The sequence below is a fragment of the Tyto alba genome, unplaced genomic scaffold, assembly GCF_018691265.1.
Source record: "Tyto alba isolate M040663 unplaced genomic scaffold, T.alba_DEE_v4.0 Super-Scaffold_42, whole genome shotgun sequence".
Lineage (NCBI taxonomy): Eukaryota > Metazoa > Chordata > Aves > Strigiformes > Tytonidae > Tyto > Tyto alba.
Window position 1 is genome coordinate 23,495,443 of NW_024881318.1, and position 121,533 is coordinate 23,616,975.

Genomic DNA, 121,533 nt, shown 5'->3' on the forward strand with positions numbered 1-121,533 from the left:
ATATTAAATCCCTCAGCCTTGCGTCAGGCCTGAGGTAGGTAAATGAATTTGTTACCCAGTTACAGTTGGGAAAAATTGAGGTATGAAATAATGGTGACTTATTCAAGGGCAGAAAAATCCTAAGAATATCCAAATTAAACATCAAAGTATCGCTATTTTAAAGACTACCTGAGGTCATAAATTTAACTGATTTTAGTAGTTAATCCAAGATGTACAAACTAGTGACAAGAAAAAAACAAATCAAGGCAGCAGACTGCAATCTAGCTTGCTGATTGCTATGTCCTTTGTTTGTCTTTCATACTTAATTTGAAAACTCCTTGGGAACAGATCACCTTTTTGCTTTGGATCATATGGTGGCTAGACCGAAAGGTTCCCCGTTCATGAGCAGATGCTATAGGAAGAAAACTGATAACTGTGATGAATGTGACTAGACAGTGCAGGGCTGTTAGAAGAAAGATCAGTATTGTTAGTTCTTACAAAAATAAATTAAAAAAAAAAAAAAGTAACAGAGAGCTGTTATTACGTGCTTTGGCAGAAAAAGGAGTTTTAAGAACAGCCCTGCTCTTATATAATGTGTCTGACACCTACGTCAAAATATAATCTTAAGTTTTGTGGATCCAAAATACATTTTTAACAAAAGTTTAGTTCTGTGTGAACTGAAATGTGAGGGAAGAAATCTTTAAAAACATTTTCCATGGAAATGAATGATGAAATGAATAGGTAAGCCACAAAGAAAAATACTTAAATAACAGTGAGACTAGACAATCCCAGTGTCTGAGCTAAACCCACAGAATTCCCTGTAAGAGATTATGGTTTTACCTGGCTTTTGCTCTCCTGAAAATGATATGACATCCTAATTTTCTGAGGTGGAATTTCTTGTAAGAGGCACACCTGTTATGCTATGAAGTAAGAACTGAACATCAGCAAGATGGCAAAGCATTTCTACAGTCAACAGAAACAGTAGCAGATTTTCAGCAGTACCTAGGAAACAAGAATTAAAAAGACTTCAGACTCTGTCCTCGTTTAGTTACTGGACTTCTCCATTACACAGAGGAGTAAACAGAAAAGGATTATGGCTAAGGAGCAGGTTTGTTTTCCCTTTCTCACAATGGAAAGAATGAAAGGAAGATCAAGGTGAGGATAAGTCTTTCTACATAGAACAGGACAGGGAGAATCTAGTTTGTATACACTATTAAAGCTCTTTTTGCATGTTTAGTCAAGACCAGAAGCTACGGACTGTGTTATCGCTCATATTTATTCTGTTCGCGGATGATGATGTCTAGGTTATGTACTCAGGGGCACGGCAGATTCCTATCTCTAACATGTTGAAAATTGTTGGTTATTCATGACACTGTCACAGGTTTTGTGCAACAAGGAAACTCCTTGGCTTGCAAAAACTTAGTGTGTTCCCAAACAGAAGTTTCTTTGTGTACAACAGTTGATGTTCCAAATGTTGCACGATGCTAATTTGAGGCCAAAGGCTTCTGTTTCATAACAAACCCTGGGTGCTGCTCCTTATGACTTAGGGGAAACAAGCCCACTGAAAACTGCTAAAAGTCTCATGTTTCCCTCCAGAGCTGTATTTTAGACAGACTGAGAAACAATTTGTGCAAGAGGTAACTGAGTGTCTTTCTGAGACCTTCAGTAAGTTTTATGCTTTTTACAATCAGGTCAACTTACCATGATTAAGTGCAAAAAGATTTTTAAGAGCAGATCACAAGAAAACACAGATGTCAGTCAGCATGTTGAATTCCTGATTTCAGAATTTAGCACTTCTAGGAGAGCCTCTATACTGTGCATAAGTCTGTGTTGCATATAGGCATTGAATTACCTAGCACTCTGGGGTGAGGAGTGGTGGGTGTTTTCTTGTTTGCCACTGTGCTGCCCTGGTCAAGGCAGAGTGGAGAAACGCCCGTTTGAAACAATAAGGTGAACATAATGATCATAGTTAAAATGTAATTTATTAGAGTTGGATTTCAGCCAATAATCAGGGGATAAACAGCCCTTATAAGGCATGCCGTGTATTCTTTAATGAGTAAATAGTGAGGTTTTCCCACTTTCCATCTTATCCAAAAGTAACTCAAAACCTTGATAGTGCTTGCCTTACTCAAAAGGCGAAGTTATATCTTTACAGTGATGGTGACAACACCTGTCCACACTTAATTATTTCTTACACTGGTGCCTCCCACTGTCCCTGGATTTTGCCCTGTTCTTAGCTGCTTTCCAGAAAGCATTTCACCTCAGTACACATACATATTCCTCATTACCACATTGCCACTTTGACATTTTGCCTTGAATTTCCCAAGTTTCCTTCTCCTTTAAGCCTTGTTGGAGCCTTGGCACTCTGGGAGAGGTGTCCCGCAGGACTCTGTCAGACTGAAAGGATGTGTATGCACTCTTATCTCCTAGATTTACTTTTATTAGAGATTTGTTTTTTCTTCCCTGTATTCTCTTCTAACCAATTGCTATTCAAAGCTGTATTCCCACTCCATGTGACAAGTATTTAGCAAATTCTTAAAGTTGTTTTCTTCTTCTGTTTAGAATATTTTAAAAGCATAGGGTTGGGTTGGAGTTTGTTTGTTTGTTTGTTTTGTTGATTTGTTTTTTGTTTGTTTTCTGTGAATGAGTTTTTATGTCAGAGAGGAATATATGAAAAGATACAAAAGTACACTGCTTGGATTATTTTTCTACTGAAGATTAGAGAATACTGTGTATGTGCAGGTTACACTGCCAACAACTGGTAATAATTTGAGTTCATTTCAACCATCTGCTTCAGAATTTGCATGAAACTAATCTCATGCTGCTTCTACACATACTTTGCTCTGTTCTTCCCTGCATTTAGTAACATCTCACTTTGACCATAATGTTTGGTTTAGGAATCTTTGAGAAAGCTGTCCCTAATTTATAGTAGAGGCTTTAAATAAGTGTCAAACACTATCTTTGTGAAATTCAGAATTAATTTCTCCTTAAATGTACAACTCCCTGAGTTGTATAAGAGAATATTTAGATGACACGCTTATCACAAAGGTACCCTACTTACCAGGCGACAATGAACGCAACTGACTTTCTCACAGCATCCTTCACAGAAAAAATTTCATAAGGGTAGTTACAGCATGGTATCCTGACAGAGCCCCTAAGCCATTCACTTAGAGTGAACCTGAAGCCATGTGCACACTGATACTATTCTGCAATTATATGGAGTACAGTCTCTTCAGGTTTTTGCTCTTGCAAGTTTAGAGGGAAAGACTTCTTCTAATCTGCTCGTCATATCCTTCTGCAAAGACTCTAAATTTAGGTCAGCATCTGATCATGTATGTAAGGCAAGAAAGAATCTGCCTCTGTTAGGAGAAACTTCTCACTCAACTAGTGCTTCAGATCAAAGCAGTGATCCCAGCAAAGTGACCATACTAACAATCCTTAACAAGATGATTAGTTAATGTTTCACTTGGGGGAATACACAGCAAATTCTGATGAATAAGCTCAAGACATTCAGCCAAATAAAAGTGCTTTGAATTGTGTGACTTCTAATGTATCCAAACTCACACCATCCTGACACCAACCTGGTATGCATAGCAACATTTAGTTTTCCTTTCCTTCTCTCAGACTGCCAGCATTCAAACAGGTGGGCTTGCTTAACGGCAGCAAAACAGCACCTTTCTGCACAGCAACGCACACCCCTCTGTTCTTGCAAAATTTCAAGTCCCTTCCCCTCAGCTCGGAGGTTGAAAGCAAAACCATCCAATTGTGGTCGAGTGGAAATCTAGGCGAGGAGTAAATTTTACTTGGACCTCCCCAAGGTTCGGGTCATGTGATGAGTCTCCTGCCTTTCTTCTCTCTCCCAGTCTCTTGGGAAACAGCCGCAGCGGTGGGTATTATGTGGCAGGCTATCGTCTGAGCTCGATGCGCGGAGGGAAACGGGGGTGCTGCGAGAAGGCGTTAGCGTTTCGAAATAGTTACAGAGATGGGAAAGTATCTGCGGCCGGGTGAAGCGGCGCCGGCCAAGTGAGGGCGGCCCGGAGAAGGACGCGTGAGGGCTGCAGGCGAGGATGCGCATCGAGTTTCGCGCTAACCCCAGAGAGGCATGAGCAGGTAAGCTCGGGCGCAGCCGCGCGTTCCCGGCGGCTCGCGGCAGCGCTACGAGGCACCGCAGGCGTTTTACTTCCCCCTCGCCGAGGCCGGCTCCCGGGGATGGGGGTGGGGGGGGGGACACGTCGCCTGAGGAAGTTTCGGGGGTGCTGGGGAAAAGGGGGGGGGCACACAGACTGGGATACCGCGAGCTGCGGCGGGGGGCGGCGCCAGCCCTTGTTTCGGGAAGGGCTTCCCCGTGCCTCAGCTCCGCGCAGGGCAACTCCCCACGCCCCGGGGGCCGCCGGAGACCCGCCGCCGCTTTCCCACAGGTGGGAAGGGACGCGCGGAGGCGGGGGCGTCGCTCCGGGCCCGGGCGCTGCCCCTGAGGAGCGGGCGCGTCGCGCGGCGGCGGGCGGGGCTCCCTCCCACTGCCGACACCTGCGCGGGGGCGGGCGGGGAGGGGCGGGGCGCCTCGCGGCCCCGCCCCGCCCCGCCGCACCTACAGGCGGCCGCCCCGCCCCGCGCCGCCCGCCGCCACCAATCCGCACCCGCGTCCCGCCCCCCCCCCCTCCGCCCCCCCCCCACCCTGCGCCGTTTGCGCAAGCAGCGCTGTTTCCGCAGCGGGCGGGAGTGCTGGCTCCCCCCCCCGGACCTCGGGAGCCCGATGTGACCCGCCAGAGAAAATGGCGGCGGCGGCGGGGAATCGCACCTCGTCGTCGGGATTATCCTCGGGCAGCGGCGGGGAGGCGGCCGCCGCCGCCGCCTGCGGGAGCTTGAAGGGCGGCGCGGCCGCGGGGAGTGCCGCCGGGAGCGGCGGGGGGCTGCCGAGGGAGGCGGGCGGCGGCTGCCGGGAGCAGCGCTCTGACTGGAGGCGGAAGCAGCTGCGCAAAGTGCGGAGCGTGGAGCTGGACCGGCTGCCCGAGGCGCCCCTCTTCCTCGCCGCCGCCCCGGCCGCCGCCTCCTCCTCCTCCTCCTCCTCCTCGCCGGAGCCCCCCGAGGCACTGCTGCTCCACTACCTGCCCGGGCCGCCGCGCTCCAGCCCCGCCAGCCCGGCTGCCTCCCCCAGCCGCTGCGCCGAGCTGCTGGAGCCGCTGCCGGCGGGGAGCCCGACGGGGACCGACCCCGCCGCGGGGCGGAGGATGGAGCCGTCTCCCCCTGCGAGGTGAGGGGACGGCCGGGAGGCGGGGGGGGGGGGAAGCGTGGGCGGGCGGGCAGGGCTCGACCCCGGGCGGCGGACGGGTGACAGCGGCGGGGCTGCTCCGGCGGGGAGGGCTCCGGGTGCGCCGCGGCGCCCCGTTTCTCCCCCGGCCCCCACCCCACCCCCCCCGCCGCGGGCGCCCGGACGCCGCCTGGCCGCGGGCCGGCAGCGGATGCGGGGGCGGCGGGAGCTGCCCGCGGAGCGCAGGGCTGGGGCGCGGCGAGCAGCCCTCGCCCGACCGCCCCGCCGCCTTCCCCTGCGGCGTGGGGGCACCTGGTGCGTGGGCTGGGGAAGGGCGGCCGCCGGGACGCGCTGCTCCCCCACCTCACCCCCCCCCCCCCCCCCCCGGCCGGCCGCAGCTGTCAGCGGCGCGGGAGCCGGAGGAGCGGGTCGGGCTGCGCGGGAGCGGAGCGGCGGCGGGGGCGGGGGGGTGTTGGCGTGCGGGTTTGCGGGGGTGCTTTTGTGTTTGACTGGGGCCGGAGTGCTGAAAGGCTTTGAAGTGTGAGCTGGGGGTGTCGGCGGGGTCCGGCCGGTGGGGCGAGCGGAGCCCCGGGCCCCCCCGCGGTGCCGGGCAGGACGCGGGCTGCGCCGCGGGCCGGGCGCTCGCCCAGCACCTGAGCGCTTCCTGCGCGGTCCTGGCACTTTGCTGCACAAAATCGAGTCTTTTTTTTTTTTTTTTTTTTTTTTTTTTCCAAAAAGGACTTCTCTAAAGTCTGATGCCGATTTGCAGCATGGTGATATTGCAGAAGTGATTTACTTAATTCTTCGTAAGGAGGGGAAGGAAGGCTTTCAAACGTAATGCCCTCTATTTTTCCAAGAGAAAGTAATTTTGTGGTGCTTTAGTCTAGGTGATACGTTTCAGTGCTTTCATTTAGAGCCCCGGTGTTTTTAGCTCCTACTTTTCCTCCATACCTATTATTTGCTAAGTCTGTTTTCTTGAAGTCTTCTAGAACTGTCTGCATTCTGCCGATTTTACATGTGTAGAAGTATTCAGGATGAAAGCAAACTCGTGCCTGTGGTGAAGCAGTTTAAGTACTTGAGAGCACATTTCGGCTCTACCATGCATTTGCTAGGTCTCACTGGTTTCTGCGTGGGAAGGCACTGCAGTAGTGACGGTGTAATTTTGATGAAGTTGGCAGGGTCATATGGATTTCTTGTAAGGTTCTACATGATGTGGAATGTGTAGTTTAAGGATTTATTAACATCCAAGGACCTACTTTAGTGCTGCCTTACAGTTTGTCTGTCTAATTAAACCTCATAAGAAATCTAGGTCCAGTTTGGGCACATGACTTGTATTATTTTCCATTGTGTCTTGTGTCAGTTAAACCTCAAGGATACTTTTTTACAGGTTGACTTACCTTGGGACTACTATAGCAGTAACTGTTTGTTAGACCATGTCCTGCTTATATGTATTATCAGCAATTCAGATAGGTTTTGGTCTATTTCTAGGGAAGTGTAAAAATTCTTAATACGGTGTGGCTGTAACAGTTAAGAAATGCCGCTGTACTTACAGAAGGATTAGTGGGAAATTTTAGGTGTTGGGGAGGGTGGAAATAATGTATGAATTTTAGCGAGTAACTTGTCTTTTTATGACTCTTAGTACCATCTTTGTCTCTATCAATGAAATTATAATGCACTATCTCATAATATGATTATAATCAGTTTTATGGCTTTCAAGGAAAATGGAGAATCGCTGTCAGAACACATTTAAAACAACTGAGAGTCTCATAGTGACAGCAAGCTGGAGTTAGACTTGATATTAGGGGTTCCGGAAGGTCCGTATATTGATGCTGAAACACTGAGTCCATCCTTGCTAGTTAGTCCCACAGCAGCAATGACAGAGCAGCTGTGGAATTTTTTCCTTTCACTTGGACAATTTTGCTTACTTTTAAGTACCTGCATTTGGACAGGTCAGTGTTTTGAGTGTGTGTACAAGTTAAAACCCTTCTCCTAAATGCCTTTTGGCATTTGACTGGAAACATTAGTAAATCATAGAGAATACTAAATGCCAAGTGCCTTTCTCTTTAGAATTTTACTGAAATAGTCTATTTTGAAATTATAAGTACAGTTGAAAATACATGGCAGCGTTAATGGTGATCGTTCTTCAGAAGTAGCGTATTAATGCTCATGTAGAGTATCTCAGTAATTCTCTATGTTGTGTTACTGGTAAACAGACAAAGTACTAATTTTTCAGACCATATCAAGAATTTAAAACATCTCTTTGCCCTTACTAATAATACTAACTTACTTGTTCTAGCCGAAGGAGGGAGGTTAATTTGTGTGGAGATAACAGCGTATTACACATTAAATTTGTGCATGCAGCTGTTGCCCAGACATTTATTAAGAGATGAACTGAAGGACATAATCTAAATAATGTATTATGTGGAGGTTTTCTGTTCTGTTTTTAAATACAGTATTTGTACTTTCCTGCAAAGATCTACTGTTAGTTAGAAGATACTTTTCTTGCTCCGAAGTGCCCCTATCAGTCTCTTTGGTATTACAGTTACTTTCTTTTTAAATTTTCTGTTTATGCTGGAAGACCTGCATGCATTTCAGAATGAAGCTGAGAAGGGCAGTTGACTCTGCTGTTAAGTCCTAAATGTAAATATTACCTTTTTTCTTTAATCTCTCATGCGTTCTGCTTCTCATGGTGGTAGAGCAAATATTTTCACTAAAAGCTGTGAACATCGTAAGCTATCTTTTTATATTGCTGTAAGAGGAGGAGGGAGTTGTTTTGCTAGGAAATGCAGCTTCAACATAAAGCAGTTCAGACCTCTTATCCCATATCTGTACTGACAGTATATTGATTTGTTTTATATAAAAAGATTCAAACAGTGAGTCCAGTGATAACTGTAATATGATTTATTATAACTTGAGGGAAATCCGTGAAGGCAAAATGTAACTCCTTCTCTGTGACCTTAACAATGTTCTTTTAAAACATTCAGACCCTTTAAGTGATGTTTATTTGTGTCTGAAGTTGGTGTAGGTAACTTATTATATCCTCAAGTACAGGATTAGTTATACTACCATAACTATGTTTTTGTAAAAATGAAAAACAGGAAATGCTGCAATTCATGTCCTCTGCATACAGTAATCACATACTGTGTGACTTATGTGAAAATTGTGTCCGAATTTGAAAATGTATGCTAGATATGGCAGACTTATCAGACAGTTCAGCTGTAAGGCAAACTTCGTATATACTTACTTGTACTGTATTTTCTGCAGTTGTTGTTTGATGCCTGCTAGAGACACCAAAGACACACTGTGAAACTGAAGCTTTGACCGTATGTGCAGACATACTAGTAAAAAGCTTGTCAGCTTTAGGTCTGCTTATCAATTTGTAGCACCTTTGGTGACTTTCAAAGGACAACATGAATGCTTTAACAGAGCCCTAGACTGGACAATGGGGTGGGAGCAGAGGGAGAGCCTGTACAGGGAAAGAGTGTGTGGCCGAGGTTTGATTTGTCCTTTTTTTTTTTTTTTTTTAACTCAAACTACAGTAACTTTCTCTGTTCGTGTTGTCAAAATACAGCTAAGGCAAAAAATACAGCTGATTATTGATCTTGGCTATTCTTAGCTAGGGCAAAATACAATTTTATGTGTTTTAACCAAGCCCATAATACTGGATATTTTTAACTGGCTGCTTAAATAAGCTACCAGTTTTTCTGCTTACAGTTAGAGCTGGATACTACTGTGAGAGAAAATTCACTTCCTACCTCTTCTGTGCTCTGTGGCTTGAGAGTATTTTTGGAAGAGGATCACCCTCTACTGTGTCAGATTTTTATCACTCTTAGTTATTGCAAGTGGTAGGGTTCTGCTTAAATGGTCTGATCTGGTATGGCAGTTTCTTTGTTCCTATGCAAAGTTAAATAGATTGTAACTAACTAATCTGGAGCTTTTTGTCTCATTGGATTTAGTGATAATAAAGGTTTGGTCTCCACTGTCACTCAGTGGAGTCTGAGTACTGCTCAGTGCAATACCTGTGTGCTGTTGTGCCTTACCCAAAGGTCAACCGTGGAGAGTACAAGATTTGAAGATAAGTATTTTCCTTCTGTAGGATGGATTTGAACTTCATGAGATTTTATAGTGTGCTAATGCATTTATTGTTGTTTGGAGTAAAGGTAGCGGTGCAGCTGTGCAAAAGCTTATCCTGGTGCAGGGGAGGATGAGGTGGGATTGGAAATGAGTTGCTGGGTGTGGGGTGACTGTGGGAATGCTTCTGTTGGCTTTTGCTGGCTTCCAGTATTGGTGAAACTTGGCTTAAGCTTGTTTAAAATAAAAATTATACGTTGCCATGTAGCTGTTCTTTAAACAAACTTGTAAAGCTAGTTTTCAGCAGCAGTGATGATAAGAGAAGGGATCTGGTTTGAGTTGTGAGTTTCTAATGTTAATCTTGGTGTTCTCTGAGGATTCTCTGCATAGACCCAAGGGTCGTCTTACTTTACTTTTTATCAGCTCTGCTCTTACTCAAAACTCTAGAATTACAGTTCATTCTTTTGCTTGAGGCAAAGTGGACAGAAAGCCTTTAAGAGGGCTTGTCTCTAGGTGACTTAGGAGAATGTAGTTAAGTGCAAAGTTGCTTTCTATTGCTTCCCTCCCTTTTTATCTTTACCTAGAGGCTGTGTTGCCTGCAAGAGGCTTCTGACTTCCTGTCTCACCACACTGCAGAACTGGAGAATCCTGCTTGGTGGTGAATAGTCTTGATTATTTTTTTTCCTATAAGATATGTTTGAGGCATGGTTTTTTTTGTTGTTGTTGTTTCTTGGTTTGGGGGGATTTTTGGTTTGTTTGGGTTCTGGTTTTTTGTTGTGTGGAGTTTAGTGTGTGTGAATTTTTTTTTTTTTTTTTTTTTTTTTTTTTTTTTGAAAATCAGTTTTGGATCTTGGCTGAAAAATGTCCTGAAAAAACAGCAGCTCTATTTAGTTGATACTTAAGAGTCATTTGAAATAGGTAATTGTTTACCTTCTGTCTGGAAGCTGATGAAACACTTTTCAGATTGTCTTAATAAAAGCTGATGGAGCCATCACTCCCTCTCCATTTTGCTCAGAAACGTCCAATTTTTTGATAGTGCTCAGCACCTGATGATTAAGGATTTGAAGGTGTTTGCAAAAAGTGGGTTTTTTTCCTTTTTGTTAAGCTTAGAATGTCATTGAGTATTCCTGTTTCTCTGCCATGAGATTAAACTGGCATTCCAGTCAGTCTACCTTTGTTTCACATTGTCTCCATGTATTTCTTTTGTGTCCCTGAGGTGTAAACCGTTCACATAATTCATGGAAATCTAACATAATACTGTTTGTTCTCATAACTCTTGTCCTAATATTCTCATTTGTAGTGGCATGGCTGCTAACATTCTGCCAGATGACTTTGATTCTTCCCTAGTATTTATCATCAATAGTTTTCATACTGCTGTTGATACTACAGCTCCTTGTAATTTACCCAGGGTCACTGTGGAAGGTGGGAGTAGACTGCTGGAAAGGTGAGTCGCATCTGCTAGAGCACACTGACATCTTGCCACACCTGACATCTTGTTTTCTGAGCTCTTTCTCATCCTCTTCTTGAGCATTGAGTCATCTTGCTTTTGAGCAAACTGAAATGAGTCTTTGCTCAGCTGTCAGCCATGATGATCAGGTCTTTTGTGAGCTGGTAATTAACTCTCAAAGGTACGCAAATAATGCTCCTTGTCTTTGCCCATGGATATGCATTTCATTTCACTAGCTATTTCTCTCAAATACCCTCTTACACCCTGAGGATTTTTGTATATGTCCTGTATTACTGTCATGCTTGTATCTTCAGGATTGTTCCTTTGGGTTACTGAAAGGGCTTGATGTAAATATTTTTAAGTGTTGAAGGAAAAAAAAAAAAAAAAAAAAAACCAAAACAAAAACAAATTTGTGGTAATACCAAATTGAGAAACAGTTTTGCTTGTTTAAACAAATTACCAGCGTTACCTCCCATTCTACTGCCAATAAATGCCTGCAGAATTATGTTTTAGTAATTATTCATATTCTTTACAAGGGAAGCCTCAAAGCTCAGTGGATAGTAGAGTCTTCCCATTCCCTTCAGTTAACATTTACCTGTTCTGGGTCTGGAGAGACATACAAAATGCAAGTATCTGAAATGTGTGGTGAAACATGCAGTGACCTCCAGTTTGCAGTTCATGTAGGGTTTGAGCTTGTCAGATTAATACACTCTAGAAGACAAGTGTTTGTTTATTGTCATGGTTAAAAAAAAAATATTCTAATTGCTGTAAATTATGACAGTACCTGAATTTCTTGCTGAATATGTGCTTTGAAAATTCATGTGTAGTCAATTTTTTAAGTTTATCAATATTTTACACTTTTTTACTTCCAAGTTTTTGGACTGCAGAGCTGCCAGGTATGATACTAATATTCCTTTAAAATTTCTTCTCTTGTTGCAAGTTTTAACTTTACCACCAGATATGTAATCAGTATCTTAAATATTCCCATAAAATACATAAAATTCCCATAAAGTGCATCTGAAATTTTTGTTATTTCACTAAAGTAAATGCATCTGCAGATGCTTAGCCTATGACTAAAGATTTGTTTGCCTAATGTGAGAAAATATCACAGTTGTGACTAGCACGGAAGCTCACTGAAACAATGCTAAGGTGTTCTTAAAAATTTGGAAAGGATCTCCCATATTAAAGATTCGTATTGCTTATTAATTTTGTTGGATTATTCATGCAAATAAAATGTAAGTGATGACTTCTATAGTAGTATTAACGCTCAGACTTGAAATGGAAATGGGTACAGCTGTTTTTTTACATGGGGGAAAGCTGGATGGAGTTTCTCTTAAAACTGTATTAATATACATAGGTTTATTTTTAAAAAGTTATTTCAGTATCATTCCAGAAAATGAGCTGTCCTGTAAATATAGAACAGACATGATTTTGCTGGGTTTTAAACTAAGTTCTGCATTCATTTGTAATGAACAGCTCAATACAACATGTTCCCTGATCTCTGTAGGCACATTGGATGCCCCAGCCTGTAGGAAGCACCAGGGCACTGGGCTTTCTGTTGGGTTTTCCATGATAATTGTGTTAACTAGTTATTCTGTGCTGCCAAGCACATGCAGTTAGGCTCTTCGCTGCCTACCCTGCAGTAGTGGCTTCTGGCAAGGTCACTTTAACCAACAGAACTAGCTTTCTCTTTGAACCTTCAAGGTTAGGTCCAGGATCTCCTGTGCTGGTATATTCTGCTCCACTCAGGCTTGTTGACACCTTCTTCAGACGTATTCCTAAAATGAATCGAGAGTTCCAGTTTCTTCCCCTGACAAGAATTTACAGTGGGTTGCAACTGCATGTTTCATATCCCGCCCAGAGGCTCTTGGGGAGAAGAGCAGGGGTGCATGGGGAAGAGGTTTTAAAGACATGCGGATTGTTCTCTGTATTTGTTTTAAGCCAGTATTACTGGAAAAGGGAGAAGGAGCTCCCTCCCCATCCTGGCCTTGTGTGCAAGAGAGCATGAAATGAAACTCCTTAAGCCATGCAGGTCTCTGGCAGAGAGCAATGCAGATAGTCTTGAGTGTTGTCATTTTAGACGTGTACTGTGCCAAACTGATACAGAAAAGATTAGATGACTGATCTGTTTGGTTTCTCTCACTGTCAAGATTGACATGCGGACTGACACTCAGACTGCCTTTTTTGTGGGAATAAGGCAGGTAATCCCCATCAGAGAATTGAGTAATAAAATCCTTCGGATTAAACTAAGATGTCTTCCATCTGTGAAAAGTTGTAAGGTGCTTTCATGTTGTAAGGATGTGTTCAGTATTGTAAACCAACATACACTGATATCTTCGGCAAGCTGAGTGAGGAGAATTGTTAACGATTGACAGAGTGTTTGGCTTAGGTGATACAGGGCAATTTAGAATTGCTCCAGTGGTTTATGGTGGTGTAATGCCTGATCATTGCTTTTGGCATCTGTTACAGAACAGCATGCTTCCCTTCAAAATGGTTACTGTTGTCACTCATTTCAGCTATATTGTTGGTAGTGAAGAATTCAATTCTTAAAAAGAAAGCTTTTTCCTTGTATAGGTACTCCAAAGCCAGATGGGCCCAAGTGATTCTTGAGAATGGAAAACAGGGGAGAAAGGGTTAGAAAGCAGCAGATCAGTAAAACAAACAAATGTAAAGTGTTTCCTTGTACCTGGGGTGCTCATAACTTCAGGCCAACCTTTTTTCTGTCCACAAAAAAAGTTGCAGACTGCACTCCTAAATTCTGCTACAAATTACGTTTCTTTTATACAGTGGAAGCTGGACTTCCCTTTCTGAAGGCAAATAAAAATAATCTTTCTAAGGCTTTGAGCTGAAAGTTGCCATATGAGATGTCCATGAGAAAGGTCTTGATGACATCTCATTCAAATGTTTACTGTCTGTACCAAATACATCAGTGTCAGTCACTTTCCTTGGCAGTTGCTCTTGGGATACTCTATATAAGTTTACTAATAACTTCACAAATGTTTGTAAAAACTCTGGCATTTCTCAGAAAGGTACTGTCTTTAACCAAATCTTTCCTCTATTTTCTCTAATTTATATTAAACTAATGAAGCTGTTTAATGTCCATATTTCTAAGCTCATTTGTAGTCTTGAAATTAGTTATTAACATGGAAAATTTTGAAGTATAGATCAGCTCTTTAGAAAGTTACGTGCACGTATGGTAAGAGGAACAGTGCTGCTGTATCTTCAGTTTTGTTTTTTACGCATGTAGTTAAGTTCCAGCATGTTCAGGTACAATGGTAAACCATCTTGTCCTGGTAAATATGCTGAAGTATATAATTCCCCTTAGTACCTCAGCAGAAAATTAGTATGCTCTGCCGTTTGCTTGTTCTGACCTGCTCTGAGCCACATGTTTGTGGCAGCATTTTACAGTTCTGCCACTAGTGAGGATGCTCAGGAAGGCCAAGTGGAGAAGGACAGTTGCTTCAACATTTTTAAATCAGCTATGTATTAATTACATTACTGTATTTTAAAATTGACTGCAAATGGGAATATAGGGTCTAGTGCCAGGGCAGGCCACTTGTACACCCTGGGAATCAAGACTGCAGGGGAGAGCACTGACAGAACTTTAAGGCTTTTGGCTTTCCTTCAGCCCACAGGGTGAACTGCCTAGGAGCTAGCAAGGGGCACTGGTAGGAAATCTACCAGCTTCTACCACGTAGACAGGTTCCTTAGGAGCTTCATCAAAATGGATCTCTGACTCTTTCTGAATTGACAAATTTAAAAGTATTTCTTTCCAGGCAGCAGCTTAGATGTATGCATAAGTATATCCAATGTCTTTAAAGTACTCGCATGTACAAAAGTAGTTGAGACCTAAATAACTGTAAATAGCTGGGACTTAAACAAAAATACAGGTTTTAATCTTGTGAGTGAGCCTCTAGTAAATCCCTTATGCAATGGTAGAGCTTTATAGGCTTTATTGGTATTCTTTGTGAACAAGTGTTCACTTCTTTTGTATCTGTCTCATTTGTGGTATTGGTGATTTAGGCTGAAATAAAGCAAGATTTATCACTGAGCAGGTGGAACTTCTCTAATCTGGGTTTTGTTCAAAACATGAATCCCAGTTCAGAGGAAAATCAGGACCTGAATTACCACTATGCCCACCTTGGAGTTACTTGTCTCATGCAGGGTTCTGAGTGAAGCTTCTCCGCTCATCAACTCTATCAAGCTGCTGGCAGCAGGGCAATGCTAGCATAAAACCTGTTGTACTCACAATGACTATGTAAGTGCTGTGTGTCTTGTTGCCCACAGCTACATAAAACTTGGTATGGGACTCATAAGGATAATGAGGTAGAGCATCTCTGCTTCAGGCACCAGGTCCTTATTGATCTTGGAAGAAGAAGGATGCAAGATCTGGTAGTGTAGTATGTGTTACAAAATGCAAGACCTGGTTCTAACAATCTCCACAGATAAATGTGTATTTCCATTTACTTATGTTTAGCACTCTTGGGTTGCTTCTTCGTAGGTCGTGCTGGTAGTGTTTTAGTACATGCTGATTTGTGAAATACATAAAAATGGTGAGTTCGTAATGATTAAAACTTCAATGGATATAACAGTGAAAGTTGACAAAAAGAATAATAGTATTTTTTTCTCCTTTTTTTTCTTTACTAGACTTAGGACCTTTTTAACTATGAATAGCTATACATAAGGAGCCATAAAATTTTGAAAAAATACTCCGTTTGCTTCTTCTGGGTTATTGGGAAATAATCCAACTCTGTTCCAATGAATGTAAGGGAAAGACCACTGAACAAACTTACCTTTTCCAGTTACCATTGGTACAAAATGTACATTAAGTTTCTCTGATCATAGAGCCAAAAGGGCTACATATCTCCCTGATTTACACAACTAGTAAGTAAGTAAACTGGATAGGAGCAAAGCCAAAAACAGATGGAAGACTGATTTATGCAGTTGCAGCATTTTCAGACCTGTGAAATGTCATCTGTGCAAAGGAGCTCTACCGGTTATACTAGTTGGGAGCAGCTGTGCTCTGTCTCCCCTCTGTGGGGAGAACACAGCTTGTGTTACAGGAACTGGTACCTTAAGGACAGGTTCCTTTTTCCATCAAGTATTTTCAGTTAATCTCTGGAGGAGACACCAGTACCTCTGTATTTCAAAATACTTTCTTGTGCAGCAAACATGATGACAAATAAATTTATGATTTTGTGGAGGCACAAAGCAGGCCTATGGATTTTGCCCTAAAGAAACTTTTAAAACTTTTTTTTGCTCGAAACCACAAATAATTAATGTGGAACCATAAACGCAAAGTTTTCATTATAGTTATAATTGGGCAAGGTTTTGGTGTTTGTCAGTAACAGTCTATCTAGTCTCTCCTCAGGTTTCTTTACTATCACTTTCAAAAAATAAAAAATACTATGCAGAACTTGCTTTTTCCGCCCCCCCTTCTAAGTTCACTTTAGAGAACCAACATCTCACTTTCTCCCCTGAAGGCCCGGTGTCAGATTCATTGCATTTCTGAGCCTGGTTGTGACAAGTCTGCATTTTGATACCTAAAAGGAAATGGGAAATGAGACAATGTGGGTCTAGCACTGTTACTCCCTTTCCATGTTCAAATAAATGGCATGTTTTTATAACTGGGAGGGGATAAAGCTGGCTCTCACAAGGGAAGTGGCTAGTGTAGCTAGTTCTTACCATGGTTACTTTTGATAAGGATTTGTTGGGTTACTGTATACTTATAGATTTTAGTGACTCCAAATAATTAAAGGATTTAAAATGTTTAACTCTTTCAGTTTAACTACACTAGGCCTGCAGAAGCTGCGAATGGGCAGTCAGGATATAATAATTGAGAGCTGTGCTATTCCATATTCATACAGGAGCTTGCTTCTAACTTTGTCTAGGTGTATGGCTGGCTGGCTAATGCTTAACCCAGATGTATTAAGCAAGTAGATGGGAAGGCTGTCTTCTGAAAGTGTTGACCTTCCCTATCTGCGTTGTTCAAAGAGATACAGTTTGGGTCCTGTATCTGAATGTTCACATAGTATTTGTTGTTAGAAATATGACTGAAGCTGACTATGCAAATGCTTTTACTTTTCCAGAATAGGGTTATGTGACTGTGCTCTTCACTGGTCTTGTGCTGGCTGGGCTGAAGTCAGCCTTGTTCCAAATCTGTTGCAAAGGTGCATCTTCCTTCTGACATCTACATGGTCTTGGGGTTCTGTGACCCTAGCTGCACATAGCCTGTCAGTTTAGTGTAGCAATTAATGGGTGACATCAGTCTTCAGCTTTTCAGCTATTTCACAGCCAGGTCACTTCCAGTACCTAGTATAAAATTAACTTTTTGAGAAAAGTATTTCCATAAAGTCCATTAGTAAGTCACAAGGGCATGACTTGTTTCACGCACAGACTTTCCCCCAGCTACAGTTCCACTGGCGTTTCCTGGAAACTATTTTTTTAATTTTGGTCTCATATGTGATGTAGTTTCATAGTGATTTGAAAAGCACTTACATGACTGTTTAAAAAAGTGAGACTGCTTTCTCAGTTATTGTCCCATTTTTGAGAGGCTGCTACTGTGATACAAGTCATCATGGTAAGAAGTAAAATGAATCTGACATCCTTAGTGATCACAAATGTTTGCTTAATCTTTGAATATTTTATTAAAATTTAATAAAGACCTTATCTGTGTGTTAAATACTTTTAAAGTCCCCTTTTCTTAGACATTTTTCTTATAAACATCTTTCAGAATAGCATACTTTCCACTGACCTTAAAATCATATTGCAAATGTGTTTCAGGGATATTAGTTAAACTTGTGAGACATCTATCTGGTCATGCATTGACTTGACACGATTCATATTGTAATCTCTTAATATATGGCAATGCCATTAAACTAGAGCACCTTCCAGAGTTGTAAGAGATGTGGATTTTTTTTCCCCACTTTTTTCATTCTTTCAGAGAAAAACTTAAATGTAGTAGCAAAGTAGAGAAAATGAAATCGTATTATGAATCAGATAGATTCTGGGATAGATTTCTTACTAGGTCATATTAACACAAGTTGTGTTTAACTAAGGTTGAAAGTCCGTTTAGAGGAGTCATAAATCGGCAGGCTGGTCAGGAAGGGAACTATAAACTAGTACAGCTGCCTTGCTGGTCAGACTGCTTGGCAATCACCTGTTTAATTTATTGCTGCTTAATCCTTTTATATGCTGAAGCACAGATGATGAATAAAAGCTTTCCTGATAGCACCTCAGAATTACTTCATATTCAGTTATTGTTACTGATTGTCTTTTGGTGAAGGATACTTCTCTGTAACGACGGGGATATTTTCCCCTTCAAGTTTGTTCACTGAAACCTTGGATTTATTTCCCACATTTTTATGACTGTTTCACTACTAGAGTAGGTATTACTGCTTCAAGTCACAGTCTTAGCCTGTGAAATTTTTGGAGGAAAGCTTTAAAAGGCAGATTTGGCAATTTGATCTTTCCAAATAGGAATGTTTTTGTGTAAAGAACATGTTGCATATTGTTGTTGCATAAAGAAACTCTAAGATGGTTTTGAACAGAAATACACGATTCAGTGAACGATGGTTTAACCTTCCCTTAGACCACTGAAATAAAATGAACTGGAAAAACTCCAAATACCAGTTTAAGAAACACTTGAAAGCACAGATTCACTTAGTGCCTTTGTTATTTTAGGGCATCATGGTGTTCAGAACTTCTGGACAATCTTCTTGAGAAACTGGTAACAAATTGAAGTAAAAACTTGCTGTGAGAATGTATGCATTAGTTTCAGAAACTGCTAAACTGCAGTGCAGAAAGAGTAGCTCAGTTGGTGAATTAGTGCTGTGAAGTGACTGAGGAACTCCCTTCTACTTTAGTCCCAAAGTGAAATGGCAGCACTTGCAAATGATCGGGCTTTTGGACCTTTTCTAAGAGATAAATGGTTTCTCAGCCAGCCTCAAAACTTGTAGTCTGTGTCGTTAGGGATTTGTATCTGACAGTGGGATGTGAAGAGGAAGAGAGTGAGGTCTTGGCTTTACTAAAACTCTGGAGTTGATTCAGTATTGTCATTTATGGACTATTCTACTGGGTTTGCCTTTGTTGTACACATATGCTTCAAGTATTTTCCATTCGTTGTTCTTCACTGCATTAAATGGTAGGGTGAAAGTTAAGGAAAAAATTTCTGTAATTAAGTTCTGTAGTAGGTTTTAGGAGGTGCATTTCTGATTTTGGCTTTTTTCCTGAAAGCACAGATACCCAATGAGTGCTAATTTAAATAAGGCTGTTCTTGTAGGTACAAAATGATGTTTGAAAGCCATCTTTAGAGGATTAAAAAAAATAAAGCACATATTCTTCCTTAATTACATCCGTGTCTAGGTCTAATACTATTGTGTAAAACCTCTTAAATTTTTGAAATATTTTTGAATATTTCTCAAAAATAGACCTCGTCTACTATCAAAGAAGTCCAGCAAAGTACTTATTATTTTCTGGGAGATTTTCTTAAGATTGTAAAATCAGAGAAACTGTAGAATTATGCAATTTGCTTTCATTTTAGATGCACACATCTTAACCTGCAGATTGGTATGAAATTTTCCATCAGATAACCACTTACCTTGCTTTTCATATGTGAGTTAGAAAGGTGACCTAGATACACTGGCATAAAAAACACCATGCAGGATTTGCTATTAAGTGATAAACCTGGAAGCCACTTTTAAAGAGTCATTGTTAAAAAAAGTGGGAAACAAATATGGAAGTTTATAATTTAAACTTGTTCCATAGATTCAATCTAGTATTTACTCCTTTTTTTTTAATCTTTGAAATGTCATATTCCAAATGAAAGGGGAAAAAATTGAAGCACATCTCTTGCTTCCAGATAGCAGCACATTCAATGTCAGCTGGGAAAATTCTGGACCCAGCAGAAGTAACGAGGTCTTTCAGGCCTGCTGTATAGTTTGGTTTCACAAGTGAAATACTGCTGAGTGGTGTGGTTCCAGGTCATGGCAATGAGGAATAGTGTAATAATTATGATAGTATGTCATAACTGCCCATATCAGGGGTTACTTCATAAAAATGCTTGAATAGTGTCAAAAAATCATTGTCATGTCTGTTTTTTAGCACTTCCTGGAAAAACAGTGCTTCAGTCTCCTGTCTCAATTATTTCATTGCCTATTAATAAGCAAGGAGTTTACCAGCAAACTTGGACACATACCTCTGTGGCACAAGTGACAGTTATGAGATACTTTGATGTGTGGAATAAAGTGCCAGGAGAGACTATATAGGTTGGGTTTGGGTTGTTTGGGGGTTTTTTGAGGTGGTGGTGGGGATATAGATGTTGGAAAGATTTAACTTTCTCTGATACTGTTTCAAGACTTTGTTTGTATTTACTTTTTCTTTCAGATTTAGTGGTAATTGTTTGCTTGCTTGCTTAGATAAATTGCCTGACTGATTTGTGGGATTGCCATTAATACCAGCATAGTTCTAATTTCATTTGATCTGGTGGCAAGGTAACAGTATGTTTTAATGTTTTACACTAGAAGTCTTGCTTTTAATGATCAAATCAATTTGTGACGCACTGAAGGGGTATACAGTGGAATATCATCTTATTTACTTACAATTGTTCTAACTGGTATATGACCCCAGAAGAAGATTCAAACAAGTTTTCAAACAATAGCTAATGTTTTCTTTAACGTGCCACTTGCAACTAGATGTGAATATACGTGAATGACACAAGATTTCTTTTGCTGTAAAGAGAATAGTTTTGTAAGAGAATAATTTACATTTTGTGAACTGTAAAACAGCTCTCCCTAAACCAAAACAATCCGAGTTTGTTGCTCTTGGATGAACTTTTAAAAATACTGCTTTAAAAGTCTTCAGAGATAAATTGCAGGTAACTAGTGCCTTGTACTTTTTTCTTAGCTTACCTCATGCAGCTGAAACTGTAGTGGATGGTGAGTTTACTGTGGACTTGGTGCAAAGTAACTGTATGTTTACTGCAAAGAACAGGGTCCCAGTGAGTGTATTCTCCAGTGCAAGGAAATGAAGTCCTGATCTCCAGCAAAATGCTTCCTGTTGTGTTCTTAATGGCTCTATCATAGTAAATTGTTTGTTACATAAACAAGTCGTCTAAGGAGAAGCTGAATTGCAACTGATCATATAGTGTAGTAAAATACAGTTCTGTGTTGATTATTAAGTTTGTTTAACTAAAATGTAATTTAAGTTAACTCTGTACTGTGCTATTCATAACAATTCAGTGAAAAAGTCACATAAGACTGTTTGTTACACACACATTTCCCTAACTGTTGAAACAAACAACTGTATTTCTACATTGTCCAGCCATTTTGGTTTTTTGAATGTAATGATACATAGAAATGGAATTACTTCATAAAACATGCTTGGATGTTAGAACAGCACTTGGAAAAAAACCTTCTGTTTTCCAGATTTCTGCCTTTCTTGAATGGAGTTTCACAGGGATTTTTGTGTGCTGCAGCAAGAGAGAGAGGGTTTTTTCTTAGCCACATAAGAGAAACTGAAAGCATGCAGCTGACTTCTGCAAAATATTTTTTTCATTCCCCGATTCTGCAAGGGAAGGAGTCCTTATGAAGCCACCTTTAACTTCCATTAGTAACTGTCTTTGTCTTCATGCCATCTGGGGTATGGCAAGTGTAACTTTAATATGTGCACTGAAATTTCTGTTCTTTTTGTATTTACTTCAGAGAGAGCATGAGAATGCATCTTTCTTGACCAACTGTCTAGGTCTTGAGAAGAGATTGCTTTTTTTGTTGTTGATGCCTTGAGGTTGTTTTTTGTTTCTGCTTATCTTTAATTCGGCTGTCAGCTTTTCTTCATAGGTGAAGTACCATTTTCACCATGCTAATGAAACACTGTCAACATACAGATACAGTAATCTGTTCCTATTTGCCTGTTAAATGTTGAAAAAAGTGACAGTCATTTTGATAGTTTTCCAAAGCAGGAAATTAGAGACGACTTATGCTTTGTCAGAAATTTCAATGCCTAGAGCAGGAAGAACTGCTGAGATCCCTAAGAACATGTTCCAAGATACAAACACACAGTTTCTGTTTTAGCTTCACTGTTTGTTAGGAAACAGATTTAACGGAACACTTTTCCTTTGGAGTTTTTTTGTTTGGTTGGTTGGTTTGGTTTTTTTTTTTTTTTGATAGTTTTTAGTAATTGATAATCATCTTCTGATTTGTTTACATAGGATTCACATGTAATTTTCTAACAAAACATGGTTCAATCAGACAGTCCTTCTAAGAATTCATTGCTAGTATAGTTACTCCAGAGAAAGCCTTCATGAAATGGAACTTACCTGTCTTCCTCTCCTTTTCTGGGCTGTATGTATCTCACAACACTGACAGATGCGTTGGTTGAATGTCTGCTTGCATGGACAGCTTCTTTTAAAGTTTTAACATAAACCATAGTTGTTCAGTTGCTCCTTCTTCCCTCCCCAAAAGGTCAAATAGGTTACTTGGGATTTTCTGTCTTGCCAGTTTGATTCGAGTGAAACTTACTCATTGAATACAGAAAGCATTTTATGTCAACATTGGATATTTCTTTGCTACCTCATCCATCTGTCTTCCTAAAGGTGAAAGAAGTTTTAAGGAGAGCTAAGGTAGTAGATTACATATATTGCTAGAAAATGCTATCTGTGTAACTCATGGTAATGTATGTTGGAGCCTGTTATTCTCTGCATTAGGAGAATTATTTGGGTTTTGTAGTTTAAATACAGTTATCAGTAATGATATTTTTGGTGTGAGATTTTTCTGAACATTGAAACACTGGGATTTCTTATCATTCCTGTGTATTAGTGCTCAGTGTGTTATATAATCAAGGACATACAATTTCTTCTACCTAGAGGAGTCAAAGACCTTAAGATAAACTTACTCAAAGCAACAATAAGGAAAGCAAGGACTACTTTGTGGAATATTCAGTTTTCTCAATACACTGAGAGTACCTGAATACCCTCCTCATTTTTAACTTACCTACAGGAACAAAATTGATGATTACGACTTTTTAAAACTTGCCTTGGAACTTTAAAAGAAGTGGGGGGGACCTCAAGGTGAGTGTGTGTGTTTGTCTTTATGGGAATTTTTTTTTAAGTTACTGTGTTCACATGTCTTTGATTTTTCTGTTTTCTAACAGTGAGTTTTGTTCCTTGACCTACATTTGTACACAAACGTGGCATATAAATTGTAATAAACAATGTGCAATTACCTCTAACATGTATCTAACAACTTTCTGTACTACAGTTAATTTCAGCTGTCATCTTGCCTTTTAATTTTTAGTATGTGGTGTGCTGAGTAAACATTTTTTTTTTCATGAGGTCGGCTCAACTTTTAAACATCTCAGGTCATTTCATGTGACATGCCTTTGGTTTCTAGAGTACAATCTACATATAAAACAGCAGATAAAAGCTTAGAGCAGATCAGAAACCCATTGGGCAAATTTGTGCAGAGCCAACCTCCTCTGATTCTTCCCTGAAGCCACACATTGCTGGTAAAAGTGGGGAAGAATCTAGGGGAAGGGGTTGCTCAGAGGTCGTTCCTGTAGTTTTGCCACAGCTTGCACAGGTAGTTTCTGTTTGACGTGGAATACTGTGCTAAGTAGACTTCTGCTTTGCTCTCGTAAAGATGCTCTTATGGGAGATCCTGTGGAGTGAGAGCCTGTACAGCTGGGAGCCTTGTGAATGCCTGTAAGCTTTATTCCTGTATTTTTCTTCTAGTCATACTTCCATGCTTCATTTCTATCCTGAAAACAGCTTTTTGTTCCTACCATAAGTAGGAAACAGAGGAAGTAGTTATTTTTGGGGAATAACTTCTTGAAGAGAAAAACAAAAAAAGTAGTATTAATTGCTTTCAGAGTGTTAAGCTTTCCAGTACATCTAATGTCATGGCTGCAGGTCATAACCCCAGCTATCTTGCTGAGTAAATTCAGGTTGAAGGAGAATAAGCTTCAGATTTTGAGGGCTCTGGTTCCTACTTCCGCAGCTTCATTTTAATAATCTTTCTTCATCCTATGGAATTGTAGTCTCTGGTGTGGTAAATTTAATTGCTGCATGTGGAGCATCTTCTCTAAAGGAGTAAATATGTATCACAGTGCATGTGTACTGTAAAAAAGACCTTACTGTTATGTCTTAAAAGACTAACTGAAGCTTGCTCATCAGAAATACCATCCTGTCTGTTTTCCTGGGAAATTGTGGCAGGATGATGTTATGAATTGGTTTGGAGGTCAAATCAAATTCAGCAGTTTTCCATTTTCTTCTCTCCACCTTCAAGTTTCAAAATGTGTGGTATTGTTTTCTGGATTTTGTTTGGGTGGGTGTTTTTTTTTGTTTTGTTTTGTTTTTTTAGTTTTTTTTTTTTTGTTTTTTTTTTTTTTTTAAATCTAATCCACATCAATAAGGAGGATTAGAAATGAATAATCAAGGTGGGGAGCAGGAACTCCTCAAGCTGACGTTGCTGCTGGGAAGATGGTATATGGAACTGTTTCAACAGGTTACCTTCCCAAGTTAGTAGTTTATGGCCTCTTCTTCCTCTATAGTGGTATATGTAGCTGTTTATTCAGAGCCGAGGTATTTAAATTACCTAATGTATTTCTAGGCTTGTTACCACTCTAGTTCTAATGTTAGTACTTGATCTAAGAGTATTTTAGCAGCAAATTCAATATTCTACTTGCATATAAATATTTTATGGACTCTTTGGTGTTTATTATTTTTTTTAAATACTGAGTGTATTTTTTCATGCTTAAAAGCATCTTGATCTATAAAACTTAAGTGTTTATGGCTGAGATTTAAATCCATAACAAACTGAAAAACTTTGTTCCCACAGCAGCAGTACCTTGGCTTTTATTTAATGGAAGTAGAATGACAGATGGGGGAGTAATAAGAAATGAAGTTTGCATGTCTTGCTTAAGTGGGTTTGCTTTCAGATGAATACTCTGGAAAATGGTTTCAACTTTTCTGCTTTTCATTACTCATAAATTTTTGAAAGCTGCTTAGTAAAGAAACAAAAAACTTGCAATTTTTACTTTTTCTATGTTTTCCCATGGAATAATTTTTCAGTAATCTCTCTGAACATCCAGTGTTACAGATGTTCTATGTGACCTTCAGTTTGATAGCATTACCTGGGATTCAGTTCAGCTTTTTTTAAAGACAGCATTATAATGCTAAAATAACTTAATATCTCTGTCATAGAGTGCTAGTAGATTGGAAGGTTTAGATCTTGGTTGCAGCCTGCTGTGAGCTGATTTATGTTGCAAAAATGCAGTACTTATGATTTTTTCCTGTTTTATGATCTAGTTCAACTCTGGCCTATAGAGTAGTCTTTACCTGTTGAATTTCCCTTTTGTTTTATGAATACATCCTTATTAAAATCCTAAATATTAAAAATAAAATTGTCAGCTTTAGTTGGGTTTTTGGGAGGGAGTGTGATTGAGTTAAAATAGAATATTTCTATTGATTTTGAGTTTTCTAATGAGCATCTTGTGTTTATGTATGACAGGTGTTAAAATATGAATTATGCAGGGGTTTCTCTTAATAGCTTAACATTACTATTTCTTAATAAATTAAACTTCAGGAAGTTGAATTTTAAAATTGCCATCAAGAAGTATAATTTTGGACTGAACTGCATAGAAAGCAAAGCTTTCAATTGAGATTGCAGTTTGAAATCTGCTGCTTTCATGTAGTAACCAGGTCTATGCTGACAATATACCATCTCTGTGCCTCTTTGAAAACAGGAGCACAGCAGTCTTCACGAGCCTGCATGCTCGTCACACACTGCTGTAATTGCATTTTCCAATTAATACTTGAACCAAAGTTAAGGATGGCATTTTACAGTAGCATGGTCTCCTAGTCTAACTGCATGTTTGCACATTCCACAGAATTCTGAGTTTTGTTACATCAGTTTCTCTGACAGTGTTAGGGGGTAAGTTGAAAAGTCTGCTCTAGGAGACAAGGGCTGCAATTTTGTTCTATCACTCTAGAGTAGCTAAGTGTGCCTGGAGGCAAGACTACATTTTCCTACCTTTTGTCAGTAGTGTTGATTGTGAATTAATTGTATTGAAAGTATCTGAAATCCAGTGTTTTTGGGGGGCAGCATTAAAACTTAATATGCGAGCAGATACAGGTATCGGCTAAAACACTTCTGAGCATCAAAGCAGTATTTGTGTTAAAGTTTCCTTGTAGCAAGGGATACACGCAGTATGCTTTCAGCATCATCAAAAGCAAGACAGAACTTTGGAAACTTGAGAGAGCTGTGGAAATACTGTCCTCTACATAGGGCTTTGTGTAGCAGGCTATCTGCTTAACATGTGGATTTTTAAAATGTTTAAAGTATTGGCGGCAACAAAATTTGAGATGAAGTACATTCATTTTATGATCCATCCATAAATGAGATGCTCATACAAAGGACTGACAGTTTACATGCTGCTCCCATATAGCTTTAGCTTGCCTTGCAAGTTCTTTAAAAGATTAAAAAAAAAAAAAAAAAGAAATTCCAAGGCCAGTGCTAATGCATGTGAAACTGAAAATCAAAACTCTGATAATTCTTCACTTTACAAAAGCAAAAGCATGCACGGATAATTTGAAGAAAATCTCTGCTACGCAGGACTGAAGTTTCTATTGAGCTGTTCTATTTAAAACACAAAAATGTTTTCAATTCCACTGTTACCCAAATGATACTCAGTAATTCCTAATAATGATTGTTCTTGTTAATCAGGTGATGGTGGCAGTGACAACTAGGAAGTAGAGAAATAAGTAAAATATTTGTGATTTGGCTTTCCCTTATTTGAAATGGCTTCACGATGGTAGCAATTGGGCATATTATTTTTTAGGGACACATGTTGAGAAATGTAGAAAAATAATAGTTGGGACAAGGAAGTGCTTTCAGTTGAGTATGTTATTGAAAGTGGACTTCAATGGACTAAAGATTTCAAGGGTCAAATACAAATGAATGAGATGCAGCCACATAAGTGGCACTGTTTGTCTCCAAATCTGCTTTGGTTCTTAACCAGACCTTTCTTGGTTGATGGTTCATGGCTTGGAGTCTTTATTGCAGTTTCACTTTGGCTATCATAACTGAAAAGCTTGAGTGGGCTCCAGGCTTATTCTGTCAGCTGCTAGAAAAAGACAGGCTCTGAGTAGTTGTAGGTTGTGATGGAACAAAAATTGGTATCGCTGGTCTTAAGTGGTAACTGATACATTAACTGGTCAGCAAAATACTGGAAATCAGAACCTATTAGTTTGAGTGATGGTCAGTTTCCTATGAAGTAAGAAGCTTAAATGGGCAGATAGTTTAAAAGAAGGATGTGACATCTTGCACTTCTAAAGTACCAAATACTCTGTTTATTCCATCTCTGATAATTGTCAATATTTAAAACAAGTCCCAAATAAAGCCAAGCTTGAATTTTAAGTGCATCATTGTAATTCCATTTAAGTTCCTTTTTTTTTAAGGGAATCTAATATGTGTGAGAGAGATCATTGTCATTGAAAACATGCCTCCTCTGCCTTGAAGTGTATCTCCATATTCCTGGTGCTCCAGATAATTATCTTAACAGATATGCTTAGCATGCATCCCACCAAAAATACCTTTGGTACTTACAACCAATGCTGTTGAATATAGTTCCCTCACTAAGCAAATAAGTGCTTTTCTTTGTAATCATGCCTATTTTGTAGCTTCAGCAGTGTAAGACTACTTCTTCTGGGACAACGGTAGTTTCTTTTTTTGTGCTCATAGGTTAGGATAAATGGAAAAAGCTTTCTTACAAGTCATTTTAATGTGATACCTATCCGTGGCAATAAAGAAAACTACTTCAGTGCTGTTGATATTTTTGAAATAAGTGGTTTTGAGATTTTTGGTACTTTCAATTTTTTTTTATAGTTTTTGAACTGCCTTATATCCACAAAACTTGTGTACCACGATTGCCTGTGCTTATTTCCATTTATAAATGTAATGGTTTTCTCAGCTTTTTTTCTTCCTTCCCTGATTTCTTGGATCAATAAAAAAATGACATTGGTGAATTTAGCAACTCTGATTTTGTTTAGCAATAGTATATGTAAGTTTGATTTACTGTTTTAACTCCTTTCCAGTCTGAAATGACTAAATTGAAACTTGAATGCAAAGCCTCTCTGATCAATTCTATTCACATTGAACACTGTGTCCTTCCTCAAATCACTGGTGACAAGCTGGAGCTCTTTTAAACTGATGCTTCTCTAGTGTTATACTTTCACACTGCTATGTGAATGTGTCTGCAATTTTTACGTAAATGTTTAAACAAATACTGAAGATAATCCTTTTCCTTTATACAGGCCCGTATCAAAGGGATGTGAGCTCACTGCATTTTTACTCTAACAGAGTGTAATTTGTAATTAGTGTCAGGAATTACATTTCTAAAGAATTAGGCGTTACTATAAAGAAATGAAAAACTTAAGCACATTGTTATAAGTGAGATAAGAATACAGCAAAGTTTTAAAATAAAAATCTCAGTGAGAAATACACTGAGGATGATAAGAAAAAATGGTATATTTTTGCTAAGGAGTAGTTCATATACTTGCTGCCCTGTAGTTAGCTTCCTTGCTTTATCACAAACCTATTTGGTTAGTATGGATTTTTTTAATTGCTTACTAACTACTTTAAGTTACCTCATTAAATACTCCCCTCCTCATCAGATAAGATTCCCACACTTATTTTCTCATACTATGGATTTTAAAGAAGCCGAAATAGGAGTTACTGAAACTATAACCACTTTTAGCCATATGCTTGCAGAAGTTTTGAATGCCTTTTCCTGTCCTGCTAGCTTGTTGTTATCTTACAAAAATAAACATTTGTAATAGTAGTTGCCATTGTTAAAGTGGGTGTAGTTACTGTCTACTTGGCCTGTGGCTAGATTAGTTGACAGATATCACCAAAAGGTCTCCTTGTTGCACAGGGAGCACAGCACAGAGCAATCTCTATACATGTGAGGGTGTTAAATGTGTGAGTTAGGGAACTGAAGAGCATGAGTCTGGTTTGGTGAGAGATAGTTCACCTGTGATTTGCTGCTGATAGCAAATACGCTGTCTGCTGTGGAACTACCGTAAGTGGGAGAAGGGGTCTAATATGTTGCTGTAGGGTTGTATTTCTTCACCTAGCAGTTACTCAAAACAGGCTTGCAAGGAATTTTTTGCTTTATTCACCCCAGGAAAGCTTTTTATGCCAGAGCCAGGAACATACGTGGAAATGTTTAGTCCTCTTTGACTTTTGGAGCAAAATTCAGCATATGCATGAATCTTTGCAGGACAAGATTTTGAATGGGTTTCTGAGTGTCAGTGAGCAAGATGGTATCTCTTTAGCAAGGCTTAATGCTTATTTAGTACAATTTATTATTCATATATCATAAGAAATCATATTAATTATATTAATTCCTCCTGTATCTTGGATTGATAAGTATATGGACAAGAAATATAAAAAGAGAAAAAAAAAACTAGGTAACCACAAGCTTAAAAAAACATTTAGTACCAAATAACAAAATCAGAGACAGACAAGATACTTAAAATACCAAATTGGGTTGATTAGTATGCTAGGGCCCTGCTTCATGACTCCTAAATGCTATTTCAGTACCACTAGTAGGTGACAAGAATAATTTGTGAGAAATAGTCATTTGTGACAGTAATAACTGGTGAAAATAATTCTTTTTATCAGAAGCGTGGTAGTCAAATCATTCTTCAGGAACAAAACAAAAGCAAACCTCTTAAACATCCGTCTGGGTTTCTGGTCTGCTGTAAGGCCAGAAATTGTTGGGTTTTATAGCTTTTTTAATTCAGCTTGAAATCATTTAAAGACTTACTTGTTTTGAAAGGGGTAAGTTTGGTTCTCCATTTGCCTTACATATAATTTACTGCCTAACCAATCAATAAGACTTAAAAATTTTAAAGTATGTTTCCTTGCTAGAAAGAACATGTTTATATGCCTTTAATTTTTTATTTGCTTTCTTACGTCATTTATTTTTATGATCAGCTTTTGTTGAGAGAACATCAGAATTATCTTTTGAACAGCAATCTTGGTACAATTGGTACCTGCTGGTAACTCTGCTATTTTGAACCATGCCAGAGTGGTCTAAATTCCTTTTCTCACTTATAACTCTTCCAGAAATTATTTAATAGGTTGTAGATTTTGAAATTCTGCGTAGCTTATCCTGTCCAAGTAACTTGTTTGTATGCTGTCTTATTTCCACCATTCTAATTGGAGGTGGAAAAAGTAGTAAGCACAGTTTTATTGGTTTATCTCTATTATCTTAAGCTGATGAAAAGTATAATTTTTTTGTATAAAATATGTGATGTTCTCTGTTGGAAAGTTAAATTGTCTAAAACTCTTTATCTGTGCATTATGTGTAGAGACATTTTACTCTGCTGACAGTCATCCAATATGAAATAATCAATTTAATCTTTAAAACTAGGACATACACTTAACTCAAAACAGTATGAATGTACTCATATACCAAATATATGGACATATGAAAATCTGCAATGAAAACTTCGTTTTAGGGCTTCTATTTTGTATTTTATAATACTTTTAGTTCCATCTTTATGTTAATGGCTTCATACTCTTACATCAGCAAGGACCATTTCTGTTCTGACGTGATGCTTTCTATGTCTTGGCCAATTGCATTTCACCTAATATTCCTGTTTTGGAGTATGACAGGCTTAAAGAATATGAATCCAAAGTTCAGTTTAGTTCTGAAGAGATTAAACTGCATACTAAATGTGAAGAATTTGATTCTGTTAAAAAGAGAGTTGACTTAAGTGATACATGACCAAGTAAAAACTTGGTCTTATAGCTCAGCAAGAGATAAAGGGCTCTGGTGGGCTAACCTGGGGGTGGGAGGGAGGGGGAGAAAAAAAACAAACAAACAAACAAAAAAAAAACAGCCAACCAAACAAAAAATCTTTCTAACACACATGCTTGGGATCCTGTAACCTGGTGTAGATGGACTAATCGCACAGCTGACGCTTAGTGAGCACTCATATTCCAGTCTTTTTAATAACATTACTGCTGGTTTTCGAGTAAGGCCCAGCAATATGTTGCACCAGCATGGGCACGGGACTTCTGTGTTCTCTTCAGCTGCCATAACATGAACTGGGCCCATTGGATTCTGTTCTCTATTGGGATAATGAAATCTGTCATACAGTAATCAATTTATGAATCTTTGTCTAAGCTGCATTATCACACTTAAGATACGTTAGTCCAAACATATAGAATTATGAAATAATTAAGCTGTACAATTATTAATAGCTTTGAGTCTCATGTATCAATGTTACATACTTCCTGTAATTACTAGAATTTCTGCTCAGTAATGGCATAAACTTACAGTTTTATAAAGATAAAACACTAGATTCCCTCTGCAAACCTTTTAGTATGAAAGTGAAGAGTCTGAGAGATTATGCAACATAACTGCTGTTTTTATATCTTGAAAATACCACTGTATGTGTATATCTTGATGCATCTGAGTTGGTACTGCTGGACTAAATAACAGCAGGAAGGATTAGAGAGCCTTAGGAGATTTTGTAATACTTGTTTCAGATGTCTGATAGCCTTCCTGGGAAACACAGGGAAGAGAAAACCCATTAGCTTTGTAGCAAGCATCTGTTGCAAACAGAGGCTGGTATTTCTTGGGTTGTTTTGTAGGAGAGCTCATTTTCAGTAGCTACTGAATAATGCCAAAATCTCAACTATGGCTATATGGCTCCAGAGCAAGCAATCCAACCAATCTTTTACATAATTCCAGTAGGTGGGTTTGACTTCATAGGAGCTAGAAGATACAGGCAGATAATTTACCTCTCTAACTTTAGACATCCATCTTTGGAAATTAGAGCCTTTGTGACTGAGGGAATGATCCTTCTTGACCAGGGCCTGTGAGGTTCCACTGAAAGTGATGGTTCAGTCTGTGTAATTAGAGCTTTCAGTAGTGGTGATTGTCCTGTTAAGAGTGAAATACCCTGTTTGACAAATGCACCTCTTGACATACCAGCCTTCAAGAGAGATGCTTGATAAAATGACTTTGCAGGGAGAGAAGACAAGGGCTATATCAAACTGGGACTGAGTAACGATTATTACCAGGGTAGGTGTAGCCTCAGTAGTTGTTGTTTTAGAACCAAATAACAGAATAGTTCTTCTTTCATGTTTTCATATTCTGTACAGGTTTGTTTCCTTTTTACAGAAAAATACTGGAAGAAATAGGATATGTTTTAGCTTCTAAAACTACTTTGATATACAGATACAGTGGCTGTCAGCTGATGGTATTTTCCAAAAGGGACTCTCTCAGTGCAGCCTGGAATCCCCAGGGCATCAGAGGTTCCACAGGAACCTGCTAGGTGTCATGTTCCTCTGTTTAATTACATCTGGGCACCATTTATGCTTTTTTCTGTATTTTTATAACGTTAATATATTTATCATTGAAAAATATGTTTCAAAATATACATAGAAGATACAGGTTTATCTGAGTAAATGGAAGGGTGTTTCTAATACAGAATGCTTGTTAGTTATTAATCTAAATGACATAAGGTGTCAGTTTTTTAATGTGAGTGAAAGGCAAACAGTGGATAAGAGTACCACTCAATATAATTCTCCTTGTGAGCTTCAGTGGATGGTGTGTTGGCCAAATGAAGACTGCCTACATTATTCTGAGGAAAGATGATATAGAGCTCTAGGAGAAGCTGAGGCAACGAAAATAAGAAATACTATTATTTTTTTCTCTTTTGTGTTTGTCAGGTACTCTAACAGAAGAATAGAACATAATTTCACACTTACATAACAATTGGCTGAAATTACTGGAACTATTTTATGAAGCCAGGTTCATTAGTCTCTATGAAGTAATGTGTTCAATGCTGTTTTTAAGTGGCAGTTGCTGGTGTTTAGTACCAGGTTGAAAAAGTTCTCTGTAAAGTTTTTCATTTTAATAGAATGTGCATACCTGATCTTTTGCTCTGGTAGGATGAACACAAATTCTTAGATGATAGATGCCAGCAGGAGTGGATCAGGAGGAGAAGGCATGGGAGATTGGCAGGAGGATGGAGCATGCCTTGCCCATATTGATCTAATTTTTTTTTAACTGACCTTGATATCATTAAAAATACTTAGCAGTAGAAGAGAAATTGTGGGCAGTGCTGGAACTGGCAAGAAGTTACCTAAAACACTGAGAGCTGAACTTGCTTCAGGCAAATGTTTAAAAAAAAATATTCAGCAGCTAGTAAGTTTTTTCTTCCCTAGATTGGGTATTTGTGGATATAGCAAACAGAGCTTCCCTTTTCTTGGTGAATTGACTCTTTCCTATTTCAGAACTTGACTTTTTCCTGTTTTTCTGCTGCTAATAAAATCTGGTCCAGCATGGCTATTGGAGAAAGCTGTTTGCCCAAGTAAAATAGCAGAGAAGCCAAGACACCTAACGGTTTCTTAACATTGAGAAGCACAGGAAAATTAATTGGAGCTACCATTCAGCTTTTTTATAGCATTATATGCCCTGTGTTAGAAATATACATGCAGATAATTAGTATTAAATTCACTGAGCTATTAAGAAGTAAATCTTTCTTGTATATTTCACAATAGTTTGCTAAATAACACCTGTATTGCATACCTTGTTTTAAAATATTGAATCATTGATCCATAGAGAACAAGTTGTTAATACAACTATTCAATTACTGTTTGCAAGTTGTCTAAGACACAGAAACAAAGGACAATGGTTTTCCTTCTCTATTGCACAAAATGTTGCAGTGGACTGTTTCCATGCAGTGCATTAATCTTACTGTATTTAATTTTGTAGTTCATGAAGCAAATGATCCAAAGTGAATAATGCAATTATTAATGTGCAGACCACTGATCTTACGCCTTAAAAAACAGTAGTCATCGCAGTGTTGAGTTCGCTCAGTACTGTAGAATTACAATTTAGATCATTTTCTTTACGATTTCTTAACTAATAATACAGGAGCTGGTGTGTGTTGGTTTAAAACTACTAATAAAAATAATTTTAAAAATCCTTAATGCTGCCTTTTTGGAGGGTCAAAGTTTAAAAGTTGATTTATCTGAAAAAAGACCTTGTATATTTTTTTCGTGAATCAGGCAAAGTTGAAACATTTAAGAGCAAAATCCTTGCTTTCTGATGAAGCAGAGGGATGGGCTGTTGGGAAATGTCAGACTCTCTGATCTAAGGTAGCATGTGCTCTGAGACTTTTTTGGCCTTCTCCTTAGACTTTGTCTCTGCTATTCAAATAAAACACTATCTGACAATCACTTAAACACGTTGTTACCTTGACTCATGAGTAGGTTTTGCTGTATGAAGATCAGAATGCTCTGTACCCTGCAGGATCAAGTCCTCAGTGGAACACATTCGGGATTTATTATTTTTTTGTGCTGAAGTACAGTGATATGGAGACTGGCAACCTAGCCGTTGTCAAGTAGGAAAACCTTGCTTGCTTTAGATTAAAAAAAAAAAAAAAAAAAAAAAAAAAAAGCGGCTGCAGGTTCAGGGCCATGAGATAAGAATGTCCTGCAGTATGCAGGAACTATGTGCAGTCATAGGGAAAATATTTTCTCCACAGACCCAACATTATAAGAATATTTAATAAATATTTTAGCCAAGATTGAGTTAAAACATAAAGTTTTCTTGAGCACTTCAGAAGCTGTGCTCTATAAAAATACACATAGTACTTAAAGTCTGCAAAAAGATAACAGTGGTTTACTAAGCAAAAGCTTTCAGACTCGGTTGGTCTTTCCCACCTGCGTGAGGAAAAGCACAAGAGTTCTTTGTGCAAGCAAGAGTAGATCGGTTTAGCTGTCACATGAGAGGAAGATAGCTGCTTCTGCTTTTTAGAGAACAAGCACAGATTGTGAAGCCTCCACTGTTGTATTACATTGTTCATGAATTCAAGTCCAAGGGCCTCTAAAAGACTTTTTTTATATCAGTTGGGAAGTTAATCATGGTTATATGAACAAATGAAATACTGTGTCATTCTTTCACTGCTGGGATAGTGTTTTCTGTCTTGTATACAAAACATTCATGCAACTGAGATGGTTCATGCCATGGAATAACTAATATAAAAAACAGAGTAATTCTATAATTTTAACTTGTACCTATATTATTTTGGAACTGTACTGTTCTTATGGAACAATTTTTGTCTTTGAACTGATCTTTTTGACTGAGGAAAAAGTCTGAAGTTGACCTTTTTTACTCAGTAGTTTTTCCCTTATTTTAAACTTGTAGGCATATTCTCCATTTTGGCTGTACTTGCTGCTATAATATCTTTGTTCATCATGAATTATCATTAGTTTTTTTGTCTCTAGAAAGCAATAGTGTGGAGTTCAGTGCTGGGACAAAAATAATTGTTACTTGTATTAGTTTTGAAGTTAAACATTACTGCTTAACCTTTAAAAAAAAAATTCACTTTTGCATGGATTGTGTTTCTATTTATAAACACTTTTAAGTCTTTAATTGCTAGACACAGTTCTGGGTGCCTAAAATGGGTTCTTAACAGTAGGTTTAGATGTTGCTTGAAAGAAAAAATGTATTTTGTTTACAATATACATCTGCTTATTACCTTTCATCACTGAACAGGAAGAGTTATTTCCTGCCTCAGAATGCTTTGTTTCCATTGTCTCTACAATGAGAGAAAAAAAAACAGGAGTACTCCTGACCAGCAAAAATTTCTATTTTTTCTAACTAGGAATTTGTAATAGTGAACCTTAGTAATACATTACTAATGAAGACGGGAATTTGTAATTTTAACATCATCTTATTGCAATAAATGTGTCAGGGAATATGTCGTAGGTCATCTTCCAGTACGTAAAAGTAGTTTTAACTGCATAGCTAAGTGGTTTAGAAGCTAAAGACTGCATACATGAAAGCATCAATTTTAACTAAATTATTACATAGCTTTATCTTCCACTTTAAGTTGTCATTTTATTTTTTAAATAAAATTTAATTCTGAGAGTTGGCTTAATCAAGCTTGCTTATTTTTAAAGACTGCTAACCTCAGGAAGATGGGTGGGGTCATGTGCTGCTGCTTGAGAATGTGGTTTTCTTGGTGATTTAGCAGATAGCTCAAGAGAATCAGGAAATCTTCCAGACTGTTCATTTTTGTTTTTCAGTGTCTGACAGGCTTTTATGCTTTTTTGATGTTGCCAGCAATCACTTTGCTGTAGGTTAAAAATGTACAAGCCCAGGTAGATTACACTTCATTTTACAGATACAAACTTGCTGTGAATTTTGCTATAATTATAACTGACTTTAAGAGATTTTGAGTCATCAGTCACTCAGAAAGCAACTCTTAAGGCCACTAGCCTTGCTTTCAGGACTTCTGTGTCTGGTTTAAACATATTTACTGTGTATTAGTTTACAACTCCTCTTTTTTTGAGGAAGAGTTCACATATAGGAAGAGGCATTACATACATTGTTTCATGCTTGAGCATCCTATGAAGATGAAAGATTTTTACCACTCATACTCATTTTGTAAATCATTTTAAAATAGAGATTGCAAGCTTTGAATTGCCAAGGAATGCAGGAACCATCACAACACTTGCAAAACCTTTGGTGAATGACATGAGATACAGGGTAATTTTTGTATTGGTTTAATAATTGCCAAGACTTTCCTTTTTACTGAGTGTCCAGTGTTACAAGTAGTACATATATTTTAAAGAAATAGCCCTCAAAACAGGTATGCTGCAAACGTCGGACTAGCAAATTAATCATAACTTAGAAGGCTTGCTGCAGTCAGTTGGAAGTGCTGTTTTAGCAGCTGCGTTGTAAGGAGAAGGGAGAGTAGGATGGCACAAAGTTAAAGAATGCTGTGTTATTATGTTTTAACTAAAATTAATTGTGTTTATGACTTTTTTTTTCTCTTTGCTATAGTCGTGACATGGAGAATAAAGAAACACTCAGGGGGTTGCAGAAGATGGATGACCGCCCAGAAGAGCGCATGATCAGGGAGAAACTCAAGGCAACGTGTATGCCAGCCTGGAAGCATGAATGGCTTGAAAGAAGAAGCAGGAGAGGCCCTGTGGTAAGTGGCACTGATGGACGGGCAGTATCTCTAACAGCTATTACAAATAAAGATCCCTTAATTTTTTTTCTATTAGAAACCTCTTTTTCTTAACAGTTTGCGTACTCTTAATTATGGTCCTCATGTTCTTTTTTTATGAGATGTTTAACAGGAAACTGTGGCTGACTTTCTGAAATGTATGCATTTATTAAGCTTTATTTTTAAGGAAAAGGCATATAGCTGTGCTGCTGCTTCGTGTAGTATAAAATAATAGTGTGACAATACTGCCCTCTAATGTCAACAAAAATAGCTCCTGTCGATTAAGTAAAAAGTTGTTTGAGCGCAGAACTGCACTATAGTGCTTTGTACTCTCTTGTTTCTTAGTGGTCTCGTGACTTCACTTTTCCTTAGTTTAAAAATATTAATGTTTTCTATGTGTTGTAAAGGAAGTGTATGGAATTTTTGCTAGATGAAAAAATAAATGATGATTTTACTAGAACCAGAAAAAAAATGAAGCTGAGTAACTCCTTCACAGAAGTCTCAGCTCTTCTAAACTTCGGATGCCAGAGTATTCTATTAGATTTTTGGGTAATACTTTTGTATAAATGGCTCAGAAGTGGTTTTAAGAAATTGCAGGCAGGTCAGGCCTGAAATTTACTATGCATAGTTACAAATCTATTCAACATAATGCTGGTTAATTAGTAGCCATTAGTTACCTGTAGGTGTTTGTTGCATTGGTCAGTGTGACTCCCATGTACCAATGTGACTCCTATGTAGCACTTCATGGGAGTGCTAATTTAAAACTAAGATTATCTCATGCAGTAAACAAGTGTTTGGGGACAGCTTTTCTACAACAGAAGAGGGTTCTGTTGATAACTTTCTGTCATGAGGAAGAACTCTGAAAATACCAAAAAAGCAATACCTCAAAGGGTCAGATAAAGTAACAACTGTTTTGTGTTAAAAATGTTTAAATGCATCTTCTGTACTGCATAGCTTGAAATTGTTACCGTGCTCAGCCCACTTCCCTTGAGGCTTCTGCTTTGGTTTTGTTTTTTTTTTTTTTAATACAACTTTTGATGGTTCAGATCAATTACTACTCAGTTACTACCATTTTACATTTTAAATGTTTTCACGCACTAGCAGCTGGTAACTGTAAGTTGTCCATAGGTACATGAATTTGCATTCTTACCTTCCAGGAAAGAAAAAGCATTAACAGTAATCAGTAGGAGTTAAAAAAAAAAAGGCTGCACTGTTTTTTATACTTCTCCTTTGTCCTGTTCACTTTCATAATTAGATAGTAATAAAGCAACAAAGGTTTCTGAAAAGTTCAGATTTGCAATACATTAAATATGGTGACTTCAAGTAAAACAAGCAGTGCTTGATCAGGGTTGTAAGTGCAGATTTTACTACTTTTAGACAGTGCCTAACTGCTAGACCACAACCTCCTTATTGTCCTCTTCTTCCTGTAGCCTGCTGAAACTGAAATGCATTTCTGGATAGTGGAATAGCTTCAGTCGGATGAGTTAAATGCCTGAGTTTAAAATAACATTTGATCTTGTGGATGCAGTCCAAATCACCAAGTAGGAGGACACTGAGTATGGATGTTTCTTCCTCCCCATAGCCTGAGCAGGGAAATCCCCTTCCATTTTTTGCCTAAGTTGGAGACCTCGGGAACTTTATAAGAGAGATGTGTTCTATTAATCTGAAGTGTTACTTGGAGCTTCCTTCCAGCTTTGAGTCAAGTCTCTAAGACATGGAGAAACAGGACTAAAACTGAATATGCCTATCATGACTGCTTTTAATTTGATTCCCAGGGGTCTTACTCTTCTCATGTATTATGTGGGACTGAGAGGCAGGCAACTGAAAGTTGTCTTGAAATATTCCATACGTCAATGTCAAAATTCAGTGTTCATACAACAAAGCATTGTATTAGAAACGTATGTTCTCACTCAGCTTGAGCACATGTGTGTATTCATGTAGTGCAGCACTGTGCACAGTGATTAGCTCAGATACCAGATGTGGTGTAGCTGTTTTACGTGTATGGCAAGCAGAAAACCCATGTGTGGTTCTTACAGGGCACAGCACATCTTAATTTTGCTGCATTGCCCCCAGGTTTAAAGTAATTTTTACTTTGCAAAAAATGGTGTACTGTAGAAACAGTAACCCTAGTATTTCTCAACTGATACTTACCGTATATAAGAGAGGGATCCAACGTTATAGCTCTTAATAAGTAGACAATGCCTGTAGAAAAAAAATTCTTTTGGCTCCTACTATGTAAATGCGGAGACTGCTGTCCTTTGAGATATCATGAATGACAATTAGAGAAGTACTTTGAGAATCAAGTCACTTGCTGACACAACTCATGTAAGTGACACAAATGGAGAGGGAAAAAAGGTTCTTGCTTTTGTGTTGCATGTAGATTAACAAGATAACCCCTATTAGATGTTAATATTAGAATCAAGGGAATATGCAGACTTCACGTATCTGGATAATGGCTTGATTATATAATGCTAGCAAAACAGGTTTTGATTAATTTATTTTGCTTTAGTGTAAAATGATCAATTCATAGTTCTAACACATGGTTTAATTCCTGTAAGGTGGTGAAACCTATCCCTGGAAAAGGAGATGGATTGGAAATGAACAAACTCTCTCTAGAACCTCAACCTGAAGGACAAAGCACTGCTTCTTCACCTACACAAAAAGGAAGACGTAGTCCTTCTCCTAGTAGCTCCTCTTCATCATCTTCAAGGACAGTTAAATCTGAATCACCAGGTGTTAGAAGAAAAAGGGTATCTCCAGTGCCTGTAAGTTGCAAGCTGTGATGTAATTTTAAATTTGGCTATATTCTGCAGTATTTTGCTTACAGTGACAATTAATCATCCCTGTGTAGGGCAAGATGCTGATGACAGGGTATCACTTGAGTGAGATATGCTCTGCATATCTCATTTTATGTTTCTTATGTGTGGAATTTTATTCTTTACTATTAGGTATTTGTTTTGGTTTTAATTCAGTCCTGCTTTCAATTTTTGTTTCTAGGAAATAAGTGAAGGAATATACTCAGTCATGAAGACATGTATGTTCTCTTAGGTTGATTTGCATGAAGAGGTGCTAGTAGTTTGGATTTTTTTTTTTCCCTGTAGTTTTGCATGTCAGTTCTCCAGGCCGGTATATTCTGTCTGGTATAAGATTGTTGACTGGATTAAGATTCCTGCAGAATAGTGTTACTGGTATGGTATTTGTGATCCTCTATTCCAGAACTGATCTTTATGCACAGATTTGGGAAGATTGAGGTATGTGCATTGTTGTAAGACTAAAATCTTTATCATTACATTTGAGAAGATCTGGAATAGAATGTTTTCAGCAATAATAACTGGCTTCATTAAACAAGTGTATAATGTTTTGATCAATAGTATCTAATGTGTTTCCTTGTTATAAAAATGCTCATCCATAGTTAAGCTTCAGTTGACTTGTCTATAAGGCCACAGTGCAATTAGAGTAACAATAAGATCTAATTGCTTTTGTTGTTCCATTGCTCTAAACAAGGTTTCTGAAAATCAATTAAAAAAGGTACTGCCATGCCCCTGAACGAGGGACAAATATCACAAATTACAGCACTGCAGCACAGCTCCTTTTCTCTTGTTAAGAGAAATTGAAAGGTTAAAAAAAAACAACCTCAAACCAAAACCACAACGACCCACCAAACTATCTAATTTAGCGTTTGATCCATTTTTACTTGATTGTTTTTCTTTTTTTTTTATATTAACCTTTCATATGAAAAACCTTAGAATTTCAGGGTATCTTTTATGTAACTGATGGACAATGAGTCAATAATAACCTGCATCATAACATAGAATTCAAAGTGAATATAAATCAAAGCAGAAGATTTTAAATTGGACAGAGCCATTAATGCATCTCAATGTTAGAAATGTGAAGAAATTAAATGAAGACAATTTTAATAAAAGGTTTGGGCCATTGAATTTTTGATCATGGGGAAGCAAAACAAAAAAAAAACATCCTGAGCTAAAAGTTACTTTAATTGTGCAAATGAGTGGAAGCTGTATCCTTTTTCCTTTTATTTGGAATTTCTTAAGCTTTTGGTCTTCATTGACCATATATTCCCTTCTGTAAGATTTCTACGTTTGTGAAAACATTAGCATTATAACCCTATACAGTACAATTTCCTGTACTGAGTTACAAGTCTGATTATCTTCTGATCGAACTATACTTGCTAATTCAGTAGTAATATGGTAAAACAACCAATGAAGACTTGAAAATAGAAGCAATTTAAAAAGACTACATTTCTGTCATAATGTCAGACAAAATTTCAGTTTTTCTTTTGTGCTTAAGTTCTGAGCATGGGAAAAAAGTAATCCTTTTTAAGTCATTTAGTCTAGGCAGAATGTAGTGGTTTTGGGGACCCTGTCATTTGGGGGAGAAAGAGGGAGGGGAGGAAAAAAAACAAAACAACAAAAAAAACAACACAAAAATCCACCAAAAAAAAAAAATCGCACAACAAAACAGCACTGAATTGAACTTACTGTTATCCTGGAAATGCTTATATTGCAACTGCTGATGTAGTTTCAGAGTGGACGAATAACACCACCTCGACGAGCCCCATCTCCAGATGGCTTCTCTCCATACAGCCCTGAGGAAACAAATCGTCGTGTCAACAAAGTTATGCGAGCCAGGCTCTACTTGCTGCAGCAGATAGGACCCAACTCTTTCTTAATTGGAGGAGACAGCCCTGATAATAAATATAGAGTGTTTATTGGGCCGCAGGTAGAGAATGTTTTTGTGTTGTCATTAGCTTTGATTAATTTATAGTTAATCTTGGAAAACTTTTCAGAACCAAGTTAGATCAAGTTGGTTGCCAACCCATGATAACGCTTCTGTGAAGTAATGTTTAAAAGTTGTAATCTGTGCTCATGTAATATAATAATCAGCTTGTTTTGTCAAATATGTACCAAGTATATTAGTTTGTCTAAAATTTTTCTTTTTTAAAAAAAAAAACTACTCCAGTTTGGAAGTAATTACTATTGTCCTGTTGGTTTCTCATTCCTAGAAGTGGCTCCAAATTAAATGTTAAGTATTTTTCGACAAAATTTGGTCACTTCATTTTGCTAGTTTCTCAATCTGAAAGACTTTATTTGCTTTATTCATAGGAGATTTTTTTATATATATATGTGTGTGTGTGTGTATATATATATATATATATATATATATATAAAAATGACAAGCACATGTCATAATTCCTTTAATGGTGTGATAATTTCGTTAACACCCATAGTGAGGTCCTTTTCATAGACTTTCATAGTACTAATGTGATGGTGCATTAGAGAGCATCTAGGTTTTGAGTAAACAGAAGCATCTCATTTGTGTTTGATTACTGTCATGTCATGGATATATGATGATTATACTCATAAATTCCTTCTACTATGAAGTGTAGCAATACCTTCATTTGATTTAAAAAAAAAAAATAAAAGTGGGAAACAAAGTTAATTAAAAACGGATGTAACCACAGAATGGTTTGGGCTGGAAGGGACCTTAAAGCCCATCTAGTTCCACCCCCCCTGCCACAAGCAGGGACACCTTCCACCAGCCCAGGTTGCTCCCAGCCCCGTCCAGCCTGGCCTTGAACCCTTCCAGGGAGGGGGCAGCCACAGCTGCTCTGGGCAACCTGTGCCAGGGCCTCACCACCCTCACAGGGAAGAATTTCTTCCTAATACCTAATAGAAATCTACCCTCTTTCAGTTTAAAACCATTACCCCTTGTCCTGTCACTACAATCTCTAACAGAGAGTCCCTCCCCACCTTTCCTGTCCCCCCCTTAAGCACTGTGAGGACGCTATAAGGTCTCCCCAGAGCCTTCTCTTCTCCAGGCTGAACAACCCCAACTCTCTCAGCCTGGCCTCACAGGGGAAATGCTCCAGCCCTGGTGATGTTCTTCGTGGCCTCCTCTGGGCCCACTCAAGCAGATCCATGTCTTTCTTGTGTTGGGGTCCCCAGAGCTGGACACAGCACTGCAGGGGGGTCTCATGAGAGTGGAGTAGAGGGGAAGAATCCCCTCCCTTGACCTGCTGGCTGCACTTCTCTTGATGCAGCCCAGGACAGAGTTGGCTTTCTGGGCTCTTAGCACACATTGCTGGCTCATAGTCAGTTTTCGATCCACTAATACCCCCAAGTCCCTCTCTGTGGGGCTGCTCTCAATCTACTCATCACCTACCCTGTCTTTGTGCTTGGGATTGCCTTGACCCATGTGCAGGTCCTTGCACTTGGCCTTGTTGGACTTCATGAGGTTTGCAAGGGCCCACCTCTCAGGCTTGTCAGGGTCCCTTTGGCTGGCATCCCTTCCCTCAAGCATGTCAACTGCACCACACAGCTTGGTGTCATTGGCAAACTAGCTGAGGGTGCATTCAATCCCACTGTCCACGTCACCAAAGATGTTCAACAGCACCAGTCCCAACACTGACCCCTGAGGAACGCCACTTGTCACTGGTCTCCACTTGGACATCGAGCCATTGACTGCAACTCTTTGAGTGCAGCCATCCAGTCAGTGCCTTATCCACTGTGTGGTTCATCCATCAAATCCATGTTGCTCCAATTTAGAGTCAAGGATGTTGTGTGGGACAGTGTCAGATGCTTTGTGCAAGTCCAGGCCTATGACATCAGTTGCTCTTCCCTTATCCACCAGTGCTGTAACCCCATTGTAGAAGGCCACTAAATTTGTCAAGCACCATTTGCCTTTAGTGAAGCCATGTTGGCTGTCACTCATCACCTTATTTTCCATGGACCCTAGTGTCATTTCCAGGAGGATCCACTCTGTGATCTTGCCGGGCACAGGGGTGAGATTGGCTGGCTTGTAGTCCCTGGGTCATCTTTATTTACTTTTTTAGAAATAGGGTTATGTTTCTCCTTTTCCAATCAGTGGGAACTTCACCAGGTTGCCACAACTTTTCCCTCAGGACCCATGGATGCATCTCATTGGTCCTGTGGACTTGTACAACTTCTGGTTCCTTACATGGTCTTGAACCTGATGTTCTCCTACAGTGGATGGTTCTTCATTCTCCTAGCCCCTGCCTTTACCTTCTGTTTCTTGGGTGGTGTAGCTGGAGCCCTTCCTGGTGAAGACTGAGGCAAAAAAGTTGAGTACCTCATCCTTCACTATAGCCTGGAGGACCAAGTCTCCCTTTTTTCCTTCTAGAGAGGGCCCACATTTTCCTTAGTCTTCCAAAGTCTGCTCTTCTGAAGTCCATGGTAGTGAGCTTGCTGCCTTAAGCGTCCTGAACTCTACCATTTCATGGTCACTGCAGCCCAGGCTGCCCTTGAGCTTCATGCTCCCCACCAGCCCCTCCTTGTTGGTGAAAACAAGGACCATCTCTTGTCGTTGGCTCCTCTGTCACTTGGAGAAGTTCCCATCAATACATTCCAGGAAACTCCTGGGTTGCTTATGCCCTATTGTGTTGTCCTTCCAACAGATACCGAGGTGGTTGAATTCCCCCACGAGGACCAGGGCTGGTGAATGTGAGACTGCTCCTCACTATCTGTCGAGGGCCTTACCTGCTTGGTCTTCCTGGTCAGGTGGCCTGTAGGAGAACCCTACTATGTCTTCTGGCCCTGCCCTCCCTTTAATCCTGATCTGGACCCATCTTGGCTGTCTTTTCATCCATCCCCAGGCAGAGTTCCCTGCAGTCCAGCTGGCCATTGCCGTAGAGGGTAACTCCTCATCTCCCCTCCCTGTCCTTCCTACAGAGCCTGTATCCTTCCATTCCAACACTCCAGTCATAGGAGCCGTCCCACCACATCTCTGTGATGCCAGTAAAATCGTAGCCCTGCAGGTGTGTGCACATCTCTAGCTCCTCTTGTTTATTCCTCATACTACATACATTTGCATAGAGGCATTTAAGTTGGGCCCCCGGTAATAATTGTCTGGTTTTCCATATAGAATCCTCAATAATATTTTGAGAAGTCATTTTTTCTGTAAGCCCATGTAAGAAGATATTTATGCCTTTATATGAAATATTTTGCATAAACTACTTTCTTTGGGGGAGTGAGGGGGTTATAGGATATTTTCTATGATGCACTTAAATGTGGAAAAATTTTCTATGTAATTATCAATTCAGTAGAGCTTTAGCATATACTTTTCTTTGCAGACTTGTAGCTGTGGCCGTGGGACGTTTTGTATTCATCTGCTGTTCGTTATGCTGCGAGTGTTCCAGCTTGAACCCTCAGACCCAATGCTCTGGAGAAAGACACTGAAGAACTTTGAGGTAATCAATTTCTAATAGATCTAATGGCAGATCTAAAACACACTCCAGAAAAAGTCTTTAGGACTTTATCTTAAAAATGCTGAAAACATTTGCTTTTCAAAACAGTGAGAAGATATGTTTTTAATTACATTTTTAATTCAGTCTCAAGAGCTCTGTAAGTAGAAAAAAAAACCCTGCAAATAAAAGACGTAACTAGAAGAATAGCAGAGAACTGTAGTTTAGTGAGTGATTCAAATCTTGGATTTTCTACTCAAATTTGTGTATGTCTCATGGATTAGCTGAAAGGTAAACAGAACAAGGGTCTTCAGAGGTAATTGTGTGTATAGTTAAAGCTGTTACCTATTTTTAATAAGCAAATAAGTTTTTATTGTAAAGTGTTGTGTTTCTTGTGATGTTTATTAGTAAGACTTCTAAAATTTCTCCTGCTACTACTAATGCATTATTGTGAAGGTGAATAACCTTTTTTTTAGCAGTAGGTAAGTTTCAGTAACATTGCTTTTAATTACAAGCTATTCATAGCATAAATACAACTGTTGCTGTCTTTTTCTGACGTTAGGTTGAGAGTTTGTTCCAGAAATATCACAGTAGGCGTAGCTCAAGGATCAAAGCTCCATCTCGTAACACCATCCAGAAGTTTGTCTCACGCATGTCAAATTCTCATACATTGTCATCATCTAGTACTTCTACATCTAGTTCAGAAAACAGGTTAGTATTTTTCTAAAGGAATTGAAAGCTTTATTCTGTAGTTTTCTTCTAATTTCAGAGGTTTAGAATCACCTACATTCTTTTTGTTCAAAGCTGCTTTCATTTCAAGCCACGTTAAGTCTCTGTATTTGTGAACAATCGAGTCAAGCATACATTAGTCACTGTGGTACCAAGTGGGCATATTTGCTTTATAACTTCTGTTTGAAAAATGTTAAGTAGAGTTGTGAAAGGAATTTTTTTGACCCTTTATGAGTTTGGGAAACAAAGTTTTGAAATGTAAGTCCAAGACTGAAGTATATAGTAAATTTGGAAACTTATTTCTGTGCATTTGTTCAAATACAACGCTTATGCAAATGTTGATGAACGAAGAAACATGATTTTTCTTTTTCTCATGTTCTACTTTGGAGAAATGTTTCTGTGTATGGCAATATACTAAAAAAGTTTGGGGTAAATGCACTTAATCTGTGTAAGCATATTTTAAAAAATATGTATATATAAAAACATAAGTAAGCATATATTTAGAAAAATACTTCATGTAAAATGGCTGATTAAATTATTTTAAGGGACCTACTAAACTATTACGATTTTATACGGTATTAAATGATGCCTTATTTGTCAAGTTTAAGTGATGCTTGCTTTTTCTTTTTTTTTTTTTTTCCTTCCCCGACTTCTACTACTTACGTGCTTTTGCATGGATTTTTCCTTGATTTTGAAAAGATACTGGTTAAATTTCTAAACAAGTGATTTGTGCATCCATGCATTAGTGGATGAACTAGACATCCTCTAGAGAGGTCAAACCACAGAAGGACAACCTAAACCAAGGGTTTCTTTTGTGTAAAGTGAAACCTAACTTGAGGATTACCTTGATATACTACTTTGTCATAATAAACATATAGTTAGATGAATATATTCAGACAGGTTTATAATTATGACGTGCAGATTGTGACCTTAGTCTCATATTATCTTTTACTTACTTCCAAAATTGCCAAGTCGTTTCACTGTAAAGAAATTGCATAAACAAAACAGTTAAGTACTTAATCTACTCTGGAACTACATATCTGGCAAGCCAGCTCCTTTAATGTAAATACCTTGTGTAGGAATTTTTTTTTTTTCATAGAATTGACTTCACTGGGTTGTGAACTTCACTGCATTAGTTCCAGGTTTTTTACAGGATGATTTTTCAATTGTCTGGTAGTATGCCTGATGATTAGTTCCTAGCATTATTGGTTCAATGAGATAAGTTACTATTTTATGCAAGCCTAATCTTGCATGGTATAAGTGTTGGAGCACACTAGCATCAGATTAATTTGAGATAAAAGTTTACTCACTTCTGATAATACTGTGACTTGCAATTATTTTTGGTTTGCTACTAATTCTTCAAAAGTAAGGTTAAAATTAATACTTGGGTTTGTAATTGTGCTGTTGATTTTTCAAGAAAAAAATAGTGTCAACCATTTGAAAGGAAATAAAAGTGAATATATATGTATAGAAGTAATGTATATACAAATTAATTTTATTTCAGAAATACATTGTTGGTGAACAAATACAGGGTTCCTACAAACTTTTAGACACAGCAACTGTAACATAAATTTTTGCTATGAATAGTAGGAGTTTTGTTCATTTAAATAATATTACAGAAGATTAAAATCTGTGGTTTTCACTACATGTTGTTTAAGTTCAGAATAGGTTTTCTGTCAAAATCTCTGGCTGTATCCGTTTTAAAATTAAGGTGGGGGTAAATAAAATGGAAGCAACATGTAGAACAGGTAAAATGACTTTAAAAATCTACATGTGACATACAGATACGTTAGTGTTCATGTTAATCTGTTGCATCTGTTTCTGTTAGTGGCAGAAAATTCTTGAGTGGCTGTTATCTTCTGTTAATTTTTTGAGTTCAATGTATGTTCATCAAATAGTATCTACAATTTCCTATAATGGACTAAAGACTACCCTGTGACTCAATACTCTGAGAGGAGTGTGATGAAAAAAAAAAAAATATGGGTAGCTTTCAAAATATAAAAATGTCTTAGTTTTTCAAAACCAAATTACAAGTACAAAAGCAAAGGTTGGTTTGTTTAAAGAAGCCTTAGGGGATAACAATGTAAGTGCCCAAAGCTGGGCCTTTCAATCTCTAATTGGTATCTGACCTAGTTTGAAAATATGTCATGTGTTTTATGATTTTCCCTTTCATTTCAACAAAGTGTTTTCTGTATTCAGTGCTTCTAAAAATTTCGTTGCTTACTTATTCAGACCAAGGTTTAGGAGAATGATTCATGAATAGCCTATAGTTATTCAGAAGTGCCCAGTCCAAACTGGAAGTTAATCTTTTTTCACTGTTAAAGCCTGTTCTGAGTTCTGATATGGCACTTTTACAATCACAAATATCTTTTTTTATAGTATGAAGGATGAAGAAGAACAGATGTGCCCCATTTGTTTGTTAGGCATGCTGGATGAAGAGAGCCTAACTGTGTGTGAAGATGGTTGCAGGAACAAATTACACCACCACTGCATGTCAATATGTATGTTGTCATCTTTGTCAAGTTCTGGTGACTCTAAATATGCAAAAGTATTATAACTTCTACATTTAAGTGGTGTTCTTGTTTGATTTTTTTTGTTTGTTTGTTTGTTTGTTTGGGGGTTTTTTTTGTAAGTAAAAAACCAGAAACCTGCTCTTAAGTGATGTCTGGTAACTCCTCATGAGAATTTGGTATTACTTGGGTACTATTGATATGCCTTATTTTATCAGTTATTCACATATCAAGTTTGTAACTTGATGCTTTGAGAAAGAAGTTATCCACAGAGCTAGAGTTTTGAGCCTCTTTTACCTGACTAAAAAGATTATGTCCAATTTGAGCAAGGTTAGGAACAGACTTTTAGCCCCTTGTGGCTTGTCATTAGAATGCCTGAAAGTCATCTACTGTCAACTAGGTTTGTTGTGAATTATGGAGTATGCTTACATGCTACATTAAAATATATAAACAGTTACAGCTTGCTTTAACAAATAAAATTGCATCACCAATGTTTTTAATACTTTTTCAAAAGTATTGCCTATGTTTGAAGTACAAATGAACTGCATTTCAGTTCATAACTTTTAATATGAATTGTAGTGCTAAACTGAAGCATTTCTGCACGCAAAAAATGTGCAGAAATTTATCCCATATTTATAAATATTTAGCCCGTATTTATCAGGCTCCTGATAAATGGCTCAGTTCAGAAGCGTTTAGCCTGAAACTAACATTTTTCAGTGAGACTTAGAAATAGTAATGCCATCTGCTGGTTTTATACACTAAAACTGAAGTACATGTAATCCTGTTGCTGTGTTCCAGGGGCAGAAGAATGCAGAAGAAACAGAGAGCCACTTATCTGTCCTCTTTGTAGGTCTAAATGGAGATCTCATGATTTCTATAGGTAAGAATTCAGTCTGTGTATAACAAACTACCTGTTTCTGTATCCTAGGCTGATGTTCCTAAATATGCTGAAATATTGACGTCAATAAATGTTCCATTTTTTAATCCACGTCATTTGTTGTTGAACTGTAGTCATGAATTGCCAAGCCCTGTGGATTCTTCTGTTCTCCGTGTGGTTCAGCAGCAAACTCAGCAACAATCTACAGCTGGATCACAGAGAAGAACCCAGGATAGCAATTTTAACCTTACTCATTATGGAGTCCAGCAGATCCCTTCTGCCTATAAAGATTTAGCTGAGCCATGGATTCAGGTAATTTTACTTCGTAAAAGAAGCTTCAAATGTAACAACCAATTTTGAACTGGTTTGCTAGATTTTTCAGATCTACAATTCAAAAATTTATTCTGAATCCCATCAGCTTTATGGTTATTACTGGAAAAAAAAATCTTTAACTTGCATCAGAAGAGAATATTTTTCAGTCTTATTTTAACTGGGGTTTCAGTTGTGGCTTTCATCTCACACCTCATTTTAAAGGTCTGTGTAACAAAATGTAGTATTCTTAACTCTGGTTTTGGTTGTGCAAGTGTCACATGAATACAAAGTTGCCACTTACTGTTACCCAAGTTGTGTTTCAGGAGCCAAATGACCTAAACCTCTAGAGTCTAGAGGTGGGTTTGACTGAGCAGGGGTCACACACTTAGAAGTCGGAGAGCTTGTATTACATTTCTGCTGTAATTTTTGTCTAATACAGCTGGACCTTGGTTTCAGGGCTGTTTATATATCAATGTCTAGAAACAAAGCCCATACTGAATAATTCAAAGTGACTGAAACCATCCGTACAGGCACCCTCCGGCTTCTCTTGACAGAATATTTGGAGAACCAGTGATGTATCATTTATGACGTTTCATTTCTATCACAGAATCTTTTTTTATACACTGTACCTTCTGATACATTTTTGCTGTCAGACTTCTTAAGGCAATTTTTCACCAGAAACATTTCTTTGCTCTTTTTGATTGCTATTCTTAGGTACTTAAGTTGCAGTATTATTCTGTTTGACTCCTGTGACATTCATTTTCCTTGGCAGGTGTTTGGAATGGAGTTAGTTGGCTGCTTGTTTTCTCGAAACTGGAATATACGAGAGATGGCACTTAGGCGTCTTTCCCATGATGTTAGTGGTGCTCTATTACTGGCTAATGGTGAAAGCACTGGAAATTCTGGAAGCAGCAGTGGAAACAACACAAGTGCTGGAGCTCTGGGAGCAGCTAGTGGGTCATCTCAGACCAGTATCTCAGGAGATGTGGTGGTGGAATCCTGCTGCAGTGTGCTGTCCATGGTCTGTGCTGACCCTGTCTACAAAGTGTATGTTGCTGCTTTAGTAAGTAGTTGTTTACTCATTGTATTCTAGTAATTTTGAAATTACTTCATTTTTGAAGGGGAGGAGAAGGGAGGAGATACATGAACACAGGAATCCTAGTAATTGTTGTTGAGCCCCACTGATGACTTAACTTCTAACCATCATCTGAAAGCGGGATGAACAAAATCCTCAGCAAGAGTGAAATGGCATGAATCCACTGGCCAAATATAAAGAAATGTTTGCTACAATGCTACGTATCAACAGTACTTGTATGACTAGGTTCTTTCCAATCTCAAAGAATACACGACAAATTCTAAGAGTGAATATATAGTAAGCTGTTTATCCTTTGAACGTTTCATTGGTATTTTGAACCCAATTTATATAAAAATATTTGCAACTTAAAAAAAAAATTAAATTGAGTAACTAATTTGATTTCATATGTATTGTTTTTTTCCTTTCTTTTAGAAAACTTTAAGAGCCATGCTGGTATATACTCCCTGTCATACTTTAGCAGAGAGGACTAAACTACAGCGACTTCTCAAGCCAGTTGTAGAGACAATATTAGTTAAATGTGCAGATGCCAACAGGTATGGTTTCTCATGAACTTCAAATTCATTTTGGATTATTACTGAAATGTCTTGAAGCTTCATTTGTTGCTATTTATGTGGAATTAGGAGACCATTCGTAGTTGGTAGTGAAATAAAATGTGTGGATCCTAAGTATAAATGTATCATGTTTTTGTTAAAGTCTAGTTGCTACTGACAGACTTCTGGCTTGAAAGATTTAGGTTTTGAAGGCACCTGATTGTGCCTTAGAGATCTTCAACGATACTTGGCTTCCATAAGTCCTTTTTTCCCCCTTAACATAAAGGAAGATGTTAGGTGCAATCATCAACCATCCCCTCCATCTCAGTTGATATTGCTTTGGTTTAATCCTCATGACTCACCTTTAAGAAGTCAGCAAGTACCAGTCATGTATGTTTCATACTTCATCAAAAGCTGTTGTACATCTGTGCCATGAAGTCTTAGCATAGCACTTCCACTTTTTATTTCACAGTGTAATGTTAGGAGATGACTATTCTGAGTGAATGCCCTTAGCATTTCTGGCTTGTCTAGGCCTTGTCTTCCAGTCCCAAGCTATTCTATTTATTGTGCCAGACCAACCATTTCTTCACCTGTACTGTGAACTACTGTAAACGGAATTTGGTCTCTTTAGTTTTAGTTCATAAGCAGTATTTCTTCTGAAACTGCAGCTAGAGATGCCCTGGCAATAGTCTAGCAATAAAATATCTAAAGTTAAAGGAATAAGTGAAATAGAACTGTTCCTTGTGTTGCTGGATTCCTGGATTTGGGCTGTTTTTGCAAGAGGATGAGGTCCTATTTGGGTTTTTGTTTATTTATTAGTGATAGACATTACATTTCTGGAGGTATTGTAAAAAATATTACAACTATTGGTAGCTTACAGATAGAGGATTGTAGAAATGTATTGGAATAAAGTGATGTGAAGTAATTTTCCATGCACAATTCCAAGCTAATGATTATTGAAATATAATGATCAGAATGTTTTTCCTTGAAATCATCTGCCGAAAGAGTTATTTTTTGGTTTTAATTTCTTATAGTCGAACAAGTCAACTTTCAGTCTCAACGCTACTGGAGATGTGTAAAGGCCAAGCGGGCGAGCTGGCAATTGGGAGAGAAATACTTAAATCTGGTAATAATAGCTCTTCATGTATAATGGAATTATAATTACAAGCAAATATACTGAAGTGGTTTAAATTCAATAGAGGGTTTATCCAGTATCAGCATGTCAAAGAGAACAGTATTTCTCTCAGCAGTTTGGGAGGAGGGTAATTTGGACACACAATGTGTATTTCTGCATGATACAGTACTGATCCTCATTTAGATCAGAATTTAGATTGTGAACATATCTAATCCTTACTTTATCAACTTTTTTTACAGGGTCCATTGGTATTGGTGGTGTTGATTATGTCTTAAATTGTATTCTTGGAACACAAACTGAATCTAGCAACTGGCAAGCGCTACTGGGGCGACTTTGTCTAATAGACAGACTTCTGTTGGAATTTCCTGGTGAATTTTATCCTCACATTGTCTGTGGAGATGTTTTACAGGCTGATACTGTAGTGGACAGGTACTTGCTTACTCTGTGTGACACTTATTGTTGGTAGTTGAATGTGTTGTTGGTGATTTCTTCAAAAAAATACTTGTTCAGATTCCTGTAAAGAAATAGTGTATATTTATATGCAAAAGTGTGCTTACTTTACAGATTAAATTGTTGCCTATTTTTAAAACTTCTGACCTGTGAATGAATTTTGAAGCACCGGTGAGGCAATAAGTCTCCTTTCTACTGCAGAACTGACAGCTAAATACATTATCTTGAAGTGGCTTTCTTGTCACTAGTTAACTAGAGCATATCAGTGTATAAAACACCTCTTTTCTTTTTTTAGGTATAAGAAACTTCTCTCCCTCTTAACTTTCGCCTTGCAGTCCATTGACAATTCCCACTCAATGGTTGGTAAACTATCACGGAGAGTATTTTTGAGTGCAGCAAGAATGGTGGCAAGAGTGCCCCATGTTTTTGTAAAGCTCTTAGAAATGTTGAGTGTGACGAGTTCAACTCATTATGCAAGGATGCGTCGACGTCTGATGGCAATAGCAGATGAAATGGAAATTGCAGAAGCTATCCAGCTAGGCATGGAAGAAATGCACTCGGGGGAATGTCAGCATGAAGACTTTCTGCAGCTACCTGTACCGGATAACTCTCCAGAAGCTACAGAAAATAATACTCCTAACAATACTGTCCAGTTGTCAGGGAAAAGTGGGAAAGGCTTAAGTGATAAAAAACTGAGTGCCAGTCCAGAAGACATATCTGAGACTCTAGATGGCCTTGTTGTGGGACTTCCTGTTTCATTAGTAACCACTGAGCAACCAAAGCCAGCCATTCAAACAAAAGGAAAACCCCACAGTCAGTGTTTGAACTCTTCTCCCTCATCCAGTCATTCCCAGTCACTATTCCCGACGCTTCTGTCTCCTTCAAACCCATCTGTACCAGCTGGCACTGTAACAGATGTCTCTAAACTCAGACCTCAGGGATTCATTCCCTGCAAAATCCCCTCACCCTCTCCTCAAACACAGCGGAAACTTTCTCTCCAGTTTCAGAGAAACTGTTCTGAAAATAAAGAACCAGAGAAACTTTCTCCACTTTTTACCCAAGCCAGGCCATTGCCATCCAGTCACATACACAGGCCAAAGCCATCACGACCCACCCCAAGTGATGTGAACAAGCAGGGAGAAACCTTAAAAAACAGTATGACGCTTGACCTGAATGATATCTCACAGTGTGATGGCAATAGTAGTAGTAGTAGCAGTGCAGTTATACCAAGTGAAGAGACAGTGTTCACACCAGTAGATGAAAAATGTCGATTGGATGTTAATGCAGAGCTCAATTCCAGTATTGAGGACCTACTCGAGGCCTCCATGCCAACGAGTGATGGCACAGTTACATTCAAGTCTGAGGTTGCAGTGCTTTCTCCTGAGCGGGCAGAAAATGATGATACTTACAAAGATGATGTAAATCATAATCAAAAATGCAAGGAAAAGATGGAAGCTGAAGAGGAGGAAGCTTTAGCTATTGCTATGGCAATGTCAGCATCTCAAGATGCCCTGCCAATAATTCCTCAACTACAGGTTGAAAATGGTGAAGATATCATAATCATTCAGCAGGACGTAAGTATACATAGGGGAATTTAGCATAAGTCTCAGTTGAGCTTCACTGAACTTACAAAGTAGTCCCATTATGTTTCCAAAGTTACATAAAACACAAAGGTACTCAGTACCCTCTCCTAGGAGTTGGAGTATAAACAGTCAGCCAGTTGAGGTGCTAACAGAATCCTTCCATGGTTATTAACAAGTTTAGAGAAGGTATTTGGAACAGAAACGTCATGTCGTATACCAACCTCTAAAATGGTAAAGAAGGAAGTGTAAAAGTGGGGAAACTGGCAAATGAGAACAGAGTTTTTAAGCAGGAGTAGAACTGTACTGGGTCTTCATGCTGATTTACTTTGAAGGCAATTGTACGAAACCAAAGTAGCTTCTGAAAGGAAAGTCAGAGTTGGAAGAGATCTTGTTGTCACATCTTGAGAGATAAGATGCAAGATACTTTAGAAGTCAGAAAAAAGATATTTGTTTGCAAATAGACAAAAGTACAAGAAATAGAGAAAGTATTTTATTTGTGATCCTTTGCATGAGGTAACAACATGTGAAGCACAAAATGGGAGAAAATTAATTAAGTAAAGAACACATGATTTTGGTTGTGCTTACTGTAGGTGCTAACTAGAACCTTACCTAGATGTGAGATCAGGAACAGGAAAAAAGTCTTGCTCCTATTTGTGTCCTTAAATCTTGCCTTTCACCTTCAGGTAGGAACAGAGAGGAGATTCTCTGTTCTTACATACAATAGGAGTATGTGAATTACAGAATACACTGGTGTTCTGGTCTCAGCTGAAACATGTATAACATGCAGTACAAGTAACTGTAAGGGAGAGGAGAGTCATAGAAGCTTGGATATTTTGTAACCGTCCAGAATGCCTACAGTTTAGGTGCATGCTGGTAATTGTGGAATTTATTTGGAATTTAATTTGCAGACACCAGAAACCCTGCCTGGACATACCAAAGCAAAACACCATTACAGAGAAGATGCGGAATGGCTTAAAGGTCAGCAAATTGGTCTTGGAGCTTTCTCTTCCTGTTACCAAGCTCAAGATGTAGGAACAGGGACTTTAATGGCTGTAAAACAGGTAAATACTTCAAATACTTCACTTTGTTGAATATATTGTGCTGCTTGTTTAGTATTTCTTTGGAGTATTAAATGTAAAAGCTCTCTTATCTCACTGATGTCTTGCCTTGCTTCTTCTGCTCCATGTCATATGTTCTCACACAATACATAATAAAAAGTCTTTATGTGCATGGTATCAACATAGTATTTTGAGGTTTTTTCACTTCTCTTTAAAAAAAACAACAAAAAAAATCTTTACTTTTTTATTTGCCCATTTTCTGTCATAGTTCTTCAAACGCATTTCTGCTTTTATTAAGTTCTTAAATCAGTGACAGAGTTAGGAATGGAGCCCAGATCTCTTGATTCGAAATTAATGCCTTATTTGCAAGGTAGCTATTAAAAGTAGTTCCCTGTCTTGTGAAGACTTTTTCCTTCCTAAGTGGAAGAAATGTAGTTTGATGTTTGTTTCCTCAGATCCAACACACAACTTTGAGGGGAGTATTTTTAATATTTAAATTAATAGATACAGAAATGTGACTAAGAAGAGAGGCTCAAATGCACATGCTTCACTCAAGATTTTTGAAGGTTCTAGATGTGAGTAAATCTTTCACACTTAAGGTGCCCTAGGTCTAAATCAGTGATACCAATATAGAAGGAATCTTAGTCCTAACATTTTCTTATTAATTCTAGAATGAACTTATACCTATGGAATTGAGCAATTTCAAAACATTTAATCAGGGAAAGAATATCTGTCATCAGCTATTTCTCCTTTGAAACTCTCTTGCTTGTTAAAGACTAGGACTGTCTATGTAGCCCTTGAGGCTCCTTCTGGAGAGATGATGATGATGCCATGAAGAAATTCTCTGCACTATACCATTATTTCAGATTTAGTATGAATCAGAGCTGGGGTTGGCTCCAGTTCCATTACAAAACTTCTAATCTGCTTCCCCCACCCCCAGTCGAATTTCTGTGATAAGAGGCTTAGTTATGAAGCGGGTAGTATGGTTAAATGGTAAAAATCTTACAAATAACAATGTCAGAAACACATTTCAGGCTTATCTTTCTTCCTTTTCTTCAACATCTAAAAAAAAAAAAAAAAAATCATAGTTTAAGCATATGAGAGTGAAGAGGGAAGTTTCCTCCCCATACCTGGAGATATTTTTGTTGGTATTTCCCCAGAAGATCACTCTTAGTTTTCTATGACTGCCTCACCTGGAGATACTTTCTCAGCTGAAGGGACTTGAGATAAAAGAATACTTGCTATTTCCTGATGGTGAAAAGGGATGGAAAACCATCCATTCTTGTTACTGTACCGAATACCATATTTCAAAACAGGTGACATATGTCAGGAACACATCATCGGAGCAAGAAGAGGTAGTTGAAGCACTGAGAGAAGAAATAAGGATGATGAGTCATCTGAATCATCCTAACATTATTCGAATGCTGGGTGCTACATGTGAGAAGAGCAACTATAACCTCTTTATTGAATGGATGGCAGGTAAACAACTACTGTGCCAAAGAAAATTCAAATATGGGTTGAGTCTTGAATTATATAGTTTCAACACTGCATTTTGCATCACTTCAGTTTGCAAATTTGTATTTGCTGTTGGTAACCAGTATAAAGGTCTACTTGAAAAAGTTTGTTTGTAGCAATATTCTTACTGCCGCATCATTTTTTTGACTTAGAATTTTCCATAACTGTTATACAGTTAAAGCAGTTGGAAGCCCTGAACAAAAATTCTACTACTTTTCCTTCAATTTCTGAATTTAAACAAGGAGTTAGAAACTTTGAGAGACAGACACATCAGTTGGAAATACATCAAACTTGCATTTTCAGTGTACCTGTGTAACTTTTTAAGATACTATTGAAATTAACTTTGCTAGAAAGTTTGGAATACCTGTCACTTGGTTTTGTCCCAAGCATTTTCATAAAAAATGTGTAAGATGACATGCAAAGGCATTTAAGAACTTCAAGTAAATTTCTAATAATAGGTAGTAAGCAGGATGCTTCAGGAAAAATATATTAAAATCTCAAATATATTAAGTGGTAAGTTCATCACAAATAGTGAAATCCTTTCATTATTGTATAGAGGAAGGACAAGAAAGTATATCCTTTTTAATTTGGTGATATGTTTTTTTGCCTTCCAGTTACCAAGACTAGATTTGGTGTTTTATACATCCTTATGTCTTATAAAAGAAAGCAGCATTGCACCTTAACTTACATTACTTGGCAGAAACCACTTAGCAATACCAGAGAGCTAACAAGCAAAGCCCAAATATGTGTTATTACAAGCAGTAGTGCAGAAAATATTTTTTCAAAACTAAGGTTATTTAACTTTTTTTAAGTACAATTTTCCTGAAATAGTATTATTTAGATAATGAAATGTCAGGAATTGTCTTTACCTCATTCAAGCCCAAGTTATATTAGAATACTTTAAGAGACAGCATGGAAATCCAAATCTTGAGGATTTGTATACTAGTTTTGGAAAATAGAGGAAGATATTGTTTTTCCCTGCTTGTCTACGTCCTTCTGTATATTGGTAGTTAGATGGTAACAAAAGTAAATTAAGATCCTCAGAGAGAACACTTACTGGAGGCTGTGCATATCTACTGCTACAAAGAAAGCTAGTGTTCTGCTGCTTAAGTGTTAATGCAAAATGTGGGTAAATGTGTAGTTTTTTATCAGCAACAGTCCTTTGTACACTAAGGGATTTGTAAGTTCTTTTAAGGAAGTATAAAATTATTTGGAAGCATGAAGATTTATGTCTTTAATGTGTACGGTTCCAGGTAGAAAGTAATTAAGTAACCAAGTATATTATTTTTTGCCTATGAAACTTACAATGTTTTGGGGGGGGTTGTTGGGTTGTTTTGTTTTTTTTTTTGGGGGGGGGGGGGTTGGGGGGGCTGGCAGGGTAGTAAGAAATCTAGTTATAAATTGGGAATACCAAATTCCAATTTTAGGAGGCAGTGCTGCATTCTACTAATACAAAATATAAGTGTTGATAAAATGTGGGGTTTTATCTTCTAGGGGGTTCGGTTGCTCATTTATTAAGTAAATATGGAGCCTTCAAAGAATCGGTTATTGTTAATTACACAGAACAACTGTTACGTGGCCTTTCTTACCTCCATGAGAATCAGATAATCCATAGAGATGTTAAAGGTGAGAATTACTTATAATGTCTTTTTAAAAGATATAATCAGAAAACAGCATCTGTTTTGATTTGAGACCTATTGTTTCTCTCACATACCATCTCAGGAGTGGTGTTTCTAGTGTGTTTGTCTGACCACTCTTAAGAACCTTTAATTACTGAAATTAATCAAAACGTTCATAGCATGCTTGGAGATATTTGCTACCGGTGTCGATAGTTTAGAGAAATTGGTTTTCTCAATTTGTTCAAATAAAATATGATGTTGACATATAGCTTTAAAGATTGCTAGTTAAATTAACATAAATGTTCACACTGAAATGATAGCAACATCTGTGCCCAAGACAAGATAAACAGGTCAGGTTTCTAATGTATAGGAGTATTGTGATGAGTTTTCTTTTTCTTCATCTTAATTGAACATAAATACAGTTGTAAGGTGTTTGAGCAAAATGTGGACTTCATTGGGAAATAGCAGTCTTACTAAATGTTTTAACGTCACTATAGCTGTCCATGAACTGGAGAGATACCCAGATAAGTAGCAACATAGTGATGGCAAATACTTGTCTTTAATATTTCCTCTTAAAATAGGAAAACTCAGTTGCTCTGTAATTCTCTTTAGAACAACTCAAAGTTGCTAGGGATGAAGTAAGTTTAAATTTTACAGGGAGCTGCAGGCAGTGGAAACCTCCAGTGTTTTAAGTCACCATTTTCTTTCGTTATTCCATCTCCAGGCATTGTTCCAGAATCCTGCGTTTGCCCTACTTTGAAAGTTCGATTGCTTCTCTAAACCTCTCAGCCAGCCTCAAGCTGTGTGCAGTACCATTCAGGCATAACAGAAAAGTGGCATTATTAGACTTTGTCCTTGACTTTTAGATTTCCTTGATACTGGGGGTGGGGAACATCAACCTATTTATAGCTTTGAAATACAGGGAGTAAGAGTGTCTTCATCCTTTTGCCTTTAATAGAAAGCCAACTAGCAGTGTTTTTATTATGCTGTTGACAGGTGCCAATTTGCTAATTGACAGCACAGGTCATAGATTAAGAATTGCTGATTTTGGAGCTGCAGCCAGGTTGGCATCAAAAGGAACTGGTGCTGGAGAGTTTCAGGGACAGTTGTTGGGAACTATTGCATTTATGGCACCAGAGGTAAGAAAACAGTTTTGGAAGTCATTTCAAAATGTTTGAACTCTTTAAGCTAATTCATACAACCAAATTACCGAAAATTGTTGTAACTGCTTCAAATATGTTTTAAATATACGTATTCTGAAGAATAGGAATGATTCCAACATGGCAATCATGACATTTCTTTCTTGCTGCCTAAGTTGTCTTAAGTAGTTTGTGACAAGATATATCTATCAAAGGTATTGTTACTGAAGCCCAAATAACCATTTGGTCAAAAGCTTTGCACCTTGATCAGGCATTTCATTTACTAGCTCTCTACAGCTGTATAAATTTGATGGCATTTACATCACCAATCACTCAACCTGAAATGTTAATCAGAATGCACTTGCTGATGATATTTTTTTCAGCATCTAAATTACTTAGTTACGAGACTTTGAAGCAGATAATCTGAGCTCTGGTCTGTCTGTTCAGGTTCTGAGAGGTCAGCAATATGGTAGGAGCTGTGATGTGTGGAGCGTTGGCTGTGTTGTTATAGAAATGGCCTGTGCTAAACCTCCCTGGAATGCAGAGAAACACTCCAATCATCTTGCTCTGATATTCAAGGTGAGGTATTTTATTGCTACTAATATGCTACAAGACACTGACTAATTTCACATACAGCAATGTGAATTTTAGAGAAGTATACAGGTAGTAGGGGTTGTTGCAGTAGCTCTTCTTTATATTGGAGCTGTTAGTACAAAATCAGTACTGATACCAATATAATCATACTTGTTTGTTCAGAAAAAAAAAAAAGTCTGCTGCAATAATATGCAGAAGAAGCTCTGTTCTAAGATATAAATGCATAGTGTAACAGGCTGAAAAAAAAATTGGGGAACAGAGTTGAACTTGACTCTAGGCAGAAGATTGGGTTTTGAACTCTTTCTTACAATCCTGTAAAATACAGGAGCAAAAGAAGTTTTTCTAACATAAAACATTTATGTGTGTATTCGTATTTCATAGTGGGGAATGTTCTTTGGTAAAACCTGATGTTCCATGTTCAGATTTTGCTGAAAGGTATTTACCATTATGCCATGCTTCATATGAATATTGCCCCCACTTTTCTAGGTCATCCACTTTAGCATTCGTGTTTCTTACTAAAATCAATCAGGTATATTTAATATTAAAAGTCTAGCTGAACTTTAGGCATGAAAGAAGAAAATACTGCCACAAGTGAAGAGAGTGATTATTGGCATTTTCACTAGCAAGAGTGAAGAAAGTTTCCACAAAACAGAAGTAGCACAGCAGTATTAAAATATGTTCTAATTAAGTACAAATCATGTGTGATAAGAGATGTAATTGTCTTGGTTCTGTGTCTCTGTGAGCCTGGGGGTGTCACTCTAATTTTCTCAGTCATCTTGTCAAGACAAGATAAAAACTAATTCAGTTGGGAGTGATCTGTGTCTATCTGAAGAAGATTGCCCTTTGGGATGGTAGCAGAAATACAGTAAAGGCGGTGCAAGAGAGCATACCCAGCTTAACTTATCATAATGTAACATTGCTCAGCTTAATATATTTCCATGTTGGCTTATGCCAGTTAACAGTGATGGCAACTAGTAGACTAAAGGATACCTGTATGTATGACGTAAGAGCTTTTCTTATGGTCCACTCAGCAGATGGTCAGAGAAGAATCTTGCTGTAAGAAGAAAAGTTAGAGAAAAGTGCAAGGAGGGAAGCTGACTGAAAGGCAGAAGGGCAACGTAAGACCCATTTTATAAAATGGAAGCAATAATGTAATCTTCAAACTGCCGGAGGAAATATGTTAAGTGGAGAAAAGCCCATAAACACAAGTCTTCAGCTGAAAATGATCAGCTTGTGGAAGTTTTTTGGGGTAGGAGAGGGACCTTAAGAATCACTGACTTCTAAAAAGTTATTTTCCTTTTGTTCAGATTGCTAGTGCAACTACTGCTCCATCAATCCCTACACATCTGTCTCCTGGCTTGAAAGATGTGACTCTTCGGTGTTTAGAACTTCAACCTCAGGACAGACCCCCATCAAGGGAGCTGCTGAAACACCCGGTCTTCCGTACTACATGGTAGCTACTTATGAATAAGGCTGTTATACTGAAGAAGATGCTACTGAATATACAATATCTCTCTTGCAGTGCAGTTAAGCACAGCAAATTATATTATTCTGCTGGCCTTAACAATAGATACATCAAGAACTTAAGGCCAGTGGAGGACCCTACCCAAGTATGTGATTGACAAATCGAAATCTTTACCTAAGCTCAGTATGCAACATTTCACAACTTGTGCAGAGATTTGTAAACTGTGCCTTTTCAGACATTTGGCTCTATGTGAACACAAAAGCATTTTTCCTTAAATCTGCATGATTATTTAGCAGATAAGTGATTTTTATTTTATTTGGAGCACTTTTTCAGCAATATTAGCAGCTGAGGGGCTCAGGATCTATTTTAATACAGCAATCACTGTTCCATTTGACATCATGTAGATTTAAGCAGAGGGTTCTCCAATCAGTCAATTTTCAGCACTGTTCAGCACTGACAGTTCTGTATCTGTCCCTTTTAATTTCACAAAGGTCTCTGAGTAACAAATGAGTAAAAACACTGATGGATACTTAAAAAAAAAAAAAATAGAAAAAAGAAAAACAAAAAACAAACAAAAAAAAAAAACCAAACCAAAACAAAGCATTTAGCCTTCCTTAAAGTTAAGAGCAGGCAGTTGTGGTTCACCATACATTTACTGCTGGCCATGTAATTTCTTTTGAAATGGAAGTTTGTTTTCATTGTATTTTTAACTTTCAGGGAAAGGTGATCTTTTAAAAATAGTCTTTAGAAAAAGATGCAAGCTGTGTCATGAAACATCTTGCTGACACAAGAGTTTTAAAAACAGATTTGCTGGAAATCTGGAAAAAAAATTCCATCTGCAATAAGGCGATGTTGAAGGCTCTGATACTATAGGTTATTTTTTAAAAACGAAACAGAAGAAACAAAGTTGTTCTGCATAAAACAACTTAGCCTGAATCATGCTAAAAGTTGTTGAGCCTTCTTTTCATATAGCAGTTTCTTCTGGGAAGTTGTGTAGAGAAGTTTCTTGTCACAAGCCCCAAACCCAGCTCCCATTAAAGTTTATGGGAGACTTTGTTCTGTACGTCAGTGGGAGTGGGTGCTATCTACAAGCAAGTCTCATTCTTTGTGTAACAAGAACTGAGGTCACGTTCTCTACTGATAATGAGTTTTACCTGCTGTTTTCCTTCTGCCGTACATCATCTATTTACTGTAGCCATTAGTGATAATTTAATCTGAAAATGTTAAAAATATTACCATAAGAAAGGTATTTATTTTAACAAGAAACAAACTTGGACTTGAAAAGCAAGATAAAGTAAAATGTGAAGTAAAGCTTCACCTGTAGTGCAAGACTTGTGTTTTTTAGCAGGTGTGTTTTTTTAAAAAAGAGGTTTTTAAAGTTATTTTAAAGGCAGGTTTTTAGATTCTGATGCATGTAATTCTGAAGGAAAATGGCAGCTTTTCTTTTGCTTTTTTAAATATGGGGATCTTTTTAAATAAAATACTGATTGTGTTTAATCCATTTGGAAAAAAAATACTGTTTATGTTTTAACTCTTCAGAAGCCAGTTGGATTGTTGGACTGAAATAGAATTGGTTATTTTCAAAGACTCAGGACAAACTAAATAAGCTATAGTACATTAAAAATGTACGATAAAAATTGGAAGTAAAACATCTTAAAGATAAGTTTACAGGAATGATAGTGCTCATACTAATAAAAAACAGCAGTGTCATTAGTTGTGAATGTTTTTCTTTTGGAAATTTTACATTCCTTTGTTTTGAAGATTGGCAGACTTTGAAGAGTTAAAAAGATAATACTGAAATGTGAAGTTTGGTAGCTCTAACTGTTTTGTACTTGACTTTTTTTTTTTTTTTACCACTTTAGAATTTCTCATTCTAATAAGATTGTTTCCAAGTCTTTTTTATGTGCAAGCTTTAAAGGATGCACTCTTGCCAATTCATGTACTGGAAGATCAGTTGTCAGATTAATACTGTTTCTGGCAGAAATGTAAACTGTATAAACTGATGAACCTCAGCTAATCAGTATTACTTTGTAGATCACCATGCCTACCACATTTCAAACTTAAACTGCCTCTAGGTGTCCAAATGCATTTGTCTGAGTTTGTTTGCGTGTCCCTCAGCTTGCTGGTAATTGTGGTGTTTTTAAAATGCAGATGTGATGTAATATTCTTATTTTCTTTGGATCAAAGCTGGACTGAAAATTGTATTGTGTAATTATTTTTTTGTGTCCTTAATGTTATTTGGTACTTAAGTTGTAAATAACGTCTACTGCTGTTTATTCCAGTTTCTACTACCTCAGGTGTCCTATAGAGTTTCTTCTACCAAAGTTCACTTTCACAATGAAATTATATTTGCTATGTGACTGATTCCTAAGACTTCCAGGGCTTAAGGGCTAACTTCTATTAGCACCTTACTGTGCAAACAAATTTTACAGAAATCTCTGGGTTAAGAAATTTGGCTTCATTGTATCCTTTGTTATTTTAAATATATCAAGATATTTTAATTAAAAGTTTTTACCCCATTGAACCAATTTTATATAGTATAATTTGTACCTATTTTGGTGGGTTTTGTCTTTATAGTAAATAAAAGTTTTTGAACAAATTTTGTCCTTTGCTCATTACAATGTAAACACTTCCCGTTTACTGATGTGAATAAAATATTTCTGGTGCACTTCACTGCTTATACAGAATTTCATATGCCATATCTGATATATCAAGACTTAGATTCTAATATTAAATGACACTATGAATGGGTATAGGCTGATATATCTTAAGTGTATCAATAAAGAATGCTTAGATAAAGGGCAGCAACAAACGCTAAATTGGTTTTTTTAATCAATAATAAAGGTAGGAACTTCCCTTACAACAGTGTTGTATCTATGAACCTTACTTGCTTATGCCTTTCAATCAAACATTAAACGTTTAAATCTTGCATTACTGCAAAGGTAACTTAATTGCTCAGTCAGGTGACTTGATTTCATTAAATCAGTTCTGGAGCCATTGAGGTATGTCTTGGAAATTAATCTGCTATTTTATGTTTTTAGTGAAATGATTCTGTTGCTTGTGATTTAAGCAGCAAACATAATCCTTAACTTATTCAGGCAACCTGAATGTGTTTTGCAAAGCTAGGGCTTGTTTCAGTTGCTTGTCGTTCTCCTGATTTTTTGATATTTTTGAAATGAATCCATTTTTTTATAGTTGAAAAATAAGTTTGTGTTCTGTAGCCTTTTTTGTGACTACTAAATTCTACATTTTGGAGGATCACTCTTTTTATAGTCTCCATTACTTATGTAGCTTTCTGGAAATAGAGATGAATATAGCAATTCACCAGCAAAAATTGTCAGCAGAAATCTTCAGATAAACTCTAATGCCTGATTTTTTAAAATCAGAAAAATGTACTAACTGAAATATCAAGACGGAAAATATATGCCGAGGATTAAATAAAAGATAAATTGAGTGCAATGCATCTATCTTTATTTGATTCACCATACAACTCCTGAATCTGACACTACTGTGTGGTATTTGTAATGTTGCAGTCTCCTTTTTAGGAACCAGGGATGGCAGAGACCACCTGTCCCCAGCAGTTGGCAGTAGATGTCAAAGACACCCTGCTTACAGAACCAAATGTCTTCATTTCCAAAGGGCATGTTCAGTTCTTCTGCAGGCAAATCGTGAGCTAAGCCCATTTTGATTTCTCTGGTGGGAATGATGTTACATTCAGCGTGCTATGTGGTGGTCATAGGTTGAAGTCTGGCAGTGTTTCATCTTTTCAAGTTCTCACTGAAAGGTAACGATTGCTTCCAGAACATGTTGGAGTGTCACATGGATCACGTTCTTCCTCTTCATCATCTGAGTGGGCAATTTCTACGTGTGGCTGTTCCAACCTGACTGCCCACTCTGACACTGTATTTCCCTTACTCACTTTCTCTCATTGCTTAGTCTTCCTTGCCCAGCTGAGTCACGAATGTGAGAGTCTTGCTTTTAAGAGCCACAACGTGCATATACTGTGGCAAACGTGCATGTTGTTTTCTTGTTACGGCACGCAGCTTCTGAAATACAGAATTTAAGTTGCAAATGGAGATCTCTCTTCCCTGTCATTGCAAAGAAAGTCCAGAAGATGGCAGGAAAGCATTTTGAGGTGGTCGCTGTGTGAATTCCTTTTATTTCCCTCAATTATTTCAGATTGCAACGTATCATCACTCAGTTCCTGTTCTCAGAAGAGATGTGCAAGGCCAACAATAGAATTAAAGTGAATATGGAGTAAATCAAGGGGCATTTTATAAACATTTGCAGGACTCTGAGACAATAAGTTAATTCTGCTTGTTTTATTGCTTTGGTGGGCCTGACTCACAAAAGCCCAAACTCTTGGTAAGAGTTCACGTCCAGACATTGGAGTGTAAGCCTTGACAGTGGTCTGAGGTTTGATTTCTCTGTTCACTCCAAAACAAATTCTCAAACACTAGCTCCACATGATTGTTTTTAAAACTAGTTTCCTAAGTAGGAAGAATACATGCTGTCATGTTCTGTCTCTTTTTCCCAGTAACATATGACTTCACTGGCAGATTTTAACTAAAACTGTGGATAAGGAACAGCATTCAAAGCTGTAAGTTTTATGACAGTAGGTACCCAAGCAGAGAAGGGAGAACAGTGGCCAAGGAGATAAGAACATTACCCTTAGCTTGATATCTCTTAACTTAATGATTTGTAAAGAATTATTTGGGGACCTGCGTTAGTTTTTTGAGGATCCATTTGCTGAGCGATTGTTTTCTTCACTAGATTTTTTGTTTGTTTTACAGACAATTGATGGTAAATATGACACCGAAAGAGCTTATGCCCCCACTCCACATGCACTCGAGTCGTAAATGCTTATGATTTGTAATACATCCCTTCTGTCTTGCTTGTTAGGTTTGTAGTAAATGCTGCAGACTGCCTCACCCCAGTAAGTGGGCTGCACCTTTCATGCTGCAGTAGCTTATGGTGCTACAAAGCACAACTCATGTCTCCTTGTCACCAGGGCCAAATACTAGTCAAAAGTGGGGACAAATGTAACAGGTTTCAGCTCTGGGATATTGGTCCACTCCTGTTATGACGTGGATCACCTGAGGCACTAACAGTCTGCAGTGTCACTAGAGGTGGGAACGGGGTAATTTTGGAAATGCGATCTGATTGGGATTGTTCCAGGATACAGAATCGTCGAGGAGGTGGGATTCAACCACTGCTTCTAGATAATGTTTAAATCTCCTTTTGGTATCAGATCTTGCCTTTTTGGATGTATTTACGTACAGAAGTATGCACACACGGGATGTGAGTTTTCTTTTCCAGTGACTCCAGCCCTCCCTTTTCTGGTGCAAATATACCATGCTTCTATCCTATTTGTGGTCTTCGTATGCTGACAGCCACGGAGGAACAGGGAGCCTCAGCTCCTCTCGAGCCCAGTTTCATCGATGAACAACACTGCAGTTGCATTAAACAGTTTCTCATGTTGCTTGTGAGCTGCCTCCTCTCCTTCGCTGTGTGAAGGCTGCTCCCTGCCCAGCTGTGGGACGTGTGGGACAGGTCACTCCATCCATTTTTCCTGGGGATCCTTCCCCAAGGTGTGACACGGTGGTGCCCCAGAGGCCTGGCGAGCCTGAGGAAGCCCCCTCTCGTCAGTCAGTTCTGAGGGATGATTTGTACTTTGTTTTATTTAAATATATAGGGTTTTTTCATTACCTATGTCAATGGTAACTTTAGAAATTAACTTTTCAAAAAAAGCAGAAAAAAAGGTTTGAAAAGTTTGGATGGCAACTGTGCCTTTATGTGTGTTAAGCACACAGCCATGTGCCATTTAGCTGGCATCTGCTACTTAAAAATACACGCTAATTATTCTCCCCACTGACGCCCGCCCTCAGCTGTGGGGTGTGGCAGGCTACGGCTCCCCGCGGGCGCGTCCCGCTGGTGACTGACCCCAGCCTCAGCCAATGGCAGCTCCGTACGCCAACACGTCCGCGCATCCGGAGCGGTGATTGGTTGGGCCGGCTGCGTGGGCGCGGCTCGAGAGGGGGCGGTGCCGAGGGCGGCCGTGACGGGGAGCGGCGCCGCCATGCTGCAGTCGCTGCGGCAGCGCTGGGACGCCTACAAGTACCGCTTCGTGCCCTGGCTGGCCCTCAACCTCCGCCGCCAGCGCAGGTGAGGCGGAGGGGCAGGGCCTGGGCTCCCCCGCGCAGCGGCACCGCCGCCTGGGGGGAGGCCGGGCCCGCCGGCGGGCTGAGGGGGTGGCGGCCGGTGCCGCTTGGCGGGCTCCCCTCCGGGTTTTTCGTCCTCGGGTAGCAGCTGGAGCTGGGTGAGAGCCCCTCTCTGGGGGCGAGGAGCTGCCGTGACCGAGACCCCGCTCTTCGCCTTCTCGGGGGTGGCCGGGGGCGCCGCAGGAGCTGGCTCGGGTTTTTCTCTGGGAGGTGGCTGCTCTGCTGAAGTGGTTCAGCCTCGTGTGTACCTTTGCTTCCGTAAAACTCTAACTTTTGGATACTTTAAAATGGTATTTAACGTTAAAACTAGACAATTTTCTTCCTTTTTTTTTTTTTTTTTTTTTTTTTTTTTCCGCTAAGGTGCGTTTTGCCCTTTTTAAAGTTAAAAGTAGTGCCTGAATTTAACTGAGTACAACATTGTTATAAGTAGCATAAACGAAGGTCTTCCATGTCAGCATATTTGTCCTCACCTCGTGTAAAGTGTAACGAACTATACATACATCTGTTAATAAACTTTGATAACCACATGTATTTGATTTTTGGTATGTTTATCACCAAGACCTCAGTGGGGTTTAACCTACTTGCCTTGCTGTAAATACACAGGTGATGGTTTTATATTAAGGAGAGGTATGAAATAACAGTCTTTAGAGTTTCAGTTTGTTTGAAACAACAGTGCCTGTAAATTGCTGCTGTAAAATGACTATTCTGTATTTTATTAAGGAAAAATGTAATTTTGAAACTTTTTTTTTTATTTACAGGACCCTCCGATATGTTCCTGAAAGCTCCCAAGACAAAATTATCTCTGATGAAGATGTCTTTGAAACACTACTGAAAATATTTAAAGCTCTGTTCACAAATGACTTCAGCAGGCAAGCACATATTTTGGACTTACTTCCAGAAATCAAGTGTAAATATCTGGAATTACTGACTGTTGAGCAGAAGCAATCAGAATTAAATTTGTGTAACCATCACAGTCAACATGTGTTTAGTCCAGAGGAAGTTCTGTTTAATACACTAGGGTTCACTATTAGTCGCAGCCAAAGCTCCCTGTTGTCTGCTGGAACTGGAGTGTTTGTTACCAAAGGTTTTGTACCAAAAGGGACGGTTGTGTCTATGTATCCTGGTAATGGAATGTTCTTTTTTTCTGATTAAGTTAGATGTGATTTCTAACCATCTAACCATATATAGAATGCTGAAGTTCTACACTAACTTCTATTGTGGGTTCTATTTCTGTCATTCCTTAACAAAATCACAAGTTATGGTGAATGAGGATATTTCTGTATAAAGTTACTAGAGTTCTTTAGGAAATAAGCAAAGCAATATGAGGCGTGTGTGTGTGTGTGTAATTTTTTTTTGTGAAAAAAACCTTAAGTACTCAGATTATGTTTTTTCAGCTGCTAGAAAAGTTCCAAGTTCTGTAAACACAACTGCATGGGAGTGATTTCAAGTAGGTGAAGAATACAGTTTAATTCTTTGGGGTTTTGCATAAGGGTCTGAAAAATTAAGTTTTGAGATTTCACAGATCAGCAGACAAGACTATGGACTTTTTCAAAGCATGAAAATACAAATTGGAGAATGAAAATAAAACTTTTACTTAGCAGAACTCTCTTCCATAAAGCATGTTTGGAAAATTGACCCTTCTCTGTTACTCCTCCTCGTTTCTTGGAACTGTATTTGCTTACATTTCTTAAAAAGATTTGTAGTTCTGTCAGTATGGACAGGTTTGGATTTGTTTCCGTTTCATCTGTCAACAGAATTGTCCCCTGCATGCCGTTTCTAGCTTGTGCCAGCATTGCAGGATTGGGACCGGCCCAAGCATTGGGCAGCAGACCGTATTTTGCCATGCCAAAGCAGGAGTGTCTGGCCATTGCCATTGACCAGTAAACTGACTGATTGTCAAATGGCAATCACAGGGATTGAGTCTGCAACTCTGCAGCTTGCTTCAAATTTCAGGCACTCACTAAGTGTGAGTATAGGCCCATTGAGAGTCTCCTTTAGCAGCTCATCTAGCAAAACGAGGATGAGCTGTTGAAATGTCTTCCTTTTTCAGGGGTGTGGAGGAGGCTGCAGGGCTGCTGTCTGGGGAAGGGAGTGGTGGGAGCAGATCAGTGCTCTCCTGCCTGTGGTCTGGCAGTGAGTGCAGCCCTCTGGTGGGGCCTTCTCCTAGCTCCTTGTGAGACTGCAGTGAGCCCTTCTGCTGAGGGCTGCTGAAGATGGGATGGGTGTGAGGGATGCAGGACTGCAATGTCATAAAAAAATTGCAAGCTGGTCTGCTGTCACTTGTCTATGCTTGGAACCCAGGGCAGGTTAAATCCTGTCCACAGATAACGGAAGGTGTCTGCTGAAATGATCTGTGGTTTGGCATTTTCCCTCTCCTGTACCAAACAAAACATCTGATCGGGGTGGTGGAGGGGGGTGTTTCGGGTTTTTCACTGTCTGTGTGTGCTTTTCAAAGAGTCCTGGCACAGTAGGAACAAAACAATATCTTCAGCTGCCCTTTCCTGAACAAATGTTGCTTGTTTTCCTCTCTGAAGCTGGCCAGCTGGCTGTGAAGCTTCATCTACCTCTCACCTGGATATTGGACACAGGCCTTCTCTTTAATGATTTCCTTCAATGGCTGGAATATCTCAGCTTATCTAGATTATTTTTTACGTACCACAAGGATGTGTCTAAAAGCTTGTCCACTTACAAGTGTTGATGTTGTTAACTGAGAGGGGAGTTCTTTGCTACCCCTTCTGTTGTCTCCTTTGAGTTTCTGTGGCGGGGGCGGACTGGGTGATACCGTAAGTCCATTCTGACAGTTAATTCATTTTTTCCTGAAATAATCATATCTGTCTTGCAACAGGTACAGTATACAGAAAGCATGAGCCCATCTTTTTCCAGTCCCTTGGCAATCCCTTTATTTTTAGATGCATAGATGGCATCCTCCTTGATGGGAACGATAAAGGACTATCAAGATCAGTGTACAGGTAAGCAGTCAGAAGAAATGGGGAATTGTCACTCAACTGATTTAAAACAGTGGTACTAATAGTCCCAGTTTCCTGTTGGCTTACCTAAATGGAGTTATATTTAAGTATTATCCACCTGTGTGTATCTTGTAATCCAGGCAACACAAGGGTAAGAGATGCTGGATGTGATCTGTTACGTACTTGTGTCTTCATCTGTAATGCCAGTGAGGTGCGTTTGGATGTACAGAGACTTTCCTGTAAAGAAAATAGTTTTAATAGCAGAAGGATGTATCATAAAAATTTTTAAACAATTCTGAGCTGTTACTCAAATCTGCTTAATGGATTAAAAAAAAAAAAAAGCTTCTATATGGACTTGCTAACACCTGAAGAGTGAATCTGGTAACTCAGGCTCTGGTCTACAGATGAGCAGCACTTAGGAAAGGAGCAGTAAGCCTTATAATAGTAGCAGTATTACCATCATCTCGTGTTGGAAGGGACCCATAAAGATCATTGAGTTCAGCCCCCTGCTCCTCACAGGACTACCCAAAACTAAAACCATACAACCAAGAGCGTCATCCAGATGGTCTTTGAACTCTGCCACACTTGGTGCTGTGACCGCTTCCCTGGGGAGCCTGTCCCATTGATCAAGCACCTCTCAGTGAGGAGCCTTTTCCTGATGTCCAGCCTGAACTGCCCCGACGCAGCTGGCCTGTACTGTTTTAACTTACCCTAAAACATAATTTGCAGCAATTTGTGTTTAGCTATTACATGAAAATAAAATTCATAACAAGCAAAATGATGTAAAATAATACTGAATTTGAATACTAATACCTACTGATACCAGATTTTAATTCTGGAAATGAGGTGAACAACATGTGTTGACGCTTCTGTAATGGCAATGTTTGATGTTCATTTCGGGAATCGTACATGGTGGTTTTGTGTGGGTTCTTCTGCCAGAGTCTGAAAGACAGCACACCACTAGTGGGAGGTTTAAATGTACTTTTTAAAGTATCATCAAGGTGTTGGTCTGCACACACACACCCCTACCCCAGGCTTGCCCTTTCTCCCAGGTGGCTTGGAGACCTGTGACTTTATCCAGCGACTGCGGCCATTTCTACAGGAGGAATTATGAATAACCCTTTGAGTGAAGGAGCAGTGATTCACGTTAATGCTGTTGGTCATTTCAGGTCTTGCATCAGGAGAGACCAACTTGGCCCATTTCAAATGAGTGATGAGAGCTGGCTCACAGCTACCCTGCAGAACCCACTGGCCATGGGACAGTATGTCAACAACTGCTCACATGGTAAGTCTCCAGGTAAATTTTCCAGGATTGAGTTTGTCTTTATGGATATAAATTATTTTGGAGGTGACACGGTCTATCTTATGGGATAAAGAGTTTCTGAGGCCTTTTGTGACAGCTGGGTATTAGAATCCTTCAGCACAGCAGTGCTTCAGATATCCATGTGCTTTTTTCACTGACTGCCCCTGTCTCCCCCCTGGTATGTAGAAAGAAAGACGCACATGCCAAAACATCAGGTGGTAGGAAAGGAAATCTAGCAAAGGACTGCTGGGCTGAGGCAGTACACAGTTTCAGATCAAGCTCCCCAGTGTGGTTCCAGCAGGCTTCATGATAACCATATGCACGGTTACATGTACAGTAGAATTCTGTCACTGCTCAGTTTGAACTATAATTTTTTTTTTACTTCCTTAGGTCTATGTGTAAAATCTAGGGACCTGTTGATCTGATCTAGCTATTGGACATGAAGAAGGGAACTATTTATCTATTCTGTTTCACACAGTATGTGTTGGTCTTGAGGTTTGGGGAAATAATTAACTCATGGGAATGGTTGTAAGTTACAGAAAGTTGAATTGCTACCATACCTAGCTTCTAAGTGGCTTTCAGAGCCTGAATTACACTAAAGATATGCTGCCTCCAGGTGGCATCCAGGTTGCTGGAGTAGGGAACCAGGTATTGACTGGCGCAGAGACAAAGGACTGTCCCATGAAACTGTTTCCTCCAGGTCCAGTGTCCATGTAAAGAAAATTCCCATATTCCTGCTGGACAGACGGTGATTTTCTCCCTGGCTGTATTTATGATGTATTTTGTCACCAGGAAGATTTTTTTTTTTCAAGTTTTTTTTTTTTTTTTTTTAATTGTAGAAGCAAATGTTGCATATTAACAACATTTAGCAATGCTGTAAGCTACCCCTGGTGCTATGCAAGTTGTGCCCCTCATATAAATGTTGATAACCATGTCATCCTGTTTAATGCTGTGAGGATGAGTTAAAGCTCTTCTAATTGGTTGTGTATATCTTGTGCAAATTCAAATTAGGATTTCAGAGGAGTGTAGTAGCTCCCTACAGAGACTTTCAGGCTTGATAAAGCATCTGGTACTTTTGCAGCAGTACATATGATATGTCTACATATCTCTAAACCCTACCTAAGATTTTCTTGGTATCATAGAGACTTTTTTTTTTCCTTATTTCTAGAAAAAGCAGCCAACGTGTGTTATCAGGAGTTTGATGTGCCGGGATCTTTTCCAGTAGAACTGAAACAGTATCTTCCAAACATCGTCTACAGCCATGACATAGAGAGGTTAGCAGCGAATCAAAGAGCTCATAGATTTGTATGATACAAAGCACTGTATGTGTAAAAAAGACAAGTGTGGTTGAAGAACAGTATTATTCCATATGAAGATGGGTTATACAAAAGTATGCACCTGTGTGGAAGAGTTAGCTTTTTGTTCCTTTTTCCACAACTTCACAAATGAGATCAGCGTATCTCTGAAGACATGTTTTTACAAGCAGTGGTTAGGCTGTAGTGTGATTCTTCAGAATCCGTAAAGCACTAGTTATATTTTGCTTGTATTACAGTACCGAGGCTTTTCGGTATGTATTTCAAATGTAGTTTGCAACCCTTAACCAATCAAAGCCCTTCTAAGATAGTTGAGATTTAGGCTTCTTACTTGCCTGTTCTCCATGTCTTCTGCTTATGTTAGAAATAAGCAGATCAATTTGCAAGAAGAAACCTAAAATTGATTTTATTGAGACAAGTGAAATAGTAGGCAGTGTAAAGGCATGTGACTTTTAGTTACGCTACACAATTACAACATCCTCATTATGACCTGAAAATCCACCTCTTTTAGAAATTAAAACAATTGGAAACCTTTCTCAGATTTTTATTTGGAAATGTGGGAAAAGTGACAATTAGTTGAATATGTACAGGGAGCAATATGGACAACAAGGATGGACAATATCTCTGAAGTGAGTGTCCTGTACCAAGAATAACTCTGAGGCTGGGAGAAAGTAAGTTGTAAGGTTGGTCCTGAATTTAACACACCAAAGAAATCGTGCTTCTGGTGCAGTTGCTACCTTCAGGAACCAAATAATCCTTCTGCATTCTCTAGATGAAAAGGATTTTGGAGCAAATCATCTAGACTTTTAATGTAGTTCTGGAGCTATTTTAAAAATCTGAAATTTGGTTGGAGAAAGTAGGGGTGCATATTGAAAAAATGGCTTTTCTGATTAAGCTTAGACTTTGTTGAAGCAAGATTAAAGATACACTTGTAATCTGCAGATAAATTAATAAATGCTAATAAGTGTTAAGACTGAACTTTCAGGAAGCCTGGATGCTGTGCTTGAAGTGTGAAAATGCAGTGAGCAGAGCTAAGCTATGAGACCATTTCAGGGAGAGGGAATTGTGCTCTCTTCATTTGGAATCTGTCCAAGAAAATACGGTCTTTCCATCATCAGTTCTTCCAGTGTACTGCCACTAGACTCAAGGTCCCATCTGTTTATAGCTGCTTGTTTTGATGCTGATATTTACAGTGCTGCCAACATAGGTAATCTGTTTTCTGAATCTTTTTTCTGTCTTGTGAAAGAGTTCTTAGTACTTGCTTTCCTTTTTGTTGTTGTTGGATTTGTTTCCAAATGGCCTCACGCTAAATTTCTCAGTCATGGGGACTGTTTGGGTTGATGCTGTTCTTCACTTTTATGTTCATCAGCATCAGAAGAACGGGCTCTCCTTCCTAGAATAGATACTTCAGCTTTAGGGTGTGGTCATTTACTTAAAAGAAGTTTATGGGGAGTGGGTTCCTAAATCTCTCTGTAAGAAAGCTGTTTGCCAGCCACCCATTTCATCTTGGGGTTTACGGAAAGTTCCCGCGGCGGCGGGTCTCTGGTGCAGTTCAGAGCTGTCTTTCTGGATGTTGTGTGGCCGAGAGTGGGCTTAGCCAACCTGGTGCCTGTGGAATGATTTCTGTTCCATGAACTTTGCTGTAGCTTCTCCTCCTGTCTGTGTGTGTGTCTCTTTCTGTGTCTTGACTAATTCTTTTCATTTCTGAATAATGCTGTGAGTGGAAACATCATTTGCATACCCACATAGGCTGTGCTTTTTTTTTGTTGGCTTTACTTAAATTTGCTATCTGTATTTCAGTGTTGTTTTTCCAGGCTCCCTGACCTGCATTATGCATATTACTCCCCAAACTAATCTAGACTGTAAAAATTCAAAGGGAAATGTAATTGTTCACGTCCACATGTTTTGCTTTTTGTTTTTTTTACAGCCACCTGAGGTGTGTAGTGCTTGTCGCTCTCAGAGACATCAAGCAAGGAGAAGAACTTTTTTCTAATTACTACACTGTTGTCAGCTGAATTCACAGATTGAAGACTGAAGAAATCTATCATTAAAATACTTACTTTGTGTGTACTTCAAGCTTTGTGAGGATTTTTGCATAACGGAGGGCTGTAGCTTTACCATTTAGAAAGCAAGCTGCAGGCTTGTATTTCCCTGAAAATACTCCACCTCTGATGCAGAGGTGAAGATTTAGCCATTTACGTCATCAGGTTCTTGGCTGTCTATTGTTGCTGATATTATTGCTTATTGATGTTCAGCTGCCCATACAATAGCTCATAAAATAAAAACCTAAGTTCTGGATGTGTCATTTAATCTTCTACTTTGCACAGTTGTCTATAGCTGTGGCTCGGTTTTAGTACTTTGCCATTCCGCTTCTTGTGCTTACAATGGACACCGTTTCCAAAAATGACTCCCTCTTGTGAACCATTCCTCGGATAATCCTCGTAGTTCATGGTAATTACTAGTTCTTGTACTGGTTTTCTTGGAGTTGGTCTTCCTTTTGGAAAGCATCTCAGTGTAGCCAGTTGTCCAAATCTTTTACGAAGCCAGCTTTGGAGCAGTGCTAGCACGTGTTTCAGAGGTGCCTGCATGGTGTGCTGGCATCAGGCGGCCGACTTGAGCTGCTGGGTTAGCTCTGCCTGACGTGGGGCAGGAGGAAAGACAGTATGTATCTTGAAGCCCTGTCCAACCCTAGCTTCAGTGGTTCGGTGAAAGTTTCCTGGGAACTTCCATAGCTTTTCTTCTCAGAGAGAACTTCATGTTGTAGTGTAGCTGGAGGAAATAATGCCATCCCAGTGTGTGGTGTATATTTTTTTTTTTTAATGAGTAACTGGCATAAACAGAGCCAGCCATTCCCACATTAATTCTTGCTGTCTGCAAACTGGCTTCAGAAAATAAACAAGCAACAGCTTGTCAGTCTTTCGGTCTGGCTAAACAGCTTGGGAAAGAGAAATCATCCAAGTATTTACTGCAGAAGTCCAAGCAAGCTTCCCAATGAATCTGTGGTTGGCGTAAGCTTGTGAGAAAGGAGGAGCTGGGGAAGTGTATGGTCTAATGAATCTGGTAGCGGTTGGGGCAGCCCGGGTGCCCTGCTTACCTGCGGGAGCATTTAGTCTCCTTTGTGGCATGCAAAGCTTTTTGGTGTCAGTGTTACTTGATCTTCTTCCAAGCCTGAGCCTTGTCTGTCATATTCATCTGGAAGTCTTCCTCAGCCAGAGGCGGCTGTTTTTTTCAGGAAGATTCATATAGCAGAGCTACGAGAGTGACATGTGGCTCGGCATGGGTTGTACAAGTTTTATGAAGATGCTGGGGATAACCTCTAGTGGCAGTCCTTGCGTCTGCACTGTGTGGTCGGAGCAGGCAGTGATCTCCAGCCTGCTGAAGAGGACGCTCACCCTCCGTCACTGGCTCGTTCGGGTCAGCTGCCCCGGCCGTGCTCCCTCCCAGCTCCCTGTGCACCTCCTCGCTGGCACAGCAGGGAAGCTGAAACGTCCCTAACTTAGGGTAGGAGCTACTTAACAACTTAAAACATCAGTGTGTTACCAACATGAGTCTCACAAAATCCAGACCACAGCACTGTACCAGCTACTAGAAAGAAAATTAACCCTATCCCAGCCACAACCAGGAGGCTGTCGCGCGGCAGGGGAGGATTGCAGTGCTGACGTGCGGGCTGCCTGTCACGAACGGTCCGAGGGGCAGGCTTCTCCTTGCTGGAATACTGAAACTGGACAGCCTGCTTCGGGGGCTGCTCGTACATGAGGGAAAGCAAGACCTGGCCTGCAGCTGGCAGCGGAAATTGATTTCTGTCTGCTGGTGGCTACAGAAAGCCAGGAAGTGGCAGGAGGAGGAGGAGGTACTGTCAGGTGGCACTTCTGAGCAAGAAACAGCACAGCGTGGGGCCCAGGAAGGAGAAGGGAAAATGGAAGAGTAGAAATAATGGTTCAGCAAAGTGCTACAGACTATGAAAGGGCTTCAGGTATATCAGACTTTTCCTTGTCATCTTTACATTCTCATCTCTTCATTAAGGGTGAAAGTCATTCTAATTCCCTGGGTGCCTGCCCCTTCATTGCCACCAAACTGACACCACCAGTGCCGGAGAGGAGGATGCATTCTCACATCATTTCAGATGTAACGTCCAACCTGGAGTGCAGTAGATGTGCAACTGAATTCTCTGTGCAATCTATGCTTTGCTAATAAATTGTTATTACACTAAGTACAATCTCTCTCTTGAAAGATTATTTGCCTGGGTGAACTCTGCCTCTATATGCCTGTACACTTAGTGGCAGAAGAAGGAACGGAAAATCAAACTAAAATTTAAGGTAGTTTCAGTTACTGACAGGCCGGATGCACAAAGTCCTTCTGCCAGATGCAGACCCACAGTCGGTATGTGTTGAAACACTGCCCTAACTCGGGAGAGAATCTGTATGTTTAAATCTGTTGCCAGCTGTGATGTGCTGGCTGGGACCCCCAGTGAGGACCACCAACTGCCTTGGTCCTCCTGGCCGGGAGGGAGCCAGCTCCCCCCGCGGGGCTGTGCTCTGTACTGGTAGCTAGAAGGGTGCTGGTAACACCCCAGCATTTCGGCTGCTGCTGAGCAGTGCTCGCACAGCACCAGGGCTGCCTGCAGCCCCCTGAGAGCAGGAAGGAGGTTGGAAGGGGCACAGGCAGGACGGCTGGCCCAAGGTGACCAGAGAGACACTCTGTATGATGTCATGCTCAGCAAGAGAGGCTAACAGGAAAGAGGTGGGAGGGGCTATTCATTATCAAGGTGTTTGTCTTCTGGACGAGCTGCTGTGCATACCGAGGCCCTGCCTCCCAGGCAGTGTCTGGACATCACCTGCTGATGGGAAATGGAGAATAATTTTGTTTTCCTTTGCTTCTGCATGAAGCCTTTGTTTTTGATTTATTAAACTGCCTTTATTTTGGCCCTGGAGTTCTTTTTCATCTTATTTTCTGCCCCCCCATCCAGCAGCTTGGTGTGCACCAGGTGTCCAGCCAGGGACAACCCACCACACCGACATAGGCGCAAAACCAGAACAGTGTGAGGAAAAATGGAAGGGAGTTTTAGGCTTATTTTTCCTGGATTTGTCTTAACTCCTTACCATGTGGTACATGTCCTGGCACAGCTAGTGGGGGTGCCCCCTGATTGCAGGCACAAAGTGCAGCTTGACAATTTACGGAGCGTTGGAAAGCTGGTAAGATTAGCAGGTTGGGCTGAATCCATGTGTCTCCTCAGCAGGAGCAGGAAGATGGAGCCCTTGACACGACGATGGATTTGGAAACGCTGAGGGCCAGCTGCTGCTGTTCTGATGGTGAAATCAGATTTTGGAATAAAGGAGATGGTTGCATCGTCACCCAGCTGGTCTCACCAGGCTCTTCTGAAGACAATCAGCCTGCAAGGCTCTGACTTTTGACTTCCTAACTCAGAAGGTGAACCTGCTGGTGACAGTAGACTGTAATTCCCCAGGAGACTAAGTTGTTAACTGGAATCCCTGTTGATTCGGCATGGCAGGAGAACATAGGTGCTTGAAAGATCAAGAGATGAGCTAACAAATTTTGCAGGGGTGCTGCAGACTCCCAGAAGAATAGAGAGCGAGCCCACAGCAGGAGAGGGACATGTCTGCTGGGGGAAGGAGCAGCAAGGGGTCAGCACAAGAATCAGAAGCTCACTTTAAAAAAGCAATTCTTAAGCTACGCTGTACTCAAGATTCTGAAGTATCACCAGGATGATTTAGAGCCGGTAGACATAAAATAGCTGGTGTCAGCCTTCCTGGTTAGCGCACTTGTGTTTGGAACTCCTGCCCGCACTGGGAGCCCGCCCTGAAGGGCAGCTCAGAGGCCACCTGTCCCACCCAGCTCCCTTCTCATCACCACCGTGTGGCCACGGAGAGCGTGACCAAGGCAAACCTCACCTCCCTGCTGTGGTGCTCCGGTTTGGAAGGACTGAGTTTGTCAGGCACTGAAAAAAACCACAATCTGTTAAACTACTGAAGGATATGTATTTGTGTATATATATTCATATGTGTGTGTGTATAGATCTTCGTACACATACACAGGTGTGTTTCCATACAAGTATGCATATATCTAAGTGGGACGGGTGTTGGGACTGCAGTTCCCCAGACAACTGCCACGGCACTCTGGTAGGAGGAGAGGGGGAAAGGTCTGTGCATAAATGCTACTGCTCATCCACTCCTCCTCCCTTGCTCTCAAAGCCACCATTCCTTCTTGGCCACTGCTCATCAGACCCTGCTAGGAGCTGATCTGACTTGCTAAACATGGTAACACCAGCCTAAACCCCAGGCTTTCTCGTTTGTTTTGTTTTCTGCTAGTGCAGTGAGCTGAAACAGCTGATAGAGGGTCCAGAGCAAGCAATCCAGCAAGAAGACCGTAGGTGGTGGCTGCAAGTTGCTAATTTGACCCGCTGGATCTTATGAAGCCGTGCTTTTAAGATGCTTTTATTTTGCATATAAAGGCGATGCTGTACTTACCTCACAGGTGTCCGTTGCCTGCTGGGCTGTTCTCCTCCCTAGCTGCGTGCTCCTTCCTCATGCTAAGCTCTGGAGCTCACCCGGTGACACAGAAAACCCAGTCAGTAACTGCAGCAGAAGGAAGGGACGTTCTTCTGCCAAGTTAATGATCCACATCAAATCTGCCTGCTGAGCGGGCGGACCAGTGCCAGCGCAAGGGCTGAGGGGCAGGTGGGGACAAGCGGCCCCACAGCAGGGCAGGAGGAGGCCCACAGCTTCAGCACAGTGTGAAGGCAGCGGGACAGCATGTTTCCGCTGGGGCACCCCAGCCTTCTCCCGAATCACAGGGCCAAGATTTGCTGGGAGCTCTAAATCACTTTTCCCTACAGAGCGTGAAGAGAAATCCAAGAACTAGCAAAAACTGCTTTAGCAAACTGATCTCTGGGATTTATTCTTCTAGCCTTTGCTGCCTTGCATTTTGTAGACAAAACAAGGACTTAGGCATGGAATAACCAAGCACCGTAGGGACTTCAGGGGCCACTTACCTTTTTAGTGGCAGAGGCAGATGTGTCCCGACACTACTTTAATGGAAATATAAGTAGTTAAAGTAACTACTGAGTTGGGGGGAGAGGTTTGCATTATATATATACATATACTAATTAAAACCATTTTTAAGATTCTAGCATCACAAGATCAACAATTACTTGCATCAGAATAGGAAGGGACTAAATTGGGTTAGTCATTATGATTTGTTCTAACAATGTTGATCCTTATGCTACAGAACAAGAAAAAGGGAGTGCAGCTTCTCACCAAAGAGTTTTGGATAGGTATCTTGTTTTCTGTCTTTTATCAACCATCACTGCAAAGACACTTGCATCTCTTCATCAGGGGAAGCAGAGCTCATTACATTACTTGGCAAATTTTAACTTTTGCTGTTCAGAATTGTATCAGCTTGCATTCCTATCTAATTAAAAAAAATAAATACTCATTTCTTTACCCTAAGGCTTTATTGTGCCAGCCATTGCAAAAACAAGCACACTGGGCCTAGGAAAGCACAGCACTAATTCTGGCCTTTGACAGAATTGGTATGTAAGGTCTTAGAAGTAATATGGTGCTTTTAATGGTCCAAGATTAGTGTTCATTTTCTTAAAGGAAAGGAAAATAAAAACAAAAAGCCTTTCAAATACTTTAACTTCAGCATTAGGGCCTGGGCTGGGTGCACGTGGTGGTTTTTGGCAGCAGGGGAGGGGTCTACAGTGGTGACCCTGTGAGAAGCTTCTCGAAGAGCAAATTTTTGTATTTACACCTGTAATCTATTTTGACATGGATTTAGGGATTTGGTCAAATTTTCTTACACTAGAAAACAGGAATGTGTTCCCCACAGCCAACTCTGCAGTTTGAATAGTAGGTTATACTGCTGCAATCTGTTACCCTGAAGCTGTGTTTAAGTCCCATCTAAGTTTTTGCTATACTTAAGCTATGTTTTAATGTTTGAGGAAAATCATTCCTTCCTATTACACCTGCATCTCTGCATGCTACATTTCTCACAATTCTCTAATTAACACTGAGTGGTAGCGTGCACTTTAGCAGTACTGGAGTTCTTAAAATGTGTTCAGAAGGACTGCAAAGTATTTCTGAAAATGAAGTAGCAGACATTGCGCAGATGCATGAAAAGCTTTACAAGTAAAGAAAGGTTTCCAGACATTTATTTCTGGAACTGTACACCAGGTATTAAAGTACAACAAATACAAAATAATGCTCAAAAAAATCAGTGTTTATGTACAAATATTAACACCAATGCAACAATAGCGACTTCCTCTTGAACATCTGATACTAAAACATGTTCCGATTGTCACTAGATTTCTTGTTATGCACAGGGTTCTTACCTTGAACTGAGAATAACTGGAATCTCTGTTTTATTAGGAAGACTATAATTATTCCTACTATATTTTACAATTGATAGTATCTTCCTCCTCCTTTCAATGAAAAATAGGAATAAAAAAAATAGTAACCTTGTCATTATTTTTATAAATTACTGTATTTAGTTTCCCTGTCTGTAGACAATGTGCTTGTAATGCTGGGCAAATAGTGTCCCTGTTGGTCAGTTTATCCATTAGTTTACATTCAAAGTTGAAATATTCACTAGAGACTTTGGTTAAATTAAGTATTATGACTATGTTCTACTTGATCTGAAGTTTTCCTATATTTTTGACCCTCAGTTTTAAAAATTAAAACCAGGAAACAAATGCACAATTTGTTGACCTAATTTTAGACAATTTAGTATTCTTCAAGCAGTACTGTACATCCTTCAAGTAAATTCAGCAGTTTGACCATGACAAGAGGAAAACTAATCGTTTTAAAACCTAGCATGAGAAGATGACGGATGACTAACCAAAGTAAAAGTATTGCTATAATCACAGCACCAGTTACACTTCTAAATGAATCAGTTACCCTCTTCTGATTCCCTGTACATAAAAGGATACATTTACCAACACTGCAATTGCCCATTATGGATTTTTTTGGTTTGTTTGTATGAAGAAAAAGTGTGGCAATGGACAAAGAATTCATCACAGTTTGTTACAAGAATTGTGCTTCACCATCTAAGAAACAAGGCAATATGATTTCTTCATATGGTTGCAATTCAGTTATCTTCATGCTGACTTTCAAAACGCAATTCTTTTAATAAACAGTAACAAGTTCTCCATTTAAATGTTTAAACTGAGAGAAAAATAAGTAAGTCCAGCTTTTAAAAGAAAAGTTCAATAAATAGCTATTTTACATGGGTAAAGTCATAGTGGTACAAATTTATGAATGTCACATCAAGCATGCACAAAAATGTTACTATACACAGAAGTAGTCAGAAAATATTGAAATAGATATCTAAAAAGATATGAAGAATTTACATATTTACAAAATCTTGCAAATTATTGCCTCATTTTAACAAGGAATTCAAAGTAAACAATACCAGCTAGCTAGCCAACAGGCTAAATAAGATCAGCATTTAAAATCTATTAGACTAGCCGGAATTAATTTTTCTCTCATATCATTTTCTGAATTTTGGTCAAAAGTCTTTATTAAATAACTAAAGTGTCCATTCAACTTGCTGACAACCCAAACTTTAGACAAGTTTCTGTCTACATTAAGAGCCCAGCAATGCATAGATAAACTGAATATATTACTGCATCAGCTAATGAGAATGGGCATGTTCATTTAAGTGCAACTGGTATAAGCATTCAGTCATCTTTGTATAAAGATTTTTATACAGACCAGCCACTCACTGTAAACCCATAGATAAACTTGAATGTGTAACAATGGAAGATTATGGCCAGTATTTTACAAAATTACATAAAATGTGTTGATTCATAAGCAAAAGAAACAAGGTACAAAGTTCAGCACAAAACACAGCAACAAGAAGCTGACAACTTGGCTAAAAAAAAAAAAACAGGGCCAAGGCTACCTGTTACTTACCTGTTACTTACTGTGTACTTACTAAAGTTACATGTTTCAGATGTATAAGTTAAGAACTGATAACAAAGTTATCTCTACTTTTGTCCACTGTGCTAAACTAATTTGTTTTTAATATGGTAAATGTCCTATTGCGTAAACACTTCAATGCAATCTTTATTACAATGCTGTAAAGAAAACTCCGTATGGTGCATCCGAAACTCAAGGATGTCAATGCAGTTCACAGTATGCATAATAAATACCCTCTTCCCTTTCAAATATTAAAGTCACTACCTTCTAATTACTCAGCATAACCTTGAAGCAACTATGACAAATATCAACAACGCAAACTTAAGCACTTGAATAATGAAAACAAATTAGTGGCAATTGAATGTGTCATACAAACAGTGCAAAGAAAAAGTACGCTGGGAAAGGGGTAATCCTACTGAAATAAGGTTCAGATTCTCATTAAGAAGCCCCGAAAGTTGTATGCTACAACAGGTTACAAGCCAGTATTATGTTTGGTTTGACTCTCCCACAAGAATTAGAACAAAGGTTTGCAAAGCAAACTTCCTGGATGGCTAAATTGCACTCAATGTTCAAAATAAAAAATTTACTGAAGTTAAATAGCTGCTTTTATGGGAAATGTTTTCACTCATCCTTTCCTACTTGACCAAGGTAGTGAAATGCTATTTTTGAGTCAATGACATGCCAAAACAAATAAATGCAACCCAAGCTAAAGAAAAACTTTCAAATACATACTTCAAGGTTCTACTATTCCTATATAAACTAGATAGTCCCTCAAAACTGTAACACTTTGAACTGCAGTGCTCCAAACAATGTCTTCCAAATGTAGACTGACCGTTTAGTGGTAAATCCTAAGATGTGCAGACTCTAGCTTTATACATCAGCTGCCTTAGGGAAGTTAAGGTACATGATTACATTACTCTTCAAAGTTGTGGACAAAACCCATCCAAGTACAATATAGCCTAAAACGCACCTGTTTAAGCCAGTAAGTTAGTTTAAAGTACACAGACACCTACGGCAGCATAACTACTTCTGTGTAAGGTAGCCATGGCCTGTCATTTCGCAACAGCATCGAACTGCAGGTCTTCACACTTTATTCATGTTAAGTCCCTTGTGCTAGCTTCCACCAAGATGAGCTTGCTGTTTTTGTAAACGGAAGTGCTCTAGTTTAGTATCACATGAGAGAAGGTTCCATTTAAAAAAACATCCTTGTATGTTTGTGCAGTTTAAAATAAAGAAACCCATCCCTGCCTTTATAAGGGAAAAAAAAAAAAAAATGCTACATTGCGCAGGGATCAGGATCGGTACCTGTAAACATTGTTATTCCACTGCATCCGTTACGGCAAAAGTAACTTAGACTAAAAAGCCACTCCAATCCGTTCAGAACTTCTGTGCTGGTTTTGAAATGGTGGCCTCCGTCTACAGGCTTTAAAAAAAAACTGAAGCAGAGCTTAAAGCTGCACCACAGAGTTCTCTTAGTCCCAACTCTGCTGAACTTCCTATGACATTTCCACATTTATGGACTGAAAGAAGAAATTACTCTTGATAAATCAAGATATAGTTCTATACATACAAAGACATCACTGATGTCATAAAGTTCAAACTTCCAGTGAAAGACTAAGCAAACCTGATAGCTCCCATCAAGTTTACTACTACTGCATAAAGTACCCACTGTTTGTTTAGTTTTCCAGAGTCATTCTGAGTGAAGGGCAGCGTGTTGGTGAAGAGTGTGGGTACTGATAAAACCATTTGTCTCATTTGCAGATAGACTGCTGAAGTCAGCCACTGAAACAGCCATTTTGGCACTGGTAATATGGTGTGTGTGGTTCTCGAAGTCCACACCAAGGTTATTTACAGAGACATCATTCATGAAAGATTCTGGGACAGCAATTCCCATTTTCAATCTCTTTGCAGGTCTTTCTGTATCCTCACTGCACATGTTCATGGGGTTTAGCTCTGAATGATAAAAGCCAGTCTCAAATAAGTTAAAACAATCACTTTCACCATTGCTAGGCAAGTTAAGCAATTCTTCTGTTCCAACAGGCACATGGTTAACGGGTGCTCGGGGTAAGCTGTCCATAGGAGGAAAGGTATCATCCAGGCAGTTCACGTCCGAAGTGTGGCAGACTGTAGCTACACTGTTTGTCAAGGCTGGAAAAAAGATGAACACAAATGCAAATGAAATACAGCTGTTTATATAGTTACAACAAAGAGATAATGTTTTTTCTTGATTTACCTGTCAACTCATTGGCAGTGATAGAGTTCAGAATGCTTAGCTGTTGATCAGGTATGGTTTCTGTTCGACTATTAGATGTTAAGGCTGAAGAGTGCACTGCTCCACCAAGGGCTTCTGCTTCATCTACCAAACGATCCATATAGTCCCTAAAAGAATATTGCATCCATAATGTATTATCTAACTGGAAAATGGAAAACAAGGCCTAAAAATTATGATGGATTTAATTTCAGTTGCCATAGCCACTGCAGCATTACACTGCAACGACAGAAGGAAAAGAAGAAAAATCTTCTACATTTACAATTTGCAACAGAAAACATATTCCAAGAACGTTTTACTTACGTAACTCCTGGGTGATGGTTATATCTCTTCTTTCCAAACCTTGTTTGCTGAGCAAAGTAATCATAACGTTCTGACTTCTTCCACATGTAATAGAAAGCCACACACTCAGCAACTGTTCTGGTTCTTACCTAAAAGAAGGCAAGAAGAATTGACAAGACTAATTGAAAGATTTATGTTTTGTCATCTCCCCAATTCCCACTCCTGCAATATTGTTAGTTTTATTGTTCCAGTATCTGGAATAAACCAATTAAATTAAAAGAATTCAAAGAGATCTGCATTTTCAAGTAAGTATTAAATTTGTTCTATTGTATGCATTATTGGCTTTTTAAAAAGTAGATTGAAACTGTATCTACATCTGAAGTATTTATGCATATGTAAATATATATAACAATTTTTTATACTGTAAGATAGCTCTTTCTTAAGATGGAAAAAGCTGAGCAAATCAATGACCTAAGAGAAGTGAAGCAAGGCTTTGGGTACTTACTCCTTCTGGGAAAGTCCAGAACTGTGGAGCCTTTGCCAACAGACAGTTACAACAGTAAATGCTTAGACAACAAAATAAATTTGTAGTCTTCTTGACAACAAGCTATAAAGGTCTCAAAAGGCTCATTTTGATCTGTGTTAACCGTTCATCTCTTTCCCCAGAAATGGAGGTTGCTATGTGAAGTCAGATTCTTGGAGCAAGTCATTACTTCTACTTGTATTCTTATAAACTATCTCCATTTTTAGATGCAGAAACATGTCACATCATCATCCTGCAGTTCTAGTTTAAGTTTTACAGCTAGAATATACAGCTCTATCCAGATACAGTCTGGCAGTAAACTATACTTGAGCTTAATCAAACTTACAGAAACATCAGAGGCAAATCCAAAACGCCTGGGTGTAGTAGTAAAACTTGGTATTTTAGACACAAACATACCAGGCAGTGGAGGAAATGAACAGATGTGCATATACTAGTATATAAAGTCCCCAGTTAACAATGCTTTGCAGTACAGTGGTGAGAAAACATCTCTTGTTAAACTTCTCCACACACTAAATCTTGTCTAGCTGATATTTCCCCTATACAAGTGACATCAGCTTATGCTGGGTCCCAGAACTTTCCCTAAACTTTCTTGCATTTTACCTACTTGGAAAAAAACCCCAGTGGATTTCTTAGACAAATTCTAGTCCACAGTGACAGATACATCAACCCATGTAGTCTGTTCAATGTTGGAAAAAATATTTTTAAATTATTTCCATGCATCTCTGATGAATTACTGTTTATTGGTAAGGTCCATTTAAAATGTGAACCACCCAAATATTATTTAGGACAGGTTAATCCACATATCGAGCAGGACTAGCTGTTGTTGAACAGCAACCGCAACCCTGTAAAGTTCACCTGAAATAAAATAAAAACACCAGACTCCTAAAGAAAAAAAAAACCTTCAAGGTGGTATCAAAGGAGATATACAGAAAATCTGGAAACATCCATGTTGTCAGCTATTGCTTTTTGATCAAAAAAAAAAAAAAAATCCCTATTCTTCAGGCACAGACAAGTCAATCGGTATCAATCCAGATCAAGATTAGAACCTCTTCGCTGGCCAGAAAACAAAGTACTGATAGGTGACTACACTTTCTGAAAATACAAAGAGCTAAGCCTGTTTCTGTAAACTTACACCTTCCTGGCCACAAAAATAAGTAAAGATGCTGACCTGCCCCCCTGCCTCCCCCCCACCCCACCACGGTATGGAAATACTGTACTTCTAGGACATGCACACATTTAAACTACATTATAATATAAATGCCAAAATTGAAGCAATGTTAACGTAAGTCAGTTTCAGCGATAACACACTGACTCATCTTGCAATACTTAGCTTTTCCAGTAACGTCTGTGGATAAACTAGCACAAAGATGACAAGTCGGTTTTAATATGTTGGTTCCTATTTCACTCTCTGCATGGCTTCTGACAAATGTACTGCTTTAACAGATTTTCAGCATTGTATTATCTTCCACTTAACTGTAAAATACTAACCTTGTTTTTCTGTATCAGATGAAAGTCTTTTCCATAAATCAGAAGTGCATGTTCAAAGCTTCTGCATTCTTCTTCTGTCCATGCTGTCATCTCTTCTAGACAATTATAAAAGTAGCATGATAAACTTGATTTTGCTCACTAACCTTTTACAAAGAATAAAGTATTTGTCGCTAAGGGATGAATAGCCAAATGCATTCTAAAAAACCCAATAGTTCAGATATTTAGATCCATGTTATTACCTCTACTGTACAGATATCCTACCTGAAATCTAACATTCTTTCTCTACAAAGAGTCATAGAAGAGTTTGATTTATGAAACCTTTTATCCTTGAGGGCAAAGGACATTTAAAAGATTTATCATTTCTTAATAGGTTTGTCATCAAAAATCCACAGTTTGGTAACATCACCCAGGTGTGAGTTAATTTTTCAGAATATTTCTTCTCACATTAGACCTAAAGAACAGTGGTTGTTGGAAAAAAGACTGAAGAAACTACCTGTTGTGATAGATGCCACCACTCTGAGTGAGCAAGCAGTACTTTGATTCAGGCATCAGCAACAGCAAGACCTGACTGAGATCAGCCCTGCTGTGCACACTGTGAGAACTGTGCTAGGCCATACCTTCTCAGGGAATAAGGAGACTAAGCCATGTCTTATCAGGAGCTAACAGTACTAGCCTGAGCTGGGACTGGACAGAACTAAAACTGCTACAGCTGCACAACTGCACACACACCAAAGGTGGGGTCGATTGGGAGTCAGTCACTTTGTGGTACAGGTACCCGGAGCCCCCTGAGCTCTCCTGTACAGCATTACCTCCCCATGAGCAGGGAAGGGGCACCCCTCAAGGTTACCTGCCAGTGTTAAGACACCCCTAACACAGCACCTGCTCGCTGCAACAAGGTAAGTGACATTTTACATTAAGCCTAAAAGTATACTGTGTGCTAGCAACATGTGTATGTATCAAGCTACAGTTTAATTATTAGTAGTGTAGTAACTAGTAGTGTGTTTGACCACCACATAATTATCAATTCATTACTGTTAAACCACTGTTTAATTACTATTCATTTATTGCTTAATTACAAATTAGCTCCCAATTTATTAACATTTAATCATATAATCGTAAGTAAAACCTTTCAGTTTTATCCCGTAATGATGACTTTTCTTAATAATTCACCTGCGCCAAAAATTGGCATAGTGGGCAGGATGGTGGATTCAATCACTGACTACTTATGGAGGCACAGAGTTAACCCTTCACTGAAATTTTCAAATGCTTGGGTGTGTAGAAATCAAGGTAAATAGAGTAAGACAAAAGAACAGATGAACCTTGTAAGAGGGAAGCTGAAAGATGGTAAAGAGAAGTTAATAATAATATACAGGATGTTGTAGAGTATTGGTATTTAGGAGCTATAAGGAATGTGGAGAACAAGAAATGGGAATGTTATGAGGTTGAACAAAGTAAGCAACAAGAAATGCGGTTACCTCTGAAAGTAGACCAATTGCTTAAACAACTGGAGGAGGAAAAATAAAAATGCAGGAAGGTAGAAGATAAACTAGAAATTATGATCATTCAGGCACCCAACTCACCTGAGATCCTGTAAAAATTCGTAAGCTCATCACTCCCTAGAAGATTGGTATTGAGATATTTGGGAGGACCTCAAGGAAGAACTTAGTGATGAGAGTGAATTAGATGAATCATAATTTAAGATAGCCCTTGTTATTAAAACTGAGGTATATGCCAGACCTCAAGGGGCAACCGGAGAAATATCATAAAGACCACTCTATGGGACTCCCTTCAACTGGTTAACCTGCACAAAAAATATGGGCAGAAGCCTGGCAAAAGCAAGATTGAGTATCTCTGGCACATCTCTTTAACTGGAAGAGATTGTATTATGTTATATCACGATGGCTTTTGGGGACCAGGAGTGCTCTTGAACAAGGGACCAACCCCTATTTCCTAGTTTCAGCTGGGATGGAGTTAATTTTCTTCACAGTAGCGGGTACAGTGCTGTGTTTCAGATTTAGCGTGAGAATAATGCTGGTAACATACTGATGTTTTAGTTGTTGCTATGTAGCACTTGCCCTCAGTTAAGGATTCTTGGGTTTTCTGAAAGCAAGCAGGTGCACAAGAAGCTGGGAGGGGGCACGGCCAGGGCAGCTGACCAAAACTAGTCCAAGGGATATTTATTCCATACCATAGAACATCATGCTCAGTATATGAACTGGGGGCAGCTGGCTGGGGAACAGATCTCTGCTCAGGCATCAGTCAGCAGGTGGCGAGCAACTGCATTGCATATCACTAGCCTTTTCATGGGTTTTATTTCTCTTTTTTATTATATTCCTTTTCATTACTGTTTTTAAATTATTAATGTATTTTATTTCAGTTACTACCCTTCTTATCTCAACCCACAAGTTTTACTTTTTTTTTTGATTCTCCTCCCCATCCCCCTGGGAGGAGGGCAGAGTGGGCAAGTTGTGGTGCTCAGTTGCTGGTTGGGGTTAAACCACGACACTCTCAACACCAAACCACGCTCTATTACTTGCTGAGTAGCATACTGGGCTACTCAGGAGGCACAGACCCTCGGGATAGAGGGGAGCCCACTGCTATACTAATCAGGTCATTAAGTGAACTTTATACTGCTGTTACAAAAGCAACCTGCTTTCAGGCTATGAACGACAAAGGTGCACGTGGTGATTATCCTATTTCTGCCCCTGTAAACCCCAAAGCCATGAAACCGCAAATAAGGGGAGCCCTAGCTGTTTAAAGATTGTACCTCATTGCAAAAAGGGATGAAATACAACAAAACATAGCACATAATGCTCACGAAGGTCAGAATGGCCAACCCAACCTCCAACCCATCCCAACCTGGGCAGACTTGACGCATGGCAATACAAATCATAGTTGAAAAATGGAGTGGGATGAACTGACAGCAGCAGGGTGATCCCGAGCTGAGGCAGACAGCAAACAGATCCAGCAAGTAAGACAGACTCCCCAGAACCCCTGACACTTTCCCCCCATCTCAAACCCCCTGGTGAGAGAGCGGATCCTGGAAAAGGCATAATGAACTGTGGAGGAAAGGCTTAGCCCTAGGCATACCTCGGGTAGCCATACAGGGCCAACCAACTGGGACTATACTTAGTTTGACCCCTTGTTTTTCAAAAACCTGGATATCAGGGAATCCTGAACAAACCAACCAACCATCTGCTCCCAAAGATCCCACAAATAAGCCTTTACAGACTTCTTATGGAGGAACTACAATTTATTTTTTAAGATAAAACCTGTAGTTTCTAAAACTGAATTTTAGTTTTACAAACAGCAACAAAAATCACTAAAGAGCAGCAAGACTTGTAAAACAAAGTAGCTCAAACTATTGGAATAGGTCGGTTTTGTCTCAAGTTATGTTGCCTTATCTTGATTATGGCTTTGTGTCTACATATAATTAAGAAAGAATATTTCTGCTATCTTACAGTCATAATGGTGATCCAAAAGGTTTCCATTCAGCTGACATTTAAAGACAATGCGGGGAAAACCCCCACATTTTAAAACATTTCCAGAGGCAGACACTGGAATCAAGACCTTTCTGCTCCCAGATGAAGGTGATAATCATTCCACTGCAAGGTCATTTTCTTTCTTTCTCACCCCATTAGTTTTGCACTCCTTACTACAGAGTTCTCAAGCTTCAAAGAGAAGAAAAGCTTCCCACATAAAGCTTGACTCTTAAGAAATTATCCAGGGAGTAGTGCGTCTTTCATTCTTATCTTGAGAGTAACAGTGAACTTCAGTGGGTAGAGCAGATCACAGCATAATGGTTACTCTAAAAGACAGGTACTCTCAGTATTATCATCCTTTACCATTTCTAATAAGGGTATAAGTCATCCCATCTGACTTAGAAGAGTGCGGGGAATGTGAGTACTAGTCCCTAGGACAGAATTTTGGGCTCTCAACCATAAATGGGATGAGGTATTTTTCAACTGCAAAATTTTTCAACTAGAGAGGCATGGGATTTAGGATACAACCCTGCAACTTTCTTACTGTTTAGGTCTACACAATCTCTTCTTGTACATGAGCTCTCTGAAGCACTGCTCTGAGAGCACTTATTGTCCCCTTCAGCTTCATCTTAGATACTTAGCCTTCACAGCATCTAACTTGTAAACGCTCAAGTTCCCTTTAGGTCCTGTATTGAGTAGGGAATATCTGCCAGAATATCAATTTATACCAGGGCTCAGACTCCATTTCTGCTTTATGCAACACTTATGTCAAAATACAGGACAAAGAACTGTCTTTGCTACATTATAAACTCTGATTTTCATCTAAGGGAGTAATAAAGTTAGGGAGAAACAAAATGGAAGCTCATTTTCCACTGTAAACTCAAGCAAAGCTCTCCATGCTCTACGAAAGATCTATGGAACTACACAGTATAACCAGTTTAGGGTTGGCATAGCACTATGTTAGCACAGTGAGGAAGAGAGTAGGACTTGTTTATATAGCCAGGTATGTTCTCCTGGTTTTGGTATGAATGTCAACAGATCATGATCTCAAAAAAATACTGTAATGTGGGTGACAACTGCCTTTATGGGAGCAAAATCACTGCTCCGCCCAGCCCTCTCTTCAATCTGTGCCATGCTTGCAGCTGGAGCTGGTGGCTGATGCATCTGACGCTGTCTGTATTCACAGCCTGTGGCAGTCGCTGGGCATCAGTTGCTGAAACTAGTCCTAACTTTATCCAAGTTCATGTTTGCCTTCATTAATATGATGCCATTAGCCTAATATGTATCAACCATAACAAAGACTTGATAGGGTTGTTTGGTGATTAATCTAATACAATTTATTGGCTGTTTTCGCCTAACATTAAGTCCCCCTGAGGCACACATCGGACATCCCCGTCCTTCTGCATTACCCAGCAAGTGCACCCAGGTCCTTGGGCAAAGGTAATTCCACGTATGGGCTTACCTTTACCTGAAGTAGGAATAACCCAGACGGTCTTCCCCAGCATGTTTTTAGGGTGCACTACCGGGACTTTGTCTCCATCTACAGTATGTGGAATGTTTGACTGTGCAGGGCCAGCCTGGTTGGCAGATCCTCTAGTATTGATTAACCAGGTGGCCTTTGCTAAATGTGTGTCCCAATGCTTAAAAGTCCCACCTCCCATTGCTCTCAGCATGGTCTTTAGTAGCCCATTATACAGCTCAGTTTTCCCGGAGGCCGGTGCATGATAGGGGATGTGATATATCCACTCAGTGCCATGTTCTTTGGCCCAGGTGTTTATGAGATTATTTCAAAAATGACTGCCATTATCTGATCCAATTCCTTCTGGGGTGCCATGCCGCCACAGGACTTTTTTTCAAAGCCCAGAATAATGTTCCAGGCAGTGGTGAGGGGCACAGCATATGTTTCCAGCCATCCAGTAGTTGCTTCCACCATTGTGAGCACGTAACGTTTGCCATGCCGAGTTTGTGGGAGCGTGATGTAATCAATCTGCCAGGCCTCCCCACATCTATACTTTAACCACCTCCCTCCATACCAAAGAGGTTTTAACCGCTTGGCCTGCCTGATTGCAGCACAGGTCTCACATTCATGGATAACCTGTGATATAACGTCCATGGTTAAGTCCACCCCTCAGTCACAAGCCCATCTATATGTTGCATCCCTTCCTTGATGGCCTGAGGAGTCATGGGCCCAGTGAGCCATAAATTTTTTGCCCTTATGCTGCCAGACCAGATCTACTTGAGCCACCTTAATTTTTGCAGCCTGGTCCACCTGGTGGTTGTTTTGATGTTCCTCCGTTGCTTGATTTTTGGGTCTGTGAGCATCTACGTAACGTACTTTCACAGCCAAGTTTTCTACCCGAACAGCAATATCTTGCCACAAATCAGCAGCCCAGATGGGTTTGCCTCTACGCTGCCAGCCACTGTTTCCACTGCTGCAGCCACCCCCACAGGGCATTTGCCACCATCCATGAATCAGTGTAGAGGTAGAGCACTAGCCACTTTTCTCACTCGGTGGTATCTAAGGCCAGCTGGATGGCTTTCACCTCTGCAAATTGACTGGATTCACCCTCTCCTTCAGCAGCTTCTGTGACCCGACGTGTGGGGCTCCACACAGCAGCCTTCCACTTCTGATGTTTCCCACAATGCGACAGGACCCATCGGTAAATAAGGCATATCGCTTCTCATTATCTGGTAGTTCATTATATGGCAGTGCCTCTTCAGCTCGGGTCACCTCTTCCTCTGGTGACATTCCAAAGTCTTTGTTCTCTGGCCAATTTGTGATCACTTCCAGTATTCCTGGGTGGTTGGTGTTCCCTGTTCGAGCCCGCTGTGTGATGAGCGCGACCCACTTACTCCACGTAGCATCAGTTGCATGATGTGTTGAGGGGACCTTCCCTTTGAACATCCAGCCCAGTACTGGCAGTTGGGGTGCCAAGAGGAGCTGTGCTTCTGTACCAATCACTTCTGAAGCAGCTCGAACCCCTTCGTATGCTGCCAGTATCTCTTTTTCGGTTGGAGTATAACGGGCTTCAGATCCTCTATATCCTCGACTCCAGAATCCCAGGGGTCGACCCCGGGTCTCCCCTGGTCCCTCTGCCAAAGACTCCAGGTAGGGCCATTCTCCCCGGCTGCAGAGTAGAGCACATTTTTAACATCATGTCCTGCCCAAACTGGCCCAAGGGCTACAGCATGAACTATTTTCTGTTTAATTTGTTAAAAAGCTTGCTTTTGCTCAGGGCCCCGTAAAAAGTCATTTTTCTGCTGGGTCACTTGATAAAGAGGGCTTACGATCTGACTGTAATTTGGAATATGCATTCTCCAGAAGCCTATCACACCTAAGAAAGCTTGGGCTTCCTTTCTGCTGGTTGGTGGAGACATAGCCGTTATTTTATTAATCACATCCATTGGAATCTGACAACATCCATCTTGCCATTTGATTCCTAAAAATTGAATCTCCTGTGTGGGGCCCTTGACTTTACCCCATTTTATGGCGAAGCCAGCTCTCAAAAGAATTTAAACTATTCTTTCTCCCTTCTCAAACACTTCTTCTGCTGTATTCCCTCATGCAATGATGTCATCAATGTATTGTAAATGTTCTGGAGCTTCACCCTGTTCCAGTGCAGTGTGGATCAGTCCATGGCAAATAGTGGGGCTGTGTTTCCACCCCATGGGCAGTCTGTTCCAGGTGTATTGGACACCCCTCCAGGTGAAAGCAAACCGTGGCCTGCACTCTGCTGCCAAAGGGATGGAGAAGGTGGCATTGGCGATATCAATGGTGGGGTACCACTTGGCTGCCTTTGACTCCAGTTCATACTGAAGCTGTAGCCTGTCTGGCACAGCAGCACTTAACGGTGGTGTGACTTTGTTCAGGCCCCGATAGTCCCCTGTCAGTCTCCACTCTCCATCAGACTTCCGCACTGGCCATATGGGGCTGTTGAAGGGTGAGCGAGTCTTGTTGATCACTCCTTGGCTCTCTAGTCAATGAATCAGTTGGTGGATGGGAACTACAGAGTCTCAGTTGGTGCGATATTGCCGTCGGTGCACAGCTGTGGTAGCGATCGGCACCTGCTGTTCAACCCTCAGCAGTACCATGGCAGAAGGATCCTCTGAGAGCCTGGGCAGAGCAGACAGCTGTTTGGTTTCTTCCATCTCCAAGGCAGCTATACCAAAAGCCTGCCGGTACCCTTTTGGGTCCTTAAAATACCCTCTCCTGAGATAATCTATACCAAGAATACATGGAGCTTGTGGGCCAGTCACAATGGGGTGCTTTTACCACTCATTCCCAGTTACGTTCACCCCAACCTCCAACAGTCAGCTGTTGAGACCCCCTGGTGACTCCTGAAATACAAATAGGCTCTGTTCCTTTAAAATTTGATGGCATCAGGGTGCACTGGGCACCAGTGTCCACCAGAGCCTTATACTCCTGGGGGTCTGATGTACCAGGCCATCGAATCCACACAGTCCAGTAAACACAGTTGTCCCTCTCCTCCACCTGGCTGGAGGCAGGGCCCCTCTAATGCTGGTCATAGTATCTGTTATCAATGAAGGCGTTAGTGTGGTCTGTGTGGGTCTCAGTCTCATCCTGGTTACTCGCTTCTTATAAGTACGACTCAGAAGTTCTCCTCGTAGGATCAGGAGCAAAGACAACTCTTCTATGCGGTTTGGGTAACTCATTAGCGGAGACTGGAGTGGCACTTCTTGTGGAAGAACCGTGATTTGTAGCCGTTCTTCCTTCCAACTATTGAACCAGCTATCTTGGAAGGTAGGTGGGTTTCCCATCCCATTGTCTCATGTCTTCTCCATGGTTGTGCAGGTAATACCATAGGTTCCCCCGTGGTGTATACTGTCTCGCTGGAGTAGGGAACTGTTTGCTCCTGATAGCTGAGACCTTAGTCTGTGCAGGTGGAGAGTAGGACATGTCCTCTTTGAGTTGTTGGACTTGTGACAGCTTCTCCACAGCCGTGATGATGGAAGAAGAGAGACTTTCTTCGTAGTGCTGGAGTCGGCGAGCCAAGTCATCCATAGTTGGTCCCTCTTCGTCTCTCCAGTCCAATACTGCTAATGCGTTGGAATGTGATGATGGAGCACTCCGTACAAACTTCCACCACATGGGCCGGGTGCATTGAACTTCATCTGGATCTATGGGTAGGTGTGCATTGTCCAGATCATAATAAACCATCTCCCTAGTTCCCTCAGGTATTGGATGCCTCTCTCCATGGCAGTCCACTTACTTGGATGACATCTAACATCTTTCTTGAAGGGATATCTGTCCCTCACACCTGACAATAGTCATCTCCAAAGGCTGAGCATTTGTGTCTTTCTTCCAATAATCTTGTCAATGCCTGCGTCCCTGGACAAAGATCCCAGTTGCCTGGCTTCTCTACCTTCTAATTCCACACTGTTGGCCCCGCTATCCCAGCATCGGAGCAGCCAGGTAAGGAGGTGTTCCCCTGGATGGCGGCTGAAATCCTTTCGCATGTCTCGTAGCTTGCTCAGGGATAGGGATCGGGTGATTACCACTGGCTCTGCCTCCTCCTCCTCCTGTTCTTGTGATGGCCCTGGTTCACCATCATCTTTTACAATGTGAGGGGATTTTTTAGTGTATTTCTTCTTCTGTATGGGAGCAACTGACACCGTCGTGGATTGATGGTCCAGTTCACCCGCAGTACCTATCGTAGGGGTTGGATTGGCTGCAGTGCCTGTCGCCTGAGTTGGAGTGGCTGCAGTGTGTGGTGGGGGTGTCAGAGTGGTTGCAGTGCCGGTTGTTTTGCTCTCAGATGCAGAGACGTCTTCCTTTTGAGGATACTGCATTGTGGTGAGCAGGGCTCAGTAGGCATTGGCCAGGCCCCAGCACGTTGCAAGAATCTGTGTCTCTCTTGAGGTGCCAGGATGACAGCACACCTTTTCTAAATATTTTACTGGTTTCTCAGGATCCTGCACTTGTTCAGGGGTGAAGTTCCAAAACACTGGAGATCCCCACTGTCCTAGGTACTTGCCCATGCTACCACACACTCCCAGGCACTCATAACTCTGCAACCCTGGGGTAGACCTCTGGGTGGTATTCAGAAACAGTTGATTAACCCTAAACATAACCTGAACCACATTCAGGAACACAACAGCTCCCAGCAACAAGACAACAACATTAATACGAGCATTCCATGAATATTCAGAATTCTCAGCATTCTCAATCATACTTGCAAGTAGCCTGGAGAAGGGGAAGATGAAGAAGGCATCTCCCCCTTGGGTGGGTTCTCCAAGAAGAAAAGGTGGAGGGTGTAGTTACTAACCCATTCCAGTAGCTTCCCCCTGGTGTACACAATGACCACGCTGTGTACAAATGCCCCACTACTCTCAGGACTGACAAGTTTATCATGCCATAGATTAGTGTTACATAATACAGTAAGGCAAAAATCTTAATCCAATTCCCATGGGTAATAAGCAGCAGCATGGGGACGACATATGGTAAGTAATGTGATGTATATAACACAAGTGTAGCAACAAAAAACAGGGTTCTAGGAGCCAAGAGAATGACATTGTAACAGGATGGGCAGTTGGCATTGTAACAAATTTGATAACAACATAATTGATCTCTGTGTGCTATCTCAACCCTTCGTGCCCCACACTGGGCGCCAAAAAGGACTGTCATGGTTTGAGCCTGGTCAGCAGCTAAACGCCACGCAGCCGCTCACCCACCCTCCCCCACTTGGGAATGGGGAGGGAATCGGAGGGGCAAAGGGAGACTCGCGGGTTGAGATAAAAACAGTTTAATAACAGTGACAGAATAATACAGTGACAGTATAAACAGGTAATGTACAATGGAATTGCTTACCACCTGCCGACCGACACCCACCTGCTCCTGGCTGGCAATCCCGAAACACAAAGACGCCTCGGCAACGCTTCCGGAAGTGAGAGTGAGCGTCTTCCCGCCCACTCCTTTCTTTATATGGTAAGCATAATGTCACATGACATGGAATAGCGGCCAATCCGGGCCCAGCGCTCCAGCTACGCTCCCCCCCCAGGGCACACAGGCAGGGCACGCAGAGCTCAAGAGTCCCTGAAATCTCAGTGTGCATGCACTGTGTGACTCTGTGCGGGCACGCGAGGGGAGGGGGGAAGCATAGCTGGAGCGCTGGGCCCGGATTGGCCGCTATTCCATGTCATGTGACATTATGCTTACCATATAAAGAAAGGAGTGGGCGGGAAGACGCTCACTCTCACTTCCGGAAGCGTTGCCGAGGCGTCTTTGTGTTTCGGGATTGACAGCCAGGAGCAGGTGGGTGTCGGTCGGCAGGTGGTAAGCAATTCCATTGTACATTACCTGTTTATACTGTCACTGTATTATTCTGTCACTGTTATTAAACTGTTTTTATCTCAACCCGCGAGTCTCCCTTTGCCCCTCCGATTCCCTCCCCATTCCCAAGTGGGGGAGGGTGGGTGAGCGGCTGCGTGGCGTTTAGCTGCTGACCAGGCTCAAACCACGACAGTCCCAAACAGCAATGGAAGAAAGAAGGGAAGGTGAAAGGCTGATCCTCAACCTTTACATAAGCTGCAAACTTCTCTAGTAGAAATTTCCAAGTTGCAAACAGTCAGATCATACCTAATCTGTGCTAAAGACATCATGGAAATGGATGTGCTCATCAATATGATTCTTACTCAAGGTTTTTCTACACAACTCTTTTAAATTCTTTTTTTTTTTTTTTTTTTTTTTTTTCAAATCAGTATTTCTTAAAAAACAGGTACTCTCTCTTACCCTGAAATGACTTTCCATTTGAGCAGTATCTCTCAATTGCTTCTTTAACATTATGGCTACTTTTAAGAAGTTCATACAGTGCCTGTAAAATACAAGAAGCCTTTAGAAAGAGCCAAAGTATGCAAATATCTGATGTAGAACTCCAAACCTAGCCTTTCAGTGAGCCTATCTAATGTAAAAAAAAAGAGAGGATTTATCTTTATACATGATAAAAATTTTAAAATAACAAGCAAAAGCAAATCCATCCAAAAGTTGAGGCAAGGTTTAATTAAGAAAATGCAAAACATTATATGCAATAATTTAAAAAGCTGGATTTGTCAACAGCATGGCAATCAGAAACATCACAGATCACAACACTGCCAACATTCAAACACTTGTAATTTTAAGCCTGTGCTTAAACTTACAAATACGATCCTGACCTGAATAACATCTTATTTAAAAAAAAAATAAAGAAATTGAGTATTGCTGCCTTTATAATACAAGGCAGAAAAAGAGAACATGTGTTAATTACACAGCAATGTGTCACAAATGGAACAGGATATAAAACATACTTGTTCATTGTCCCGTGTATGTAGTCCTTCAGGAATTCTGCCAATCATTTTTTCATTTCCTGTTCTTAGGGAGGTTTCAAAAAGGTATTCTTTAACTTTATTTTCTGAGATCACATCAGGTTTCCAAAGTAAATGGTCTTCATTTTCATAGGCTGTTAAAACAGAAATCCATTAACACCAGGTGTGACATTTTTAAAGGCTGTAACATTAAGACCTATTTCACAAAGACAAAGAACAGGAACACAGAAGTAACCAAATAAAGCACCACCATGCCACATTTAAATTACAGCTCATTTTTTCCCCAAAAGCCTCAGTTAGGAGAAAGACTCTGCAGTGTGACATGGCAAAGAGATTCAGGTTCCATGAGGATGAGGTAAGGGACTGAACTCTTGAGATGAAGAGTCTTCACAGAGGAGCAGCTTGTTGACAGCTAAATGATTCAAGTAAAATTATGCATATGTATTCATCATCTTCATATAAACAAACTAGCAAAACCAGTTAAGTTTTATGCAACTGTTTTCCAAAAATAAACTATAGTTTAGAGTAAAAGTATATGATATTACTCTAATATTAAAAATATTACATGTCAAAAAACAAACAAACAAAACCAGCAGTGCCTAATTGGTCAATTTTTAACTAAGACTTACCAAAAATTACTTAACAGAATGGAAATGTAGGTCTCAATGTGGTAATTTGGTTTTCTATTCACTAATAACTGAATGCTCTTACGAACTTGTAGGTTACATACTTCACAAGCAATCAGGATGTACAGTCCTCCTCCATAATACACTGAAATCATGTGTGCACCTCCTAAGTAGCTTATTTGAAAGACAATGTATTGGAAATACACAAGAGTTAGCCTGAACCTTTGTCAGTCTGCGTACATGTTTCAATTCTAGATTAAACTATAAATCTTTTACTCTGATCAATAGATGTGATTAACATTGCACCTAACGCTTCACGTACTCTCTTGGCAATACAAAATTAAGTCAGTTATTCAATTCAAACACACAAGCATCATGGCTGTTACAGAAGAGATGAAGATTCTCAAATCTCAGTACTCTGAAAGTACTGTTACGGTTTAAGATCATAGAAAGCTTTCAAATAGACATGTTATAAGTGTAAGGTTTACAGAAGAGCAGAACTGCCTTCTAGCACAATTCTGGTAGCTGGGACTACACATCAGGAGTATAAGCCTGTTTGCCATCACAAGCTCCTCAGGGAATACTGTAAAGGCTTTCACAGAGTCCTCCAGCCCTGTAGCCAGGTCCAACATCTCCAAGCACTACTGACGCTCAGCTTCAACCTCCTTTATCAACCAAGACAACCCAACACTTCTTGATGGAGTCCATGACTGATAATCTCAAGAGGAGCTCTGGCTCTCTGATCTAGGAGCTACCTCTTTGCTCTTGGCCATGCCAGCAGACAAGACTGTCAGTGGCTCTCTCCAGCACCAACTCATTTCAGAGAAAGCTGTCAGATTAACTCCTTCCAGGTCATTCTCTGGTTATTGGCACTTCTCTAGCTCTTGGCTGAGAAGTCAAGATGTGTAAATAGCAAAAGGACTATCCAAATAAATCTGGTTCTTCCTCCTCCATTTCTTAAAACCCATAAGCATCATGCTTGAATCTTAGAAAATAGACTTCCCTAGACACAAGTGATGTTCACTTGCTAACACTTCCAGCTCCATCCATATCAAATGTTCCTCTTCCCTACTGAAAGGATCATTCTTCAAAAAAGCAGTTGGTAATGGTGAAAAGACTTGATATCCTTCACTATAATACTTCCCATGAGATGTTAGAGTTCAAAGACAAGTAATTTACAGAATATTGAAAATTTACAGGAAAAAAAAAAAAAGAATTCCCTTCATTTATTAACATATCCCCCAAACTGTTCCTTAACTTCACAGCTGTTCCACATGAGCAAATTTCTTTCACAGTTTGCTTTTTGAATTCTACAGCTATATGTTCTATACTTTTCTCACAGTGAAGGTTTGTAAAGATACAAAATAAAACTCTATTAAATATGTTCTTTTTTCTACTCTAGCACAATTGCAGTTTTTAACCTGAATCTACACTGGAATTACATCATACTTAAAACATAATATTTTTAAAAAGACAGTGTATCAGGACCTACGTCTTTTACTCATGCTATAGAAATTTAAAACAGTTTATTGCTTTCTTTTCCATAACCATTTTATAACCCACACTGTTGTGCTTGCCAAAAAACAAGCAAAGAAAAATACTGTTCTGAAGATCTTCAATGTAAACTAAGTTACATGCTAATAGCTCGGTTATGATACTCTGATGAAAATATTTCCTTTGTGAGACACGGTTTGTTGCGTCCTAATATTACTAGATACTTCATTGAAGGGTGGATTACAGTGTTAACTCTGTTTTGCTCAGAATGTCCTCTCAAAGTTGAAGAATCACATTTCTGACATATAATTATGTGGTTGTGCTACTTCAGTTTTCTAGTGCTTTTTTTTTTTAAGGTCTCTTAACTAAGCCATTGCATTTAGCTCATAAATCTAAATAACATTTTTTCTATCAACTGCTATGTATAAACATAAAACAAAATGTAAAATATTCAGAAGGAATTACCCTTGTCATCATTACTGTATCTGCCAAGGTAAGGTGGAATTTCAGCCTGGTACTGTGAACCAACCATTATTTCCTGAAGATGTAAGAAGAATGAAAAGAGAAAGGTATTAACTTAATATTATGATTAGGGAAGCTTTAAAAATGCCATTCAACTGGCATTTTGGCAGAGAATTCCAGAATTAAGGTACTGTTTTAGATACATACTATAAATCGTAACACAGTTTTCCTAACAGTAAATTTTTTTAATCTTTTATTTTAATATATAATTATTACCTTTCTCAAATCTTCAGACGAATTGCCATTGTCTGCCTCTACATCTTCACCATCTGATTCCTTATCTCCATCACACGTAGTGTTTGCTTCAGACACAAAGAAGTTTGGTTTTAGCTAGGAAGAATTTTCAGTTCAAACACAGAACTACAAGATATCTTATACTTTTCAAAGGACCACCTTCTTTTACTCTAGGAACCACTTATCATGAGATATCATCTACATTGCTACCAGAAGTCTGTTAGTCTACATTTCCATCAAACCAGCATGAGATCAGAAGGCACTGGTACTTGTATACCGCAGAACTGAAACATTTATCATCACTGCAACTGAGACAATCTTCTATATTTCTAACAGTCAAAAAGGAAATGAGATCATTTTTCTTCAACAATTTACTCAATAAGGGCTTATACCTTACAGAAAAGGTGTGAGAAAAACAGAAAACTTCCAGGGCTATGACTTAGTCTTAAGTTAATCACAAAGAAAGTAAAGTTGAAGGCATGTCTTTATTACCTACTAAAACCTTTAATCAGAAGTTTTAATGGGCATTCAAAACATGCCTTTACACAAGGCTGCCTCAGCATGGAGTGAAGATAGAGGAGAGATGTACAGAATGAAATAAGCAAAATACAGTGTAAGACTGCTTATTCCGTTCTAATTTTTTATTTTTTCCTTAGGAAGAAATAGAGCAGATTCGAGTGATTCAAATACAGTACTCCATAGGAGAACTCATATTTTAGAATCTGGAATGCTGTGGTACTGGGTTCTGAAGTAATTCCATTTTTATAGCTATATAATTCCCAGCAGAATGGAATCTACAGTTCTGATATGATTAATGCTATTTTGTATTCTCAAACTTCAGAAACAACATGCTCATAAATACAGTTGCAATTTTAGCTCCATCACAACTAAACAGAATTGTCAGCATCAGAGAAAATATCCAAGACTCTACAGACTGAGGCTTTGCTGTCGTCATTACCACAATCACCAGTCTTATCTCTTTTTGTTGTTAGAAGTAGCAAGAAAGAAGCCAACCTGAATGGATGAAATAACAATATACCTGGATAATCACAGGCAAGTACTTTTTCCAATTAATGCAAATTTAATAAAATAGTCTATAATATGTATTATACATGTTTACTTTAAAACTTAATGTTATCTTAGTATCTGAGAAATGGAGAGATCAGAAAGAAAGATTAAACGGCCAACAGCACAGAGAACTGACATCTCCTTCCCTGAAATGGTGGATATTTGATTTTAAAAAGTCCAGCCAAAAGCTGTAATAGAGAAAGTAACATTCTGATAGAAAACCATGATAGCTGAAAACAAGGATGACTGTTTCTTAATCCTCAGTAAGATAAGGCACTAATCATTTTTTCTACAAAGCTGCCACACTTTCAGTGCAATTTTCATTAACAGTTCACAAGCAACGTTTAAGTGCCAGCAAGTTTGGGGTTTACTTAACTGGAAAAAGAGCATTATAATTTTTCAGGTTTTTGTCTCTCTCTTTCAATACACGTCTTATATCTATTACACAATCAGCAGCATGGAACGGGCTACAGCTGCTGATGACTGAGGCAGCACATCCCCTTTATCATCTCCCTTCTGTAGATGAATGAAATCCCCCAGGAATAGCTGATGATACTTGCCAAATTATAACTGTGATAAAAATCCTCCACATTGCTCTAACTCTAGTACACCAGTGAACAAATGAGCTGCAACAGGCAATGAGGAATATCTCATCCAGGTTGGATAACTGAACCACTGCTTCTCAGATCTTTCCCATAACAGCTCCATAGGTAGTGAAATTTTGGTGGTCATGGGTTTATAGGCCCCATCCCACATAAAACCACTTTGGCTCGCGCCATGAAGTCCTATGGAAAAGTGCTGAATGTGTAAAGGGAAATAATGACAAAGAGACCGTGTCCCTGTTCATATCCACAGGCTGCACAGAGGAGTTACAGGCTTAAAAGCAGTAAAAATTTTAGTAGAGAAACACTAATTAAAAGGAATATGTTACATATTTATTTAATTCACTAGCATATTGAAATTTACGAAGGGTGTTCCTCAATACCACATTAACTATTAATTATGAATTTATTGTATCTGGAGATAAATTAATTTTACTTGTTCTTTGAGCACAGTACCAAATAGAAGTCTTTTAGGTAATCAGTAATACCAGCCAAAGATAACATTCACATACAACATCCTGCAAAATACTGTTTCTTAATTCCTGGTAGAGTCAGCACTACTCTGCAACTTGGTGTTTTAAACCAGGAAGCTATATATAATGGACTTTTTGAGTACTATTATAAAATTAGGTTTCCTACATCTTAACGGCCGAGGAAAGAAGTCAGTAGCCTCATGTGAAGTAACTGATGGTGTCAAGTCATCAGCAGAGGACTGCGTTTCTTCATCATCACCCGACAAGAGGTCTTTAGCTATTTCCTCCTGTATCATTAAAATAAAAAAAAAAAAAAAAAACTCAGACTGACTATTAAGTACAGACTGGTGAGCACTTAGATTCAGCAAACTGTAAGTCTCATTAATTAAAATTATTTTACCATAAGTAAATTTAGCAGAACATACTCCCTTAATTAAAAAGCTAGTTTGGTCCTCCTAAATCTAACAAATACAACCATTAATTTCAGAGGTGAAGAAAGGGGCTCACTTCCCCTTTGTCTTCTATTAAAGTAAATGCACAAGAAGTAACTTGTGCAAGCAACAATCTCAGATGTTTTTCCAACTGCTTCCAATGAAAAATGCCAGCAGAAACTGCCTCAAATCTTTAGAATTCTGTCATTCTTTGCATCACAAATATACCGAAGCTTTAAAAGGCTGTTACCCTCTAAACTCTGGATAATAAAGTAAAAGAGCCGGGCATTTTTGTAGACTTCTGCTGAATGTAGAGTTGCAGATAATAGACAACCTGTTATCTTCCCAAAACACACAAAAAAATTATGTCTCTATAGGTTAAACAAAAAGATATGAAGAAAGAAAAAGCACACTTCCTCCACTAGCAGATGCGTTTGAACCCCTCTGTATAGAGGTTAGGAAGGGAAAGAACTGTATTAGACAACAAGCCGACTACATTTTTGTAGCCTCAACACAATCGTGAATCCTAATGAGAATCAGATGTGCCGAGCCATCATTATACCCTACTTTCTGTGGAGTCTACCATTACATCATACTCACAGAAAGGAAAAAAAAAACAAAACAAAAAAAAAAAGAAGACACATACTTAATACCTACATACTTGATAATCCAAACTACTAGCTGTATACGCTTTATAGCTAAAAATCAGATTAAAATCTCAGAATTTAAAGTTAGCTTGAAAAATCACAAACATGGAAGTTTCAGGTTTTTACATCAGCAATGCAACACATATAGTCACTGCACATTAAACAATCTCTCTCTCAGTCCCCAAAATTGAGACCTTTACAAATTATATGCATTTGGAAGCAACATTACAAAGCATTCAAGGAGTACATTTTCAAGTCATCCACAAATGTTTTGATACTCGACGTGTGCTGGAAGCCAGAATTATTATTTCTGGACATTGCAGACATTACCAAAAAAATCCCACTTCTATTAAAAAAAAACCACATCCACTCATCTACTTAAAGTTCTTCAGCTGTGTTTTAGAAAAACTGTTAACTTACTCATTTCTCATTTGTAGTAATACAGTGCCACTAAAGTTGCCATGCTTTTTTAAGTGTGATAATTATAATTAGAATCAGATTCTCAATATCATTGAAAAACAATGAATTCAGAGTAATATTGTACACGGAAATTAACAAAGACAGATATTTTGTAACATCGAGAGATGAGTGAAATATAACACATGGTCACCTGGACTTCTGCTTTTAAACCATAATACAGGGGAAAACAGTTCTGACTTACTTTATCTAGAGTCATATCTGGAAGTTCATCTGCAAGTTCACTTGGAGAGCTATCCGCACTGGAACCCGCCATAACTGGAATTGTGGGTTCATAGCCATAGAATGCCAGTAAATCTTCCAATGGCATGTTTCCTTCCTATCACAAGAGGATTTACAAACATTTCAACATATTGCCAAATACTTGTAAACAGGTCAGGCCTAAAAGGATAAGACATATTTGGAAGAACAAAAGTACAAAACAAAGAAAAACTTAATTGAAAGCAGGAATCTTGATTAAAGATTTAAAGTATTTTCAGGCACAGGACTGAAATAATTCATAACCATGTCTCCTGGCATATAGTGAAGTCCCATCAAGCTACTGAAGAAAACAGTTTACTGGATGAAACTGAAGAGCAATTATTCAAGATTTGCTCCTCATCTGATTCATACTGTAAAGCATGATTTGCCTGTATTTCTTTAAGACAGAAGCTATCCTAGAAACACTAATAACCCCCCCACAAGAGAGAAATGCAGAAACACTTGAAGACTTTAGTCCTATGTAGTTAGAGCTGCAAGTGTGCAAAACCCCACAAAAGTAAACCTATATAGAAACTTTTAAGCTCTCCTTTCCATCTCCGATGCAATATATTTTATAATGACTGTTGAGAAGGCAGTAAGACAGCTTATGTTACAGGAGGCAAAAAAATCAACAGGAAGGCTTATTTATAACTTGTTTTTCTCAACAGCTTTTGATCAAGTGATTTTAGTAGGCATCATCAGACTTGAATCCTAATACAATTAATAAAACAATAACAGTGGAGATTTTTTTAGTTACCTGATTCAAGACATCAGAATATTAAAAATATTTCCATTATTTATACCTTTAAAAGTTATATTACCTTTAAAAATTTCTTGTTGAACTCATACACTGATTAAATAACTTGTTTTCTTTAGTCAGCTAAGGTCTTAGTCCTGCAAAGACTTTTCACAATGGGTAAACGTAAACTCATGTCCAAGTCTTTCCAGGATCGGGACCTAAAGCAATAAAGTGTTTAAGATGAGTGGTTCTCAATTCTTCTTACTTCTATTATAGAAGCAATAAGACAATTTTGTGGAGTAACAACTCCATTTTAACCACCAGACCTGGCAAGCTGCTTTGCTATTATAATTGCAAGTTCATACTCAGCAAAAATGTAATTGTGAAGATAACAGGACGAAAAGGAAAACCAAACCAAACCAAACCAAACCAAAAAAACAACCCAAAAAGATAAGGAGTATAAACACTGTCAACATTTAGAAAGTTTGTTTTTACACAGCCTACAAAAACACAGTCTCATATTTGATGCTAAAAATTACACTTTCCTGGAACTCTGTTGACCAAAATCTGCTGTTACACTGAGTGGTGTAAGTGGGTCACTGAACAGTAACGCAAGCAGCATCAATCTGTGGGTGTTCAGAATTCAGTAGGCGTTTAAAATGGGTGATGCACTGACACAGATGAACAAGAGGTGTAAATAGGAAAACCATGTAATTAAAGAGAGTGGAAAATAGAATAGGAAGAGCCAAGGCACATGCTGGCCGTTTTGTACACTCACCGAATGCCAAACTGATGAAGCTAAAACACAGAACTACGATTTACACAGAAAATGAATGTGAGGCATCACGCCTAAAACAGGTCTGTTTGTTTGCATATTGGAACAGCAAAACCAGACCAAGAGAATGAAATGCTGCTAGCCGTCACTAGCAAAATTTACAGTTTCAACTTATATCCAACTCATAAAACTTTTAAATGATAAGTGATGCTAGATAATAGGACTCTCAAACCTGCTTCAGTGATTTCTCTATCGAAGTGAAAGAACTACTAAATGAGAAATATGAACTCAATATAACACTAGTATCTTTGAGAAGCTAAGTTCAGCCTTTTTGTGGGGATGCACTGATACATCCTAACCAAATGTTCCTTTTTTCAAACAAGCTGCAAAGGCATGTTGCAGGAAACTGCATTATGAGATACAAACTCCAGAACAGGTTGCATGATTCTTTCACTAGGAAAATTACAACATGTATTGACAAATTATGAGAGAGTGAGTCACTCTTACCTTTTCTAAATCTTCAATTTCAGAGTTGAAATTTTTGCTTTCTTCCATCATTTCCTCTTCTTCGAGAGTTCGCTCATCATCATAATCATGTACCAGCATTTCAGCAGATGGGTCAAAGTCATGATCCTCAGACGATAAAGAGCCAACTATCAAAAAAAATGTCATTAGTCTTTTTTCTATATATGAACATATGAAATTGCATCACTGAAAAAAATACAGTTGCACAAATTCTTTTATACACAGAACTCTCGATGGAATAACTGGAACAAGTTCCTAACTATTTGACAAATTCAGCTGTTTAAGCTCGCCTTCCCTTTTCCTATTTGTAAGTCATAGGTATAGTTTTCTCTCTTGCAGTATAGGGTACTTGGGAGCAGTACATAAACTACTAAAATAAAGATTCAGAAAGTACAATTCCAAATTAATATTTTACTAAATAAAAGATTGTTCAAAACATCCTTGAAATCATCATTATGGTACAAAGCACGCAAATCACAAGATTTCAGAAACTGCAAGACTCTGATTTACAGACTCTATTTATGTAATTTATATGTTGACTAGCATAGTTTCTCACTGGTAAACAGCTAACTTAGCAGGAAGCTGATTCATAACCTAACAGCAAAATAAACACTGACACTCGCTTCAGATTAGTTTAGTCTCTCAGAGGTTTTACTACAACTAATTTAATTCTTAGCACTTTATCTAGAAAGGAAGAATAAACACAGCAAAGCTTCAAGAATTACAAAGGCAAATATACTAGAAATAACAAAAGGCTTCTAATGGATCACATTAATTAACAAGTCATCGTGACAGCTGTGGTCCAACAGATACTTTTTCATTACTCAAGAAGACTTGTAAATCATTAAAAAAGTACGGTTATTAAGTGTATTTTGTCGAGTGTTGAAAAGGTTATCATTAGATTCAACAAGTTTTAAAGATGCAAATATTCTGCACCACAGTCAGTGTTCTACAATGAAAATCACTGAGTTACAGGGTTGGTTTGTTCTTCAACATTTACTTTCTTATGGCTTTCAGGATAGAGAAAAGAAACAGATTGGGATATTTCTCTTTCACTTCTGGTTTCCCCTTTTAGTTCTTACATACTAGTGCTCTGTTGCAATCCTTGGCTTAAGAGTGGCAAACAAAAAGTTTATTAGGAATTATTTCCATGCAGATAACTTCAGAAGTTCTAAAGGAAATAGCTACAAATTTTCAACTGCCTTCAAAAAAACTAAAGCAGTATCCTTCTTTGCACTGTTTCCAGCCTTGAGACAGACAATTGTACATACTAACACTTCTGAGTCTTGAGGCATCTAACTAATTTTTCAGCAATTATGCTAAGAGTTCATTCCTTATATGCAGGTAATTAAAACAATCTTTGTCTGTTTAGCTTGCTTAAGACAATACTGTGAAAGTTCGTAATACTGTACTGTCGAGAAACATTCATGTCGAAAATACTTTTTATTCACATGCTATTCATATTACGGTCTCACAGAACTTTCAGTATAGCTCATGCTACTCCAGTTACCACAATGACATTATGTGTTGAACTTTCCTGCTGTTGGCCATCACGTCCTGATCCAGTTTTAAGGAAGTGTCAACTACCATATCCAATATAAATTTATGCATGTGCTCAAGATTATTGCTTCTTCTCATCGCTGCACCAACTCATTTTATGTTTTAAGTAACTCAAGTGGAAGTTCTATTCCACTCACAGACTTTGGATAAAAAGGTCCCACTTCTTTAATAGCTTTGAATGCTCAGTAGCCCATTTAAAATATTTAAAACGATATTCAAAAATACGAGCTCATTAAATATTGTAGGAGTAGTTAAAAAAGATTACAAACAGCTAATGCAGAAGGGAGTTACACAGAAGCAAATACGTTCCCCAAATACTTCTTCGCAGGTAGCCCTACCGATATTAACTATGCTTGCTTGTGTAAAGTATTCCAAAGAACCTTAACAGCACTTAAAGCATTCAAAATTACTTATCGTTATGATTTTAAACATTTTCTGTTATTACCGAGAAGTCAAAAATTACAAGCCTGTAGTTATCAGCAAGAAGAGCAGCAGTCTTTCTCCACGCTACATGGCCTTACTGAGCTGCTGACCTAAAAGTTCTACAAAACTCTGTTTTCATTTTGGGTTCCGAGCAGCTAATTCCTAATTGCAACCAGAGTTAAAGGGAAGACTCCACAGCCTGTATCTCCTCTTAAAAATCTGATCAGGGGTTAACTGCGTGCACATGAAGCATTAGGAAAGCTGCGAGGAGATAAATCTGGGAAAGAGCAAGGACAGGAAAGGCATGCAGGCGCCAAGCTGGCCGGGTACCGGAGCAGGAGGTGGGCGAGGACGAACCTGGGCTCGAACTCCCAAACGAAGCCTGCGGGGAGAAAACAGCGCGCCTTGAGCGCGGGCTCCGTCCAGCCCGGCGGCAGGCAGGGCTCCGCGCCGCGCTGCCCCCGCCGGCCCCGGCCCCTCCATCCCCTTCACCCTCTCCCGTTCCTCCCTCCGCCGCTCGCTCGCCTCCCCGCCTGCCGCCTTCCTTCCCTCCTCCGCCGCCGCCAGAACTCCCCCAGGAGCCGCGCCCGGCCCGGCCGCCGATCCTGCTCCCTCCAGCCCGGCCGGGCGGGACATGACAGGGGGCAGGCAGCGGCGGAGGCAGCCGGACCGGCCGCCGCCTCTCCCACACCGCCAGCCCGCGGCTCGCCGCTCCCCCTCCCTCCCTTCCTCCCGCCGCTCATTTCTCCACCGCCCGCGCTGCAGCGGCCGTACCGCCGCCGGCCCGGCCCGCGGCCCCCGGGGCCCGTCGCGGCGGCCGCGCCCCCGCCCCCGCGGCCTGTCGGCCGGCCGCGGGCCGCGAACCCGGCACCCGCGCTGCGCGGCGCCCACCGTGCGGCCTAGTCGCGCAGACTGCCGTTGCCCCGGCGGCTCCGCCGGCCGCCCCCCCCCCCGCCCCGGACTCCCCCCCCACACACCCCCCCTGCCCCGCCCGCCCCTCCGGCGCCACCGGGCCGCCCCGCAGGCGCCTCACGGGGCCACGGCGGCGGGCGCGGGGGGTCCCGCCGGCGGCCGGGCCCCGCGGGGAGCCGGCCGAGCCCCGGCGCCCCAGCCCCGCTTTCCCCGCTCACCTCCGCCATATTGGGACGATGGGGCCGAGGAGCAGCGCTGCGCCGAGTGCCCGGATGGGGCCGCTAAGCCAATGGCAGCCGCCGAGCCCCAGCCGGAGCCGGCCGGGGAGGGAGCGGAGGGGCCGGCGGGACCGGGCTGGGGCGGAGGAGGCGGCGCCGGGGCAAGGGCAGCGCCGGGACCCCACCTCCGGCGGCGCGGCAGCCTCCCGCCCCGGCCGGCGAGGGCGCTCCGCCGGCCCCGGCCCGGCGCCGCCCGGAGAGGGCGCTCGGCGCCCGCCGCCGGGCCCAGGCCGGAGGGGCGAGGCGCCGGCCGCGGCCCTTCACCCGCCGCGCCCGGGGAAAGCCGGCCCGGCCCGCGGCGAGACGAGCGGGGGACCGGCGGGGCCCCGGGGCCGGCCGCAGCCCGGGTGACTCGGGCTCCTGCCGCCCGGCTCAGCGTGCCGCAGGCCGCCGCGGCTTGCCGTCCCGCCCCGGGGCCGGGGCCGCCGTGCGGGGCCGGAACCCGGCCGCGTCCCCTGCGCCTCGCTGGGTGCCGAGCCCCTTCCCGGGCGCAGGTGCGGGGCGCCGGCCGTTCTGCTGACACCCAGCATCAAGGCTCTGGAGCAGGAAACGAAATGTCAAAGCCTTCGAGCCTTCCTCTTCCTGGTTGCCTGCTGTGACTTAAACAGAGAAAGTGGAATTTACTTCGTAGTGGGTTTCTCTATCTAAAAGTTGAGAGGTGTTTCACCTGCAAGTAATACCGATCCCCCACCCCCCACCCACCCCCCTTTTTTTTTTTTTAAGTGGTACTTCTTGTCCTGGCACACATGAAATAGGAACTGGGCCATTTTCAGTGTGATTTCTGCGTCGCAGGCTATGAAGACTCATGCTTTTAAATTCGGAGTCACGTGTTTCTGCTTCTGGCCAAAACTCTGCCTGCCATACTTGCTCTATTGAATACTGCTCCGCTGGATGGAGTGGTGTGCCTCATGGAGCAACAGCCGGGTGCAGTAGTGTCAGGCTGTGTCCCACCCAGGGAATTGGGGAGGCTCATGGCTGCATCACAAAGCGAATGGCTTCTCTGAATGTGTCCTGAGTTGGGTTTGCAGTGTAGAGATCCCAAGCCAGTTTAGGTACTCAAGCAGTGGAGTTCCTCAGTGTTTAATTTATTCTGCTGGGACCAGTTACTCAGAGAAACTGATTAAATTAACTTGTGACATGTGCTGTGCTGCCGAGTCTAGTCTAATTCCAGTATACAAACTATTTGTGTACCTTCGAACTATACAGCAGCCTAAGACATAGACATACCTGCTCTTGATGTACCTAGGGTAAGATGTCAACAACATAAAAACCCCAAGACTTTGCAGAAACACATCTTTTAGGGTAGTTGTCACAGGCAGCTGCAGCAGTAGCACATCCTCTGATCGCTGATCAGTCTTTGCCTTGTTCCAATGCTGTATACACGTGTTAGGGACTTGTCTGGTAAAAATGGTCTGTGACAGACAGATGGACTATGTCAGAGCACACTGCATGTACTTGAAAATTAAGAAGGAAAATGTAATCCTTTCTGCCTCTGACTGGTCTGGAATGCTATTAAAACCCACTAATTTTCCTTAGCCTTTTTCAGTTTCATTCCCTCTGGATAACAAATCCAGTTCCTATCCCTCTTCCCTTGAAGCCTTAGCTTAGATATGGCAAAATAGTTTCTCACGAACAAAGAATATGTAACACATACAGAGGCCTGTTCGTCTTATCAACAAAATAGTACAGAAAGTGCAGCAAGAAGAATCCCCAATTCAGGGAAGTACGTATTTGCTACTGTACACTTTTACTTAGAAGGCATTCTCCCCAATTTGGATGCAAGTAGCTATTTCCTAAATTCTGAAGTAGTTTACTTCAGTCTTTCAACCGTTTAACATGATTAAGTTTTTCAATTGTGTGCAATTTTATAGAAAAATCTTCTGTTTTATCAGAACTGATTTTTTTTTTTTTTTTGTTATAATTGATAAAATAGTATGAACTCATAGTTCTATCACAGCAGGTCATGAGGTGTGTTCCAGAGCTGTTGTATAAGTTTCAGTAAGAATACTGGAAAAACTACTGTTCAGAGTTGTGGACAGGGGGCTGCAAGATGGGAGGGGGGGAAAAGGTGCAACTTAACACATTCTAAAGTGTAACAGTGAAAACAAACAAACCAACCTAAACATGTTATTTTCCTGACTTTCCTTGAGATTCAGTTTTGCATTTGGAAATTACAGCTATACAGAAATGCTTACAAATATTTACAGATTCTAATACCTACAAAAAAAAATGGTGAAAGTCTGGATCCTGCAGATTCGAAAAGGGTTGCTATGATCCTGTATCTGAGTGGGGTCTGGAGTTTCATAGTGATATCTGTAGTGCAGTTGTGTTCCATGTAGTTAGAACATGGTTTACCCTCCAGCAGTTTTCACTGAGTACAGATCAAGATAAAGAGGATGGCGAAGTTACTGGGGTAAGCTCATTTGAAGGGAATGGAAAAGAGCAAGGATGTGATTGCACCACCTCTTTCTCAATTAGCATTTTTCTCCGAAAACGGGGGTGAGAGTGTGGTATGGTTTCAACGTGTGTCTTGGAAACCAAACTATCTTGTCCTTTGTGGAGGCTGGTATGACATTGGTATGGAGCTTCTTCTGGATCCCAGTGCTTTCATGGGTGTGCTTCTCTCTACCATGCCTCCCTGAGCAGAAAGGCAACGTGACATTGCTCTTTCCATTCTACAGGGACTCAGAGATGGCTGGACAAAATCTGTGTATTAATATATACAGTGAATCAAATAGTTACATCAAAGCAAATGCAATTTTCCATGGCTGCTGGGCATATAAGACCATGTGGAGTTCTGTATCTCGAGGTGTCTTTTCTCTTGAATTGGAATTAAGAAGATGGGGCAAAAAACTGCCTAAGCTGTTCTTTCTGAAGTAATGAAGATACACTTTGTGTCCACACTTTGTATTTTATCATGCAAGTTAATCTCAGACCAAAAAAAGTAAAGAAAAAAAATTTTTGTTTTTATTGTTTCAGTTGAGTGAAACAGTAAGAAAAAATCGAAAGAACTAAAATGAATTAGAAGAACTCAGTCCTTTTTAAAAAAAAAAAAATAATGCAATGAAGCTGAATAGTTATAGATGAGTTGTAAAATAAAGAGTGCAGAAGCTCTAGAAGAAAATCTCTTGATCTGTAGCAGTTTTTTCTCCTTTATCCTTAAAGAATGATAAAATTAAGTATTAAGTCTTTTATTTTCTGCACTCTTAGGTGTAGCTATCATGGATACATCCAACAGATACATGGTGATCAGAGAATACCATAACCATGTTATATGTGTTGGTCTGTATCTTGGTGGTGTGAATGTCATGATACTTTTTCACTTCAGTCCACACTCAAACCTTTTGCCCAAAGCCCTGAAGTAATGACCTCAAATAGCCCTTTTCCATAGGCAAAATGACGAAAAGTTATGCTTGCTTGTTCAGGAAGTGAAGCTGGTCTTTGACCCTTCAGCTGTTATCCCTACTAGCAAATCAAATACTCTGCGGGATTATTCTTGGACATTAAAACCACTGAAAAGCACAGAACCAGAACTGCCCACATCTCTGATAGCAAAACCTCTGCTTCCTTCAGAGACGGCTTGTTGCAAATGGTCCACTGAGCACAGCAACTCCTGCAGAGTACGGAGGAGGCAGGCAAGTCACCATCTCCCACAAATCTATATTCTTTGAGCCCCGAGATGGAAGGATGGAAGAAACCCCGTCTGTGTATCAGGCACATCACTTAGTACTCTTAATCATGTTGCTCGCTGCACGGATACTGTGGGTTTGAGGATTATACTTGCAATAGAGAAGAGATAAGCAAAGTAAATTTCAAAATCCCTTAGCTGTGTCTGTCTCCCAGTGCTTTAATTTTCATGAGTGCAAACAACATAGCTTTATGCAGTACTAACAGGACTCCTGTATAATGTAAGAAAGTTTGACTTTTTAAAATAGTGTTGCTCACTTAACTCTCATGCTACTTTTTCAAAGGGAGTAGCTTCCCTTACCTCCTTTACAAGATTTTAGTGTTCTGCTATTTTTATTAATAAAATGTTTAATTTTTTCCTAAAGAACATGGATTACATTTTTAAAGTTATTTACTTTTAATAGTAATAATATTTTCATTTTAGTAGTAGGCAAAAGGGATTATTTTTGGTGAAGTTTACCAACAGCCAGAAGATTTACAGCAAGAGGATGTTTTACCTGGACTTAGAGAGATACAGCACTGGTAATGACATAAGAGGAGCATAACAAACACTTTAATTTACGGGATTTTTTTTGTAGTTTCTTTTATGAATTTAAAAAATTTCATTTGTGTATAGTCATAAATAGTTGTAAACAAAAGGTTAGTTATGGCAGCAGGAACTTAGGCAGCCTGACTCTCCTGGCCATGTCACTCCCTCACTTTCCCTCTACCAGGAGAAGCAGCTTTTCAGTGAGCACTTCCTTCCAAATCATCCTTACTTGGAATCACTAGTTTTGTTTGAGTTTATTTGTCATTCAGTTTAAAGTGCCAAGGGATTTCTAGCTAGCCGGTATCTTGGTCCGTTTGCCGTCCAGCCTCTTTGACATGTTGCTTGCACAGCCTGTATTGAGTTTCTCCCTCTTTCTAGACTCCAGAGTCTTCCCCATCTTTTCCAAGCACCTGTAATCCATCCTCTCGCTTCCCAGATGGCATCTACCTGCCTGTTGTTTAGTAGGGACTTACCCTCACAAAGCTCCTGACCACAGCAACTCCCTTGGCTGTTTTACAGAGGTGATCTAAGGAAGGCTAATTATCAGGGACTCACCTTAGGATGCACCTTACAGCCCTCCTGGTTTTTACCACTGAAGGGACAGGATAAACCTGGTGTGAAGGGGTTGAGCCCCTCACTCCCTCAAGGGCCCAGCTTCCCAGGAAGGGCTTCTTGCTTAGAGAAAGCAGCTTTCTGATTATCTTCACACTGAAATATGACTTTGCTTGCAATATAACTGAAAATAACTGTTAGTCAGCTACACATAGAAAAACAGATGACCGAGTACCTCCTCTGTATGCCTTTCTGTTGGGAAAAAAGGAGTGTAGGAGTTTTTAATTAAAGAATATTATTTTATATTAAAATTTTAATTAAAGGGTGTGTGATTAAATTGTAAACAATTAAGAGCATGACAAGAAACAATTTCTCCTAAGTATAGTATTACACCTTGCTAATTTTCATCCTATGACATCGGCAGATGCATCGTGTTGTATAAAGGAAAAAAAAAACATTGTGCTTTTTGGTGTGTCTCAAAATATTTTAGATGTATTACAAGAAACTTGCATTTATTTAGTAAGGAAATGCTATTAGCCATCCTGGCAAAGTTGGTCTAGTGTAATAGGATATCCTTGTTTTGGAAGGACTGAGAAGGAATGTTTACTGTACTTGTGTTTTGAGGGTGTTTTGACTATTTATTTTGAGCAAATTTACAATAATTAGCAAGTTTACAGAAGGTATAATTTTCTTTCAAAATGCTCACAAAGATACACAAACACTTACAGTCTGCGGATGTGAAAATTAAGGTACTGAAAAGTTAAAAAAACAGACAAAGTCTAATGCAGAATCTCTGGAATAAGTGAAAATCAAAACAAGACCATACTGATTCGAAGCTATTGCATCATCTTCCTAGATTAAAGTTTGTATTTCAGAGATTTCAAATTTAGAGTTATCTTCCACTTACTTTCAAATATGAGGAATTTCTAATAGCAACATACAAATTTACCTCTATGTAAGAATATAAGTATCACTTACATTGGGTGGGTGTCCAGCAGAAAGGAACCATAACTCTAAATTTTAAATTCTGAACTAATAAAAGAGAGCCTTTGAAATTTGTTCAGAGGGATCTGGAAAACAGCATAACATAGCTCCAAGAAGATAAGTCTGAGAAAATATTTAATGTGCTTTTGAGCCTAGGGATTTTGTTGGCAAAGTTTCAGATGACAGAGCCACACAGCAGATACTAGAAACTTCTGCTGCCTGTTTTTGTCCATGAGGGGAAAAATAGGGAAAGAGGATCAGCTGAAGTAGATTTCCTTCTTTACTTTTTGCATTTAACCTTCTTGGAAAATTAAAGCTTTGCTGGGGCATTTCAGCTGGTTTAAATATGGAAGAAACCTTCTACTAGTCAGAAAGCTGGTTTTAGTCTTGAAGATACTTGTAAGTGAATCTGAATTTGGTTGTATGTGAAACTTTATTTTTTTTCTCTCAAAGTTTGATTGGTAACAAAGGTAAGGAACTGCAACAGCTGAGTGCACTCTATCAGTCTTGATAGTAGTTCTGTTTGGGGATCATGCCACAAAACTTGGGAGATCTTTAAACTGTGAATTTTATCCCATGGTGTTTAGTATATATGACAAAATCTAGGCTTCTAGCAGTTCTGGCAAACAGTTCTAACAAACAGTGTAAGTTTGTGTCATTTTGTGTGTGTGGCACGGAATGACAGACAGGGGTTAGGGGAGGTTATTCTGTTAATTAGATCAGTTAATATAGCTGGGAAGACACCGACAGACTTTCCTACATGCAATTCCTTCCTTAGGTCTGTCTGCATACAGAAACAACACACATCTCTTGGGCCAGTTTCCTAAGGTGAGCCTCAGTAGTAACTACACATACTTCTAAACCACATGGTAATAAGTACATTGACGGCATGCAAAACTTGCAGAAAATCCTTACAAAAAATGGTTTCTTCACTTTACTTGGATGTGAGAAGTTTCTAAATTAATCTAGTCATTAAAAATGGGGGAAATAAAATGTCAAGTTGGTGTCATTACAGATTTTTTTTTTTTTTTTAAGGAAAAGGGATAAAGCAAATAGATTTGGCTATGAAATTAACCTGTATTAAAATGAGATCTGCTTATATTCAAGTAGGTACAAAATCTTATCATCATGCTGATTATCCGGTTTCCTTATTTCAAAATTAACATGCTCTAAGTTCACAAGTTATCTAGGTTCATTTTAGGGAAAATACAGGAACTTCATTTTATAGAGGAAAAGGGTAGGGTAAAGACAAGTATCTTATGAAAAATTAGTCACTTGGTATTGTATGTTCAGTTCATAATTCCTTCAACGTGTCCCTTTTCATCTAAACTGTCTTTTGTGATTAACAGTTATCCTTTTGAGTTCTTTGTGAAATTTGCAACAGTGGATATTCACTTGCTGTTGCTTAATTTCCTGAGTGGAACAGAGACAAAATTGAGTAAATTTAGGATTTATTTTCTTATTATTTTAGAAAAGGTGTATAGCATGACTTTATCCTTCAACAGAATAAGTACCGTGTAGACAGAATTCATCTGGGACATATTTGAAGAACAGTTGCACACTTTTAACCTCAATTCATTAGCCAGATAACTTAAATGAAAGGAATACTGCTTAATGGAGATAAACCATTAAAATAGTTTCAAATAACCCTTGATTTAGTACTATCTGATGTTTTTGAAATGTATTCTTGGAGGTGGATGGTTTTGCTGTTGAAGGGGGAAAAGCAACTAGGCAGGCTATTTTCAGTTCCAGTATAGGCGGAAAAGCTTATGGAGAAGCTGCTCTTTTAAAAGCTTGATTCTTAATCATCTTTTTACCTCCAATTAGTATAAATAACAGAATGGCCCCCAAGTTCTTATTCTGGGTTTTCAATAGTGTCACCAAAGTGCTGATTCTTTCAGGTGAAAACAGTCATTATCTTGAGAAAGATAAAATGATCAGTTAGTTTAAATAATATAGGCCAAATTCATACTTAGGTGTCATTCAAAATTAATACCTAGATATTGCTTCAAAGTATGAAGCTACTTACATGTTTATTGAAGTCTTTCCCAGAATGCTGCTCCAATCAAAATCAGTGGTAATTTTAAGTTCCTCAGAAACAAATGAGTCAACAAGCACTTATGTTTTAATATTCAGACCTGCATTAAAGTGCACTGAACTCGGAGATGCTCAGAACTCTTGAAAAATTAAATAACTAGAGGTTATACATCCTACAACGCAAATAATAATGCTCAATTCTTTAATACAGTCAAATCTCATTGTTTTATTTGTTGAGGTAGATCCACTGAAATCCTGAAGCAATTGGAAAAGTCATCCATGCTGGGTTTCTCTGGTGCAGTTTTCGGTAGTGCGAGAGGGGGTTACAGGGTGGCCCCAGCGAGAAGCTTCTCAAAAGCTCCCCCAACTCCAAGTCAGACCCACCTCTGCACCAAAACTGAGCCAATTACTGAGAGTGGCTGCACCTCTGTGATAATGTATTTAAGAAGGGGAACCTGAGAGGCGGGTTGGGACTTGTGAGGAGAAGTTGTGAGGGGGACACCTATGCAAACACCCAGGTCAGTGGAAAGAAGGAGAAGGAAGAGGGGGAGGTGTGCCAGAGCAGAGACCCCTGTATCCCATGGTGAGAAGGCAGGGCCACCCACTCTGCCACCCATGGAGGCCCTCAGAGGCCGACCTGAAGTCTGTAGGAGAGCCAACGCCAGCACAGGTGTCTGCACTTAAAGGAGGCTGAGACTCTGAGGAGAGAAGCAGCCCCTGCTGTTGTAATTCGGTGCTGGGAGGACTGCAACAGGTGGGAGGGACCCAAGCCGGAGCTGGATGGGAACAGCTGTGGCCCATGGAGGGGACTTGATGTGGAAAAGGTTTATGGAGGAGTGTCTGCAGTGAGAGGGGAGCCCCGTGGAGCAGGGCAGGGATGTGCGGCGTTCACCCCACCTCCCGAGAAGGCAGGAGCAGTGAGCTGGCTGTAACCCCCATCCCCTGCCCCCTGCGCTGCTGGGGGAGGAGGGAGAGAGACGGGGAGCAGAGCTGGGCCCGGGGAGAAGGGAGGGGTGGGGAGGTGTTTCGGGATGTGGTGGTGCTTCTCACTATCTCACCTTGTCTGTTACATGGGGTTTTTTGTTAGCATTTGAATTAAAGTGATGCTCTATTTTTATCTTGCCCTAATGAGTTTTGTCTATGACTGTAATGGGTGAGCACCCCTGAGCCATTTTGCTTCTTTTTTTCCTTCCCATTCCTGAGAGGTGAAGGAGTGAGTGAACAGCTACACGGAGCTCAGATGCCCTCTGGGCTCAAGCAAGGACATCATCTTACCTTCCTTTCCTGGAATGGTAACACACATAAACAGACAAGCCCAGATACTTTATGTGAGTGCTCATCACCTTGCTGCAAATGATACATGACTAGATGTTGCTACACAGTTTTGTATAATGCTTCCATTTTCTAATTTTGTTACTTAAAATGTTTCATATTGTGAACGTGCAACTGAAAGACATTTAAAACTTTGCAGTAAGGACTGTTTGTTAGAACTGTGTTTGTACTGCGGAACACTCGCTGTGTTTAGGATCTGATTATATAAATACTCCTCTGTTGAAGAAGAACATGCTAGAATTGGGTTTTATTATTAATATTAGGTGGCCATTTTTTTTCTAGTTTTTAAATATTGGGTTCACTGTGACACAAGATTTCTGGATCAGATCTGTATTAATCAGATTTTAAACCTGTTATATGAAAATTTTGATTTTGGTCTTCTGCCTGACTCTTTGGTTCAGACTGATTGTATATTGGGCACGCTGCGTTTTTAGTACAAGGTCAAGCATGACACAAAAATGTGTAATAGTAAGGAATTAAGTATGCTTCCATATTTTTCTTTACTATTTCCTTAATTAACAGAGTGTGTAATATACTCATGTAAGTGTCTTGTATTCTACTTCTAGAACAAATGAAAGTCAGCACATTTCAAGTGCCTGCCAAAACACATTTTTAACTTTTGGTCTTGAACTTCATCCC

General features: G+C 39.8%; 3 protein-coding genes and 1 long non-coding RNA gene across 11 annotated transcripts in view; 2 read left to right on the forward strand and 2 right to left on the reverse strand.

Moving 5' to 3' along the window:
* LOC116965512 overlaps positions 1–901 on the reverse strand; it is a 4,972-nt gene extending 4,071 nt beyond the window's left edge. Inside the window, exon 1 of the long non-coding RNA XR_004409414.1 lies at positions 820–901. This is a non-coding gene — a long non-coding RNA (uncharacterized LOC116965512). The remainder of the gene's footprint in view (positions 1–819) is intronic.
* Positions 902–3,662: 2,761 nt separating this feature from the next.
* MAP3K1 (mitogen-activated protein kinase kinase kinase 1) lies at positions 3,663–65,085 on the forward strand. 3 transcript variants are annotated; one of them, XM_033009063.2, is made up of 20 exons: positions 3,663–4,089; positions 36,621–36,771; positions 39,348–39,554; positions 41,329–41,529; positions 44,900–45,016; positions 45,573–45,721; positions 48,119–48,240; positions 49,048–49,129; positions 49,261–49,438; positions 50,211–50,501; positions 50,946–51,067; positions 52,099–52,190; positions 52,439–52,628; positions 52,945–54,223; positions 55,141–55,293; positions 56,607–56,769; positions 58,300–58,431; positions 59,421–59,563; positions 60,011–60,142; positions 61,465–65,085. In XM_033009063.2, the coding sequence occupies exons 1-20, from the start codon at positions 4,082–4,084 to the stop codon at positions 61,612–61,614; spliced, it is 4,062 nt and encodes a 1,353-aa protein (XP_032864954.1). In that variant the 5' UTR covers positions 3,663–4,081; the 3' UTR covers positions 61,615–65,085. The 3 variants fall into 3 exon arrangements, with proteins under 3 accessions (XP_032864954.1, XP_042660486.1, XP_042660485.1); XM_042804551.1 differs by lacking the exon at positions 3,663–4,089 and adding an exon at positions 4,707–5,230; XM_042804552.1 differs by lacking the exons at positions 3,663–4,089; positions 59,421–59,563; positions 60,011–60,142; positions 61,465–65,085 and adding exons at positions 4,705–5,230; positions 59,149–59,411.
* Positions 65,086–67,665: 2,580 nt separating this feature from the next.
* On the forward strand, positions 67,666–75,723 carry SETD9 (SET domain containing 9). Its single transcript, XM_042804870.1, has 6 exons — positions 67,666–67,787; positions 68,602–68,966; positions 70,689–70,812; positions 71,979–72,094; positions 73,281–73,386; positions 75,353–75,723. The coding sequence occupies exons 1-6, from the start codon at positions 67,702–67,704 to the stop codon at positions 75,438–75,440; spliced, it is 885 nt and encodes a 294-aa protein (XP_042660804.1). The 5' UTR covers positions 67,666–67,701; the 3' UTR covers positions 75,441–75,723.
* Positions 75,724–81,579: 5,856 nt separating this feature from the next.
* On the reverse strand, positions 81,580–111,912 carry MIER3 (MIER family member 3). Of its 6 annotated transcripts, none has more exons than XM_042804430.1 (13): positions 111,714–111,912; positions 110,914–110,965; positions 108,583–108,728; positions 106,506–106,640; positions 104,933–105,053; positions 102,606–102,691; positions 102,333–102,405; positions 99,730–99,881; positions 99,179–99,260; positions 87,947–88,038; positions 85,936–86,063; positions 85,597–85,742; positions 81,580–85,511 (listed from the first exon to the last, which is right to left on the reverse strand). In XM_042804430.1, the coding sequence occupies exons 1-13, from the start codon at positions 111,720–111,722 to the stop codon at positions 85,054–85,056; spliced, it is 1,680 nt and encodes a 559-aa protein (XP_042660364.1). In that variant the 5' UTR covers positions 111,723–111,912; the 3' UTR covers positions 81,580–85,053. The 6 variants fall into 6 exon arrangements, with proteins under 6 accessions (XP_042660364.1, XP_042660363.1, XP_032865038.2 ...); XM_042804429.1 differs by having other exon boundaries at positions 87,947–88,041; XM_033009147.2 differs by having other exon boundaries at positions 110,941–110,965; positions 111,714–111,911.
* Positions 111,913–121,533: the final 9,621 nt, after the last annotated feature.

Coding starts and splice junctions, on each gene's coding strand:
- MAP3K1 (XM_042804551.1), top strand. CDS start 4,752: ATGGCGGCGGCGGCGGGGAATCGCACCTCGTCGTCGGGATTATCCTCG. Junction 5,231..36,620: donor GAGCCGTCTCCCCCTGCGAG/GTGAGGGGACGG, acceptor TCTTTGCTATAG/TCGTGACATGGAGAATAAAG. Junction 59,564..60,010: donor TTGCATTTATGGCACCAGAG/GTAAGAAAACAG, acceptor CTGTCTGTTCAG/GTTCTGAGAGGTCAGCAATA.
- SETD9 (XM_042804870.1), top strand. CDS start 67,702: ATGCTGCAGTCGCTGCGGCAGCGCTGGGACGCCTACAAGTACCGCTTC. Junction 70,813..71,978: donor CTATCAAGATCAGTGTACAG/GTAAGCAGTCAG, acceptor TGGTCATTTCAG/GTCTTGCATCAGGAGAGACC. Junction 72,095..73,280: donor TGTCAACAACTGCTCACATG/GTAAGTCTCCAG, acceptor CCTTATTTCTAG/AAAAAGCAGCCAACGTGTGT.
- MIER3 (XM_042804429.1), bottom strand. Junction 99,882..102,332: donor ATACAGTAATGATGACAAGG/GTAATTCCTTCT, acceptor CTGTTTTAACAG/CCTATGAAAATGAAGACCAT. Junction 99,261..99,729: donor ATACACGGGACAATGAACAA/GTATGTTTTATA, acceptor TGTATTTTACAG/GCACTGTATGAACTTCTTAA.